Source organism: Mastacembelus armatus, chromosome 21 (assembly GCF_900324485.2).
Source record: "Mastacembelus armatus chromosome 21, fMasArm1.2, whole genome shotgun sequence".
In the NCBI taxonomy this organism is placed as follows: Eukaryota; Metazoa; Chordata; class Actinopteri; order Synbranchiformes; family Mastacembelidae; genus Mastacembelus; species Mastacembelus armatus.
In genome coordinates this window covers 22049396-22189761 of record NC_046653.1, presented here as the reverse complement: position 1 = coordinate 22189761, position 140366 = coordinate 22049396, and the positions used below count along the sequence as shown (strand labels likewise).

Sequence of the window (140366 nt, the reverse complement as noted above, 5' to 3'; positions counted from 1 at the left end):
CTGGGGAAAATCCTGCTCTGCTTTTATATGGTAAACATTCACAGTGGCTTCAGACAAAATGCATTTAGTCGCATTTAACCAGTGAGGAGCTTTCTCTAATCTTCCCCCAAAGTGCTTTTGTTGTTTAAACATGAGCGCAGTGGATGTGAACTCAGGTTATACAAACAGATGCATCGCCGCAGCGTTCAGTAGACTACAGGTACAGGTAAAAGGATATGACCTTGGCTTCTCCTTCCTGTGTCGCTACTGTGAGTAAATCATTTTACTAAGTTTTCATCTTGTAATTGAAACTCAATGAAAATTAAAAAGGGAGGAAGACAGGGGTGATTAATTAGATTTTCTGGCTTTTCTCTCCAGCACAGCACAGCCCATTTTCTTTTTGAACACGCGTTTCACTAACTCATCGTGGAAAAAAGGTCTCCACAGAGTAAAATAATTAACAGTAATTATGTTCTAAATCTTCCTTGATCTGTTTTTTTCCATGTACAATAGACATATTTATGTGATATTTACTACATGCACCTGCCTTTTAGACAACACAGTGCAGTGAAATAATAGAGATGTGTTTCCTGGTCAATTAGAAACAATCCATTGTGCATAAAATTGTTTCTCAGGTATTAACAACCACACACAGACACTTTTTTTGGGGGGGAGGCAGCTTCAGTTCTACACTCATACAGTATAAAATGTCACCAGCCAATTCTTTGCACATGTTAGCTGTGAGTTTCATGCCAGACACAAGACATCAGTGGCATTAAAGCTTCAGTAAAACCATGCGCTCCATCCGCTCAATCCACGCTGACTCCGACCTTCCTGCGACCGTCACTGTTCTGACAACCAGCTGTTCCGTCAGCAGCTCAGCTCCTCAGGAGCTGAGAGGACATCAAGAGGACACATTTTCCAAACCGTTTACCATCCAGACAGTTATCAGAAATTCAAAGGATGAAAATTGTTTTTAAGTAGGCTCGATCATGATGGTAGAGAGAGAAAATATCATTTCCTGCTCGCGGTGTGCAGTGCTTCACATCAGTGCTTTAAAAAGCTTTCAGAAAAGAGGCACAAAAAAAAAAGTCTAATTTTCTATCTGTAAAGTAAATCATAAATGACTTTACATACTTGGGCAATCACATTGTTTCCACTGTGGCCATCTCCAAATGTTGTGATTTAAAAGATGGGGTAATCTCCCAGCTCATGTACAGTATGTGAACATCCCTCTCACAGCTGTGGGTGTATAGAGGAACCTTTAGTGTATGATTGTAATTTAAATGACTGTAGGAACACTCCAGCCATCCATTATCCATACCCGCTTATCGGTTTGTTGAAAAACTTTATGGTCCAAAGCCAGAAAGACACATAAGAGGTCCTTACATCCATATTCATGTGATGGTTATAGTAGTTGAGTCAATGTGGTTCATCTACAGAGCTGAAAGCAAAAGTGCAGACCACTGACTAAAAACAAATGCCAATGCAGAAGCACTGGGACTGTATCAACACCAAAAAGTCATTTAAGACGCTATAATAACCCAATAATCATATCTCTGTGGAAGGGTCAGTGTGCTTTGTACTTTCTGTTCCTTTTAGGTATCGCATTTTATTTATCCCAGCTGTTTGCTCTCAGTATCTGGCAGTCTGTGAGCTCAGTGGAGGTCTCTATCAGGGTAGATTCTGTGATACTAAATGCACAGATATATTCATCTTATAGGTGTGTTTTTCCTCAACTATTTTAGAAGAAACAACCTTTGACTGTTGCTTTAGGATGAAAATTATGTCATTTATCTGTCGTTCTTCCCTTATTTTAATTATAGCTCTGTGGTTTTTGTCCTGCAACAAAAAAAGTGGTAGCATGAAATCTCGTGTTCACCTGATCTTTCCTTGAGAATGCAACTTGTTAAGAAAGCCCTTATCTTTTGTTTCCAAACCTTCCTCTCAAGCTACAACAAGTCTTGTTTACTCAGTGTCATCCTCCCAAGACACCCAGGTCTCACATTTTGGAACAAACAGGAGATAAAACAAAGACAGAAACAAAGACAGATAAAAATGTGCAGCATGTGAAAACAGCACTCAAGAACATTTGTGTTTTTCTGCTGAGAGCTGCTGGTTTCTTACTGAGATTTTATGACTCTTATTCACTCTGTTCTGACTGCTAAACAAGCCATACCGATGGCACTTTACTAGAAATATTATCAGGACTGCAGCAGCAGCAGCGGTAGTAACTGAAGTAAATGTGGTAGAGGTAGCAGAAATCGTGGCAGAGGCAACAGTAACTGCATTAGCTGCAGTGTACGGAGATGAGTTCACCTTTTTTTAGCCTAGCCTCACCGATACAAAAGGGGTGGACAAAATAAAACAACTCTAAGTATAAAACTATACAGTCCGAGAGCAGCGCTAACTTCCCCTTCCAAAACAAACACACAGCTGAAGCTACATCTCTCTAAAACATTATCATCTTCATAAAGGAGGTTTTGTTGCACGACTGTTGAAGTCTACTTCACATTTCAGAGGGAAATGTATTTTTTACTTCATGTCTTTATGTCACTAGCAACTGTGCAGAAGTATGATGATTTTATACAGTATAATAAACTGGTACAAAATTAATTACCCATTATTTTCTTAGAGTTTAAAGCAGCATGTTCTGCAGGGACATTACATATCTGTGGTGCGAGTCTCCACCATGAATCCAGCAGGAACATTTCAGAGTTTTGAGGGTCAAATGCAAATGCTGATCCTGTGGAGAACACAGAGGTTGTGACACTGCAAGGGACAGACAGGGAGATGGGTCTTGTGAGCCTCTTTATTCTTAATCCAGTGCAAATCAGCCATATCTGTTCAGAACAAATGCCGGAGCAAATTATCTTATCTCTTATCTCACAGGGGTCATCTGAAATGAGTCCCATTCAAGTCAGCATCTATTCATGAGGTCATTTTTCACTGATTGATCTGATTTGCTCTTCTTGCTCTATCTGTAACAATACTGGTTTATATCTTTCATGTATCTTGGTTATTTCTATTCTGCTGAAATTAACTGTGGCTTTGCTTGTACGTTCAGAGGAAATGGCACAGTGGCCTCCTTCTATTAACCTTCACAATGTAAATTTGCCTATTCTCCTAAATACACATGAGGTCTAGGAGCCATTACTGGCTGCTGAACAGACTGAAATATTTGTACTTGAAATGCACCACCATCATTTGGAAAGAGCCATGCTAATATTTCACAAAGAGTCACATACGGCTGAAAATTATGAGCAAAGTGTTCCCAAAGGCCACCGGGTCAAGTTAACTTGCCGGAGTGTTGACATTTAGCTCTAATGAAAATGGGGCATCAAAAGAAATACCTTTGAAAAGTGCTGTCAGGTACCGTTAAATGATGAGATGGTTTCAGTGATGAAGCCCAAGAATAATAACTGTTAATCTATAATTAAAGACTTTGTGATGTGGAATTTAACTTGACCTTTTCAGTACAGTCAGAACTATTACTTCAAGACTTTGAAGTCAGTTATCACTTAGTGTAAGAAAAAGTTTGTGATAGTTTTTGTATTATCAGCCAAATCCATTGAAAGACTAAATCCAACGAAGTATTGTCTGTTTATAATGTATAACATACATTAAATGCCATAATAAAATGTCCTTCTGCCTGGAATAATGTATTAATTAATCTGGATGAGTCTCCAAAACAAGTCGATGTTATTTAATCTCATTTTAAAATGACATATCTGCGCCCTGTTTTTGAAGCTGCGTACAGGGGGGGCCTTCACCTCAGCAATCAGCCCCAGGATTTACAGAGGGCAGCTCACAGTCTGTCAGCAAAATTAGAGTTTCTCAAGCAGTGAAGCTTTCCAGTCAATTGCATCATAAAAAGACCCAATTACCAGAAGCCTCATTCAACACAGTGACACCTGCTGACAAGGAAAATATTTGGTTTAAAGCAGACAAACCATGACATGCCACTGATCGTACGGGCTGAAATGTAGCTACCGGTAATACTGTATTACCACGGCTCTAACAAAGAAGTACTACTGTGATAAAGTATCACAACACTGCAGCATCCTACTGCCAATAACAAACACTACAGTGAAAGAGCCAAGCACATAAACGCTCACATTCTCACCACCACCACAAGCTGGACCACTCTATGTGTTGTAATTAGTCCTCTAACCTGCAGCCCACAAATGGTAAAATTACCTTAATTAATTAATTAATTAATATCTGCTGTATAACCATTACCATACCATTTTCCAAACATCTCCAGTATCTCTGCTACCCCCTCACTGACTCACCCAGACAGATGCTTCTGCCGTGAGGTCACTAACAACTCTAATATCAGCACAGCAGAAACTCTCTTGAACCTCTAAATACAAAGATTTAACTGGTTAAGATGCTGCACAAGCAGTTTCCGGAGATAACACGGCCTGGAGTTCAGCCAAGAATAGATCAAAATGCTGACTCTGATCTATCAATCAGGATCTTTTCCATTTTACTAATCTGTTATGTTTATATTTACAACTATCCCAGAGCTTCATCGTTCTTGTTCCAGCCTCTACAAGGTGACTACCACTAAATTTAAGATTCCAGTAAATAAAACACTATTCCATCAAGTTCACCACTCAGAGGCCATTGAGAAAAACACCACCTTCAGACACCAATCACTGTTGAATTAGCACACTTTAAACACAGTGAGCCAGTTCAAACTAGAGATGAGCCGAAGATATTGATGCTCAGAAGCTTGTTTCACCGCTGTGAAGTCAGTTTCATCACTGTGTGTCAGAGATGGTGTCACACGGAGACTGACCTGACTGATGACATCTGTAGCTTCAAACGTCACCGCTCCTTCACTGATTTAGAGGGTTTTAAAAGTTTTTCAGCTTAACTATGTGATAGCGGTGGCACGGTGGAGCAGTGGGCAGCCCTTTTGCCTCACAGCTAGAAGGTTCTGGGCTTGGTGTGGAGTCTTGTGTGGGTTTTCTGCTCCCACAGTCCGAACACATGCAGGTCAGGTTGGTCGGTGACTCTAAATCGTCGTGGTTGTCTCTCAGCATCAGCCCTGTGATTGGCTGCTGATCTGTCCAGGGTGGACCCTGCTTCTCACCCAACGTCACCCTCGGCTCCAGGCCCCTGTAGCCATCGACAGGATGAGTGATATAGATGATGGATGGACTATGTGATAGGCACATAATCATAAGAATAAGAACATTTCCGCCTGATACCAGTTAATAATGTAGTTAAAGTAATTGGTTAATTTACTGAATATCAATTTCACATCACATCACGTAGTGACTCGTTTCACTTTACGGGAGAGGGGATAGGAGAGGATGTCCTCTTTCTCCTTCAGTCTCTACCACATTCACCAAATTGCTAGAGGTATAATAATGAGACTGATAATAAAAATAAAAAAAATACGAGGGTAAGAAAGATCATTAATGGACGCAAGAAGGTGCGGCCAAAGCAGAGGCACGTCTTCCTCATTACTCATAAAGAGAAGTAGACAGAAAAAACCCACAACCTGTTTCCCACAAGAACTGCCCTCGGTGGCCTTGTGCACTCTGTCGCCAATTTCTGACAGCTACTCCTCCCTCAAGTTCAGTCCCCAAGATAACAAGAGGTGTCTGACTCCTTGGACTCTCCTCTCAGCCGCAGCGCTGATGGACTCCACCGCAATCAGAGCTGACAGAAACATGAGGCAGGGTGGTGAGAGGAGAGGGAGGTGAATGTAATGTCATCTGCCTGGAGACTTGTCGGCCCTCACAACACAAGCCTCAGTGTTTTTGTGACAACAAATGAAACATACAGCAGCTTTAAAATTTTGAACAATTAGATTAAAAAAAAAAAAAACACTTTATTTGACTTAAAATTCCCTTCACAAATCGTTGAAACTGTGGTTTGGTGTGAACTATGCTATTATGTTTCACTGCTGTGTCTGGAGCTTCTGAGAGCTTTGAAAGCCGACAGGATCTACTGAGAGCTTTGTCTGATTCTGCTGTCATCACGTGCTGTGGCTGAGAGCTTTCAGACACCGGTGTGAAGACACACTTAAGGTCTTGGTTTGCCTCCACAACAAGAAATAAATCCTACACTGTCATGGACCTAAAAGTTAAAAAACAAAAAACAAAAATAGAAGCGCTAAAAGACAGTAGCAGAGTGTGGTGTGTCCGCTAGTCAACATGTTTAGGGTATGTATTATAGATATAATGCAAACAGATGAGAAGGGGCTGCCTAGAAGGGCTTTTCATTGCTGACATGAAGGTGTTCAAGAGGTTCATGCTCAAGAGTATCATTAACCAGTCAACACACCCTGGACGTGTCGCTTTTGATATTTTCATGCTATAAATCTGTGATCCCTGTAGCTCAAAACAAACAGCAGTGTCCTTTCTTCTTCTTCAGCAGTCAAGATATTGAACTAGAATAAAAATCATACCCCTATTTAGTTTTGCACCGTGTCTTACCTTTCTGTTTGCGTCTGACACATCAGAAACCTCCCAACCACAGAACGTTTCAATTCGTTGTCAAAATTGGCATTTTCAAAGAAAATCCAGGCCTCAAGCAGTGATTATTCTTTCACTTCAGAGGAAAAAAAATGCACCAGGAGTAGAGTAAAGCTGCATATGTTACACAATACATCAGAAAAACAACTTTTAAAATGCTCACAACTTTCCTGCAGCTAAATTTAATTCATAGTGGTTAGGTGTAGTCTGATTAAAGGAAAGGAAAGCCAAGTCTGTTCTGACACCAGAATCAAATGTCTCATTTTTTTTTAACTGGTAGTTCCAGTGCAAATGAGACACAAAACATCTAGAGCTTTCTCTAAAAAAAACACACACGCACATTTCTAATCCTCTAACTCTACTTTTCTGCATGTGCTTTATTAAAGGACGGAGTATTGCTCCTCATTTCAAAAGTTAATACACGGTTGGCTGTTCTCACAAAAGAAAGTTCTCTTGCAGATGAAGCTTTGAGGCTAAAAAATCTTGCATCTCTACTAGTTAAACATGCAGAAATAGAAGTGGAACATGAAGACGGGCCACTGACAAAGCCCTGAACAAATAAAAGCATGCAGTCGGGCCTGAGAGAAAACGATTGATGTCTGCCGATTCCTGTGTGTTCCTGTGTGACTACCCAGGAGCACTGAGAGGGTTTCATTTCCCACCAGATTCAACGTTTCTGGTGTGTATGTTCTTATTTTTATCCTTTCGCTTCAATATAAAAGTTTCAATTATGTTAATTGTATGTGGGGAATGACACTGCACACTGAGTCACACTTGAACACAGATCATTAAGCTTTTCTTCACACACACTATCCTCCCACTCATCCACTCATCCACCCTCACACACACACACACACACACACACACACACACACACATACACCAGCCTGATGCCTCCTCATGTGTAATATCTTTGAGCTGACTGGAGACATATGAGGCTTGTATATTCACTCTGAGTCAAATGGCTGATGGATTTGATTCGATGGTTCGTATTGATTAAAAACATTATTGATCGGTATTTAGAAATACTTCACAACAACAAGAGGGAGTCCACCAGGAAGCACAGTGGAAAATCTGCACAGATAAATAAAAGCCTGGTCACACCAGTGTTTTTACATTTTGGTCACATTACTATTTTTGCTGAAATCTGTTCGTTTCAATGGAATCAGTGTGATCAGTGATTAAAATTAGAGCTCATGAGTGGAGAGCAGGAGAGCAACACTCAGACAAAGGGGCTTATTTTGATCTCAGCCAACCAAATCAAGAGACTCCAGCTGAGCTGGGCTGTAATGAGACACCAAGTAAAATTTTAAATATTTAATTAATAATCAGCTACAAAAATACAATGCATTTGAAATTAGGTATTTCAAAATGGGGGACAAGAAACTATTCATTTCTGCACCGCTGAATGATTTTAACCTGGTCCAGAGCACACACTGTATGTGGGTAATTTTTCACCCCCTTCCCAGTAATAACTGCAGCCGATACTTCCGACTGTTTTTCAGTGAACTCAGTGTTCCTCCTCTAATTTAAATCCCATCCCCAGATAGGTTCTTGTATTTTAAAATGGATCTTTGAGAGTTTTTTTTTTTTTTTTTTTTTTTTTGCAGAAATACTGCAGTTGCTTATCTTTCTTGAGTTTCATCAGATCAATGTGAAACTCGACTTTCACTGTGAAATGTTTTTGCTAATCCGATGGTTCATAGATCTATTCGGTAATTAATATGACAAATAAAGATTATGCCATCAGGAGACTGACTGAGAGCCAGTGAGAACTGCTGTAATGTCAGCTACATGTAAAGATATTCTGTTATTTCATGTAAAATACCAAAAAGATGACCAAGGACCACCATGAATGTTTTCTTACTCCTCACTTCCCCTTGTGATATTAATCCTGTCTGAACTGGGTGATAGAACACCAATAAAAAATAAAATATAGCAAATAACCCCAGTCATTATGTTTAGACACAAATAGGCTTAATATAAATAAGTAAAAGGAAAACACTTTTCGGGTCAATTAAACAAAGGAGGTGTGCGACAAACGGAAGATCTCAAGGACACTTCTAAGTTTTAGTGACGTAACATCTGTGATGGACTAAAGTAGCTCTCACCATAAGGGACACCTTCACAGTTTAAAGGAGCAGCCTTGCGGGGAAAGGCCAGTCAGAGTCAGCCGCTCTGTGGGCTTCAGGGAGGCCTATGTAGGCCGCCTGCTGAAAGGGTGCCCTTCATTTCCAGACAGCGTGCCCTTTTTAAAATACAATCATAGATAGAGAGTGAGGGGCAGTCTTACTGTTATCTGTTCCCATTGCTACATTAGCTCACAAACATGGCCTCAAGAGCCTCATTTGGGCACTGTAGCTGGAGCCTCATGGTCAAAAACATGACCTTCAACTCCCTGCTCTAATCAGGCTTTTCTCAGCATATGGATACACTGTGGGTGGCTCGGAGGCAGAAAAAAAAATATTCTTTTACACCATTACTTCATTTAATGTTTGATTTTTCCCAATTTGCTGTGTTTGCATTATGCAATATTTGATGCAACACAAACAGATGAGGTGTTATGTAAAGATGTTGCACACACTGTCCAAAGGATCAACACCGCCTCCTAGAATTTATATGCATTTATATATTACTAGTTGTTTTTATAAATTTGATGGGAAGTATAATTGCTGCTTAGGGGTTCACTGTTAAGGAAGTGCTACTTATTGTTTCTGCACACGAGTCGTAGGGAGTTGGGCAGTGAATCGTAATGAAGGAGGGCAAAAAACAGCTCTGACATTGCAGACTGAGGTTGTCATCCTAGATCTCATGCATGATTAAGTATTTTGGTGAAGGTTAGGTAAATATTGTGGGTTCAGTTAAATGTTAATATAGTAACTAAATTCTGTTTAATGGTTTATGCCACTGCCACAATATTTACCTAAATCCATATTCTTTTTCTTAACCAAACGCTGTGACTGGCTAAATATAAACTTTCAAACAAGTGAGTAGATATTATATTATATTATATTGCAAGAGTAGATGTTATGGAAAGGACTGTTGAAAAATGGTAAAATGTGCAGACACTTTCACCATCATCATTTTTCCACATCCAGACAATCTTTACTGGTTTAAATGGTTAGAATGTAAATGTAACTGTGAGGACACAGGGTTAACTGGCTGCAGCTGCTGTTCAGTTGTCCACTGAATTATATTATAGAATTATATTTAACAATGTTGTGCATATTGAGATTTCTAGTTCAGTTATTACTGATTTTGTATCATATACTCTATTTCTGCTTCACTGATTTGGGCAGAGCTTGACAATGTGAATTACACTGTGATTGTGAAATGTCATTCGGGTTAGTTTCTTTGAAATGAAGCTTAATATCCCTTGATTACTGAATAACTTATTTCTTTTTCACAGATCGGTCACTAACTTATATGATAACTTCATTTGGAATAGGTAAGCCTTTTACTGCAGCCAGGGCATTTTCTATCATCTTCTTCACCATCCTGCTTTTCGTATTGTAGGTGTTGACCCCAATGTGGGGGGTGATCAATACATTAGGGAGGCCAAGCAGTGGATGATCCCTGCCAAAAAGAAGAAGAAGAAGAAGATCTAGTAGAGGTCAGGATGGAGTAATACATCATTGGTACAGTGGTACTGTGTGTCATTCGAGTCTGAGAATGATTCTGATTTCGATTGGTGTGAGATAGTATTTTGAAAGAAATGAGACCTTGGTAAAGGTTCAGGATAAGTCACATCTAATGCAGCTGCACAAATTGTTCCTGACCGGAGAGCTTCAACTAAGGCATCCTGGTCTACAACTTGACCTAAGACACGAAAAGAGTGTTATTATTAACTTGCACCGGTAATTTTGAATCCAGTTCAGTGCAGTCTGGAGAACACACTGTTCTCACCTCTGCTGACGTTGATCAGTGTCGCAGTAGGTTTCATGAGAGACAGCTCTCGGTGTCCGATCAGCCCTGTTGTTTCAGGTGTCAGTTTTACGGCAAGCATGACAAAGTCCGAGCACATCAGCAGGTCATCCAGGCTCTCACAGTAGGTCGCCCCAACTGTTCGCCCATCTTCTTCACTTCTGAAAATTAGAATGAGCAAATGAACATTGCGATTATGGTTAGTGAGACACATCATGCAGGGTTTTTGTTGTTGTTGTTGTTGTTTCTTTTTTTAAACAAAGGGGAGTAATCAGTATAATTCACTCTGTAAGAAAAATGCAACTGGTAGCTGGTAAATGTCACTGACTCTGCATGATTTCATCCTGCATGTTCATTATGTTCATGGAGAGTACACCAGAGGCATGTGGGATGAGAAACCTCCTGATCAACAAAACAACTAGACAGTCATCGGTTATTTCTGCTAAGACACAATCACACTGTTTGCACTGTTTACTAACGTTAACACGAACATTTTGACCGTTTTACCTCCTTGTCCTGTTGTGATACAGAATTTTCATGTCAAATCCTTTGCTTCTTTGGGCAATTTTGTAACCAACATCTCCCATTCCTATGATCCCAAGAGTCGACCCTGAGACTTCGGTTCCTATCAGGGTTTGTGGCAGGTGGATGGTCATTGGGTCCAAAGCAATTTTATGACCTATGAGGAAAAAAAAGACAAAAAAGGTCTAAACAAACAAGTTGTTTCGTTATTACACACCTCAACCATCCGAGAGCAGCAATAAATCTGATAATTTTTATAAAGGCAACAATTATTCTGTGTCCATCTAAATATTAATATTGGGCAAGTAAGGATTAATTTTTATATTGTGAGACATAAATACAAGCCCAAGCCAAGTAGATGTTTATAAGACAGGATCAGGGAGTTGTCCTGTAATCTGGAGTACACACAGATGGCCTTATTTGAGAGTAAGGAGCTTTAGATTTTGGTTATGAAATTGCATGAAGATTGTTTCGCACTGATAAAACTTTGGTCTCACCCTCGAGGATCTGGCGAGCTGATGCCAGAAGCAGACCCATGGCTAAATCTGCAGTAGAGTCACTAGACACTCCAGGCGTGTTGGCCACTTTCACCCCGAGACTGTTTATGAGCGGCACATCCAGGTGGTCGGTGCCCACCCCTCCACTGGCAACCACTTTGAGGGAGGGAAGCAGTCTAAACAATGAAGGCTTTACTGCAGGGTGGAAATTCCATGAGAACAGGGCCTGGATTTTGGGGCCATGGCGAACTGGGTTTTCTAGCAGCTCCTGGTAGTAGATGATTTGGAAATGTTGTTTCACTATGTCACTAAGTTCTTCAAAGTAATCATTCTCACCCTTCAGCTCCAAGACCAACGCCCATGGTTTTTCTTCCTCCATCACCTGCTGAAAAAACATCTTTATCAGATTATCTGACAGAAACCAGAGACAGTGTTTTACTCAGAATGTTATTTTTATAAAGAAGACTCACCGTTTAAACCTGAACTTGGTTTCAGCCCTTGTGTTTTCTCCAACGCCTCAGTGTGAAGTCGAGAGCTGGAGGTTTTATTATTAACAACTGTGATTTAATTTCAAAGTTACGCATTAAATATGGTGAGCTAATGTGAAACGAGAGTTGACGTCACACTGTGGCATGACTACCAATGACCTACAAAACTTAAAGTGAACTTGGTATTTACTATGAAAACTGAGTTATACTGTATCACCTGTAATAGTATTTTTTTCTTCGTACACATCTACAGTGAATATCTGACAATTGATAACCCCGTTTATATACAACTTGAATTTGAATGCCAACTAACTTTACCTCTAAAAAAATCATTGTGGCTTTAAAGTTAGAACATGCAGCTTATATAAAGATCCCACAGCCCATACACAACACTCAGACTTACTTTCAGTTTTTATTAAAAGACAATTGTGTCTCCAGAGAGTAGAGTTTTTATCCCCACTCCCATCTGTGCTGAGGTGCTGGGAACAAAACTAAAACACTTACATTTAATGAAAGACTGAGGTTTTAGTTAAAATAACATGTTGTGTCTGAAGTTACTGTAGACCTATCCTGTATTAAACCAGGGCATTTTCTACCATCATCTGTGTAATCCCTTTAATTGCAGTTTAAATCCTAATGTGTGGGGGGGATCAAGGAGAGGGCGATTCCAGCACAGGATAAAGCTGAGGAGCTGGAAGGACTGAGTAAGGAGTTGGTGGAGTGTTGGTTATTATTTCGTCTGAAGGTTTTTGGATTTTTTTTTTAGTTAACAGTGCTCGATTGCGTCCTCCGTTACTGCCTGCATATGTTTTATATGCCATTAAAGTGCAAAATCACTCCACAAAATAAACAACACTGACACTGACATATTTTCTTTTCACATCTTTCCACCTCGTCGTACAATGAACATAAAGTGAAATCCCTGAATCCCTTGTGTCTCTGTATATTCTGTGTCCTGCAGATTAATGATGTGTTAAGGTCATGTCTTCTACAGATGAAGTAACTTTAGCTGCACTTTTATTCTGAGATAAGACTTTGAAAGGGTTTAAGATGAGACAAATCTGATGCCATTGCATGTTCCAGCATGAAGTGACAACAGCATCTTGGTCCAGCAGTAAACATGAGGTGTGTAAAGAGAAAAAGTAGGTTCACAATAGAAAATCTAACACACTGTTCCCACCAGTGGACTGGATGTTGACCAGCTCTCTGTGGTTGCTTAGGCCTGTTGGGGTCTCTCCCATCCCAGTGATTCACAGACCAGTGGAGCCTGGTGATTGGTCATTATCTGTTTCATTTTTGATCCTATAAGCTTTACTGGTTTTCTTGTATGTATTATGTTGCTGTTGCAACAACACAGTTTGTGGGACAAATAAAGGTTTTCTTATCTTATCTGATCTTATCTTATGTTCGTACAGTACTGTGTTCTTCTGTAGATTGACGATGTTCTAAGGTTGTGTCTTTTACAATTAAAGTAACATTTGCTGCACCTTTATTCTGAGCGGAGACCTTGGAAAGGTGCAGGGTGAGTCACAGCCTGCTAATGGAAGGGCATGCATTTCCATAACTTATCCCAGTTATAATAAGGAGAGAAAAAATGACTGTGCGGTTCACTAGTGTTCTTGTCTTAAATATGCAGCCACACTCTACATTAGGATCCTAAAATCCGAAGGGTCCATTTGCCATTCCCCACTGTAAAAGCCCTTCTGGGCTGACACAGTTTCTCTGCTTCACTAATGAAATGCAAAAGAATGAGGTCCTATGGATTTTCCATTAAGCAGGATTGCAAAAACTGCATGAACAGATGAACAGTTATAAAGTAAGATCAAGAAGTACTCTTGTCAATCGACTTAGTTTAAACCATCTCTTGAAAAATATTATGTCAAAACAAAATCCTACAGAGGTGATTAAAATGTCATCCTACAATATATAGTCTAAAGTAATTATCAAATGCAAGATGCGTTTAAGTTCTTTGCCTATTCCACTCTAATCATGAAATATTGTGTGGAAATTACAGCATTTTATTGCTGAATGTGCCAATCATTTCCACAGAATAAAACTCTTATGCATTTAGAGCCTTCATTAGGATGACAGCAGGGCACATTTAATCTGTCTGGGATTTTTTTTCAACAAGATCTTTATTACGCAGCAAGAAAATGACCAGAGACTTCAGCTAGACCTTGCTAATGTTAAATGAACTATGAAGAAAGGAGATAATACAGAAAAGTACCATCAAACTGACCAGGGGAAGATTCATCTGTCTTTGGCCTGGTAATATGCATGTTTAAAATGGGATTTATAATGTAAGACCCCTACAGCATGCTGCACACAGGGATTGTGATCTCCCACATATCTGGCAGTGTGATGTGTCTACATGTTTTCATGCAAACTGAGGGTCACCTGAGGACACCTGGGCCAGATTTAGTCACTGGATGAAGATCACACATGTCCTCTAATGTAAACAACCTTTTCTGTAACATCAAATCAAATATATAGCACAAACAACTATAAAGACAGAAAACACAGTGAGAAGGTGATTGATACAATTAGAAAATAGGATAAGTGAAGAAATCAAAACAACGAACAATACATTTAACTTTAAATCTCAGCAATGCGCTTAAAGATCAGTTAAAATGGACAGAAAAAAACTAAGAGCATCTGAGTAAACAAACTGCCACCTGTAAACCGAACTTAATTGAAGCCACATGGGTCGGAGACAATCAGAGTTGAGAAAAGGTTACCAAAGCTTTCTTCACAGCAGTGAGGGAGCTCGTGTCTCAAAAGTGAACCAGCTGTTTTACAGTGCACCTTTTATGAGCCCAGAAGAACAATATCAAAGTGCTTTTCCCCGTCTTTATTCTGCCTCACATTGCTGCTGCTGAAAAGAAGCTTTGGAGGTAAAATCCCACTGGAAACTGCGGGGTTTAGTCATACTTTGTTCAATTTGTCTCAGACCTTTAGAAAAGAATTAAAAGGAATCATCTAGAGGAATTTCTCTGTAGTGAGATTTGTAGGTAAAATTTGCTGTAAAGGCAAATCAAAGTTACAGGAGTAGACTCTGTGTGCATCTGAACACAGACACCCTGGGGATCCACTGCTCCCAAATCAGTTTGTAACACTTTGATAACACTTGAAGAAGACAAACTGTGTTAAGTCGGGGAATTTAGCCTCATATACTTCACTATGAGCAGCCAGTAAACACCAGATTTAATAAGGTTATATTTGTGTGCATGGTTGTACATATTCAGTAAAGGAAATGCCAGATAATACACCATGTATCCGCTCTGACAGACCTTCTTCTAAAATGTTTAATCCAGGGGAAATTTGGGTAAAAACACATAACGGTAATGAATCAAAAGTATAAAAGTGTGAATAAATTAATAAATAAAGAACACAGTGTAATGGCTTATTAGTTGAATAGATTGTGGAAACAGTAAAAAGATTTTAAAAGGTTTTATTTCCAGCCACACAAAGCGAATTTAAAATGCCTGAACAACAGTGTTTATCTTTAACATAATATATTCAACTTAGTTTTAGGTAAAACTTTGCAATAAGGGAAAAAACCATATCCTTAAGTAACGTTTCACTAACACATGATTCGCTATGAACTAGTCAGTATTAACAAACGATCTAATCACTTTGGTCTTGTGTGATTAGCTCATATTCGACCATGAAAATGTTTGTGTTTAATTCATACATTTGTTGCTATGCCACCACATTAGCTGTATTACAATTACACACAGGTTTATTTCAGACCCGTGCATCTGATCAGCACAACAGAAATATGAAGCTTCATAGTGACTCGATCATGTTTTAATAGTGACTACACGATACATCCTGCATCCATCTAAACATTAAATCATCGTGACTCGTGCATTAGTGAAACGTGTGAGTGTATGATTTGCACCGTTATTGTAAAGTGATACCTACTTTTAGTAAAATTGAATAATAGCAGTAAGTCTTTCTGCGATAAGCAGTTGCATAATAGATACACATCCATCACTGGAGGATGAAAAGGGTTCTTGTGGAACTATGTAGGAGGACTGTTTAAAGCAGCCGTGCTCTGTAGTTGAGGGGGTCGTGAACGGGTGAACAGCATTTCTTCTTTTATCTTGTTCTTTTTAAAGCATTTGAAGAGGGGATGATCAGTGAATGCTGAACACCACACTCCTACATGTTGGATCGCTTCTGCATCTCATCAGCCTGAGAACCTCTGCTGGGTGAACACGGTACAATCCTGTGCAAAAAGGACAGGGCCCCTCCTGGAGGTTAAGTCCCAGTATCATATTTTAAACTGGTTTTGTTTAATTTCTATGGGCTATTTTATACATAATACCCTGTGGTATAGTGTGTTTCTTTTCACCTTAGCTGCCATTGCTATTTTTAAATAGTACTTTGTACTTTTAAATCAATAAGGGATTGCTGGTCTATTTGGCCAATATTGACCTTGGTATTTGATATTAACACCACATCAGTGCTGTCCATACGGACCTAATAGGGCCCAGTCTGATGATGAATAGCACTCGCTGTTCGCTGGACTCACCTATTAAAGGTGGGACACACTGGAGAGTCCAAAAAATGGCAGCTAACCTTTCAGCTCATTTATTGTCGCTTCAGGGTACTTTCACCCCTAACCTTGGCTGGTGAACTTCAGCTGCACAAGGATGCCCACCTAGTCTGACTCTTACAGGCTTGTTTGACTGTTGTCATTTGTGCTGCCAACAAAACCACCAGATCAACACAGGCTGAGATCTTAAATTAAACACACACAGTAATGTGTTAGAGTAGAAAATTGATCGTAGCACTAATTCCAATAAATAACTAGTAAAGAAAATTCCCTCCTAAATCATTAAATCCCATACAGGGAGTTCTTTGTATATATTAACAAGTAAAAACTAGTACAAACAAGGTCAGTGTGGTCAGTTTGTGTTGTGTCTTTCTCCTTTTATGATACATGTTAATATTTACTCTCCTCCTTTTTTGCTGATGTTCACCATACAAACAGACCTTTGTGTCCCAGCTGCAGCCTCAGTAATTAACCTTAATCATTTCTGATTTAGTTTCCTCTTTGTCGCAAGCAGAGAAAACAAACAAACCAGACAGCACAGCAAAGTGTAGGAAAAGAACCAAACGATGAGGATGGAAGGCCAGTGGATTAGCTGTCACTTCTAAAGATTTCATGTTTATTCCTTGTGGTTCATTTCAAACAATACATGCTTATGCAAATCATCAGTCAGGATTATGGACAATGTAACTCTGTAGTTATTAATTTGAACAAACATGGAACTAATTTTTCACATGTTAAAATCCATCCATCCAAATTACCTTGAAATCAAAGATATTTTGGGGCATCGTGAGTAAACCTGTCTTCTAAATTTATCCTGAGTGAAAACACTTTTTATGAAAGAGGAGCATGGAGTTCTGATGTCTGCAGAGACTTTGGTTTGAAAGAGAGAAAAAATCAAAGTGCTCTAATGTATTTTACAGAGAAATCCGGGCTGAATTGATTCGGCTGAACTGAAACGCTGGGCGGTTTTCACCAAACCACTGCGTTATTGTTTAGGGTGTGTTTATACAGCTTGATCTGTGAAAGAGCAAAAAACTAGAATTGGTCCAGAGTGCTGCTTTTATTTCAACCCCGATTTAAGAGGATAGATGGACTAAATATCTTGTAGCAATCAATGAGTATCGATCAATTCCCTGAAATGCTTTTATTTCAGGCATAGTATGGACCAGATTGAAAAGTGGTGTGTTCTTAATGGAGAGACAAGAAGATAATAGGATACTGTGCTGTATGCACCTGCTTTGTGTTTCTCCTCATGTTGTTAAATGACACAGGAAATACAAGAAATCATACCTAACCAATAACATTTCTAAAATCTTGAATCTATCAATCCTGCTGCCCTTTGTTTTGTGGACCGACAGGCTGGTTGCTGAGGCTTTTGCCAAATTGAAGCTGGATCTAAAATGAAAGCAGCTACCGACAACCAACCTCTTAGAAATTACCTTTCCATACATTTTGTATGCAAACAAATTTGTGCAATAGATGAACTGGTTCACGATGTTTCCTTGTTACACTGACCTCTAAGCTGTACCTGGCATCCAGTCTGAACACACAGTGAAGGTGGCACATAAAAGACAATGTTTATTTACATTGGATCAGCCTCTTCAGTGCTGTACGCTGTTACAAGTACATCGAGCCCAATCTCATTGAGTCCAAGCCTAAACAGCCTGCAAAACATGAAAGTTAAGTTATTACATTAAAGGACCGTTACGTTAACACAATAGCATCCCAAATAGAAGCTGTAGCAATGTAAATCAATCTAAGAGCTGAGATATTAGATCAGTAGCGTAACCAGAGGATGGTGCATGGTGAGAGTAGCATGAAATTAGATTTCAGGGAGGCAGCACCAGTGAAAGTGACTGGCTTCAGTCAGAGTTTCTGGTAGAAAAGAAAAATACAGGGACATCTTTCTAAGGCTTTTGCTTCATGCGCTGTTAGTTTTCAAAGGAAACCAAAATCTACAAAACTGTCAAAGTCTAAAAGTCCTACAGACTGCAGACTTTACCATAAATAGGAGGAAGCATATCCCCAGTATACTGTTCTAACTAATCATTGTTAAAAATAAAAAAAATGAAACAGAAGAAGGCTGTCAAAAAGGAAAACTGAATAAATACAAGGAAGCAAAGAGAGGAGGTAAGAAAAAGTCTTTAAATATTGAATGTCTTTGCATCACTGACCAGAAACATGAGCTGTTTTTCAGTTTCTGAGATGTTGATCTCTCCAGTAGCAGTGACTTTTATGGGGTTTACTTAATGTTTAGTTTAAAATAAAAATATAAATACATACATAAAAATAAAAAATATAGCTGAAAAACATTTCTAGAATATTAAAATATCCAGAAATATTCCCAAAATGTCTGAATATTTGAAAAAGAGGAATATCCACTGCCATCTTGCTTCTGCTGCCAACTCTGTATATATGCAACAACAACAAAACATTTGTCTCTGAAATAAAATACTGATATATCATTTTTTTGCCCTTTGTTAAATTTAATAAAGGTGCAACAGCTTTAAATAGCCACTCATATAATGTTTCTGTTGTTCCATGTTAACTACAGATATTGACAGACCATATATTAATAGCATGGCTGCTGATATCATGTATGAAGTGAATTGCTTTTACACCCACAGGCTAAACAAACACTATCAACTTCTATTATATCAGGACTCATTAATTTTATGCCAGCTATATAGTGAATATGTTATCAGAAACCTGCCAAGCAAGAGGGAGCAAAAACAAAAAGAGCCAATTTAATAGGGTTTGGCAGGAGGAGTCAGATTTCACTCTTAACTGTATTTTTGTCTGACCAGGGATCTCTAACATAAATTTGGTCGACCTCATTCTCCTGAGGTGTTTGCAGCTGTACCTGAATTCTATCTGCAGCGCTTCCATTAGTGCCCCGTGATGCAGAACTGCCAGGGCTGTTGGATAATTTTCTGATTTCTGACAAGGAAGTTCATTGTCTGTGAGCAGGTTCTGTTTCCAAGCCAAACAAGTCTCAGCTATAAACAACAGCCTTGAGTTGTGTCTCTGTAGTCACAGTTTTTCTCAGGCCATATATATGTACTGTGTTTTAACTCTGCATGTTCCAGATATTAGCCATCAATCAACCAGTGAGCGCACTTAATTGGGCTGCCCTTTATGCTATTTATTGCTCACATATCTGACTGATTTCCTATGCAAAAGGCCCACTGTGATGCAACAATATCTTTGATTAGAAACAGAAAGAGGCAAATCAGGCTTTGAGTTCGTATTTTTTAACTTTTAATTAAAACTTTACCCAACTATAAGAAAAAAAAACAACAAAAAAAAAAACAAATAAAACAACAGCTGCTAATAAACAGTTTTGTGTTTTGCCCGAATCCACATCAGGTCAAAAAAATACCAATAGCAGATGCATGTTCCAAGTGGAGAAAGTGTCAAAGTACAGTAATGACAGATGGCTTGAGACAGATATATGTATTCCTAAAAATATCTAGTCTACAGATGAGAAAGAAACTATAAGATGGAGACACCAAAAAACAAATACATCACTGGAAAGGTTCAGAGTGAATCCAAGATTGACAGTGAGGGTGTTTCTTTTAATAATTCTCAGTGTTCTGCATGGAAATTCATTACAAGGGGTCATATCTTCTGCAGAGTTCTGCAACGGGCTCGCAAAATATGCTTTTAATAAAAATGTAATATAGTTAGCACTCTCCACTTTGACAAGACAAGATCACACAGTTATGTAACGAGACATTGACAGCGTGCCCCTTTTTTCAGATTTCTATGCTCCCATGCTTTACCCGGAGTAAAATGTGAGAGAATTTGTAAGGACCTGTTTACATCTTCTCGCTTTGTCTGGAAAATGTGTCTGCTTCTGTTCGGCACTTGTGTTGGGAAATGGAAATGGCTGTCAATAGGGATTTTAAACAGAACCTGCAGCACTTGTTTCCAGCTGCCACAGTGACCTCTTACTTCAAAACACGAAAGGTTTCCCTTTTACTTGCCACCACCTCTTCTGCTTCTTTCTCTCTTGAGTAGAAAAAGCACAGAAATATTAATGCTGACTGTTATGATCATTGTACTGTGCGAAGCAATCTTCTGCAGGCGAAAAGCAGAAAAAAGGGACTATTTCCTTTCTTCCTCACTATGTCTGTATGCATTATGGCAGAGTAGGCTGTGAGACGGCCGTGGCACAGCAAAATTCATCCAGATGTATTTGCAAAATATGTGTTTCTAGTTTAGTAGCTAATTAAAGACTACTGTAGCTGACGAGCGAACAGGTAGCATGCTGAATAGTAACAGTCTGACTCTTCATCTAAGTTAATGGTGTTTAATTCAAATGTCTCCGTGTCTCACCACACTTGTCTCCACTTCCCTGATTAGTTTTCTGATTCTATGAGTTTGTGTCTTTGCTGTTTTCTTTGTTCTTTCTCAGATTGTCTGATGCGCTTCACTTAGCGTTTGCACATTCTGCCATTGGTCTGTTTCTTGTCATCCTGAATTTACCTGTTTTTTTTTTTTACAGTTTACCTGTGATTGGACTGTGCTCACTTGCCGGACTCTACCTCCTGCCTTACTCCCCTGGGCTTCTCTTGTTAGTACTGGCTTGCTGTTGTGTTACGACCTCTCTTTGGACTCTGACTCTGCCGCTGTTTATTCCAACTGCTTGGTAAGCCTTGTTAGTTCTTCTTTTGATGATAAGCTGTTGTTCTTTACCAGCCAGTCCTTGCTTACTTTCCTTGTTTATTTAAACAGGGACAATGGGTGGCCAATGATAACCTCAGAATTAGCTAGTAGCTAAATTTCATCTGCAGTCCCTGCTCTGCTGTACAAGAAATGAAATCCAGGATTAGTCCAATTTGTTTTTTTCATAAAAACCAAATAGGTAACTCAAATTTATAGTGCCAGATTTTTTTAAGGGCAATGTTAGTAGTTTTTCTTTTGGGTTTTCTTAAGGCGGAGAAAATGCTAAATGTGTATTTACCAAGTGTAAATGTATCCTGATGCACACACACTTATATCTTGTTCCTCAAATTGTGTATCTATGTGTGTTACATTGATATTTGGGCAGTCGCTGTCCACCACCACCCCGGGGCCACACCAGGCATCATAGATTTTCAGTCGTGTGACATTAAACTGAGATTGCTGCTACAGTATTACTCCACCCCTCTGTTCTCTCATTCAAGCTTAACTGAGCCACAAGTGGAGAAAGATGAGAGGGGAAGGAGAGGAAGCTGGGAAAGAGAGAAGAGAGAGCTGGCGAGACTCAACGTCTAGCTGATGTGACATACTGAGAAAATAACATCAGTGGAAGAGAGAAAGACGGCAGACAGGTGGCAGTGAACACAGGATGTATAAAAAGATGAGGGAGAGGAGGATGCAGAGAGGAGAAGAAAGGCTGATGAGTGAGGAGGAGCTGCACTTTCTTTTACATAAATGGAATCAATCAGGAGGACAAATGTGTGCTGTGTGAGGTGATGACTAGTATTCAGGGAAATTATGACCATTTGTGGCTCCCAAAAGAAGGAATGTGAGCTGGATAAAATCCTCACCCGAACCACCACCCACTGTCTCTGTGGTCAGATTGTTTTGGAGCACACAGGAGGAACCAGAGCTCCTCCTAATGGCAGGCATCAGTGCTGCAGGACTTCATGCCATTCGGTGACATGCATTTAAAATTAATATCAGGTTCAGACCACCCACACACACCACAAAAAAAAAATACGTATCAATGTGGGAATGTTCCTACATGTCAATGAGAAGATAAAGCACAATCCATGAAATCCAGCTGGAAGGTCAGATACAGCACTGCCACTCTTTATACTCTTTTGACATGGGAATTAAGGCAGAAGTCATAATTTGCAGCTTCATCTGATAAATTGACAGTTAGCTCAAGCAATCAGTCAGTTAATCAATAAAATTTTTCCTGTGTATCAATACTCATACATATGTTTTACAGATAATTACTCCGATGAGACTAAAAAACATGTAAAAACCTTGAAGACGTACTTCCTCAATCTGCTTCTTGCTTTGAGTGATGGGCTCCTAATCAACACGCTATATGCTGCCACAGTACCGACACTATTAGTCTATTCCTGATGAGTGAGTTCTGTTTAATGATGATGATTATAATGATGGTGGCGTTTGGATTTAATGACATAGGAATCTGAGCCTGGTGATGGTTGTTTGGTCACTGTCAGTCATATCATGTCCTGATGAGTCAGATCACCTGAGATCACTCTGAAAAAAATAATGCCTTAGGATGTTTTTTTATTTTTACTGCTGTGCTCATCATGTTTAGTCAATGTTATAGACAAATACTGCTAATGTCAAGTCAGGGCTTTGAGAAAAAGAAAATTATAAAAGAAAACAAATCTCACAATGAGAGTTTTAAGCCTAGAGCGGTACTTAGTGATTAGTGATTTCACCTGTCGTTCAACAAAAAGAAGGGAGTTTGTTTGGCCAAATTTTCACCATGCAACCTGCGAATGAGATTGTTTTCATTATAGCGCATTTCCTTGAACACAATTATGACCCATGCAGGAGAGTACGAAAGACCTCTAATACTAGCAAATGTATCCACTCTTTGAGTGGCAATTATTGTTAAAAAGGCCTTGTAAATGCTTTTATGAAATGATCCCCTGGTCAATATAATGTAAGCATCAATTGTGACTCATTAATGACACAGCTGCAATGTACCAGTACACAGGTAAGATATTACAGCAGTACCATATGTCAATATTGTGAACACGTTCCTGAGTTCCTTCGATAAATACATCCAGGTATCTATGTGTGTAGAGCGTCGCGTCCAGTGATGAGAAAGTGGACTCATATCTCTGTTCGGCCCTATCGCTGTGAATAAAGCTGACTCACTCACTCCTGCAAGGTTACTCAGACAGTCTGGATGTCAGGTTGGTGTATCAATGCCAATGTGCAATGAGCTTTCACTGAAGTGATGCTCCAATTAAACACAGGGTGACAAGACCACAGGAAGGTGCTGTTTGTGTAACATCTGCCACAAGATGCAAAGAGTGATATGAGACTTAGTGTTAAGGCATGGATGGGACTGTATATGAATAGGTTAGATCTAAATGTAGGAAAATACCCACACCTGTCTTAAGAAAACATGTTATCTTTTGATTTGGAAAGATTTCAAGCTAAAACAATACTGGCAACACAATAATTTTCAGCCTCCTGCTCCATCCTTCACTTTTTGTCTCTGGGTTTGTGGATGATTGTGAATATTCACAGTTTTATCAGTGAGCCTCTCATCTCTGTACAGCTTTTCAAGGGCTTTAGAGGTTTCTGGTATCTGATAATGCAAGTCCTGGCAGGCAGAAATGGCAGCTTTGAGAATTCCCGCTAGGATGCTGTGCATGTGGGTGTATGTGTGCACATGTGTGAATGCATGTGTGTCATTCGGCATTGATTTCATTCTGTTCTCCAACATTTAGCAAACACAAGGAAAGTATGCTCTGACTCGTGATGAACTTGCTTCCTGCTCTTTTCTCTCAGTACATTGCTGTGTTTCCTCTCAGTGTGATCCATGTGGCTTTTGTCTATATTGTCATTCACCCAAGTGTTTTGCTGTAGAAATGTTAGGCTCCTGTAAACATGAGAAAACAACAGAAACAGTTTAAAAAGTCATTTCTGCCAGTCATTAAATATTTTTAAATACATCTTGTAAAACCATGAATTGTTGCTTTCACTTGTCCAACAAACATGTTTTCTTTGATTATGAAATGGTTGCATAAGAATGTAAATGTGTAAGTGCATGTGGAGGCTTTATTGGCTCTGAGAAAGTGGCCTTTATATATAATTATTTGACATCTAATTTAAGAATAATCCCCAATAATCCTGATTCACACAGAGCCAAAAAGTCTGTGGCCTGCATGTTTAATGAGTGAGGTGTAGTGAGGCCTTACTAAGCCAAAATCTAAGACCAAAAATGAGAAAACAACACAGATTCTACATCTTCTGACATAATATAATAGCTAGTATGACAGGAGGAGCATCCTAATACAGAAAGGAAGCAGTTTATAACAATTAATCAGCAGATGGTGTATCTTCTGCCATGGCACTGAGCTGAAACAGAAAAACAACGTAAAGTTTCATGCAGTAGAAATTCCAGCACGTGCAAGGGATGTCTAGATGTCTTCATTTATTAATAGTCACACATGACTGAAAACGTTATGGGAAATGCATGATAACAAATCTGTGGTAATGCATTATTCCCTCGCACATTTGTAATCATGTACGAGTATTAATAAATGAAGACAATCTAGACTTCCCTTGCACAGGCTGGAATTTCTACTGTATGAATCTTTCAGTGTGTAATAACTGTTTGTCTGACTTTTGCACTGAGCTGCTAATTACTGATGTTTGATATTAAAACACAGCAATTCTTCAGTTCAGGGTAATTTTTGTTTATGTTACAAACTGTATATTCTCCTCATCTGATTCCCTCTCAGATTTGTATAGAGGTTGTTCATACTCTTAGTGTCTCCTGTTTTATTGAAAAAATTAGCTTTTTGGGGACATTATTTTTAAGCACCGTCCTCCCCTTTTCTCATCCTCTGTTATTTTTATTACACCTGATCATCCAGACGAGGGCAGCCTGGCCCTGCGCTATAAATAGAGCAGTCCATGTGGATAACAGGAATTTGTGTTTACTTTGAGGGGAAACAGACTCATAGAGACTACGCCCACTCTTGTGATGTGCCTTTCAAAGTAAATTGGTCCGAGTCTAATTTATCAAGCACCACATTCTAAAAATAATGGTTGTTTCTCACTGTTCAGTTCACTTTTCCTCAGTTGTCTAAATAACTGCATTTATTAGATTTAAAGCTCAAATGACTCCAGCTTATATCAAATAGATGCTGCTGCTGAGATTTCCACTGATAACAGAAATAAAGCCACATTAAACCAAATTTTGTACAGCAGAGGAAAAAAAAATCAGTCAGTCCCCTTCTTTTCATATCCATAGTCATTTAGGTTTTGTTTTCATGCCCTATATCTCTATCATCTATGGCAAGAACAAACAATACAGTAAATGTGCCATGAAATCCAAACAGCACAACTGCAACCATGAGGAATGTTGTGATGAGTGTCAGGCCCAGTCTGTCTGTCTCCTGGCTGTTGCTTCATATTTGCCATGCAGACATAGAGAGAGTGGTACAGAGCTTTACATCACACTGCTTCAAGAAAGAAATTAGTAGGAAATCCTAAAACAATTCCTTTAGAAATAAGAGAAATACACACTGTTTTATTTGATGTTAGGGAATTTCTAAATACTGAAATGAACATACACTTAATTGAGTTCGATTGAATTTTGATTTAAAAACAACAAGGGGATGTTTGTGTGGTATATTCATTTATGAGGACAGTATGAGCTTAGGGTCGGGCCTTTATTTTGAAATGAAACCAGAAGTCAAACCTGTCGCGATGCTAGCTTGATGCTAAGCTAACCTGCAGCTTTGTATTTTTCATCAGTTCATGTGACACAAGGACTAACCTTCCCTTTCTGACAACAGCCAGAGGAGCCTCGTCTGCGTATTTACAGCAAAGTAAACCGTAACTTCTTTGTTTAGCCGGTTGTTTACGTCGGCTAAAAGTATAATAATAGCGTTTAGGCAGCTTCGCTTTGCTAGTTTTAAGTTATTTAATTTAATGCTACTTTTGTTTGTCTTACTCTTTTCATATTCGCTGTACAGAGTAAGTTAAATAATGTTAGTGTTGTTTTCACCACAAACTCTTAAGACCTGGTACAGTTTGTATTTGTTTTAAAGGGACTTGTTTCCGGGTTTGTTTGACAGCAAAGCAGATTCAGCTGTGTGTTGTGTGTATAGATGTATGTGTGTATAATGTATGTGTGTATATGTGTATAAGTGTGTAGGGGGCTGTTAAGGAAGCAACAGGTATTTCACTGTTCTTGTGTCCTGTTCTCACAGTCATGGCTGTGTTCAAGAACTGCTCTGTGCTTTTGGAGCTGAAGTATTTGCCCGTCAAAGAAAAGAAGAGGTTGAAATCAATGATAATCGACAATGGAGGCAGCATTTCCTTTGTGGTCAATAAACAGGTAGGTCGATGTGGTCATTCTTTCCTGTACATCAGACGTGTCAAACTCCAGTCCTTGAGGGCCACTGTCCTGCTTGTTTCCCAACTAGCCCTGTCCTTGCAGCTTCTGATTGGGTGAACACACCTGAGGCAGGTAATCAGCAGTGAGTTGGGCAGGGACAGTGACCTTTGAGGACTGGAGTTGGACACCTGTGCTCTAGATGGTTTCTTAGCACCAGGTCTGAGTAATATCAGCCTGCATGCAGAGATGTCAAGCTAAATATACAAAGTAATATCCTATAAAAGTATTAAAAAATGCAACTTGCATGATTGAACATATGCAACACAGTGTTACAGTGAGCGTGATTCTCGATTCCATCTATATCCACATCACTTCTTGCTCTCCGTTGTCTGCCCACAGTGCTCTCTGATAGTGACTAGTGATGTGTCGAGCCTGAGCTCTAACAGGTTGCGTTGCATCCAAAAATACCAGACCCCAGTGGTCGGGCTGGATTATATCTACAGCTGCGTGCACAGAGGAGTCCTTCTGCCATTGGATGAATACAAACTGGATACTTCTTCACTTGCTCTTATCTCCTCACCAAAGCATCAAGGTATTATCTTTAGAGAAAGGAGTATGTTCCCAAAAAACCCATAGATATTGATAAATACTAAGCAGATTTTATATGCAACATATAGAGGGTTAGAAAACAATCATGCTGCACATGATTTTAACATCGTCAGTTCTTTTTTATATCTTATGTACACATACAGTATCTAATGATGTTTCAAAGACAGACCATACCTGTGTCAGGGCCTCATGAAATCAAAAAACTAAATATGTATGTTTTTCAAAGTTGGATACTGTGACGTTTTACTGGAATTTCTTCATGTCAAGCTTGTCATACTGTAGGTTAAAGATATTAAATCATTGCTAGTAATATTTACTGCTAGATATTAAATAACAACTCTCTTTTAAGCATAAAGAACAAACAATGCCATGATTATAATGGTATAAGGAGTTCTAACATGGCCCATTACAAACACAAAGCATTTACAAATGTAGCTGTGTTGGATCCTTTGTAACTAGTAGTAAACTAATGGATCATGAGGTTTAGGTATCCCTAACCCTAACCCTGAGTTTTCTAAATATAAAAACACATTATTTATCTGTCTATAAATGAAGCTTTCAAATTAAAATTTGAAATTTTGCAGCCTGTGTAGTGTGGCTTTCTACACTGTTTATTCAGTCAATGATGTAGGAATGTAAAACGCTAACCACTGATCATCTTGTTTTTTTAGGTAGCCTACTCTATCAACCAGTTAACTAAAGCAGTATAAGGTCTCCACCCATTTCTAGTACAATGACTCATAATTACACAGTCAGCCAGTGTTTCCATGTAACACTCCCACAGGGTTATGAGTTTCTTTAGTTGACACTGGCTCAGCATGTTGTCACATTGATATATGGACATTCTTTGGGTCATAAAGGGAGTGTTTCTGATGAGCCTTGCCCAGTACTCCATTTGTTACACATTCTAAGACAATTCAAACATGCAGTGTACTGAGCGATTATCAAGTGATTACATAGTCTGTGTGTACTTAGATTTGAGCACATACCAGCTCTTGCAGAACATTTGGGCTGTGGTTGAGTAAGTTATAGATTTGTGTCTGTTCTGTCTTGTGCATTGTAGTGTCCAAAGTACCAACAAACAAAGCATTTCCTGAGCCACTCGGAGGTCACTCTGTCAGTGTGACTCAGAAGACGGATGCACCGGAGAGGCATGGAAATGTCCTGGAAAAGTTCAGGTGTAAAAACTAATCATAATGTCATTATACTGGCCATTCATAGTGTGCTACAATAACACTGGGTAATATTAATTGCTTTTACAGATGATTACAATAGTTCTAATCTTCTTTATCCAGGCCTTTATGAAGACATTTTGATAAGCTATTACCTATTTCTGTCTTACATGTGGTAAGACAATACAGTTATTTATTTAAGCCTCTTATTTCACATGAATTTTCAATAACCACTTTTATATTTTCCTTCTTTAGCATTCATTTAGTCAAACACATAAAAGACAAAAGTACTAAAAAGTATAGCTTTCACATGCCACAGAAACTTTGCCATCTCAGGGTGCAGGAGAATAATTTAGATTTTTGTTAATTGTTAAATTTTACAGAATTTATACTGAAACCGATTCTGATCTTCCATCATATCCGGATCGTTTTCAAGTGGCAAAATATTTGATCTTTGAAAAGGTAAAGCTGTGATTTACTTTAATCTCAGTAATAATCCGATTACAGTAGTAGTAGCAGAATTATTAATTTTAACAATATTGTGTTCCTCTCAAGATAAACAGCAATACTTGGTGTGTGCTGGAGCTTCAGAGTTCGAAAGGAAATAATGGACAGCAGTACCGTGTGGTCAGGTACTGGGCCAATGATGTAGAACCCAAGGTAGGTATAGTATAAAGTGTTCATTTTATTTCTTTTCAGCTCGTCTTCATTTTTGTTTGCTTACCTTTTTATTGCTACACTTTTGTGACCTGTTTACATGCATATATACATTTGTGTTTCAATATCTGTTTCAATTTATAGGCCAAGACACACAGTAAATACAGTTATTCAGTTTTACCCAAGAATTGCTTTCTTTTCAATTAGGAAAAACCTCTGAGACAGCATTTAGACCTTCATGAAGACAGTAGATAAACCCACAAAAGTTTTACATTTTTAGCCCCAGCAGAATCAATATCTGGGACTGTGTTTGTTCTGACAGAAAGCAGCGGTGAAGGATATGCTGGTGTTTCTCTCCACATCAGAGGAAGCTCTAGAAGTGTACCAGGCCCTGAGGCAGACCCTGGAGGCTACTGGTCTGCAGCTGAGGGACAGCATCCCTCTGCAGGCTCAGAACCTGGGCTCTGCCGCCCTGCAGCAGGTCTGACTCACTCTCTGCACGTTAATTGAATGGTTTGCACATTTTGGTGTAAGTTTTATCCAAAGTAGTATTAGAATTATGAGAATAACGGAAGTTCCCTGGTTTGCTACAGGCATTGTGGTTTTCAGCACACATACGTATTAGTAAGAGAGAGGACAATAATAATACAAATTGTAAAAATTCATTACACTAAATTGTCTTGATTGTCTTAATTGAATTACTGCAGTATATTCTGCACATATTTATGTTCTGACTTACAAATATTTCTGATATGCATCATATAGTATCTTATAGACATTTGTTTAGCTGATCGATGTGTTCTGTCGGACTGGCAGCTCCTGCTGGAGGAGAGACTGAACACTGGAAGCTTATCACAGGAGGTGGGCGTGTTTGTGGAGTTGCTGTGGACTGAAGCTCTGGGCTGCCTTGACAACGTCCTCACAGTTTCGATCGACCAGCTCAGCCTCAATGACGTAAGGTTTTCTAAGTCGATAACTCTGTCAAATCTCAGCCTACTTTCAGCTGTCCCATCTGCCTGTTCCTCATTTCAACTCATCGAAAAGACTAATCATGAGTCTCATTGGGATTATGTTTGTGCTCCATGCCTTGTGTGAATGTTTGTGTAGGTGAGCAGAGCAGAAGGCTTGTTACTTCAGGCTCAGAAGAAGCTGAATGAGTCAAATTATGCAGAGGTGACTTCTCTCATGGCAGAAGTGTACACACTGCTGCCTCACAGACGCTTCCAGCCTCGCTTAGTTCGCAACACCAAGCTTATCTCTCAGAAGCTGGATCTTTGTCAGGTGACACAGAGAATACACAACATGTGAATACAAGCACAAACACAAAATACACATACATTAAAAAAAAAAAAAAAAAAAATCATGCTTTGAATGAATGTGAATACCTGCTAAATGTGTCCCAAATCTGTATCCAGACTAATGTGAGCATGTTCATTTCTATATCAAGTTAATTAGAGATGTTCTGCACGTAAGTGAGATGACTCTGAGAAGTCCCACAAATTCCTGTCTGGGGAAGTACCGCGCTCTGAGGTGCAGCATAGAGACTGTTCCTCCCAGCAGCCCTGAGTATGAGGCTGTGACTGCTCTGCTGCAGGACAGGTACTGTATCTCCTCAGAAATACCTGTATCTCTATTTGCTGCCAGCCAACACACGTGTATTCACAAAACCTGTTGGAGATATAAATGCACTCTCCCTGTTTTATGTATTCCAGTTTAAAGCCATTTGCTCTTATGGACTCTTATAAGAGCCTGGTAAATTTCCAATGCAAAGAGCATTTAGAGGCACAGAATGCAGTGTAATCTTTATTAGCTTTTACTTTTCTCAAGACATAGACAATACTGAAAATCCATTTTTATTCAGTGCTTCAGTATTCAGTATTCAATGATACTGTAAATGGCCTATAAGTGACTTAAGTAACTGCAAATCAACCAGTAATTCACCAAACAACCTATAATTTTTTACCACAGTGTGACACAATGTTTTGTATGTGTTTTAAAACCTAACGTAGGCAGTAGTGTTCATCCATACATCTATAAATATAATGTATAAGTATTGTATATTTTGTCAGATATTTGTGGCACCTCACTGTGAGTGTTTTTGTTTGATTTGCAGTAAACTGCAGATCCAGCAGGTTCTGCAGGTCTGCAGAGGGGTGGAGCTTCAGACATTTAGGAGTGACCTCGGAAATATTAAGCCCCTCCTCCATTCCTCCAGCCCCAGCAACTTTGTGGGAATCGTGTCTCGGTGAGATCTCACATACACACACAATTCAATGTGATGGCCAGCTATTTCCTATTAGGGGCTCTCTGTATGTAACTATACAAATATATTAATAACATAATTATATTCTCACACACATACCAAAACATTTCAGGATTTGTGTATTAATGATGAAAATGTTTTTTATTCTGTAAATAAAGTTCAACTATATTACAATTTCTCCCATTGTATTTGTATGTTTTGTATTTTTTTCCCATCATCACCCTACAGCTATGATAGATAAGTAATGTTAATGTAAAAATATTTAAGCAGTGTAAGCATGTTTGTGATGTGGTGACACTGACTGTCTGACAGGTACAGTATAATTTACATCTTCCACTGAACAGTTATGAAATAAAACTTTGATTTTACGACTCAGTGTTTTCTCCGTCTCCGTAGTGGTCTCCTGTTGCCCCGTGTTGGAGTGGAGCATCATGGAATAGAGAGAACAGATGTTGGTAATCTGGGCAGTGGAATCTACTTCAGTGATGCTGTTAGGTTAGTAGAAAATCTGAAAGGGACCAGGTTTATTCCATGAAAAATGTCTTTACAAGCCACACAATATGAGTTAGCTTGTCCTTTATTTGATTTACAAGTTACTCTTTTTAATGGCATACATAAAAAAAAAAAAAAAAAACAAGGTCAGAACAAAAGAAGATGATATTGCACTATTGAGCCTCTGATCCTCAGTTGCACCACTTCATCATATGAAAACCCAGATAGTAACAGGGCAGACATCTTCAGTAAGCCTGTCTTTTGTTCTCCATTTTCTAAATCCACAGCACCAGTTTGAAATACTCCAAGCCCAGTGTGACAGACGGCTCTCGGCTGCTGCTGGTGTGTGATGTGGCGTTGGGACGGTGCAAAGACGTCCTCAAGATAGATGTCACACTGACCCAGGCTCCTGAAGGACACCACAGCGTGCACGGGGTCCGCTGCACCCCTAAGACGCAGTCAGAGTTTGGGGTAAGATTGTGTGTGAATATAGATAAAAGGATAACTAGATAATTGGACAGACATCTAAATTAAGTGTGTCTAATATGTATTTTACTCCCATTACTGAGACATAAATCAGTAATTTATCTTGGCAGTGCAAACCAGTCAAATTGACTTCTCAGATTTTTAATCCTAGTGTGGTTTGGTTTGCTTTAGAGAGCTAAACAAGGAAATATAGATTGATTATTCAGCTAAAATATGTTTTCTACTTTATTCTTCTGTTAATCAAAACTAATTTTATATGACAAATGAAATCATCGATGAATTAGTTCACTTAGTATTTTATTAAATCCAAATTACTAATGACTGTAAACATACTGTCATACCGTCAGTATGGCTGTATTCTGTCAAATTTATTTGACTTAGCATCACTCAGCCCTAGCATATCTGTGCCTGTGTATATACTCTGACATGTGTAACTGTATTTGTGCTCAAGGATGATGAATACGTGGTGTACAGTCCTGATCAGGTGAAGCTGAAGTATGTGGTTCAGTTCAGCATTGAGGGAGACCAGCTGTCAGAGTTCAGTCCTGCTATTGACACCTCAGCTGAGCCGTGTCTGGCCTCTTCTGGCCCAGGTGAGCACCGAACACCGAAGTACAGTTGTCCTCACAGGCTTTTCCACTCTTGGAAGAAGAGAATTGCTCATAAGTGTAATCAAAACATGTTTCTGTACAGCTTTTGCCTTTATAATTTTCCTAACAGTCTCCTGTTTTCTAACATATTTCATAACATTTTCATGCGGAATTTACAGAAATGTGGTGACTTTCTTTAAATGTTGCAAATTATGTAACAATGGTAAATACAGTCAGTTTTATTGATTTATAGAAGTATCTGCTATGTAGATCATGGAAAACAGATATATATACTGCAATAAATATCGTACACCATACAGTAAATAGTAACTATGTAAAATGTTAAATGTATGTGCAAGCAAACAAGTGTTTTGCATAATTGTGTGTGGATGTAGAGCTTATGTCAGAGGATGATGGGGTTGAAAACATTAAAAACCCACTGGAGGACGTGACAGCGGGTCTTTTGGACAGCGCTGGTCAGCAGCTCCCTCTGCAGGGTGTCCATGTAAGGTGCAAATTGATGGATCTGCTCTCTCAGGTGAACAAAAATGATTCTGTTTTTTTTTTTATTATTTATTACAGTGCATTAGACTACTTAATATAAAGCCGTTTACTGTCTCACATCTCGGGTGAAGCATTAACGACATGTCTTTCATCTGTCCTGTGTTGGGTCATCTTATAGGTCATCATCTTCCAGAAATACACCAACATGAGCTCAGTGCCCATCGAGGCGAAGTATGTTTTCCCACTGGATGATTTTGCTGCAGTGTGTGGATTTGAAGCTTTCATCAATGGGAAACATGTGGTGGGACAGGTAACATCAGTTTAGCATTTACCATCAGTTACTCTGTTTCTTTATTATTTAATATGTTATTTCATTACATTATTCTCAGTGAGAAGTGACAAAAGTTGTCAGACAGTACAACAGTGATATAATATGTACTGTGATTTTTCTTATCTCTGTTGCTTTTACATGTTTTGACCAGTGTTTACACGCTGCTCTTTTAATTAACAGCTGAGGCATTCCATGCATGTTTGGCAAACCTCACCCACCAGTGCAACCTAAAGGATAAAACAAACGTCATGGGATTATTTGCAAAACTAGATTAACTAGTTACGTTTTGTGTCTGTCTGGTCCTCAGGTGAAGGAGAAAGAGAAGGCCCGCAGGGAGTACAAGCAGGCTATTGAGAAAGGCCATGGAGCTTACCTCATGGATCAGGACGCCCCTGTACATTCTCACATCATCATAATCATCATGTGCATGATCAAGCTCTTAAGTCTAGCAGTTTCTAATTTTGACTGTTGAATCGTTTTCTGTGCTCCCTGCAGGATGTATTCACCATCAGTGTGGGCAACCTGCCACCTGGTGCAACTGTTCTCATTAAAGTTACCTTTGTGTCTGAGCTGATCGTCAGAGATGGGAGTATTTTCTTCTCTCTGCCTGGGAGTGTGGCTCCATGGCAGGAGAGTGCAGCTCTCAACCAGACCACCCAGGTGAGAGGAGCCAAGTATCGCTGTGGTTTATTTCATTCCTTCTCATTAGTTAAATGTCTGACACAGCAGCACATATCAGACATAGTGGAACATGTCTGTACTTTTTCTTGGTTTGCCTTTATAGTTTGCCTTCATCAGGCTAAACCTTTTATCACAGTCCAGATGTTAGTTTGGATATGATGGATTGTGTTGCATGTGCTGTGTCTATTTGTTTTTTAAAAGGAGGGACAAATAAACAATCCCAGGCCGCAATTGTGTTACAGTTGTTGAGTTTTTGCCAGTGTTCATTGTGTTGCATTAGGCTTGTGTCTTCCTGTCATGACACGATGCAGTAGATTGTCCCCGTGTGCTTGACTTTTGTTTGCATCACTCATCAGGTCACTGTGAAGAAGGTGCGTGTGACCGAGGACGCAGCAAGCACAAGGTGAGTTATGTTGCATGTTATATGTATTTTGACTGTCTCTGTGTTTAGCTTCATTTTGACTCCAGATGAAGTAAGCGGTGGTGCAGTGTGGTGAAATAACACACCTGCTGACCTGTACATCCACAAAGAATGAATCACCGACATTATTGTTAATTGGTTAGTTATCATTGTCAGTGTAGAACATTTGGCTACAAAATTGTGTTTGTCTTTGTGTCCTCCCCTGTAAGACTTTGTGATAATGCAGTGTACTGTAAATGTGTGTATTAACAAATGTGTTAATGTTTTGTTTCCTTCTCTCAGAGAGTTCACCCTGGACATGTCAATAGAGATGCCCCATGAAATCACCAGTCTGCAGTGCATTACTCACCAAGTCAAGATGAAGGTAATTTGGCTGTTTTACACTTCAGTCATCGTGTATTTTGATTAGGTAGTTGGATTCCTATGTAAGTGTACAAAGGTCCAGAAAAAGAGGCAAAAAGCAAATCAAGTAAAAATATAGTGTCTACCAAAATAGGCTGAATATCTCAATATTTAGATCAATCAAGGAATTAAGTTCTTGAAAATATTTGGTGTTTTGATGTGTCACCACCTCTTTAGTGTAAAAATGTTCACTCATCAATGTTTTGTTTTCATAGACCCCTACTAATAGGGTTCAGTCGTCTATTGTACCTCTCGTTTATGTGCTAATTACTGAATATATTGAACTACAGTGTGTCACTACAACGTGTCTGCTTTTCTTTGTTTTATCATAACACAGAGATTCATTTATTTTTGGTTGGAGATAATTTGTTTTTTAGTTCAATTTCAGATTTCCTTCTCTTTGTTTCTGTGTGTGTGTGTGTGTGTGTGTGTGTGTGTGTGTGTGTGTGTGTGTGTGTGTGTGTGTGTGTGTGTGTGTGTGTGTGTGTGTGTGTGTGTGTGTGTGTGTGTGTGTGTGTGTGTGTGTGTGTGTGTGTGTGTGTGTGAGTGATCTCATAGAGAACAGCCTGTAAGGCAGTGGTGAGTGTGCTGCCAGGAGAGGTCATTGGTCCAGATGGTTTCCAGCTGTCAGTCACTCTGTCTGATGTCCACCTGCCCAGGATGTGGGTGGAGAAACACCCTGACAAAGACAGCCAGGTCTGTCTTTCAGTTTTCCTCATGTTCTCTGTCTGTTACTTTTCACACTAACTTTTAATCTCTCCTCTAGGCTTGCATGTTGGTTTTCTATCCACACTTTGATGTCGGCTCCGGTTCAGCATGTGATGAAGTCGTCCTGTTGCTGGACACGTCTGAGTCCATGAAGGGGGAGTCTTTCCGCATGGCCCAGAGAATCGCCCTGCAGGTCCTCAAAACCCTCGACCACAACCTTCGACTTAATGTCATTTTGTTTGGCACAGGTCAGTTTTACTGACAGGACAGTTTTACACACACAAGAGTATTTCAGCATTTCATCACATGCGAGATAAGTTTCAGGTACATGTAATATTAATATTATTTAATTCCATCAGTGCAAGGGTTCTGTAAATGGACACTTTTTACCATGAGAAGTCTACACTCTTTTTACATGAAAGATTACGTTTTTTTTGTAGCTTCAATCTCTTCAGTTTCTCATATATAATGAATTTACCAAATATTCTGCAAAAGTAAGAAATCAGCATACTAGGCAGTAGTCATAGTCATGATGTTTGTCCTGATTCCCGTTTGCTGTTTGTGTACGTCAGATCACAAAGAAGCTTTCCTGACAGCACAGCCACTTGTTGAAGTTCGACAGGCAGCTGACAGATTTATCAGGGTGAGGTTTGACAGATTATTTAACACCGTTGTTCAGCCTGGAAGCTCTTGTCATATTGAGTAGCATCACTGCAGAAATCTGACATGAAACAAGCATATATTGTTTTTAAAATCAAACTTAAAAGGCTGCTGGTGCTTTATTTCATGTAGTTATTTCCATTGATTGATATGATTAAATCCTAAAGTTCAATAGTATAACAATTAACATTTTAAACTAAAGAATGTTTCAGGTTATAATAAATGTTTATTGTACAGTGAAACCAGATGTAAACTGTATATCTTCTATGAATGAGCTGATATGATTGTATTAGTGTAACATTTACATGAAACAGCCCGGGTGCAACCATTCAGGAGTTGGACATATTTTCAGGGTCAAAAATTCACAATGTCTTCACAATGCTGTTAATAATGGCGTTACATGAATGTGGCATCTAAAAACTCAGCTTATCTCTTTCCATCAGCTGTTCCCTCCAGAAGGGGGCAGCACCGAGCTGTGGCGGCCTCTCCGGGCTCTCAGTTTGTTGCCCCCGTCCCGCGGCCTCAGGAATCTGCTGCTGTTGTCAGACGGACACATCCAGAACACGGAGTTCACTTTGCAGCTGCTCAGAGACAACGTTCAGCACAGCCGCCTCTTTACCTTCGGCCTCAGGTGTGAACAGGGCACAGGGTCGTACGTGGAGTGTTAGGATATTAACTTGATTGATTCATTTTCAAGGTGTGTTTTTGTGTTTCTCCTTGTTATTTCAGCCCAACAGCTAATCGGCACATGCTGAGAGCACTTGCCCAGGCAGGGGGTGGAGCCTATGAATTCTTTGACACGAAAACGAAACACAATTGGGCAGAAAAGGTAAGACTGACTGCTCCATCATCATCATATAGTTTCACTCACCAAACTCCTATTTCACAGGAGGATTTTTTTCAGTCCTACTGTATTTCCAATGCTACAACTCACATCAGATGAAATAAGCACTGTTACTTTGTCTGTTCTGGCTGCAGGTCACATGTCAGGTGAAGCGTATGGCGTCTCCTGGCTGCAGCTCAGTGTCAGTGAAGTGGCAGCAGTTCAACCCGGCAGCACCCACTCCTGTACAAGCTCCCAAGCAGCTCCATGCTCTGTTCAATGACTGTCACACCCTGGTTTACGGCTTTGTGCCGCACTGCACTCAGGTATGTAGTTTATATACGATTGCAAAGTGAATTGTTATAAAGTCTTTAAAATATGGGGAACTATTGAAAATGCTCATGACTCTTTCCCAGAGCCTAAAGACTGCAAGAAATTGCAGCCAGTTATTGTTTTCTATAATCAACAGCCAAAACATAACATTGAAAAATGAACATAAATATGCAGCAAATTCTTAACTTATATAAAACTGCAACTATTCGGTTCATACAGGCCACCCTCCTTGGAAACCTGAGTGGCCAAGAGCTCAAAACTATGGTGTCAACCAGTGATCTGCAGAAGACCAGGGGCACAGTAAGAACATGCACATTCACAGTCTCAGCTGAACCTGCTGCAAATGTCTAATGTCAGCTGCTGAATGTGGTTAACTACCTCGGCCAATAAATAAGTCAAACATTAAAGTAATTGTGTTTCGCACAACACGCGCACCTTAATAGTTTACCCTGAGGTCTACATGCACTAAGCATTTAGCAACTTTCTCCGGTAAGCGGATTTCTAAACTGTCATATAAATGAGAAACATGGTTTTTGATTTCTCCTGGACGTGGCCCATTTCTCAGGTATACAGTGTCTTCAGGTGGATGACAAAAGACTGCAGATAGAGAAGGCAGCAGAGTGGGAACACTGTGAAAAGGAGCTCTGTTCTGTCTTCCTTTGTATCGCTCACCGTGCTGTCATCTGTTCTGACACACAAAAAAGTCAGAAAGCACTGTCTTGTATCACCATGTAGTTGAGTTCAGTGACCCATCGTTTCAAACTAAGTCTTGGGAACAGGAGAAATCTCTGTAATAATCTGCTGCATGTATACGTATACACAAATGTACGGTGTATAAATCACGTTCTCCAATTACCCGTATAATATGATTTCTCTGACAAAACTGGGGGCATTCCACAAAGCAGGTTTAGTGAAAACTCAGTCGTTTAACCCTGTGTTGAGGGAAACCCAAAGTTTCTGTTCCAGAAACAGTTATTATTTTATCTGGGAGTCAGTTACGTTCCTCACATGTACACCATGGATTTATCCTCAAATTAAATCTATAGGATGCACCTCTTTTGTTACACTCTGTGGATAGAGCACCACTCACCCCCTGTCCAGACCTCAAGATGTGATGGGTTAGGCTGTTGACTGTGTCGTTTGAAATAAAAGCCACTGAATGATGTAATAAAACCAGTGAACGATGTTTAATTTCTTTAATGCTTAAACCAAATGAGATTATAATAATGAGCATATGGAGTAGCATATGCCTTACCTGTTTCTACGGTGTTCCCATATTTCATTTAGAGCTGCTGCCAGGTGCTTTTGGTCCATTGGATTGAAGGGCATAGACCTTTTTATAGTCCTCAGAGCTCAGGGTGAAGTTCAGAGTCTGTTGAACCTGCTTTCTGGAAAACCCCCCTGGATAATTAAGTTAGGATTAAATTATGATTATAACGTATATTCCTGTATGTTCAGTTTCTTCACAAGCTCACAGCGAGGGCCCTCATCAGGGATTATGAAGATGGAAGCCTAGATGCCGATGAAGCTGAACATGAGGTGTGTTTATGTGTCACTGAGTGAGACTATAAGCAACATACTCTAGTTTAAACATCCAGTCTGACCTCTGCATGTTGATTTCTGCTTTTCCAGGGGAAGAAAGCGGAGTTGAAATCCTTCATTGTTGAGTTAAGCAAAGAGTTCTCAATTCTGTCTCAGTTCACCAGCTTTGTGGCCATCGAGGAAAGGGTTCGTGCAGTTTTTTAGACTTTTTCAGTTATTTGTATTCACACACAAACATCCACCCAATCGATGTTTTTCCACATGTTGTTTTATAGCTTCCAAGTAAAACAAAATCATCTACCCCATTTCAGGGCTCTGAACAAGCAGAGGAGGGTTTCACTGATGTCCCTAAGTTGATTGCAGAGGAAGACGTGGACTTCCTCCCTTACATCAGCTGGAGTTCTCCTGAGCATAGGGACACAAGCAGTTCTGAGGAAGATGAGTGGGTGAGCATACAACCCACTGTGTGTAGTGAAGGACAAGGCAAATTCACTTGTTGGGATTCATTAACCCTGCGTTTTTCTCCGTTGTAGGATGACGACTCGTCTCCACCACATGATAGCGCACTTTCTCCTGAATTGGCATTTCTGTCTGCACTGGTTAGTCCCCTCACAAATACACGGCAGCTGCATGTTTTGCAATTTTTTTGGGAAAACAACACAGTAAATGCAGTTTTTTTTTTTTTTTAGATTGAGCTGTTATTTTTAATACATGGACTGTGTGTGGAAAAACTAATACATGTTTTAGAGAAATGAAACCTAAATGTTATTGTTAAGACAAAGCAATGTAAACAAAGTAAACTAAGGTGACAAAGCTTGGTTGACAGAGTTTGTCTAAACTCAGTTAGTTGTTCAGTTTTAATTTGTGAGCAGTATAAGTTTTTACTCCATTTTGCTTTTTTACATTCTCTCTTGTTTGATTTCAGGCACATGAGGACGATGAAGATGAATTTGAAGATTCTTTTATGGGAAACTGTCTGCTTGCCATGCTCAACCAGGAACTTGCCTATACCTCCCCCCCCTCCCCCTCCGTGGGGAGAGCCCTTCTGGGCACTTCATTATGTGAACAAAGCTTTGCTGCCCCCCCACCTTCTCCACTTTCCCGACTTTCGATTGATACTAGGGCCTCCGCATATGAGAGTTCTTCTCTGAGCTCTTCTATACAAAGTGCTCCCCTTCCTCACCCACCTCCTCCACCTCCTCCACCTCCCCAACCTTTGATTTATACTAGGGCCGATGATTATGAGGGTTCTTCTCTGAGCTCTTCTATACAAAGTGCTCCCCTTCCTCACCCACCTCCTCCACCTCCTCCACTTTCATCTTGTACTAGGGCCTCCGCATATGAGAGTTTGTCTCTGAGCTCTTCTATACAAAGTGCTCCCCTTCCTCACCCACCTCCTCCACCTCCCCATTCTTTGATTTATACTAGGGCCGATGCTTATGAGGGTTCTTCTCTGAGCTCTTCTAGGCAAAGTGCTCCCCTTCCTTGCTCACCTCCTCCTGTACCTAGATGTTACAGGTCTCCAAACTCACTAATACTGACGCGCAGAGTAGTTCCCCAAAAAGAGCAGGTAGCCGATCTCGATGAGCCCTTTTCTGGAAGTCCCATGAGCTTTGGCATACTGAACCGTATTGTTAAGCACTCATGTGAGGCAAAACCTATGAGCGCCGTGTCCCCCAGAGATACAAGGTTACCCACTCCAAAAAGTTTGCCCAGATTTGACATTTCAGTGAAGGAGAAAGCATCTCCAGTCTTATTCGGTAGCTCCTCTATGAAAGGGGACGGACTCCGTTTTGCAACTCCAGATATGTCAGGTGTTTTCACTCATTCTGAAGCTTCAGACCAAGTTCCTGAGACATCAGGCCAGGGTCTGTTTCAAGTTCAAAAGGGGATGCAAATGTATGCACGCACTTACTCACTGTCCAAAGTAGATATTCAACCAGGAGGTGTTGCTTTCGAGTGTGGACTGGCCCAAACTCAGTCTGCACTTCGACCTCGGAGGGGAAGGGTATGTAAGCGTGGTCTACCTGCAGGCGTGCTGGACACAGCACAAGCTCCCTCATTCTTTGGGTAAGTCCCAAAATAATTATTCATTTTTTACGGAAAGTAAAGTCACTGTAAGTGTGTGTTTATTTTTAGCTTTCTGGATGTGCTAAATATATATACAGCAGCTTTCACACTGACGTCAGCATTGACTAACTTTTCTGCTGTGATTGTGTTTTTCCAGGACAAACTCAGCAAATCCAGAAACACTGAAGCTCAAATGGACAAAGATCTTCCAGATGCAGCATGCAGTAAGACTTATATGCTTTTAATATTAAGATGCTTTACATTTTTGATAGGTTGCCTTCAGTGTTGCCACTGAACAGATGGAGCTAAAAAGGCAGATTGATGTATTTTCATGTAGGAATTCAGAGAGTTTTACAAACTAATGTCTGTGAATGAAATCTGTCCTTGCTGACAAGTAAAACTCTTCGCTTTGGGGAAAGCTTTAGTTTCTGTAACTCAGTTGTCCTCTGGGATGACTAGCTGTCTCAAAAGCCTCATTAAACTTTGTTGTAACTTTGGAACCTTTTGTTAACAGTGTTGTGATTGAGTGAACCACAGCAGTTTTAGTTTTGGCTCCTGTGATCGGAGCCAGTTAAAGTTACAAGAGAAGTTACTTTGCATCTGCTACAGCAATATGTTTTTCATTTATTTGATTACGTTTTATGCTCGTCATCCTTTGGGCTGCTTACAGTCATGTTGTGTTAGATCTACTTGCTAGGCTGTCCACACAAACTTAGCACCTCATTTACAACATGAAAGTTCTGATGCTTTAGAACAAAATGTCCTCAGCATGCAATTTCTCTTTTACTGCCCTGAATGATGTGTTGCTGAGACAGTTTCAGTCTAAATCTAAATCTGTGAAGTAAATAGAGCCTGTTCTAGTAAAATTATTTGGATTCATTTGTTTGTGTTAAGCATTAGGTAGGTATTGCTCACTGTTGATGCAGAGTGATGCATTGTGTCAGAATCCAATATTTATTGGAATTTATACAGTCCTTGGTTTTACATTTTTATAATGCAAGTTATACAGGTTATAAAGTTTGGAGCAAGTAAGGGCTTCAGCATTTAGCAGTGGGTCAAATAGTTTAGCCACAGGGTGGATTTTGGTCCAGAGGCCCGTGTTTTCCCACAGTATCCTCTATCCGTCATCTACTACTTATCCTGGCAAATTCCGTGTCACATGGGCTGGGGCCAATCCCAGCTGACAGTGGGTGAGAGTAACGGTACACCCTGGATCAGAGACGCAGAGTGAACGTGCAAACTCCGCACAAGGCTCCAGGGTCGAACAGACTTCGGACCTGGAGCCTTCTTGCTGTGAGGGGACAGTCCTAAGCATTGCATCGATGTGCTGCGTCCCACAACACCTATGTGTAAACTGTTACAACCCAATGTTTTGGTTTTGTGTCTTCCTAGGATTTATAAAAAAATATAGTTACCTGCCCTTATCCATGGCATAGTGAGAAATGAGTGTCTGCTTACAACCTATGATAGGAAAACTGATATTTGTCTGTGTGTTGCAGGAGGGCTACTGGATGTTAACCACAGAACTGGGCGAATGCATAAATGTTGATGTGGACCACTTTGTCAATGTGTTCCTGAAAAATAAGGGCATTCATTCTCTAGGTGAGAACACTGAGAACCTGTTTCAGGACTTAACAGTGGAAATAACTTTTTCATTTCAGATTATTGTTAAATATTTAACTGAGAATGAGGTTGTACAGATTTGGAATAATTGTCAAACCTTTTTTTTTTTTTTCAACAAACTTCAACAAAAAACATAATGAAAAGTTGAAGTTTCATATTAAATGTAAAGTCATTATTTAAAATAAGAAATGATTAGAGCCATAATTAGAGAAATACTCTAGATCAGGGGTGTCCAACTCCAGTCCTCCAGGACCACAGGCCACTGTCCTGCTTGTATCCCTGCCCTTGCAGCTTCTGATTGGCTGATGCAGGTAATCAGGGATGGGACACTCAAATCGGAAACAAATCATATGCAACAAAAAGTTCTTTCCACAAATACTCTCCTGTGACTGTGCTTGTTGTTATTGGAAACCTCTGTTTTAGTGAATCTGTGAAGAGTGTGTCCAGAGATTTGTCCTAGAAATGTATACCTTGATTCTTTCCAGTTCCCACTAATGTTAACATCAGGTACGTGTGTGCTGCAGGTGTCAAGGCCTGTGCAGAGATCCTGAAGCTGATAGCGACTCTCCTGGTTCTGCAGCTGATGAGGGTGGAGAAGCTGGAGGAAGGCAAACTGCTCCGCACCCTCTTTTGCCTGAACGACTCCTCTCAGCCCAGGTTTGACCACAACCATGCACAACAACAGCAACAACGTAAAGACAGTCAAATAAGGTCGTCATATCATATGGTCATATCATACTTTCCCAATCCCTCTTTTGTCCAAGCAACAGTCTAAACCACATTAATCATTCTTTTAAAATGAATGATCCAAATGAAAAGTAGTAACTAAAGCATATAAAGCTGTCAAATACATGTGATTGGGTAAAAACACATATTTCCTTCTGGGTTGTAACATAGAAGAAGTTTTAGTGGCATGAAAAGATAAATACAGTGCAGTACTTGAATAAATGTACTTGTTAAACCAGTCGATATGAAAATAACCAAGACACAAGATCTGATAGACACAAAAAGAAACTAATCTGTATAATGAACAGATCTTTATTTAAACATGACCTTACATTTCCCACTGTCCTTTGACACACACCTGCCTGGTTTAAGCTGTTTTCCTCAGTTATGAAGTTTGTAAACCCAGCTGACACTTATTTCCAGAGTAGCTTCCACTTTTGGTAACGACTGACTTTCTGTACCAGGCCTGAGCAGTGGGAGCAGGTAAAGAGGGCGGTGGACTGGGTTTGCTGGGCCGACCGGCAGTATCCTTGTATCTACAGCCGACTGGAGCTTGGACTGAGCTGGGAGTCCTCCACCCGCCAGCTTCTGGGCTACGAAGGCCTGCCCCCCTTCTCTCCTCTCAGTGGTCTGAACCTGCAGAGGACCACAGCTCCTCTGTTTGTCCACTGAGCTGTCCAACATAACTGAGGGAGCTGGGAAAAAAGATGAGAGAAAGCCAATCAGAGATTTTTTTAAATTAGATTTATTTTACTTATACTTGCTCATGTCTTTGCATTATGTCACTGTATATACATGTACTTAGGCAAGAAACAGTTGGCAGCAGATGAACCATTAACCTTTTAACATCCCCACTAAGAAAAAAACAATGTTTTTTATCTCCATAGTACAATAATAATAAGTAAAAACAACAGATAATCACTGTTTTTATTTGATTTATTTTTTAGACACCACAGTTTGTTTGTATGGGTCCTGTGTTACATACAAATTTTCTCAACAAGTATGTGCTCTACCAGGAAACACTCTTTCTTTAGTTGAGGTAGTGGATTTAAGATTTCCCCAGCTAGATTTAAAGTGGAATTCAATTCATCATCCGCGCACGTGCAGAATTTTATGCTCCTAGCAGGTGTGCAACAAAACCATCATCAACTCTCCCGTCAACCGTGAAACAATGCATATGTTGAACATCTACCATTCTCCACCTCTGACTTCTCTATTGTAGGCTGAAGGTTCAAAGAGAAGAAAATATACACTGTGAAATGGAAGGGCAGTTTATGGACGGTTGTTTAGAGAATGAATAGATGATGGATCCACACACTCCCTCTCTCTCTCTCTCTCTGTCAATGGGTTTTATGTTTTTCACTATCTAGCACTTATAATTAACAAGAAGCAACAAATGACAAGCTCTTACAGCCAGAGTCTGTGTACCAGTGAGTATCAAATGGGATGGGAGGTCTTTTATCACATGATTTTAGAATTTGTACAGATCTTTTCTGGTATTAGCTGCACAAAAACTGTTTGAAACATCTGAAGGACAAATAAAATATCAGATGTACTTTGACAAGAGTTACAGGGATTTGAACAAAAGGTTGTATCTCGTTCTTTTCCTCAGACACTACATACATCTGATGATGTATGGTCAGTTTATGAAAGATAATTACAAATACAAAGATTTAAGGTATATAAGAACAACAGATTTAAGATTTAATCAGGTGTCTTCTTTTCTTGGGAATTGTTTGATCATGTTGTTTGATCATGAACTGAATTAAACTCTTTTCAAATGTTCCTCCAACGTTGTAATATCTTTTGTTGTGTTTACCATGCTCGTGATACCTAATCCAGTTTTTTTGTTTCTGTTCTGATTAGATAAGTGAGATTCAGTTTGTTAATGGGTTTGAAAACCCAAACAGGCCACAAATGTGTGAAATTGAAAGTGTGTCAATCTGTAATTTGCAGGTTGATGGTCAGTAATTTGGGAAAATGGGACTTTTTTTGTTGTTTTATCTTTGAAGTTTTGAATTGGGCTAGCTGTCGTCCTTGGTCCCACCTGCAGACTCTGCCCTCCAGACATTACACTGTGATTTGTTAGCAGAGTCTCCAAATCAATAATGCACCTATAATTATTTTGTGAATTACTGTTGTGTGGTACCGGCCTGCTGTTAGCAAATGTTTGCCTGAGGTGAAAACAGTCCAGACTGCTGTGCTGCTCCAGGCGGGTGTTGTTTTGGACATTTCCCTGAATGGCCTGACTGGTTGTATTAGTATTTCCCCATTTAACTTTGGCTTGCTTTGGTTCTGCTGGCATGCAAAGCAATCTTCTGTGAAATTATCACATTAAATGAACTGAAAGAATATTTTAAAATGACTCTAAAAAGATGCTCTCTCAGTTCAGACACTGTTTACTAAATTGACTTCCTCAGAATTTGTGTAAAGGGAAGTTAATATCATCAGTAGTCTGATAATGCACTGCGGTTTACGAAACAGCTGGCATCTTGATGAGCAATGGAGGAAATTTATGTTACGGTCAAACCTGACGACCTCACCTACGAATGTTCAGTCGGACAGATGGAACTGTGCCTGAATATTTATTATCAACTGGTTTTATTGTTATATGTTTGACTGGATTCACTGGTCTTTCCTGTGTTCAGGTCCCAGGAGCTCAGAGAGCAGATTTCATGGAGCTGTTGTTCTCTGTCTGGGGCTGCTCAGTGTTTTCCCGCTGGCTGGACTCATCGGCCTCGCTGTCCACTGTGAGTCTGGTTTCAGAACATGTATTCTGCTCTGAAACATGAATGTTTTACTTTAGATTTTCAAACCAGTCCTGAAAGTACAATCCAGTGTAACAAAGCATAGGCCTCCTGAGGCTCTGGTTTTGTATCTAAGTTTGGAAACCCATAAAAAGAACCAATAAAAACTGATATTCAAGCCGCTGGTTGATCAGAACTTAATTTGCTGTGAAACCACATTGGAATCCAGGTTGACAGGTCAATAGTTGTCAGTAACAATATGTTTGCTGATAAGGTAGTTTCTCATTTTTATGTGTGACTGTTGTGTCTTTCTGCTGATGACAGCTGCACTGGTTTGATAACAGACTTTGACTCCAGTTAATTATTCAGTAGAAGAAACATGTTTCTTCATTGGTTGCAGATGGAGTCTCAGTACGTCGTTCAGCTGCAGAACTCTCCACTATCAAAGCCAACCTGACTGAGCGTCTCCAGGACAGTATTAACCACATTTCCTCCATGACTAAAGAGAGAGACCTGCTGAACACCAGCCTCATCCAACTGACTGAAGAGACGAACAGACTTAAGAGTTTGTCCAAACAGAGTGAGTCTTTACCTGTGAGGTCTGCACATCTGCCCAGCAGCTGTATTTACAGCCAGTTTGACTCATCTCAGTAACTTTATTTCAGCCTCTGAATTTATGTTGACATACTTTGAAAACCAGAATTTGATTCCAGATGTTTTAATTTCAGTTTAAATGTCCTATAAAAATGCACAGTCAGCGATCATTTGATTTAAATCTGGACTGCACATTAATTGAGATGTAACAGACAAACCACTGACATAATTGCTTCCAAGTTGAACAGACGTCTTTGCTTAAGCTGTTGAAAAATGCGTAATACCTGTTCTGTAAAACAACATGAAATACTGAAACACTTTCCTTCAGCAGCATGTTTTATTCCAACAGGTGGCTGGTGTTATCACAGTGGTCGCAGTAGGAAGTCTCAGTTCCACATTTTCTAGACTTTCATTTCCTTGTGACATTGTGGTTAATGTAATTTCTTCATCTGGTTATTTCAAAGAATTGTTTTTCTTTTCTTTTATGTGCTGTTTCTGGCAGAGAAATCATGTCCTGCAGGATGGACCATGTTCAGGTGTAGCTGTTATCTCCTCTCCACTCAGGCTGGTTCTTGGGACAAAGGCAGACAAGACTGCAGAGACAGAGAAGCAGAACTGGTGACCATAGACAGTTATGAAGAACAGGTAAGTCAACCAGTCCACTCCAGGAATCTCCAATGACTTCAAGAGTTTAGTAAAAAGACAAGTGTCACACTTGAGAAGGATTATCTACAAGCTCTCAGTTCCTACATAGTTCACTAAAATGGCTTCAGTGACCACAAGTGAATTTTCCACTATTAATAACCAGATTGTGACGTGAGGCTGTGGTTCAGTGTTGTGATCAGAAGGCCAAGCTTGTGTGCACTCTAAAATTAAACTAAAATACAAACACAGGCGTCTTTCCTTTGTCTTGAACAGGTATTTGTCAGTGCACTCAACAAGAAAGACACTTGGCTTGGTTTGAATGACATAGAGACTGAGGGCACCTGGAAATGGGCTGATGGGACTGCACTGACTGTGAAGCTGCTGAACATAGAGAAGTGCTGTCGATTCATTTGTTGACTTCAGTGGGTCGTACCAAAAATTCAGACACTACCAACCTTAATCTGCATTACCTGATGTTTTATTTTGTTCTGGAGCACTTAGGGAACCTGGAACATGCTGTGAACACTTGTTTATTAATCTCCAGGTACTGGATAATGAACCAGCCAGATAATGGTAATGGAGATCAACGGTTAGGTGAGGAGGACTGTGGACATTTATACCATAAGTAAAAAGCAGATGGAAACTGGAATGATCTTCGGTGTAACAGCACTCTGCAGTGGATCTGTGAAAAAATGGCTTAGCTTTGAAAGTTTTGAAATAATACATTTATTGCAGAAATCTGCTCCTCATCACACCGGTGGGATTTTTAACTTGGATGTGTCTGTGTCCTGGTGTATCTTCTGTGCTGACCACTCTCATCTGAATGAAATAAAAGTGCCTAAAGGTCACCACAACTGTTGCATGTACAGTGACATCATTAACATATATTGACCTGGAAATACAATAAAAGTCAGTAAATGCACCATCAGCCTGACACAAACGTCCAACAGCAGCTGTTGTTTCTGTTCCTTGAACATGTTTAGCACCGAGTGACAAAGCTCTTTAGTAGCTGTGCTCATTATGAAGTCAGGTGATGTTGATAAAGAGTGTTTCTTATTGTCACCATGACGATCACTCCCCTTACTTTAACAAAAGTGTCATTTCAACCCAGTCCACAGTGTAAAAAACAAGTTAAAGTAAAATATTTGTTTATTTTATCTATTAATAAAATCTGATGAGCTTCTGAAAAGTCCTGTTTGAAGAGAGATGACATTTTCATCTGTGAGATGTGTCTGAAAAAAAAACTGAAAGTATCTTCCAGGAGACACAGAGCAGCATTTATTTCATCTGGACCCTGTTTACCTGTTTCATCTGTATCATCTCCTGAGAGCAATATCTGACTCTTTAGCTGTGATTTGTCTTCTTCTTTATTTAGTGTTTTTCTGATACATTTACTGCAGTACTTGTAGTATTTAGAAGAATCTGTCTGCAGGAACAGAACATTCATTAATATGTCGTCGTTAATGTGTAATCACTGAAAAATACCAACCGTTTCATCTTGTTAATCTTAGAAATGGAGCCTTTTAAATCCACACAGGGAGCAGGTCTCCTTTCAGGGTGGCAGCCATGATGCATTGCTGTGTTTCTACAGTAGCCCAGAATGGACAAACCAAACACTGGCTCTAAGAAGGGACTCATGTTTATTTATTTATTTAATAACACATCACAGCCCGCGTATCCTCAAGCCTGGAAATCTGGGCTTTGGGGGGTGATACGTTAAATACAGATTACCTGTATTTTTAATAACTTCTTACTTCCTCAAAGTGGCTGTTACCTGATAGAGGACAGCCTGTCAGGAAGTGGCTGTGGATTAGCTGGTTTTCTCTCTCTCTCTCTTCTGTGTATGTGAGTGTATTTATTGTCAGCTGGTGGTGAAGTGCCCCAGATTCATGTTGTTCCTGCTGATTGGCTGGCTGGTCCTGGAAGTCCCCAGACCTGCATACAAGAGAGCAGAGATGAGGGGTGGACATGAGTGAGTTGAGAGGAGATCAAGGTTAGGGATCTCAGAGCTTGTGTGATGATGTGGTGTTTCTCTTGTGGCGTTTTGTTAGACGTCAGTTTGTAGAAAGTTGGGCTGAGGTAAGGAGGGGGGCCCCTCACGTGTGTTCTTATAGGAAACATCCTTTTGTGTAGCGACACTAGGTAAGACAGTCGTTGTCTCACTTATTGTTTATTGTTTTGGAAAGAAGGTTAGATTTTGTTTTAGGACTTTTATTCTTAGTGAAAGAGAAGATCAGTTAAGGCATTTTGTTTTATTCCTTTGATCTAAGACAGCCAGCTGGTCCTGCCTCCTTTTGTTGCTGATCAATTTTTGTTAGATTTATTCACAATAAATGTTGTTTACGACTGCAGTTTCTCTTCCCTGGTCATCGTATTTCTTGTCTGTCACACAAATACTCCTCTCCACACTTTCAAGGTTGCTTTGAAGAGGGATTTGAAACTAACTGACACCATCAAGAACAAATCCTTTCACACACCACACAGCCCGGGCTGCAGAGCTGACGCCTGATAAAATAATCAACATCAATGGAGGAAGTCTATGTTAATGTTTCACATCTAGACTCTGATGACAAAATAACTTCAAGAAAGCAGACAGGTAAAAATGTCCAGTCAGACAGACTGAGCTCTGAATCAATGTTTATTATTGTCTCTTCTGACTGATGTATCAGTGACTGGATTCACTGGTCTTTCCTGTGTTGTTCAGGTCCCAGGAGCTCAGAGAGCAGATTTCATGGAGCTGTTGTTCTCTGTCTGGGGCTGCTCAGTGTTTTCCTGCTGGCTGGACTCATCGGCCTCGCTGTCCACTGTGAGTCTCCTTCACACACACACACACACACACACACACACAAGTTAAAGTCAGACTGAGTGTGTTCAGGCTGTGAAGCTGAATCCTGTAGCAGGATTTTGAAGTGAGCCAGTCCACTTTCTGGACATAGTGCAGTCTATTGAGGAGGTTTCCAGGTAGGTAGGCTGGGGAGGATGCTGCTGCTGTAGTTTAGTTTGACTGCAGACTTTGACTGGTGACATTAGTGACAAGGGTTGGTTACAGGTTAGTTAAACATAAACCTGTAGCTGAGTCATGATCATCTTTCAGAATCATGGGGCAAAATAAGAAAATGTTTAGTCTTGTAAAATACAACACCTGTATCTGTGTGTCCTGGGTAACATGAATGCAGGTGTTTTGTGTTTCACAGACATGTGTTATATCTGGACTTATTTCACTATATGGGTTTGCTGCAGAAGTGAAATCTCTTTTTATTTCCAATCTACAAACAGGCCTTAGAGAAACTATAGATATTCTAAGACTGACAAAGTGTCATAAGCAGCATTATGTCTTAGCTAACACACCCATTGATTCTGTAGAAGAGAAGTCTGGGCTTTAAGAGAAGAAAACTGCTGTATCATGTCTGATGTTACAAAACTAATTTTCTCACCAATGCTGTCAACAAAAAACACTTTTTAAATGAAGTGAATCAACAAACAGAAAAACTTTAATGGACATGTGTTTAACATAATTTGTCAAATAATAATAAATCAGTCTGAACACCAGTAAGCACTTTTTCACTATAAGTAGGAAATGAAAACCCTCCAATGAAAACATATAAGTTTATAACATATAATAATTTATTATTATTATTATTAAGTTCTAATGAGACGTTTTTACAAATTTAAAGTGACCCCAAATTGAATCAGATTGGATCAGATTAAAACATCTAGTTTTTAATATTTCCCTTTTCACAGGAGGTGATTCGGTCAGTGTGACACAAACTGTCTTTTGAAGGGATGACAAAGTGCTTCCTGTTAAAGTAAAGTGAAACCCACAAGAGTCTGATGTCTGATATTTATAGTAAACCAGCTTGTGCTGCAGGGCCAACCCTGCACAAATCAGCTCGACTTTAAATCAGTTTTTTATTTCTGCTGTTTTTGTAAAGTTCTGATTGAGTCTTTTTAAATCAAACCCTTTTTTTAATGTTAAACCCAGTAGTTTTATATTTTGTATTGCTGCCATGTTTGAATATTAGTGCAGGTTGCATCTGTCACATATATTCTGTCACACAACATTCGCTCCAATGCTGAAAAGTCCAAACAAACATCTAGAGACTGAGTCACGGCAGCTGGACCTCTGGTTTTTAGGCCGAAACGTTTCACTACTCATCCAGTTATCTTCTTCTTCTGACTAATTTCACCTGTTATCCAGCAGTGAGTTGTGTCTGAAAGTATTGTGTAGTACCTGCCCACTGAATTTGAGAGTATTGTTCTCTTCTAAAGATTTCTACTGCAATGTCTGTTTATGACATTCACGTATATATGCAGTGTTGTAGTTTTAGGTACTTTAGATGTTTTAGATTCTTATAACACCACCAGGTGTTGGACTGATCCCAGGTTCACTGTGCAGAACAAGAAGCCTATAAAGAACCAGGGGTCCTGCAGCAGATGGTCTGACCCCTACAGAGTCTTAATCTCAGCAGTTTGGAGTCAGTGTGGGATCACATGAAGAGACAGAAACACTGGGACAGCCTGAACCTACAGAAGAACTGCAGCAGCTTCTCCAAGGTGCTGCAAAGTACCAGGAGAAACTGTGTGCTGGTTAAACCAGAGAGAACTGCTGCTGGTTTAAGGGCAAAGGGGAGAGCTGCAGATACTAAATGTGCCTCTTGCTTCATTCTAGATTATAACTCCATGCAGTGTTCAGCTACAGAAGTCTCTGCTGTCAAAAACAACTTGACTGAGCTTCTTCAGGCCAGTTATGACAAGATTCTGTCCCTGTTTGAAGAGAGAGACCTGCTGAGGACCATCTCAAAACACATGGAAAACAACCTGACTGAGCTGAGGGCCCAGCTCACTGCGATGACTGAAAAGTCAGACTGGCCGAGTAAGTGTTATATATCACTGTACACCAACTGTCTCATGATGAAAACAAAGTCAGATGATATGGTCTGTAATGTCAGTTCTGTGTCTACAGTCAACAGGTGTGTTACCAAACATCTGGCACAGCAGGAAAGGTCCAGGTGTAATTAAAAACACATCAGCATAGTATGTCTGACCATTACCATTAGCTTATCAGTTCAAATAATTAATAAACTCCTTAATAAACTAAGGCCTTAATATATACAGTAATTTACATGTAATGTACAGCAAGAGTAGAGTTTTGGTCCCGTCTTTAATATGATTTCTGTCTTACTAAGTCTTGATATCTGTGTTGCATCTTGAACACTGAACTACATGTGCATGGGTTTGACATTGACTTTGTTAATGACAATTATGATTTGTCATGATTTGATGACAAATATTTTTTCTTTCTACTTTATAAAACATAAGGATGAGTTAGGTAAAGAAAACAACATTTGATATTAGACCTGAGACTTCATGGAAAAACAGCTGTGCCAAATTAAAACAGAGTGAAAGGTATTAAAGAGTCCGTCCACTCAGTCTGATTTTTAGCATTTCATTTTTTTATACAGAAGACAGATGTTGTCCTGCAGGATGGAAGATGTTTGGGCGTACTTGTTATCTCCTCTCTGTCGACAGTGGATCCTGGGATAAAGGCAGACAGGACTGCAGAGACAGAGGAGCAGATCTGGTGGTCATAGACAGTCGGGAAGAACAGGTACACAGCGTTTGTTTATGTTTGTTTGTCTTTCTCACTCAGAGAAACACCTCTTATTTACACTGATTTACTGAAATTCACTTCTGTTGTTCCTCAACATCTTTTGCTGGCACAGTTGTGTTCAGACATTTCCATACACTCAGCATGTACATGAATTTTATGTCAATATTGGGCTTTGAATTTCTCTGAAATCTTCTTTTTCTGACAAAGAGTGACTGTACAACATGCATCTTTAGTGGAAACAAACAACAAGGACTCATAGATACATATATATATATATATATATATATACTACTACTACTACTACTAGGTGCCACATTAGCCATTGATAAAGGTAAAGATTATGTTTTAATTACTGAAACAGGTGTTCCTGTCTGACTTGGCTCCAGTGGATACCTGGAGTTGGATTGGTTTGACTGACAAGGAAGTGGAGGGCACCTGGAAATGGATTGATGGAAGTTCATTGACTACAAGGTTAGTCTGAAATGTGTTAGACTCCGGAGTATTTTATTATTTAGTGCAACGTGTGCTCTAATCAATCAACATATGATTTTTGTCCATGCCTTCCACATGACACCTAGAACTGTCTTCTGATCTGATACCCTGTCAGTGATACAACCTCATTTATTTGTTGTTACCCATCACAATAAATTCACTTCATGATGTGAAAGTTTGGATTTGGGACAAAAAAGACTTTAGGAAACATAACGATCTATAGTTGAATGTGTGGGTCAGATGATTTAAAACTACAAGTAGAGCAGCTTCCTCTGAGAACGTACAAATAAAACTCTTAAGGAACCCCACGGAAAAAAACAGGATTTAGTACAGTAGAAATGTTTGCCAGAAAAATGTAGAATAAGTAGAATATTTGTGCTTTGACTTGTCAGTTACTGGGACGCAAACCAGCCTGACAATGGTGGTGGAGATCCAAATTGCGGAGAAGAAGACTGTGCACATATACAAACTGGCAAGAAAATTACAAAGAACTGGAACGACCTGTCATGTGACGCTTCTCTGCGATGGATCTGTGAGAAAATGGCTTAACACTGGTGTTAAACTTGTAAACATACATCAGCTAAATTGTGCTGGAGGCTTTTGTTATTAAATGGCATTTTTCTGTTTGTCGTCCTTGAAGTGATTATGTGTTAAACCTCTCATCAGTTGTTTTATTGTGTTCATCAGCTGACAGAGCACTTCAGCATGTAGATGCCTTCAGTGTTTGAGCTTTTCATTGGAATAATCAATGTTTCATTCAGGATGGTTCATCAATCAGATTATATTGGCCAACATGTTAACTTCAACTAGAAAATTGCATTTCCTGAGGAAGATGCGTGTGAATGCTGAAAGCTGAATGAAGCTGCCCAACAATGCTGAAAATGGCCGAAACGCATTGCTGAATAAGCTGAAGGCTGAAATGCAATCCTGAAGAATCCTAGAAGCTGAAATGTAAAACTGGATTTGGAAGCTTAACTTGTTTAGCTAAAAAACTATTCAACATTATTGAAAAGGGTGAAAAGAGAATGACATGATGAAGTAGAAATAAATTGGCTTTCAATTGCTAAAGAAAGACGTGTTAAACTAATATAAAAAAAACAAGGTAGTGAAGGAAAGAAGAACTAAAGGATTTAAATATGATATGAGTTAAAGAAAGAGGGAAGAATGAAACAGTGAAAGTGAAATTATAGAAAGACTGTATAGACAGAAAGAATGTATAGTTTAAAAATCGATAAATATTGCTAAAAATACAGAAGGTAAAGGCTGTGTAGCCAAATCAGGAATATTTGAAAGGTTTTCTTGGAGAAAGAAGAGAAGAAGGAAGGCAAGACTGAAAAAGGGAAGACATAAAGCAATGAAGCAGTATAAATAAAGAATAAACAGATGTGCAGTGATAAAAAAGGCTGAACGGGAGGAAAAATGTGCTGGAAAAGAGCAAATATTAGTGTTTTTAGCTTCTATTTTGAAACCATGAAATAAAAAGGCTTTTATTTTGAAAAGTGCACTGCTTGAGACTCATGTCACCTTGAGTTAAGATCTGAACATTAATTTTGAATATTTGCAATTCTTTGGAACACTGCATTAATTGCCTGTAAATAACTGTAGACTTTTATTGTGGAAGTCCAACCATGTCCTCCTGAAGAAGATACCATGCCTCACATTTAAAATGGCCTCAGTTGGTGCCTGAAGCTGTATACCAATTACAAGTCTATTTTAATGTCACGTTGCTGTTTCAGGACTTTTATTTTGAAAGAATGCCATAAAAAAGGCTTTTATTTTGAAAGGACAAAGTGCTGCAGGACACTCAAGTGATTTTAGATTACAATCTAAACTTTGTTTTGAATATTCATTATACTTTACAAAGGTATAATAACTTCCTACCTATAAGTAGACTTTTATTGTGAAAGGTCAGACATGGCCTCTTGGAAGTAGACTCCATGGCTGACATTAAACACAAACTAAGTCAGTGTCTAAAGCTGTATGCCAGTAGCCAAAGTCCATTTTAAGCTCATTTTATTATTTCTTGGCTTTTATTTTGAAAGAATCTAGAACAGAGGCTTTTATGTTGAAAGTGCAGCATGCTGTGGTGAACTGAGAATGGTCCCCATGTGTAGCAGCAGTGGACATAAGGCAGCCAGTCAGTCTAATCACCAACCACAGGCAGCTGTTGTCTCTGCTAATGCTGTTTGAGCTGTTGCTATGGTGACCTGAGCCCAGAGTGGGAGTGACAGTGACACAGCGTTTTACACACGCAGAATGGAGAAGCTGAGAAAACTTCACCTCACAAAACTGAGAACTACAGTAGAACTATAAGACGTATCAAAAGACTCCTGTCACTAACAGTGCCAGGAGTCTTCAACGAAGAGACTGATCCACTTTTTGTGAAGATAGTCCAAAAAATGAAGGATTGGTGGAGAGTGAGAAACAGCCTTCATTTGTGTTTTTCTCCAGACCTCCTGGAGTTCTTTTATAATGGGAGTGAATGAGAGATTGAGCAGTCACTACCTGTGGGTTTGGCCACCTGGTGGAAAAACCGTAGGTCCTATCAAAATGAGAACAGCATTACCTGAAAGAAGACAGAAATCTCTACCACTTTGCAGAAAATGGTGTATGAAGACACAAAATTGCGGCCGTGACAGCGAGTTAGAGAGAAAAATTTCAATAAATTTAACAACTTCTCCCACTCTAGTGATGATGTCACCAGTCTAGCTGTGAATATTCTGCTCCCATAGAAACCAATGTAAAACAGAAAAGGCCTAAAAAAACCATAAAACATAAACTGCGATTAATCAAAAACCATAACAGATATCAAAAAGCTGAACACAAGATTTATAGATTAATGCCTTCTGACCCGTTTATAGCTGAAAGTATGCTGACAGTTAATGCTGAAAGAGGACAAAGTTGAAGAGGATTTGAACATTCTCTCCATTCATTTCAATGGGACAAAAAATTTGAAAAAAGATGAATATCTTAAAAAATAAGTTGTTTCAGTCTAGATGCAATGACCTGTTAGAGGTTTTCGCACACACGTTCACACACACACACACACACGTTGACACACACACACGCACGTATACTCTTGCACACATTCACATACTCACATGCACGTTTTACAGTGGTTGTCATCTCTGTGTATCATTGCTGACACTGTAGATTGTATTGTTAACATAAAGTTATTATTATAAGTCTTTATTATTGTTTGCTTGACTCTTATTATTGTTAGCAATGTTGTGTTGCAGTGTTATCACTGTCAATGTCTCACACTGTAGAGCTGAACTGGGCATGAATATCGATGTTGTTTATGTTGTGTGCACAAATTATACAGTTGTTGTTTTTTGCTGTTTGTTGTTCTCTGTTTTTCTGTCTTTATCCCTTCTGTCCCCTCCATCCCCTGAACTCTCTTACAGCTGGTGTTAAAATACACAAGATATGTCCAACAAGAGGAGTTGGTTGAAGACCTCTTCTCTTGCTGGCTGGAAAAAGCCATCCACATCTTCAATACTCTCTGTCAAGCAGCAGAAAAGGTTTGATAACACCTCAAGCAAGGAAATGAGGGCTGGATGTTAGGTTAAATATACATATGTATCTGTAGTCTTAATAACTTGTTACTTCCTCAAACTGTCAGAATTTGTTCTTGGTGTCAGTAGTTTCTCCTTCACACACCACACAGCCTGGGCTGCAGAGCTGACGCCTGATAAAATAATCAACATCAATGGAGGAAATCTATGTTAATGTTTCACATCTGGACTCTGATGACAAAATAACTTCAAGAAAGCAGACAGGTAAAAATGTCCAGTCAGACAGACTGAGCTCTGAATCAATGTGTATCATTGTCTCTTCTGACTGATGTATCAGTGACTGGATTCACTGGTCTTTCCTGTGTTGTTCAGGTCCCAGGAGCTCAGAGAGCAGATTTCATGGAGCTGTTGTTCTCTGTCTGGGGCTGCTCAGTGTTTTCCTGCTGGCTGGACTCATCGGCCTCGCTGTCCACCGTGAGTCTCCTTCACACACACACACACACACACAAGTTAAAGTCAGACTGGGTGTGTTCAGACTGTGAAGCTGAATCCTGTAACAGGATTTTGAAGTGAGCCAGTCCACTTTCTGGACATAGTGCAGTCTATTGAGGAGGTTTCCAGGTAGGTAGGCTGGGGAGGATGCTGCTGCTGTAGTTTAGTTTGACTGCAGACTTTGACTGGTGACATGAGAGAAACTATAGATATTCTAAGACTGACAAAGTGTCATAAGCAGCATTATGTCTTAGCTAACACACCCATTGATTCTGTAGAAGAGAAGTCTGGGCTTTAAGAGAAGAAAACTGCTGTATCATGTCTGATGTTACAAAACTAATTTTCTCACCAATGCTGTCAACAAAAAACACGGTTCTGCGGTCGACCCAATAATTGTATTTTCAGATATATCACCAAAGATCGTCTGGAAAATTTGAATATCGTTTGAGAAATCTTATACGAAATAAAACCTTAAAGTCTCACGATTCAAATGGTATAAAGCAATTTAGGATTGAATTATCACAGCGACTAGTTTCTTAATGTTTAACAACAGTACAAATACAGTACAGTATGCTAGTTCCTACCTTTTCTGTCGTGTTACTTCATACATGAACAGAAACATCTTGAAACATCCAGTCTTGCATATTGTTTTGTTAGTTAGAATCCACAGAACATAGTGCACCCATGGTTTAGTCCAAAGAACGTATTATTATACAGTAAATCCATAAATCCATCGTCCTCCTCATGAAAAGCCGTAATCCGCTTCGTTTTACGGTTGATTTGTCCGTTTGTTCAATAAAGTTTTAGATAGCAAGCTTCTGTGAATCACATGAGACCTCAATCAAACCTGTTTGTTACGTTTCACAGCGTATCTAACCTAAAACCAATAGAATTCACATCCTCAGAGCAAATCCCAGTCAGGGGGCATAGTCTAACTTCGATTGACAGTAGAATCAGCCAGTCACACTGTTCGTCAATGGTGACTGACGCATCTTGTAGCCAATGATGAGGCCTTTCAAACGGTGTATAACAGTCTATGGCGGATGACGCACAGTTAGCTATAAAAGGCCCCCTTCTTACTGTAAACGTTGCCTTGACAACGCTGGGCAGGCAGCGCTCGACGCTAGAGGGGGAGGAGTCATGTTTCACATTTTACAGCGCGCCTATAGAAAACTGGGAATCTTTTGCTTGCATGTTTAGTAAAACCAACTGCGCTGCAGAGACAACACAAATCACATTGGATACTTGTGACACATGCAGGAAATCTCATCAGTGTCCCATTGACAATCACAAGTTTATAAGTTTTTGTTTTCTGCTCTTTTTCTAATGTTCCACTTTAGGTTTTCATATTGTAGTGTGCACAAGGGATGAGGTTACCCAGCATTCCTTGCAGCACTGCCAGTTACTGTAAATAGTTAATCATTTCTGTTCAGCTAGCCTGTTATGTGTGTCAGTTCTCATATCTGTTAGCTGCCTTTAGGTGTCTCCCATGTAATCAATGTGAGGCGAACGTTTTCTTGTCTGCACCATCAGTCAGAAGTGTTGTCTGTTATTAGACTCCCTCGTGTTCTCCGACGTGATGGATGTAAAAGTTCAAGCCTTCTTTTTTGGAGTTGTGTGGTGTGTGGAACACATGAAGCTTGTTAGTGTCTGTTTAAATAAAAGTTTGCTGCCAAAAGGATACAGTGCCCCTAGTGGCTGATTCTAGATTGCTGCACGCCACAACATCAAGCCCAGTAGTTCTATGTTTTGTGTTAGTGCCATATTTTAGTCCATGTTTGAAACTGGTGCAGGTTGTATCACTCACATATATTCAGTCACACAACATTTGCTCCAGTGTTGAAAAGTCCAAGCAAACACTTTTACCTGTTATCCAGCAGTGGGTTGTGTCTCAAAGGATTTGGGGAGTTTACTGTTGTGTAGTATCTGCCCACTGCCTGAGGTTAAACCAGCGATTAAATCCAACATCTCCAGTCTGCTCTGTTGCACCAGGCTGACGTTCCCTGATTGATGATAACAGACTTTGACTCCAGTTAATTATTCAGTAGAAGAAACATGTTTCTTCATTGGTTGCAGATGGAGTCTCAGTACGTCGTTCAGCTGCAGAACTCTCCACTATCAAAGCCAACCTGACTGAGCGTCTCCAGGACAGTATTAACCACATTTCCTCCATGACTAAAGAGAGAGACCTGCTGAACACCAGCCTCATCCAACTGACTGAAGAGACGAACAGACTTAAGAGTTTGTCCAAACAAAGTGAGTCTTTACCAGTTATTTATGGCAGGATGAATCTTCACTTCTGTATTTCTTAAACTTTCACTTCCTCATCAGATTCTCCTGAGTTTAATAGAAACGTACTGTCTATTGTCTTTATTTTGTTTGCCATCATGTGTGGTGAGTAGTAAAAGTGAGGAGAATCAACAACTTTCTATGTGACTGACAAATATTCTGTTCTATTCTGGGTCACACTAGTTTGAATCCATTGTCCGTTGTCCAGTACATCATGGTTCATGGGTCTGGTCTGATCCTTAATATCTTTTATGTGCTGTTTCTGGCAGAGAAATCATGTCCTGCAGGATGGACCATGTTCAGGTGTAGCTGTTATCTCCTCTCCACTCAGGCTGGTTCTTGGGACAAAGGCAGACAAGACTGCAGAGACAGAGAAGCAGAACTGGTGACCATAGACAGTTATGAAGAACAGGTAAGTCAACCAGTCCACTTGTTTTTATACATGGCTTCAGTACTACTAATAACAATCAACTGTTGGATTAATCACAGTCTGTGCAGCCTTTATAAATGGTGCCTTATCAGAAAGTAGTATCACAACATTTGCCAGGAACATGCATCTGGTTTATCTTGTACAGCATTCATAAATGGTTTGTGGTTAGGACTTAAACTCTGCTGGGTATCCTGTCCCCCCCTCCCTTTCTAAACACAGTTGACTTATGAACTTTTCTCTCTGAGCTTCAGGGCCCAGGGTCCTGTTGTTAAACTGACCCTGTTCAGCCAGACGTCACAGGGTGGATGAGTCTGTCCTGTAGCTTTGCAGAGCAGCTTGTAGACTTGTGACGTGAGGCTGTGGTTCAGTGTTGTGGTCAGAAGGCCAAGCTTGTGTGCACTTTAAAATTAAACTAAAATACAAACACAGGCATCTTTCCTTTGTCTTGAACAGGTATTTGTCAGTGCACTCAACAAGAAAGACACTTGGCTTGGTTTGAATGACATAGAGACTGAGGGCACCTGGAAATGGGCTGATGGGACTGCACTGACTGTGAAGTAAGACAGGAAGTGTTTTACATATTTGAATATTGGTTACTGAATATTATCAACATTTCTTGTGAGAGCAGCAGCATGTTGACTTCAGTGGGTTGTACCAAAAATTCAGACACTACCAACCTTAATCTGCATCACCTGATGTTTTATTTTGTTCTGGAGCACTTAGGGAACCTGGAACATGCTGTGAACACTTGTTTATTAACCTGCAGGTACTGGACAATGAACCAGCCAGATAATGGTAATGGAGATCCACAATATGGTGAGGAGGACTGTGGACATTTTTACCATGCGACAAAAGCAGATGGAAACTGGAACGATCTTCGGTGTAACAGCATTCTGCAATGGATCTGTGAAAAAATGGCTTAGCTTTGAAAGAGTTTTATAACAATACATTTGTAAATACTTTTCATGATAGATCCAGCTTTTATTAGAGTGCTTTAATAAGCAATCAATTTAAAGAGACAGTGTGAGGAACTGTTACATACGTGAGGACACAGGTCAGACTGCTGCCAGTGTTACTGCTGTGTGATCATTTTAATTCTTGCATGAGTATGATGCAGTTTTAAAACTTCTTTGAATAACACTGCAGACATGACCTCTGACTGTGTGATTGGTTTATTCTGTGGACTTGAATCAACTTGTCTCAGTTCAAACATGTTCTCAGTCTTCACAGGTCTACACTGCTGCATCATTACATCATTACTGCTACTGCAGCTCTGTCTCATCATTTTGTCTCTTCTTCCTTATTTTGTTACTGTATCTGATGCATTTAGTGAGGTACGTATGTGCAGTTTTTTAAACTACAGCTACTTAAGACAGTATTCGTAGTATTTCTTCCATGAAAAGGAAGTTCTCAGATGCTGAACTTCATGTAGCCTGTCACTTGTCATAATGGCCTTTGTGATGCTGATGGTTGATCTTAAGTTGGTTGTGGCTTTTTGCGTAATCATGAGCAGAATTAAAATCTTTTATCAAGTATTCACACGTTTCTTTAAGTCTCATTTTCATCCATTGTATCATCATTGATTCTACAGGTAAACAGATCAGCACCTGGTGGGATTTAAGTGTTTCAGTCTAGATGCAGTGACCTGTCAATGATCTCTCACCCTCATGCTGTAGTGCAGAGGGATGTTCAACAGGCGACATTTCCAATAGAACATCTTAGGACAGTAGTCCTGTATCTACAGAGCAGCAGATGATGCCTGACACTGTCCTCACCACATAAACAGCACTAGTCATTGTTCAATGCCTAAAACGTTATGTGTAGCTGCAGGACCTAACAAGGAGTACAGAAACAGCACTGTTAAAAGTTACCAACAATCTTCTCTTAGCCTCAAATAATGGACTTGTTTCTATACTTGTCCTCCTAGACCTTAGTGCTGCATTCAACACTATTGACCACAACATCTTATTACAGAGACTGGAGCATGTGACTGGTATCAGAGGAACAGCGTTAAATTGGTTCCAATCCTATTTATCGGACAGATTCCAGTTTGTTCATGTCCTTGATGAACCTTCCACACGAACAAAATTTAGTTATGGAGTTCCACAAGGCTCTGTGCTAGGACCGATTCTGTTCACTCTGTACATGCTTCCTTTAGGCTATGTCTTTAGGAAGCACTCTATTAATTACCACAGCTATGCAGATGACACTCAGTTGTATCTATCTATTAAACCTGTTAACACAAACCAGTTAACCAGACTTCAAGCCTGTCTAACTGACATAAAGGCCTGGATGGCCAGTAACTTTTTACTTTTAAACCCAGAGAAAACAGAAGTCATTGTATTTGGGCCAAAAAATCTCAGAAATAACTTTTCTAAAATTATAGCTACTTTAGATGGCATAGCCCTGGCCTCCAGCACCAATGTAAAAAACCTTGGAGTTATTTTTGACCAGGACATGTCCTTTAACTCACACATAAAACAAATCTCTAGAACTGCATTCTTTCACCTGTGCAACATTGCCAAAATTAGGAACATCCTGTCTCAAAATGATGCAGAAAAACTAGTCCATGCATTTGTTACCTCAAGGCTAGATTACTGTAACTCATTACTATCTGGATGTCCCAATATCTCCATAAAAAGCCTCCAGTTAATCCAGAATGCCGCAGCCAGGGTCCTGACAGGAACTAGCAAGAAAGATCATATTTCTCCTATATTAGCTTCTCTTCATTGGCTCCCTGTAATATACAGAATAGAATTTAAAGTTCTTCTTCTCACATACAAATCCCTTCGTGATCAAGCTCCTTCATACCTTAAAGACCTCATAGTACCATATTATCCCAATAGACCACTTCGCTCTCAGAGTGCAGGTCTACTTGTGGTTCCCAGAGTTTCTGAAAGCAGAATGGGAGGCAGAGCCTTTAGCTATCAAGCTCCTCTCCTGTGGAACCAGTTCCCAGCCTGGTTTCAGGAGGCAGACACTCTCTGTACTTTTAAGGCTAGACTTAAAACCTTCCTCTTTGACAAAGCATATAGTTAGGGCTGGCTTCAGGCAACCCTGAACCATCCCTTAGTTATGCTGCGATAGGCCTAGACTGCCCGAGGACCATCGGTGCACTGAGCTCCCCTACCCTATGAATGGCATAATACTGAGAGGTTTTAGTCCTCTCTGAGTGTGATATGTCTGATATTAATGTGGGTAGACAATATTTTTAGAAGCATGCACATAAGTGACGTCCTCAGGAGCTGAAGTGTTGAACTAGTGAAACCACAAACCATCATTTGCTGCAGAGTCGAGCTCGTGAGCAATGGAGGAAATTTGTGTTAATGTCAAACCTTCACCAAACACAGGTAAGACTGTTCAGTCAGAGAGATGGAGCTGAGCCTAAATATTTATTATAGGGCTGTCAATCGATTCAAATATTTAATCATCGTCATGAGTTAACTCGTGATTAATCGCAACTTAATCGCACATTGTTATCTGTTCTAAATGTACCTTAAATTAATACTTTTCAAGTTCTTAATACTCTAATCAACGTGGGCATGGACAAACATAGATGCTTTATGCAAATGTACGTTTATTATTAGTGAAACTACCCTAAACCTACAGCGTAAAGAACATGGTCATATTTCAAAGACGGTCTTTCTCTTTCTTTGCACTGAGCTAGTTGCTCAAACAGACGAGCCTATTTATATTTTCAGATGACAGGGCAGCTCACTTTTTCTGAACAACATGCCCTGACAGTGAAAACAATCTTTCACAAGGTGTGGATGTGGCAGGTGTTGCTAACTATCTGTTCAGAAGACCTTTATCTTTCTCCATTTGTGTTTGCTGCTTCACTCTTTACTGTCTATGGTATTTTCAATTTCTCCTACTTTGGGTTAGGCCACGGGCCAAACAGGAAATGCGTTAATCGCGCGTTAATAAAATTAGTACCATTAAAATGAGTTTGTGTTAATTTTGACAGCCCTAATTTATTATCAACTGGTTTGTTATATGTTTGACTGGATTCACTGGTCTTTCCTGTGTTGTTCAGGTCCCAGGAGCTCAGAGAGCAGATTTCATGGAGCTGTTGTTCTCTGTCTGGGGCTGCTCAGTGTTTTCCTGCTGGCTGGACTCATCGGCCTCGCTGTCCACCGTGAGTCTCCTTCCCACACACACACACACACACACACACACAAGTTGATACAATGACTTCTGTTTTCTCTGGGTTTAAAAGTAAAAAGTTACTGGCCATCCAGGTCTTTATGTCAGTTAGACAGGCCTAAAGTCTGGTTAACTGGTTTGTGTTAACAGGTTTAATAGATAGATACAACTGAGTGTCATCTGCATAGCTGTGGTAATTAATAGAGTGCTTCCTAAAGACATAGCCTAAAGGAAGCATGTACAGAGTGAACAGAATCGGTCCTAGCACAGAGCCTTGTGGAACTCCATAACTAAATTTTGTTCGTGTGGAAGGTTCATCAAGGACATGAACAAACTGGAATCTGTCCGATAAATAGGATTGGAACCAATTTAACGCTGTTCCTCTGATACCAGTCACATGCTCCAGTCTTTGTAATAAGATGTTGTGGTGAATAGTGTCGAATGCAGCACTAAGGTCTAGGAGGACAAGTATAGAAACAAGTCCATTATTTGAGGCTAAGAGAAGATTGTTGGTAACTTTTAACAGTGCTGTTTCTGTACTCCTTGTTAGGTCCTGCAGCTACACATAACGTTTTAGGCATTGAACAATGACTAGTGCTGTTTATGTGGTGAGGACAGTGTCAGGCATCATCTGCTGCTCTGTAGATACAGGACTACTGTCCTAAGATGTTCTATTGGAAATGTCGCCTGTTGAACATCCCTCTGCACTACAGCATGAGGGTGAGAGATCATTGACAGGTCACTGCATCTAGACTGAAACACTTAAATCCCACCAGGTGCTGATCTGTTTACCTGTAGAATCAATGATGATACAATGGATGAAAATGAGACTTAAAGAAACGTGTGAATACTTGATAAAAGATTTTAATTCTGCTCATGATTACGCAAAAAGCCACAACCAACTTAAGATCAACCATCAGCATCACAAAGGCCATTATGACAAGTGACAGGCTACATGAAGCTCAGCATCTGAGAACTTCCTTTTCATGGAAGAAATACTACGAATACTGTCTTAAGTAGCTGTAGTTTAAAAAACTGCACATACGTACCTCAATAAATGCATCAGATACAGTAACAAAATAAGGAAGAAGAGACAAAATGATCAGACAGAGCTGCAGTAGCAGTAATGATGTAATGATGCAGCAGTGTAGACCTGTGAAGACTGAGAACATGTTTGAACTGAGACAAGTTGATTCAAGTCCACAGAATAAACCAATCACACAGTCAGAGGTCATGTCTGCAGTGTTATTCAAAGAAGTTTTAAAACTGCATCATACTCATGCAAGAATTAAAATGATCACACAGCAGTAACACTGGCAGCAGTCTGACCTGTGTCCTACACAATACTTTCAGACACAACTCACTGCTGGATAACAGGTGAAATTAGTCAGAAGAAGAAGATAACTGGATGAGTAGTGAAACGTTTCGGCCTAAAAACCAGAGGTCCAGCTGCCGTGACTCAGTCTCTAGATGTTTGTTTGGACTTTTCAGCATTGGAGCGAATGTTGTGTGACAGAATATATGTGACAGATGCAACCTGCACTAATATTCAAACATGGCAGCAATACAAAATATAAAACTACTGGGTTTAACATTAAAAAAAGGGTTTGATTTAAAAAGACTCAATCAGAACTTTACAAAAACAGCAGAAATAAAAAACTGATTTAAAGTCGAGCTGATTTGTGCAGGGTTGGCCCTGCAGCACAAGCTGGTTTACTATAAATATCAGACATCAGACTCTTGTGGGTTTCACTTTACTTTAACAGGAAGCACTTTGTCATCCCTTCAAAAGACAGTTTGTGTCACACTGACCGAATCACCTCTGAAAAGGGAAATCTTAAAAACTAGATGTTTTAATCTGAACAACAATAAAGAAAAGATTCAATTTGGGGTCACTTTAAAAACGTCTCATTAGAACTTAATAATAATAATAATAAATTATTATATGTTATAAACTTATATGTTTTCATTGGAGGGTTTTCATTTCCTACTTATAGTGAAAAAGTGCTTACTGGTGTTCAGACTGATTTATTATTATTTGACAAATTATGTTAAACACATGTCCATTAAAGTTTTTCTGTTTGTTGATTCACTTCATTTAAAAAGTGTTTTTTGTTGACAGCATTGGTGAGAAAATTAGTTTTGTAACATCAGACATGATACAGCAGTTTTCTTCTCTTAAAGCCCAGACTTCTCTTCTACAGAATCAATGGGACAGCCTGAACCTACAGAAGAACTGCAGCAGCTTCTCCAAGGTGCTGCAAAGTACCAGGAGAAACTGTGTGCTGGTTAAACCAGAGAGAACTGCTGCTGGTTTAAGGGCAAAGGGGAGAGCTGCAGATACTAAATGTGCCTCTTGCTTCATTCTAGATTATAACTCCATGCAGTGTTCAGCTACAGAAGTCTCTGCTGTCAAAAACAACTTGACTGAGCTTCTTCAGGCCAGTTATGACAAGATTCTGTCCCTGTTTGAAGAGAGAGACCTGCTGAGGACCATCTCAAAACACATGGAAAACAACCTGACTGAGCTGAGGGCCCAGCTCACTGCGATGACTGAAAAGTCAGACTGGCCGAGTAAGTGTTATATATCACTGCACACCAACTGTCTCATGATGAAAACAAAGTCAGATGATATGGTCTGTAATGTCAGTTCTGTGTCTACAGTCAACAGGTGTGTTACCAAACATCTGGCACAGCAGGAAAGGTCCAGGTGTAATTAAAAACACATCAGCATAGTATGTCTGACCATTACCATTAGCTTATCAGTTCAAATAATTAATAAACTCCTTAATAAACTAAGGCCTTAATATATACAGTAATTTACATGTAATGTACAGCAAGAGTAGAGTTTTGGTCCAGTCTTTAATATGATTTCTGTCTTACTAAGTCTTGATATCTGTGTTGCATCTTGAACACTGAACTACATGTGCATGGGTTTGACATTGACTTTGTTAATGACAATTATGATTTGTCATGATTTGATGACAAATATTTTTTCTTTCTACTTTATAAAACATAAGGATGAGTTAGGTAAAGAAAACAACATTTGATATTAGACCTGAGACTTCATGGAAAAACAGCTGTGCCAAATTAAAACAGAGTGAAAGGTATTAAAGAGTCCGTCCACTCAGTCTGATTTTTAGCATTTCATTTTTTTATACAGAAGACAGATGTTGTCCTGCAGGATGGAAGATGTTTGGGCGTACTTGTTATCTCCTCTCTGTCGACAGTGGCTCCTGGGATAAAGGCAGACAGGACTGCAGAGACAGAGGAGCAGATCTGGTGGTCATAGACAGTCGGGAAGAACAGGTACACAGCGTTTGTTTATGTTTGTTTGTCTTTCTCACTCAGAGAAACACCTCTTATTTACACTGATTTACTGAAATTCACTTCTGTTGTTCCTCAACATCTTTTGCTGGCACAGTTGTGTTCAGACATTTCCATAAACTCAGCATGTACATGAATTTTATGTCAATATTGGGCTTTGAATTTCTCTGAAATCTTCTTTTTCTGACAAAGAGTGACTGTACAACATGCATCTTTAGTGGAAACAAACAACAAGGACTCATAGATACATATATATATATATATATATATATACTACTACTACTACTACTAGGTGCCACATTAGCCATTGATAAAGGTAAAGATTATGTTTTAATTACTGAAACAGGTGTTCCTGTCTGACTTGGCTCCAGTGGATACCTGGAGTTGGATTGGTTTGACTGACAAGGAAGTGGAGGGCACCTGGAAATGGATTGATGGAAGTTCATTGACTACAAGGTTAGTCTGAAATGTGTTAGACTCCGGAGTATTTTATTATTTAGTGCAACATGTGCTCTAATCAATCAACATATGATTTTTGTCCATGCCTTCCACATGACACACAGAACTGTCTTCTGATCTGATACCCTGTCAGTGATACAACCTCATTTATTTGTTGTTACCCATCACAATAAATTCACTTCATGATGTGAAAGTTTGGATTTGGGACAAAAAAGACTTTAGGAAACATAACGATCTATAGTTGAATGTGTGGGTCAGATGATTTAAAACTACAAGTAGAGCAGCTTCCTCTGAGAACGTACAAATAAAACTCTAAGGAACCCCATGGAAAAAAACAGGATTTAGTACAGTAGAAATGTTTGCCAGAAAAATGTAGAATAAGTAGAATATTTGTGCTTTGACTTGTCAGTTACTGGGACGCAAACCAGCCTGACAATGGTGGTGGAGATCCAAATTGCGGAGAAGAAGACTGTGCACATATACAAACTGGCAAGAAAATTACAAAGAACTGGAACGACCTGTCATGTGACGCTTCTCTGCGATGGATCTGTGAGAAAATGGCTTAACACTGGTGTTAAACTTGTAAACATACATCAGCTAAATTGTGCTGGAGGCTTTTGTTATTAAATGGCATTTTTCTGTTTGTCGTCCTTGAAGTGATTATGTGTTAAACCTCTCATCAGTTGTTTTATTGTGTTCATCAGCTGACAGAGCACTTCAGCATGTAGATGCCTTCAGTGTTTGAGCTTTTCACTGGAATAATCAATGGTTTCACTTGTCACTTGTCATAATGGTCTTTGTGATGCTGATGGTTGATCTTAAGTTGGTTGTGGCTTTTTGCGTAATCATGAGCAGAATTAAAATCTTTTATCAAGTATTCACACGTTTCCTTAAGTCTCATTTTCATCCACTGTATCATCATTGATTCTACAGGTAAACAGATCAGCACCTGGTGGGATTTAAGTGTTTCAGTCTAGATGCAATGACCTGTCAGAGGTTCTCGCACACACACGTTGACACACACACGCACGTATACTCTTGCACACATTCACATACTCACATGCACATTTTACAGTGGTTGTCATCTCTGTGTATCATTGCTGACACTGTAGATTGTATTGTTAACATAAAGTTATTATTATAAGTCTTTATTATTGTTTGCTTGACTCTTATTATTGTTAGCAATGTTGTGTTGCAGTGTTATCACTGTCAGTGTCTCACACTGTAGAGCTGAACAGGGCATGAATATCGATGTTGTTTATGTTGTGTGCACAAATTATACAGTTGTTGTTTTTTGCTGTTTGGTGTTCTCTGTTTTTCTGTCTTTATCCCTTCTGTCCCCTCCATCCCCTGAACCTTCATACAGCTGGTGTTAAAATACACAAGATATGTTCAACAAGAGGAGTTGGTTGAAGACATCTTCTCTTGTTGGCTGGAAAAAGCCATCCACATCTTCAATACTCTCTGTCAAGCAGCAGAAAAGGTTTGATAACACCTCAAGCAAGGAAATGAGGGCTGGATGTTAGGTTAAATATACATATGTATCTGTAGTCTTAATAACTTGTTACTTCCTCAAACTGTCAGAATTTGTTCTTGGTGTCAGTAGTTTCTCCTTCACACACCACACAGCCTGGGCTGCAGAGCTGACGCCTGATAAAATAATCAACATCAATGGAGGAAATCTATGTTAATGTTTCACATCTGGACTCTGATGACAAAATAACTTCAAGAAAGCAGACAGGTAAAAATGTCCAGTCAGACAGACTGAGCTCTGAATCAATGTGTATCATTGTCTCTTCTGACTGATGTATCAGTGACTGGATTCACTGGTCTTTCCTGTGTTGTTCAGGTCCCAGGAGCTCAGAGAGCAGATTTCATGGAGCTGTTGTTCTCTGTCTGGGGCTGCTCAGTGTTTTCCTGCTGGCTGGACTCATCGGCCTCGCTGTCCACCGTGAGTCTCCTTCACACACACACACACACACACACAAGTTAAAGTCAGACTGAGTGTGTTCAGACTGTGAAGCTGAATCCTGTAGCAGGAATTTGAAGTGAGCCAGTCCACTTTCTGGACATAGTGCAGTCTATTGAGGAGGTTTCCAGGTAGGTAGGCTGGGGAGGATGCTGCTGCTGTAGTTTAGTTTGACTGCAGACTTTGACTGGTGACATGAGAGAAACTATAGATATTCTAAGACAAAGTGTCATAAGCAGCATTATGTCTTAGCTAACACACCCATTGATTCTGTAGAAGACAAGTCTGGGCTTTAAGAGAAGAAAACTGCTGTATCATGTCTGATGTTACAAAACTAATTTTCTCACCAATGCTGTCAACAAAAAACACTTTTTAAATGAAGTGAATCAACAAACAGAAACACTGTAACACACACTTATACTCTTGCACACATTCACATACTCACATGCACGTTTTGCAGTGGTTGTCATCTCTGTGTATCATTGCTGACACTGTAGATTGTATTGTTAACATGTTGTCAGCACAGTTATCTTTAGCTGCTAGGCATGTCTGCCTGAAGCACCTCCTCCAGTGCCAACGGGGCCAGCTGCAGGATTGTCAGCCCGGAGTCACCCTTCACTGATGTTTCGCTCCTTTAATCCCGGAACATCTTGAGGTGGTGGAGCAGCAGCAGATTTTAATTGTGGTTTAATTAAAATCCAAACATTTTAATTGACCCACAGAGGACAACTTTAACCAGTCAGTCTTTGCCTTTTTCTGATGACTCTTAGATTTCCTGTTTCAAAGGAAGTAATGGTTCAATGTGACACAAGATGTCTTTTGAAGGTGTGAGACAACACTTACTGCTCAATGTTAAAGAACTGAAACCCACAAGTCTAATGTTTAACATGTTTAGTAAAGCCTGCTGTGCTGCAGAGACAACACAAATCACCTTGGATACTTGTGACACATGCAGGAAATCTCATCAGTGTCTCATTGACAATCACAAATTTATAAGTTTTTGTTTTCTGCTCTTTTTCTAATGTTCCACTTTAGGTTTTCATATCAAGCCCAATAGTTCTATGTTTTGTGTTGGTGTTATCTTGAATTGGATGTTTGTTTTTTGGACAGCACAGTGCGTTAGTGGTTAGCACTGTTGCCTCACAGCAAGAAGGTTCCTGGTTTGAAACCCATCAGGGGCCTTTCTGTGTGGAGTTTGCATGTTCTCCCTGTGCTTTTGTGGGTTTTCTCCAGGTACTCTGGTTTCCTCCCACAGTCCAAAAACATGTATGTCAGGTTGATTGGTGACTCTAAATTGCCCATAGGAGTGAGTGTGAGTGTGTAAGGTTGTTTTACTTCACTTAATTATTCAGTAGAAGAAACATGTTTCTTCATTGGTTGCAGATGGAGTCTCAGTACGTCGTTCAGCTGCAGAACTCTCCACTATCAAAGCCAACCTGACTGAGCGTCTCCAGGACAGTATTAACCACATTTCCTCCATGACTAAAGAGAGAGACCTGCTGAACACCAGCCTCATCCAACTGACTGAAGAGACGAACAGACTTAAGAGTTTGTCCAAACAAAGTGAGTCTTTACCAGTTATTTATGGCAGGATGAATCTTCACTTCTGTATTTCTTAAACTTTCACTTCCTCATCAGATTCTCCTGAGTTTAATAGAAACGTACTGTCTATTGTCTTTATTTTGTTTGCCATCATGTGTGGTGAGTAGTAAAAGTGAGGAGAATCAACATCTTTCTATGTGACTGACAAATATTCTGTTCTATTCTGGGTCACACTAGTTTGAATCCATTGTCCGTTGTCCAGTACATCATGGTTCATGGGTCTGGTCTGATCCTTAATATCTTTTATGTGCTGTTTCTGGCAGAGAAATCATGTCCTGCAGGATGGACCATGTTCAGGTGTAGCTGTTATCTCCTCTCCACTCAGTCTGGTTCTTGGGACAAAGGCAGACAAGACTGCAGAGACAGAGAAGCAGAACTGGTGACCATAGACAGTTATGAAGAACAGGTAAGTCAACCAGTCCACTTGTTTTTATACATGGCTTCAGTACTACTAATAACAATCAACTGTTGGATTAATCACAGTCTGTGCAGCCTTTATAAATGGTGCCTTATCAGAAAGTAGTATCACAACATCTGCCAGGAACATGCATCTGGTTTATCTTGTACAGCATTCATAAATGGTTTGTGGTTAGGACTTAAACTCTGCTGGGTATCCTGTCCCCCCCTCCCTTTCTAAACACAGTTGACTTATGAACTTTTCTCTCTGAGCTTCAGGGCCCAGGGTCCTGTTGTTAAACTGACCCTGTTCAGCCAGACGTCACGGGGTGGATGAGTCTGTCCTGTAGCTTTGCAGAGCAGCTTGTAGACTTGTGACGTGAGGCTGTGGTTCAGTGTTGTGGTCAGAAGGCCAAGCTTGTGTGCACTTTAAAATTAAACTAAAATACAAACACAGGCGTCTTTCCTTTGTCTTGAACAGGTATTTGTCAGTGCACTCAACAAGAAAGACACTTGGCTTGGTTTGAATGACATAGAGACTGAGGGCACCTGGAAATGGGCTGATGGGACTGCACTGACTGTGAAGTAAGACAGGAAGTGTTTTACACATTATTTAAATATTGACACGTCTGCAGTTATAGCTGCACATAACTATGTTCATTTCTTGAATTAATGTAAAAAAGGTTATTGGAATCAACCTACTAGAAATTATTCTGATTGCAAACATTTCTTGTGAGAGCAGCTGCTGAACAGAGAAATAATGTCAACTCATTGTCGACTTCAGTGGTTGGTTCCAAAAATCCAATTTTACTGAGCATGAATCCTTGATACTACCAACCTTAATCCTCATCACCTGATGTGTTTGTTTTATTTTGTTCTGGAGCACTTAGGGAACCTGGAACATGCTGTGAACACTTGTTTATTAACCTGCAGGTACTGGTTCCCTGGTCAGCCAAATAATGGTAATAAAGATCAACGGTTAGGTGAGGAGGACTGTGGACATTTATACCATGCGAAAAAAGCAGATGAAAACTGGAACGATCTTCGGTGTAACAGCATTCTGCAATGGATCTGTGAAAAAATGGCTTAGCTTTGAAAGAGTTTTATAACAATACATTTGTAAATACTTTTCATGATAGATCCATGGATGTGTCCAGTTTTTTAAACTACAGCTATTTAAGACAGTATTCGTAGTATTTCTTCCATGAAAAGAAAGTTCTCAGAGCTGAGCTTCATGTAGCCTGTCACTTGTCATAATGGTCTTTGTGATGCTGATGGTTGATCTTAAGTTGGTTGTGGCTTTTTGTGTAATCATGAGCAGAATTAAAATCTTTTATCAAGTATTCACACGTTTCTTTAAGTCTCATTTTCATCCACTGTATCATCATTGATTCTATAGGTAAACAGATCAGCACCTGGTGGGATTTCAGTGTTTCAGTCTAGATGCAATGACCTGTCAGAGGTTCTCGCACACACACGTTCACACACACACACACACACATTGACACACACACACGCACGTATACTCTTGCACACATTCACATACTCACATGCACGTTTTACAGTGGTTGTCATCTCTGTGTATCATTGCTGACACTGTAGATTGTATTGTTAACATAAAGTTATTATTATAAGTCTTTATTATTGTTTGCTTGACTCTTATTATTGTTAGCAATGTTGTGTTGCAGTGTTATCACTGTCAATGTCTCACACTGTAGAGCTGAACAGGGCATGAATATCGATGTTGTTTATGTTGTGTGCACAAATTATACAGTTGTTGTTTTTTGCTGTTTGGTGTTCTCTGTTTTTCTGTCTTTATCCCTTCTGTCCCCTCCATCCCCTGAACTCTCTTACAGCTGGTGTTAAAATACACAAGATATGTCCAACAAGAGGAGTTGGTTGAAGACCTCTTCTCTTGTTGGCTGGAAAAAGCCATCCACATCTTCAATACTCTCTGTCAAGCAGCAGAAAAGATTTGATAACACCTCAAGCAAGGAAATGAGGGCTGGATGTTAGGTTACATATACAGTGGGTACGGAAAGTATTCAGACCCCTTTAAATTTTTCACTCTTTGTGTCATTGCAGCCATTTGCCAAAATCAAAAAAGTTCATTTTATTTCTCATTAATGTACACTCAGCACCCCATCTTGACAGAAAAAAACTGAAATGTAGAAATTTTTGCAAATTTATTAAAAAAGAAAAACTGAAATATCACATGGTCTTAAGTATTCAGACCCTGTGCTCAGTATTGAGTAGAAGCACCCTTTTGAGCTAGTACAGTCTTCTTGGGAATGATGCAACAAGTTTTTCACACCTGGATTTGGGGATCCTCTGCCTTTCTTCCTTGCAGATCCTCTCCAGTTCTGTCAGGTTGGATGGTGAACGTTGGTGGACAGCCATTTTCAGGTCTCTCCAGAGATGCTCAATTGGGTTTAGGTCAGGGCTCTGGCTGGGCCAGTCAAGAACGGTCACAGAGTTGTTCCGAAGCCACTCCTTTGTTATTTTAGCTGTGTGCTTAGGGTCATTGTCCTGTTGAAAGGTGAACCTTCGGCCCAGTCTGAGGTCCTGAGGACTCTGGAAGAGGTTTTCTTCCAGGATATCTCTGTACTTGGCCACATTCATCTTTCCTTCAATTGCAACCAGTCGTCCTGTCCCTGCAGCTGAAAAACACCCCCACAACATGATGCTCCCACCACCATGTTTCACTGTAGGGATTGTATTGGGCAGGTGATGAGCAGTGCCTGGTTTTCTCCACACATACCGCTTAGAATTAACGCCAAAAAGTTCAATCTTGGTCTCATCAGACCAGAGAATCTTATTTCTCATAGTCTGGGAGTCCTTCATGTGTTTTTTGGCAAACTCTATGCAGGCTTTCATGTGTCTTGCACTGAGGAGAGGCTTCCGTCGGGCCACTCTGCCATAAAGCCCCGACTGGTGGAGGGCTGCAGTGATAGTTGACTTTGTGGAACTTTCTCCCATCTCCCTACTGCATCTCTGGAGCTCAGCCACAGTGATCTTTGGGTTCTTCTTTACCTCTCTCACCAAGGCTCTTCTCCCACGATTGCTCAGTTTGGCTGGACGGCCAGGTCTAGGAAGAGTTCTGGTCATCCCAAACTTTTTCCATTTGAGGATTATGGAGGCCACTGTGCTCTTAGGAACCTTGAGTGCTGCAGAAATTCTTGTGTAACCTTGGCCAGATCTGTGCCTTGCCACAATTCTGTCTCTGAGCTCCTTGGGCCGTTCCTTCGACCTCATGATTCTCATTTGCTCTGACATGCACTGTGAGCTGTAAGGTCTTATATAGACAGGTGTGTGCCTTTCCTAATCAAGTCCAATCAGTTTAATTAAACACAGCTGGACTCCAATGAAGGAGCAGAACCATCTCAAGGAGGATCAGAAGAAATGGACAGCATGTGAGTTAAATATGAGTGTCACTGCAAAGGGTCTGAATACTTATGACCATGTGATATTTCAGTTTTTCTTTTGTAATAAATTTGCAAAAATTTCTACATTTCTGTTTTTTTCTGTCAAGATGGGGTGCTGAGTGTACATTAATGAGAAATAAAATTAACTTTTTTGATTTTGGCAAATGGCTGCAATGACACAAAGAGTGAAAAATTTAAAGGGGTCTGAATACTTTCCGTACCCACTGTACATATGTATCTGTAGTCTTAATAACTTGTTACTTCCTCAAACTGTCAGAATTTGTTTTTGATGGTGTCAGTAGTTTCTCTTTCACACACCACACAGCCCGGGCTGCAGAGCTGACGCCTGATAAAATAATCAACATCAATGGAGGAAATCTATGTTAATGTTTCACATCTGGACTCTGATGACAAAATAACTTCAAGAAAGCAGACAGGTAAAAATGTCCAGTCAGACAGACTGAGCTCTGAATCAATGTGTATCATTGTCTCTTCTGACTGACGTATCAGTGACTGGATTCACTGGTCTTTCCTGTGTTGTTCAGGTCCCAGGAGCTCAGAGAGCAGATTTCATGGAGCTGTTGTTCTCTGTCTGGGGCTGCTCAGTGTTTTCCTGCTGGCTGGACTCATCGGCCTCGCTGTCCACCGTGAGTCTCCGTCACACACACACACACACACACAAGTTAAAGTCAGACTGAGTGTGTTCAGACTGTGAACTGTAACAGGATTTTGAAGTGAGCCAGTCCACTTTCTGGACATAGTGCAGTCTATTGAGGAGGTTTCCAGGTAGGTAGGCTGGGGAGGATGCTGCTGCTGTAGTTTAGTTTGACTGCAGACTTTGACTGGTGACATGAGAGAAACTATAGATATTCTAAGACTGACAAAGTGTCATAAGCAGCATTATGTCTTAGCTAACACACCCATTGATTCTGTAAAAGAGAAGTCTGGGCTTTAAGAGAAGAAAACTGCTGTATCATGTCTGATGTTACAAAACTAATTTTCTCACCAATGCTGTCAACAAAAAACACGGTTCCGCGGTCGACCCAATAATTGTATTTTCAGATATTTCACCAAAGATCGTCTGGAAATTTTGAATAAAGTCTGACAAAACTTATACGAAATAAAACCTTTAAGTCCGACGATTCAAATGGTATAAAGCAATTTAGGATTGAATTATCACAGCGACTAGTTTCTTAATGTTTAACAACAGTACAAATACAGTACAGTATGCTAGTTCCTACCTTTTCTGTCGTGTTACTTCATACATGAACAGAAACATCCAGTCTTGCATATCGTTTTGTTCGTTAGAATCCATAAAACAAAGTGCACCCATGTTTTGGTCCAAAGAACGTATTATTATACAGTAAATCCATAAATCCATCGTCCTCCTCATAAAAAGCTGTAATCCGCTTCGTTTTACGGTTGATTTGTCCGTTTATCCAATAATGTTTGACATAACAAGCTTCTGTGAATCACATGAGGCCTCAATCAAACCTGTTTGTTACGTTTCACAGCGTAACTAACCTAAAACCAATAGAATTCACATCCTCAGAGCAAATCACAGCCAGGGGGCATAGTCTAACTTTGATTGACAGGAGAATCAGCCAGTCACATTGTTCGTCAATGGTGACTGACGCATCTTGTAGCCAATGATGAGGCCTTTCAAACGCTGTATAACAGTCTATGACGCACAGTTAGCTATAAAAGGCCCCCAACGCTACTGTAAGTTGCCATGACAACACTGGTCAAGCAGTGCTCGACGCTAGAGGGGGAGGAGTCATGTTTCACATTTTACAGCGCGCCGATAGAAAACTGGGAAGCTTTTGCTTCAAACGACACCAAGGCCGTCAATATAACTCTTAAAATGTAAGAACAACAGCTAGTTTAATTTGGGTATGTGTTGTTCGGCCGTGTGCCGAAAAACGTGAGTGTTCGGGGGGGGTGGTAGCTAAGACGTTTAATGGAACTGAAACCCACAAGTCTAATGTTTAACATGTTTAGTAAATCCAACTGTGCTGCAGAGACAACACAAATCACCTTGGATACTTGTGACACATGCAGGACATCTCATCAGTGTCTCATTGACAATTACAAGTTTATAAGTTTTTGTTTTCTGCTCTTTTTCTAATGTTCCACTTTAGGTTTTCATATTGTAGTGTGCACAAGGGATGAGGTTACCCAGCATTCCTTGCAGCACTGCCAGTTACTGTAAATAGTTAATCGTTTGTGTTCAGTTAGCCTGTTATGTGTGTCAGTTCTCATATCTGTTAGCTGCTTTAGCTGCGTTAGCAGCCTCAGAGTGCAGGCCTACTTGTGGTTCCCAGAGTTCTCAAAAGCAGAATGGGAGGCAGAGCCTTTAGCTATCAAGCTCCTCTCCTGTGGAACCAGCTCTCAGTCTGGGTTCAGGAGGCAGACACTCTCTGTACTTTTAAGGCTAGACTTAAAACCTTCCTCTTTGACAAAGCATATAGTTAGGGCTGGCTTCAGGCAACCCTGAACCATCCCTTAGTTAGTTATGCTGCTATAGGCCTAGACTGCCCGAGGACCATCGGTGCACTGAGCTCCCCTACCCTAACCCCCCCCCCCCCCCCCCCCCCCTCCCACCTCATGTATATTCCACCATTGAATGTTACTAACCTTGTGCTCTCTCTCTCCCCTAGTTTGTGCTCTCTCCCTCCGTCTCTCTCTCTCTCTCTCTCTCTCTCTCTCTCTCTCTGTACCTTCTGCAGGTGTCCCTGGTCCTGGAGCTGTTTATCGCTGATGTGCAGTTACTGGCCCCACCAACTTGCAGTGTCTATTTGTTGTTTATTGTTGCTGTTCTTTTCTCTCTGCTCTATCCACTCACCCCAACCGGTCGAGGCAGATGGCCGCCCAAACTGAGCCCGGTTCTGCTGGAGGTTTTTTTTCTTCCGTTAAAGGGAGTTTTTTCCTCTCCACTGTCGCCAAGTGCTGCTCATAAGGGAATTGTTGGGTTTTTAGTTTTAGTTTTAGTTTTTGTAAAGTGCCTTGAGATGATTTGTATTGTGATTTGGCGCTATACAAATAAATTGAAAATTGAAAATTGAAATTGAAATTGCTTTTAGGTGTCTCCCATGTAATCAATGTGAGGCGAACGTTTTCTTGTCTGCACCATCAGTCAGAAGTGTTGTCTGTTGGTAGACTCCCTCATGTTCTCCCAATGTGATGGATGTAAAAGTTCAAGCCTTCTTTCTTGGAGTTGTTTGGTGTGTGGAACACAGGAAGCTTGCTAGTGTCTGTTTAAATAAAAGTTTGCTGCCAAAAAGCTTCAGTGCCCCTAGTGGCTGATTCTAGATTGCTGCACGCCACAACATCAAGCCCAGTAGTTCTGTGTTTTGTGTTGGTGCCATATTTTAGTCCATGTTTGAAGACTGGTGCAGGTTGTATCTGTCACATATATTCAGTCACACAACATTTGCTCCAGTGTTGAAAAGTCCAAGCAAACACTTTTACCTGTTATCCAGCAGTGGGTTGTGTCTCAAAGGATTTGGGGAGTTTACTGTTGTGTAGTATCTGCCCACTGCCTGAGGTTAAACCAGCGATTAAATCCAACATCTCCAGTCAGCTCTGTTGCACCAGGCTGACGTTCCCTGATTGATGATAACAGACTTTGACTCCAGTTAATTATTCAGTAGAAGAAACATGTTTCTTCATTGGTTGCAGATGGAGTCTCAGTACGTCGTTCAGCTGCAGAACTCTCCACTATCAAAGCCAACCTGACTGAGCGTCTCCAGGACAGTATTAACCACATTTCCTCCATGACTAAAGAGAGAGACCTGCTGAACACCAGCCTCATCCAACTGACTGAAGAGACGAACAGACTTAAGAGTTTGTCCAAACAAAGTGAGTCTTTACCAGTTATTTATGGCAGGATGAACCTTCACTTCTATATTTCCTAAACTTTCACTTCCTCATCAGATTCTCCTGAGTTTAATAGAAACGTACAGTTTATTGTCTTTATTTTGTTTGCCATCATGTGTGGTGAGTAGTAAAAGTGAGGAGAATCAACATCTTTCTATGTGACTGACAAATATTCTGTTCTATTCTGGGTCACACTAGTTTGAATCCATTGTCCGTTGTCCAGTACATCATGGTTCATGGGTCTGGTCTGATCCTTAATATCTTTTATGTGCTGTTTCTGGCAGAGAAATCATGTCCTGCAGGATGGACCATGTTCAGGTGTAGCTGTTATCTCCTCTCCACTCAGGCTGGTTCTTGGGACAAAGGCAGACAAGACTGCAGAGACAGAGAAGCAGAACTGGTGACCATAGACAGTTATGAAGAACAGGTAAGTCAACCAGTCCACTTGTTTTTATACATGGCTTCAGTACTACTAATAACAATCAACTGTTGGATTAATCACAGTCTGTGCAGCCTTTATAAATGGTGCCTTATCAGAAAGTAGTATCACAACATCTGCCAGGAACATGCATCTGGTTTATCTTGTACAGCATTCATAAATGGTTTGTGGTTAGGACTTAAACTCTGCTGGGTATCCTGTCCCCCCCTCCCTTTCTAAACACAGTTGACTTATGAACTTTTCTCTCTGAGCTTCAGGGCCCAGGGTCCTGTTGTTAAACTGACCCTGTTCAGCCAGACGTCACGGGGTGGATGAGTCTGTCCTGTAGCTTTGCAGAGCAGCTTGTAGACTTGTGACTTGAGGCTGTGGTTCAGTGTTGTGGTCAGAAGGCCAAGCTTGTGTGCACTTTAAAATTAAACTAAAATACAAACACAGGCGTCTTTCCTTTGTCTTGAACAGGTATTTGTCAGTGCACTCAACGAGAAAGACACTTGGCTTGGTTTGAATGACATAGAGACTGAGGGCACCTGGAAATGGGCTGATGGGACTGCACTGACTGTGAAGTAAGACAGGAAGTGTTTTACACATTATTTAAATATTGACACGTCTGCAGTTATAGCTGCACATAACTATGTTCATTTCTTGAATGAATGTAAAAAAGGTTATTGGAATCAACCTACTAGAAATTATTCTGATTGCAAACATTTCTTGTGAGAGCAGCTGCTGAACAGAGAAATAATGTCAACTCATTGTCGACTTCAGTGGTTGGTTCCAAAAATCCAATTTTACTGAGCATGAATCCTTGACAGTACCAACCTTAATCCTCATCACCTGATGTTTTTGTTTTATTTTGTTCTGGAGCACTTAGGGAACCTGGAACATGCTGTGAACACTTGTTTATTAACCTGCAGGTACTGGTTCCCTGGTGAGCCAAATAATGCTAATGGAGATCCACAATATGGTGAGGAGGACTGTGGACATTTATACCATGCGACAAAAGCAGATGGAAACTGGAACGATCTTCGGTGTAACAGCATTCTGCAATGGATCTGTGAAAAAATGGCTTAGCTTTGAAAGAGTTTTATAACAATACATTTGTAAATACTTTTCATGATAGATCCAGCTTTTATTAGAGTGCTTTAATAAGCAATCAATTTAAAGAGACAGTGTGAGGAACTGTTACATACGTGAGGACAGAGGTCAGACTGCTGCCAGTGTTACTGCTGTGTGATCATTTGAATTCTTGCATGAGTACGATGCAGTTTTAAAACTTCTTTGATTAACACTGCGGACATGACCTCTGACTGTGTGATTGGTTTATTCTGTGGACTTGAATCAACTTGTCTCAGTTCAAACATGTTCTCAGTCTTCACAGGTCTACACTGCTGGATCATTACATCATTACTGCTACTGCAGCTCTGTCTCATCATTTTGTCTCTTCTTCTTTATTTTGTTACTGTATCTGATGCATTTATTGAGGTACGTATGTGCAGGTTTTTAAACTACTGCTACTTAAGACAGTATTCGTAGTATTTCTTCCATTAAAAGGAAGTTCGCAGAGCTGAGCTTCATGTAGCCTGTCACTTGTCATAATGGTCTTTGTGATGCTGATGGTTGATCTTAAGTTGGTTGTGGCTTTTTGCGTAATCATGAGCAGAATTAAAATCTTTTATCAAGTATTCACACGTTTCTTTAAGTCTCATTTTCATCCATTGTATCATCATTGATTCTACAGTTAAACAGATCAGCACCTTGTGGGATTTAAGTGTTTCAGTCTAGATGCAGTGACCTGTCAATGATCTCTCACCCTCATGCTGTAGTGCAGAGGGATGTTCAACAGGCGACATTTCCAACAGAATATCTTAGGACAGTAGTCCTGTATCTACAGAGCAGCAGATGATGCCTGACACTGTCCTCACCACACAAATAGCACTAGTCATTGTTCAATGTATAAAATGTTATGTGTAGCTGCAGGACCTAACAAGGAGTACAGAAACAGCACTGTTAAAAGTTACCAACGATCTTCTCTTAGCCTCGGATAATGGACTTGTTCTATACTTGTCCTCCTAGACCTTAGTGCTGCATTCAACACTATTGACCACAACATCTTATTACAGAGACTGGAGCATGTGACTGGTATCAGAGGAACAGCGTTAAATTGGTTCCAATCCTATTTATCGGACAGATTCCAGTTTGTTCGTGTCCTTGATGAACCTTCCACACGAACAAAATTTAGTTATGGAGTTCCACAAGGCTCTGTGCTAGGACCGATTCTGTTCACCCTGTACATGCTTCCTTTAGGCTATGTCTTTAGGAAGCACTCTATTAATTACCACAGCTATGCAGATGACACTCAGTTGTATCTATCTATTAAACCTGTTAACACAAACCAGTTAACCAGACTTCAAGCCTGTCTAACTGACATAAAGGCCTGGATGGCCAGTAACTTTTTACTTTTAAACCCAGAGAAAACAGAAGTCATTGTATTTGGGCCAAAAAATATCAAAAATAACCTTTCTAAAATTATAGCTACTTTAGATGGCATAGCCCTGGCCTCCAGCACTACTGTAAAAAACCTTGGAATTATTTTTGACCAGGACATGTCCTTTAACTCACACATAAAACAAATCTCTAGAACTGCATTCTTTCACCTGTGCAACATTGCCAAAATTAGGAACATCCTGTCTCAAAATGATGCAGAAAAACTAGTCCATGCATATGTTACCTCAAGGCTAGATTACTGTAACTCATTACTATCTGGATGTCCCAATATCTCCATAAAAAGCCTCCAGTTAATCCAGTATGCCACAACCAGAGTCCTTACAGGAACTAGCAAGAGAGATCATATTTCTCCTATATTAGCTTCTCTTCATTGGTTCCCTGTAAAATACAGAATAGAATTTAAAATCCTTCTTCTCACATACAAATCCCTTCATGATCAAGCTCCTTCATACCTTAAAGAACTCATAGTACCATATTATCCCAATAGACCACTTCGCTCTCAGAGTGCAGGTCTACTTGTGGTTCCCAGAGTTTCTGAAAGCAGAATGGGAGGCAGAGCCTTTAGCTATCAAGCTCCTCTCCTGTGGAACCAGTTCCCAGCCTGGGTTCAGGAGGCAGACACTCTCTGTACTTTTAAGGCTAGACTTAAAACTTTCCTCTTTGACAAAGCGTATAGTTAGGGCTGGCTTCAGGCAACCCTGAACCATCCCTTAGTTATGCTGCGATAGGCCTAGACTGCCCGAGGACCATCGGTGCACTGAGCTCCCCTACCCTATGAATGGCATAAAACTGAGAGGTTTTAGTCCTCTCTGAGTGTGATACATCTGATATTAATGTTGGTAGACAATATTTTTAGAACCATGCACATAAGTGACGTCCTCAGGAGCTGAAGTGTTGAACTAGTGAAACCACAAACCATCATTTGCTGCAGTCGAACTCGTGAGCAATGGAGGAAATTTGTGTTAATGTCAAACCTTCACCAAACACAGGTAAGACTGTTCAGTCAGACAGATGGAGCTGAGCCTAAATATTTATTATAGGGCTGTCAATCGATTCAAATATTTAATCATCATTGTCATGAGTTAATCGCAACTTAATCGCACATTGTTATCTGTTCTAAATGTACCTTAAATTAATACTCTTCAAGTTCTTAATACTCTAATCAACGTGGGCATGGACAAACATGGATGCTTTATGCAAATGTATGTTTATTATTAGTGAAACTACCCTAAACCTACAGCGTAAAGAACATAGACATGTTTCAAAGACGGTCTTTCTCTTTCTTTGCACTGAGCTAGTTGCTCAAACAGACGAGCTCTGTTTATATTTTCAGATGACAGGGCAGCTCACTTTTTCTGAACAACATGCCCTGACAGTGAAAACAATCTTTCACAAGGTGCGGATGTGGCAGGTGTTTCTAACTATCCATTCAGAAGACCTTTATCTTTCTCCATTTGTGTTTGCTGCTTCACTCTTTACTGTCTATGGTATTTTCAATTTCTCCTACTTTGGGTTAGGCCACAGGCCAAACAGGAAATGCGTTAATCGCGAGTTAATAAAATTAGAACCATTAAAATGAGTTTGTGTTAATTTTGACAGCCCTAATTTATTATCAACTGGTTTTACTGTTTGACTGGATTCACTGGTCTTTCCTGTGTTCAGGTCCCAGGAGCTCAGAGAGCAGATTTCATGGAGCTGTTGTTCTCTGTCTGGGGCTGCTCAGTGTTTTCCTGCTGGCTGGACTCATCGGCCTCGCTGTCCACCGTGAGTCACCGTCACACACGCACACACACACACACAAGTTAAAGTCAGACTGAGTGTGTTCAGACTGTGAAGCTGAATCCTGTAACAGGATTTTGAAGTGAGCCAGTCCACTTTCTGGACATAGTGCAGTCTATTGAGGAGGTTTCCAGGTAGGTAGGCTGGGGAGGATGCTGCTGCTGTAGTTTAGTTTGACTGCAGACTTTGACTGGTGACATTAGTGACAAGGGTTGGTTACAGGTTAGTTAAACATAAACCTGTAGCTGAGTCATGATCATCTTTCAGAATCATGGGGCAAAATAAGAAAATGTTTATTCTTGTAAAATACAACACCTGCATCTGTGTGTCCTGGGTAACATGAATGCAGGTGTTTTGTGTTTCACAGACATGTGTTATATCTGGACTTATTTCACTACATGGGTTTGCTGCAGAAGTGAAATCTCTTTTTATTTCCAATCTACAAACAGGCCTTAGAGAAACTATAGATATTCTAAGACTGACAAAGTGTCATAAGCAGAATTATGTCTTAGCTAACACACCCATTGATTCTGTAGAAGACAAGTCTTTATTGCTTTAGGAGAAGAAAACTGCTGTATCATGTCTGATGTTACAAAACTAATTTTCTCACCAATGCTGTCAACAAAAAACACTTTCTAAATGAAGTGAATCAACAAACAGAAAAACATTAATGGACATGTGTTTAACATAATTTGTCAAATAATAGTAAATCAGTCTGAACACCAGTAAGCACTTTTTCACTATAAGTAGGAAATGAAAACCCTCCAATGAAAACATATAAGTTTATAACATATAATAATTTATTATTATTATTATTAAGTTCTAATGAGACGTTTTTACAAATTTAAAGTGACCCCAAATTGAATCAGATTGGATCAGATTAAAACATCTAGTTTTTAAGATTTCCCTTTTCAGAGGTGATTCGGTCAGTGTGACACAAACTGTCTTTTGAAGGGATGACAAAGTGCTTCCTGTTAAAGTAAAGTGAAACCCACAAGAGTCTGATGTCTGATATTTATAGTAAACCAGCTTGTGCTGCAGGGCCAACCCTGCACAAATCAGCTCGACTTTAAATCAGTTTTTTATTTCTGCTGTTTTTGTAAAGTTCTGATTGAGTCTTTTTAAATCAAACCCTTTTTTTAATGTTAAACCCAGTAGTTTTATATTTTGTATTGCTGCCATGTTTGAATATTAGTGCAGGTTGCATCTGTCACATATATTCTGTCACACAACATTCGCTCCAATGCTGAAAAGTCCAAACAAACATCTAGAGACTGAGTCACGGCAGCTGGACCTCTGGTTTTTAGGCCGAAACGTTTCACTACTCATCCAGTTATCTTCTTCTTCTGACTAATTTCACCTGTTATCCAGCAGTGAGTTGTGTCTGAAAGTATTGTGTAGTATCTGCCCATTGAATTTGAGAGTATTGTTCTCTTCTAAAGATTTCTACTGCAATGTCTGTTTATGACATTCACGTATATATGCAGTGTTGTAGTTTTAGGTACTTTAGATGTTTTAGATTCTTATAGCACCACCAGGTGTTGGATTGATCCCAGGTTCACTGTGCAGAACAAGAAGCCTATAAAGAACCAGGGGTCCTGCAGCAGATGGTCTGACCCCTACAGAGTCTTAATCTCAGCAGTTTGGAGTCAGTCTGGGATCACATGAAGAGACAGAAACACTGGGACAGCCTGAACCTACAGAAGAACTGCAGCAGCTTCTCCAAGGTGCTGCAAAGTACCAGGAGAAACTGTGTGCTGGTTAAACCAGAGAGAACTGCTGCTGGTTTAAGGGCAAAGGGGAGAGTTGCAGATACTAAATGTGCCTCTTGCTTCATTCTAGATTATAACTCCGTGCAGTGTTCAACTACAGAAGTCTCTGCTGTCCCTGTTTGAAGAGAGAGACCTGCTGAAGACCATCTCAAAACACATGGAAAACAACCTGACTGAGCTGAGGGCCCAGCTCACTGCGATGACTGAAAAGTCAGACTGGCCGAGTAAGTTTTATATATCACTGCACACCAACTGTCTCATGATGAAAACAAAGTCAGATGATATGGTCTGTAATGTCAGTTCTGTGTCTACAGTCAACAGGTGTGTTACCAAACATCTGGCACAGCAGGAAAGGTCCAGGTGTAATTAAAAACACATCAGCATAGTATGTCTGACCATTACCATTAGCTTATGAGTTCAAATAATTAATAAACTCCTTAATAAACTAAGGCCTTAATATATACAGTAATTTACATGTAATGTACAGCAAGAGTAGAGTTTTGGTCCCGTCTTTAATATGATTTCTGTCTTACTAAGTCTTGATATCTGTGTTGCATCTTGAACACTGAACTACATGTGCATGGGTTTGACATTGACTTTGTTAATGACAATTATGATTTGTCATGATTTGATGACAAATATTTTTCTTTCTACTTTATAAAACATAAGGATGAGTTAGGTAAAGAAAACAACATTTGATATTAGACCTGAGACTTCATGGAAAAACAGCTGTGCCAAATTAAAACAGAGTGAAAGGTATTAAAGAGTCCGTCCACTCAGTCTGATTTTTAGCATTTCATTTTTTTATACAGAAGACAGATGTTGTCCTGCAGGATGGAAGATGTTTGGGCGTACTTGTTATCTCCTCTCTGTCGACGGTGGCTCCTGGGATAAAGGCAGACAGGACTGCAGAGACAGAGGAGCAGATCTGGTGGTCATAGACAGTCGGGAAGAACAGGTACACAGCGTTTGTTTATGTTTGTTTGTCTTTCTCACTCAGAGAAACACCTCTTATTTACACTGATTTACTGAAATTCACTTCTGTTGTTCCTCAACATCTTTTGCTGGCACAGTTGTGTTCAGACATTTCCATACACTCAGCATGTACATGAATTTTATGTCAATATTGGGCTTTGAATTTCTCTGAAATCTTCTTTTTCTGACAAAGAGTGACTGTACAACATGCATCTTTAGTGGAAACAAACAACAAGGACTCATATATACATATATATATATATATATATATATATATACTACTACTACTACTAGGTGCCACATTCGCCATTGATAAAGGTAGAGATTATGTTAATTAATTACTGAAACAGGTGTTCCTGTCTGACTTGGCTCCAGTGGATACCTGGAGTTGGATTGGTTTGACTGACAAGGAAGTGGAGGGCACCTGGAAATGGACTGATGGACGTTCATTGACTACAAGGTTAGTCTGAAATGTGTTAGACTCCTGAGTATTTTATTATTTAGTGCAACATGTGCTCTAATCAATCAACATGTTTTTTGTCCATGCCTTCCACATGACACACAGAACTGTCTTCTGATCTGACACCCTGTCAGTGATACAACCTCATTTATTTGTTGTTACCCATCACAATAAATTCACTTCATGATGTGAAAGTTTGGATTTGGGACAAAAAAGACTTTAGGAAATATAACGATCTATAGTTGAATGTGTGGGTCAGATGATTTAAAACTACAAGTAGAGCAGTTTCCTCTGAGAACGTACAAATAAAACTCTAAGGAACCCCACGGAAAAAAACAGGATTTAGTACAGTAGAAATGTTTGCCAGAAAAATGTAGAATAAGTAGAATATTTGTCCTTTGACTTGTCAGTTACTGGGACGCAAACCAGCCTGATAATGGTGGTGGAGATCCAAATTGCGGAGAAGAAGACTGTGCACATATACAAACTGGAAAAGAAACTGAAAAGAACTGGAACGACCGGTCATGTGACACTTCTCTGCGATGGATCTGTGAGAAAATGGCTTAACACTGGTGTTAAACATGTAAACATACATCAGCTAAATTGTGCTGGAGGCTTTTGTTATTAAATGGCATTTTTCTGTTTGTCGTCCTTGAAGTGATTGTGTGTTAAACCTCTCATCAGTTGTTTTATTGTGTTCATCAGCTGATAGAGCACTTCAGCATGTAGATGCCTTCAGTGTTTGAGCTTTTCATTGGAATAATCAATGGTTTCATTCAGAATGGTTCATCAATCAGATTATATTGGCCAACATGTTAACTTCAACTAGAAAATTGCATTTCCTGCGGAAGATGCATGTGAATGCTGAAAGCTGAATGAAGCTGCCCAACAATGCTGGAAATGGCCGAAACGCATTGCTGAATAAGCTGAAGGCTGAAATGCAATCCTGAAGAATCCTGGAAGCTGAAATGTAAAACTGGATTTGGAAGCTTAACTTGTTCAGCTAAGAAACTATTCAACATTATTGAAAAGGGTGAAAGAAGAAAGAAATAAAGCAATGAAGCAGTATAAATAAAGAATAAACAGATGTGCAGTGATAAAAAGGCTGAACGGGAGGAAAAATGTGCTGGAAAAGAGCAAATATTAGCGTTTTTAGCTTCTATTTTCAAACCATTAAATAAAAAGGCTTTTATTTTGAAAGGTGTGCTGCTGGAGACTCATGTCACCTTGAGTTAAGATCTGAACATTAATTTTGAATATTTGTTATTCTTTGGAACACTGCATTAACTTCCTGTAAATAACTGTAGACTTTTATTGTGAAAGTCCAACCATGTCCTCCTGAAGAAGATACCATGCCTCACATTTAAAAAGGCCTCAGTTGGTGCCTGAAGCTGTATACCAATTACAAAAGTCTATTTTAATGTCACGTTGCTGTTTCAGGACTTTTATTTTGAAAGAAGGCTATAATAAGGCTTTTATTTTGGAAGGAGAGAGTATTGCAGGAGAATCATGTGATCACAGATTACAATCCTAACTTTATTTTCAATAGTCATTATACTTTACAAAGGTGTAATAACTTCTTACAAATAACTGTAGTCTTTTATTGTGAACGGTCAGACATGGCCTGCTGGGAGAATACACCATGGCTTATACTAAAAACACCCTAAGTCAGTGTCTAAAGCTGTACGCCAATAGCCAAAGTCTATTTTAAGCTGATATTAATGTTTGTGGGTTTTTATTTTGAAAAAGGGGCTGTAAAAAGGTTTTTATTTTGAAAGGACAAAGTGCTGCAGGAGACTCAAGTGATCTTAGATTACAATCATAACTTTGTTTTGAATATTCATTATACTTTACAAAGGTATAATAACTTCCTACCTATAAGTAGACTTTTATTGTGAAAGGTCAGACATGGCCTCTTGGGAGAAGACACCATGGCTGACATTAACACAAACTAAGTCAGTGTCTAAAGCTGTATGCCAGTAGCCAAAGTCCATTTTAAGCTCATTTTATCATTTCTTGGCTTTTATTTTGAAAGAATCTAGAACAAAGGCTTTTATGTTGAAAGTGCAGCATGCTGTGGTGAACTGAGAATGGTCCCCATGTGTAGCAGCAGTGGACATAAGGCAGCCAGTCAGTCTAATCACCAACCACAGGCAGCTGTTGTCTCTGGTAATGCTGTTTGAGCTGTTGCTATGGTGACCTGAGCCCAGAGTGGGAGTGACAGTGACACAACGTTTTACACACGCAGAATGGAGTAGCTGAGAAAACTTCACCTCACAAAACGGAGAACTACAGTAGAACTATAAGACGTATCAAAATAATTCTTTCACTAACAGTGCCAGGAGGCTTCAACGAAGAGACTGATCCACTTTTTGTGAAGATAGTCCAAAAAATGAAGGATTGGTGGAGAGTTAGAAACAGCCTTCATTTGTGTTTTTCACCAGAACTGTTGGAGCTCTTTTATAATGGGAGTGAATGAGATTGAGCAGTCACTCTCTGTGGGTTTGGTCACCTGGTGGAAAAACCGTAGGTCCTATCAAAATGAGAACAGCATTACCTGAAAGAAGACAGAAATCTCTACCATTTTTCAGAAAATGGTGTATGAAGACACAAAATTGCGGCCGTGACAGCGAGTTAGAGAGAAAAATTTTCAATAAATTTAACAACTTCTCCCACTCTAGTGATGATGTCACCAGTCTAGCTGTGAATATTCTGCTCCCATAGAAACCAATGTAAAACAGAAAAGGCCTAAAAAAACCATAAAACATAAACTGCGATTAATCAAAAACCATAACAGATATCAAAAAGCTGAATACAAGACTTATAGATTAATGCCTTCTGACCCGTTTCAAGGTCGAATGGTGTTTCTAGATGAAAGTATACTGACACAGTTAAAGCTGAAAGAGGATAAACTTGAAGAGGATTTGAACATTCTCTATTCATTTCAATGGGACAAAAAATGAATATCTTAAAAAATATGAAAGATATCAAAAAGCTGAATGGAAGCAGGAATGTCCTTAAAAAGCTGAACATTTTGATATTTGAATGGTTTTTCTAGCTGAAAGTATGCAGAAGAAGAAAGCGACCACTAACTAGTCAACAGATATGTTACTATAAAGACAGTCATTTAAAACTAAGAGTATTAGCTCAGATGCTGAGCCTCATGTAGCCTGTCACTTGTCATAATGGTCTTTGTGATGCTGATGGTTGATCTTAAGTTGGTTGTGGCTTTTTGTGTAATCATGAGCAGAATTAAAATCTTTTATCAAGTATTCACACGTTTCTTTAAGTCTCATTTTCATCCACTGTATCATCATTGAATCCACAGGTAAACAGATCAGCACCTGGTGGGATTTAAGTGTTTTGCTGTTGATGCAATGACCATGCAATTGTGTGCTGTTTGTTGTTCTCTGTTTTTCTGTCTTTATCCCTTCTGCCCCCCCCATCCCCTGAACCTTCATACAGCTGGTGTTAAAATACACAAGATATGTCCAACAAGAGGAGTTGGTTGAAGACCTCTTCGCTTGTTGGCTGGAAAAAGCAGCAGAAAAGGTTTGATAAGTCTATAAGTCCAGTCTCTTCTGACTGATGTATCAGTGACTGGATTCACTGGTCTTTCCTGTGTTGTTCAGGTCCCAGGAGCTCAGAGAGCAGATTTCATGGCGCTGTTGTTCTCTGTCTGGGGCTGCTCAGTGTTTTCCTGCTGGCTGGACTCATCGGCCTCGCTGTCCACCGTGAGTCTCCTTCACACACACACACACACAGACACAAGTTAAAGTCAGACTGAGTGTGTTCAGACTGTGAAGCTGAATCCTGTAGCAGGATTTTGAAGTGAGCCAGTCCACTTTCTGGACATAGTGCAGTCTATTGAGGAGGTTTCCAGGTAGGTAGGCTGGGGAGGATGCTGCTGCTGTAGTTTAGTTTGACTGCAGACTTTGACTGGTGACATTAGTGACAAGGGTTGGTTACAGGTTAGTTAAACATAAACCTGTAGCTGAGTCATGATCATCTTTCAGAATCATGGGGCAAAATAAGAAAATGTTTAATCTTGTAAAATACAACACCTGTATCTGTGTGTCCTGGGTAACATGAATGCAGGTGTTTTGTGTTTCACAGACATGTGTTATATCTGGACTTATTTCACTATATGGGTTTGCTGCAGAAGTGAAATCTCTTTTTATTTCCAATCTACAAACAGGCCTTAGAGAAACTATAGATATTCTAAGACTGACAAAGTGTCATAAGCAGCATTATGTCTTAGCTAACACACCCATTGATTCTGTAGAAGAGAAGTCTGGGCTTTAAGAGAAGAAAACTGCTGTATCATGTCTGATGTTACAAAACTAATTTTCTCACCAATGCTGTCAACAAAAAACACTTTTTAAATGAAGTGAATCAACAAACAGAAACACCGTAACACACATGCATACTCTTGCACACATTCACATACTCACATGCACGTTTTACAGTGGTTGTCATCTCTGTGTATCATTGCTGACACTGTAGATTGTATTGTTAACATGTTGTCAGCACAGTTATCTTTAGCTGCTAGGCATGTCTGCCTGAAGCACCTCCTCCAGTGCCAACGGGGCCAGCTGCAGGATTGTCAGCCCGGAGTCACCATTCACTGATGTTTCGCTCCTTTAATCCCGGAACATCTTGAGGTGGTGGAGCAGCAGCAGATTTTAATTGTGGTTTAATTAAAATCCAAACATTTTAATTGACCCACAGAGGACAACTTTAACCAGTCAGTCTTTGCCTTTTTCTGATGACTTTTAGATTTCCTGTTTCAAAGGAAGTAATGGTTCAATGTGACACAAGATGTCTTTTGAAGGTGTGAGATACGGTGGCCGACAAGGGCAAACGCGCTGCAAAAGAGAAACACTGCAAAACAGAAACGCTGCAAAAGAGAAACGCTCCAAAACAGAAACGCTGCAAAACAGAAACGCTGCAAAAGAGAAACGCTGCAAAAGAGAAACGCTGCAAAACAGAAATGCTGCAAAAGAGAAACGCTGCAAAACAGAAACGCTGCAAAACAGAAACGCTGCAAAAGAGAAAACACAACGGAAGTGCGCCAGGCCGATAGGGGGATCCCGAACTGAGGGGTGCAATGAACAAAGAACTTTTCCAGAGGCGAGAGAGACACATGTAGTGACATAAGGGGGGTTGCAGGGTGGGAGATCTGAAGGTGCGTTTTCCATTTATTACTTTTTAAACACTTGGCCGTCATCTTTTACAACACTGTGCTTTTATAATACTGTAAAACATGACGGCCAAGTGTTTAAAAAATAATAAATGTAAAACGTACTGTAATGCCCTGCTAAATTCACAGCCAGCAGACGTTCTTTTGTCACTTTGCTTTATTAAGTTTTTAGTCAGAACAGGTAACAGGTAACAGGCTACTGTTTCAGCCGTAGCCACGCTAACTAGGGATGGGAATATCGACTCTCTGGAATCTATACTTCCATACTTTGGAGTCGGTACTTTCTTAAGTATCGCTCGATACCACTCCTAATAAAAAACGTGCAATTAGTTTTCACTTCTGAGAGTTTTGGATGTGTGAAAACCAGCCCAAGCGTATTTTAAATGGTCTTCCGTATCACATGATTATGGCAGCCAATCAGATGTCAGAGCTTTCCAGAGCCAGTCATGCACTGCAGAAGGAAGTATTACTCTCTCCACTCTGCAGCGTGGAGGGACCTCCTCCGTCTCAGTGCTGACAGGCACGGCAGCATGGAGAGAGATAGAAAAAGAAGCATTGTGTGGTGCTATTTTTCACCCACTACGAAGGTTAAATGCTATTTATTTATTATCATTTTATTATTAGCATTTAAACAAGTATTTATGTTCATGAGCATTATTCATGTTGCCATTGCAATAAAGATATTAATCAACACTGTGCAATAATGATTCTCCTTTAAGGTGCAGAAGGTATCGGTATCGTCGATACTGACTCTGTAGTTACTTGGTATCGGATCGATACCAAATTCTGTGGTATCGCCCATCAGAAATGCTAACTCACCGAACAGCTCTCTCTCACCCTCCCTCTCTTCCCTACACACACACTTCTTCCCTCCTCCCTGACCCATCTCCCTCTAGCTCACCCTACCGACTCCCCAAAGAACACCCTGAACAAGACAACAACCTATAGTCATTACAGCACCTTCAGATCTCCCACCCTGCAACACCCCCCCCCCGCCACATCTCCCAACGTTGTATGACATTTTGATCAAGTAAACAAATGTAACAGAACATTGTTAGCACATATTAGCACATGAGAACAATCATCAGAGGTCGCTCATTCTGTTGCAATTCAACACTATAAGCTGCGTCATTACGCAGCCTCCAAAATGAGACATGACTTATGTCACTACATGTGTCTCTCTCGCCTCTGGAAAAGTTCTTTGTTCATAGCACCCCTCAGTTCGGGATCCCCCTATCGGCCTGGCGCACTTCCGTTGTGTTTTCTCTTTTGCAGCGTTTCTCTTTTGCAGCGTTTCTGTTTTGCAGCGTTTCTGTTTTGCAGCGTTTCTCTTTTGCAGCGTTTCTCTTTTGCAGCGTTTCTCTTTTGCAGCGTTTCTGTTTTGCAGCGTTTCTCTTTTGCAGCGTTTCTCTTTTGCAGCGTTTCTGTTTTGCAGCGTTTCTGTTTTGCAGCGTTTCTCTTTTGCAGCGTTTCTGTTTTGCAGCGTTTCTGTTTTGCAGCGCGTTTGCCCTTGTGGGCCACCGTAGAGAGACAACACTTACTGCTCAATGTTAAAGAACTGAAACCCACAAGTCTAATGTTTAACATGTTTAGTAAAGCCAACTGTGCTGCAGAGACAACACAAATCACCTTGGATACTTGTGACATGCAGGAAATCTCATCAGTGGCTCATTGACAATCACAAGTTTGTAAGTTTTTGTTTTCTGCTGTTTTTCTAATGTTCCACCTTAGGTTTTCATATCAAGCCCAATAGTTCTATGTTTTGTGTTGGTGTTATCTTGAATTAGATATTTGTTTTTTGGACAGCACAGTGCGTTAGTGGTTAGCAGTGTTGCCTCACAGCAAGAAGGTTCCTGGTTTGAAACCCATCAGGGGCCTTTCTGTGTGGAGTCTGCATGTTCTCCCTGTGCTTGTGTGGTTTTCTCCAGGTACTCTGGTTTCCTCCCACAGTCCAAAAACATGTATGTCAGGTTGATTGGTGACTCTAAATTGCCCATAGGAGTGAGTGTGAGTGTGTGAGGTTGTTTTACTTCAGTTAATTATTCAGTAGAAGAAATATGTTTCTTCATTTATTGCAGATGGAAACAGTGGATGAGTCTGTCCTGTAGCTTTGCAGAGCAGCTTGTAGACTTGTGACGTGAGGCTGTGGTTCAGTGTTGTGGTCAGAAGGCCAAGCTTGTGTGCACTTTAAAATTAAACTAAAATGCAAACACAGGCGTCTTTCCTTTGTCTTGAACAGGTATTTGTCAGTGCACTCAACAAGAAAGACACTTGGCTTGGTTTGAATGACATAGAGACTGAGGGCACCTGGAAATGGGCTGATGGGACTGCACTGACTGTGAAGTAAGACAGGAAGTGTTTTACACATTATTTAAATATTGACACGTCTGCAGTTATAGCTGCACATAACTATGTTCATATGTTGAATGAATGTAAAAAATGTTATTGGAATCAACCTACTAGAAATTATTCTGATTGCAAACATTTCTTGTGAGAGCAGCTGCTGAACAGAGAAATAATGTCAACTCATTGTCGACTTCAGTGGTTGGTTCCAAAAATCCAATTTTACTGAGCATGAATCCTTGACAGTACCAACCTTAATCCTCATCACCTGATGTTTTTGTTTTATTTTGTTCTGGAGCACTTAGGGAACCTGGAACATGCTGTGAACACTTGTTTATTAACCTGCAGGTACTGGTTCCCTGGTCAGCCAAATAATGGTAATAAAGATCAACGGTTAGGTGAGGAGGACTGTGGACATTTATACCATGCGAAAAAAGCAGATGGAAACTGGAACGATCTTCGGTGTAACAGCATTCTGCAATGGATCTGTGAAAAAATGACTTCGCTTTGAAAGAGTTTTATAACAATACATTTGTAAATACTTTTCATGATAGATCCAGCTTTTATTAGAGTGCTTTAATAAGCAATCAATTTAAAGAGACAGTGTGAGGAACTGTTACATACGTGAGGACAGAGGTCAGACTGCTGCCAGTGTTACTGCTGTGTGATCATTTTAATTCTTGCATGAGTATGATGCAATTTTAAAACTTCTTTGAATAACACTGCAGACATGACCTCTGACTGTGTGATTGGTTTATTCTGTGGACTTGAATCAACTTGTCTCAGTTCAAACATGTTCTCAGTCTTCACAGGTCTACACTGCTGCATCATTACATCATTACTGCTACTGCAGCTCTGTCTCATCATTTTGTCTCTTCTTCCTTATTTTGTTACTGTATCTGATGCATTTAGTGATGTATGTATGTGCAGTTTTTTTAAACTACAGCTACATAAGACAGTATTCATAGTATTTCTTCCATGAAAAGGAAGTTCTCAGAGCTGAGCTTCATGTAGCCTGTCACTTGTCATAATGGTCTTTGTGATGCTGATGGTTGATCTTAAGTTGGTTGTGGCTTTTTGCGTAATCATGAGCAGAATTAAAATCTTTTATCAAGTATTCACACGTTTCTTTAAGTCTCATTTTCATCCATTGTATCATCATTGATTCTACAGGTAAACAGATCAGCACCTGGTGGGATTTAAGTGTTTCAGTCTAGATGCAGTGACCTGTCAATGATCTCTCACCCTCATGCTGTGGTGCAGAGGGATGTTCAACAGGCGACATTTCCAACAGAATATCTTAGGACAGTAGTCCTGTATCTACAGAGCAGCAGATGATGCCTGACACTGTTCTCACCACACAAACGGCACTAGTCGTTTGTTCAGTGCATAAACGTACGTGTAGCTGCAGGACCTAACAAGGAGCTCTGGTGGCCATGTGAATTATGTTCTGCATTAAAGTGGAAGTCAAGGTGTGTAGAATGAATGTGACTTTTTTTCAAATCATTTTTCTCATGAATGGCATAAACCTGAGAGGTTTTAGTCCTATCTGAGTGTGATACGTCTGATATTAATGTTGGTAGACAATATTTTTAGAAGCATGCACATAAGTGACGTCCTCAGGAGCTGAAGTGTTGAACTAGTGAAACCACAAACCATCATTTGCTGCAGAGTCGAGCTCATGAGCAATGGAGGAAATTTATGTTAATGTCAAACCTTCACCAAACACAGGTAAGACTGTTCAGTCAGACAGATGGAGCTGAGCCTAAATATTTATTATAGGGCTGTCAATCGATTCAAATATTTAATCATCATTGTCATGAGTTAACTCGTGATTAATTGCAACTTAATCGCACAGTGTTATCTGTTCTAAATGTACCTTAAATTAATACTCTTCAAGTTTTTAATACTCTAATCAACATGGGCATGGACAAACATGGATGCTTTATGCAAATGTATGTTTATTATTAGTGAAACTACCCTAAACCTACAGCATAAAGAACATAGACATGTTTCAAAGACGGTCTTTCTCTTTCTTTGCACTGAGCTAGTTGCTCAAACAGACGAGCTCTGTTTATATTTTCAGATGACAGGGCAGCTCACTTTTTCTGAACAACATGCCCTGACAGTGAAAACAATCTTTCACAAGGTGCGGATGTGGCAGGTGTTTCTAACTATCTGTTCAGAAGACCTTTATCTTTCTCCATTTGTGTTTGCTGCTTCACTCTTTACTGTCTATGGTATTTTCAAGTTCTCCTACTACGGGTTAGGCCACAGGCCAAACAGGAAATGCGTTAATCGCGCATTAATAAAATTAGAACCATTAAAATGAGTTTGTGTTAATTTTGACAGCCCTAATTTATTATCAACTAGTTTGTTATATGTTTGATTGGACTCACTGGTCTTTCCTGGGTTCAGATCACAGTGATGACACAATTTGTCTGCAGTAATTAAAAGTGGAATTTGTAATACTTAGAGAGAAATAGACCAGAAATAGAATTTACTGTTCTATAAAATACTGACTGCCATGTTTCTACAGTAGCCCAGAACAGACAAACCAAACACTGGCTCTAGACACAGAACTGCTTTCTGCTTTAATTTGATAACACCTCACAGCCACTGTACCCTTGAGCCTGAAATTGGGAGGTTGGTTGGGTGTTATGTTAAATACATATGTATCTGTAGTCTTAATAACTTGTTACTTCCTCAAACTGTCAGAATTTGTTCTTGGTGTCAGCAGTTTCTCCTTCACACACCACACAGCCCGGGCTGCAGAGCTGACGCCTGATAAAATAATCAACGTTAATGGAGGAAATCTATGTTAATGTTTCACATCTGGACTCTGATGACAAAATAACTTCAAGAAAGCAGACAGGTAAAAATGTCCAGTCAGACAGACTGAGCTCTGAATCAATGTGTATCATTGTCTCTTCTGACTGATGTATCAGTGACTGGATTCCCTGGTCTTTCCTGTGTTGTTCAGGTCCCAGGAGCTCAGAGAGCAGATTTCATGGAGCTGTTGTTCTCTGTCTGGGGCTGCTCAGTGTTTTCCTGCTGGCTGGACTCATCGGCCTCGCTGTCCACCGTGAGTCTCCTTCACACACACACACACACACAAGTTAAAGTCAGACTGAGTGTGTTCAGGTTGTGAAGCTGAATCCTGTAGCAGGATTTTGAAGTGAGCCAGTCCATTTTCTGGACATAGTGCAGTCTATTGAGGAGGTTTCCAGGTAGGTAGGCTGGGGAGGATGCTGCTGCTGTAGTTTAGTTTGACTGCAGACTTTGACTGGTGACATGAGAGAAACTATAGATATTCTAAGACAAAGTGTCATAAGCAGCATTATGTCTTAGCTAACACACCCATTGATTCTGTAGAAGACAAGTCTGGGCTTTAAGAGAAGAAAACTGCTGTATCATGTCTGATGTTACAAAACTAATTTTCTCACCAATGCTGTCAACAAAAAACACTTTTTAAATGAAGTGAATCAACAAACAGAAACACCGTAACACACATGCATACTCTTGCACACATTCACATACTCACATGCACGTTTTACAGTGGTTGTCATCTCTGTGTATCATTGCTGACACTGTAGATTGTATTGTTAACATGTTGTCAGCACAGTTATCTTTAGCTGCTAGGCATGTCTGCCTGAAGCACCTCCTCCAGTGCCAACGGGGCCAGCTGCAGGATTGTCAGCCCGGAGTCACCCTTCACTGATGTTTCGCTCCTTTAATCCCGGAACATCTTGAGGTGGTGGAGCAGCAGCAGATTTTAATTGTGGTTTAATTAAAATCCAAACATTTTAATTGACCCACAGAGGACAACTTTAACCAGTCAGTCTTTGCCTTTTTCTGATGACTCTTAGATTTCCTGTTTCAAAGGAAGTAATGGTTCAATGTGACACAAGATGTCTTTTGAAGGTGTGAGACAACACTTACTGCTCAATGTTAAAGAACTGAAACCCACAAGTCTAATGTTTAACATGTTTAGTAAAGCCTGCTGTGCTGCAGAGACAACACAAATCACCTTGGATACTTGTGACATGCAGGAAATCTCATCAGTGTCTCATTGACAATCACAAATTTATAAGTTTTTGTTTTCTGCTCTTTTTCTAATGTTCCACTTTAGGTTTTCATATCAAGCCCAATAGTTCTATGTTTTGTGTTGGTGTTATCTTGAATTAGATATTTGTTTTTTGGACACCACAGTGCGTTAGTGGTTAGCAGTGTTGCCTCACAGCAAGAAGGTTCCTGGTTTGAAACCCATCAGGGGCCTTTCTGTGTGGAGTTTGCATGTTCTCCCTGTGCTTGTGTGAAGTGTGTGAGGTTGTTTTACTTCACTTAATTATTCAGTAGAAGAAACATGTTTCTTCATTGGTTGCAGATGGAGTCTCAGTACGTCGTTCAGCTGCAGAACTCTCCACTATCAAAGCCAACCTGACTGAGCGTCTCCAGGACAGTATTAACCACATTTCCTCCATGACTAAAGAGAGAGACCTGCTGAACACCAGCCTCATCCAACTGACTGAAGAGACGAACAGACTTAAGAGTTTGTCCAAACAGAGTGAGTCTTTACCAGTTATTCATGGCAGGATGAACCTTCACTTCTATATTTCCTAAACTTTCACTTCCTCATCAGATTCTCCTGAGTTTAATAAAAACTTACTGTCTATTGTCTTTATTTTGTTTGCCATCATGTGTGGTGAGGAGCAAAAGTGAGGAGAATCAACAACTTTCTATGTGACTGACAAATATTCTGTTCTATTCTGGGTCACACTAGTTTGAATCCATTGTCCGTTGTCCAGTACATCATGGTTCATGGGTCTGGTCTGATCCTTAATATCTTTTATGTGCTGTTTCTGGCAGAGAAATCATGTCCTGCAGGATGGACCATGTTCAGGTGTAGCTGTTATCTCCTCTCCACTCAGGCTGGTTCTTGGGACAAAGGCAGACAAGACTGCAGAGACAGAGAAGCAGAACTGGTGACCATAGACAGTTATGAAGAACAGGTAAGTCAACCAGTCCACTTGTTTTTATACATGGCTTCAGTACTACTAATAACAATCAACTGTTGGATTAATCACAGTCTGTGCAGCCTTTATAAATGGTGCCTTATCAGAAAGTAGTATCACAACATCTGCCAGGAACATGCATCTGGTTTATCTTGTACAGCATTCATAAATGGTTTGTGGTTAGGACTTAAACTCTGCTGGGTATCCTGTCCCCCCCTCCCTTTCTAAACACAGTTGACTTATGAACTTTTCTCTCTGAGCTTCAGGGCCCAGGGTCCTGTTGTTAAACTGACCCTGTTCAGCCAGACGTCACGGGGTGGATGAGTCTGTCCTGTAGCTTTGCAGAGCAGCTTGTAGACTTGTGACGTGAGGCTGTGGTTCAGTGTTGTGGTCAGAAGGCCAAGCTTGTGTGCACTTTAAAATTAAACTAAAATACAAACACAGGCGTCTTTCCTTTGTCTTGAACAGGTATTTGTCAGTGCACTCAACAAGAAAGACACTTGGCTTGGTTTGAATGACATAGAGACTGAGGGCACCTGGAAATGGGCTGATGGGACTGCACTGACTGTGAAGTAAGACAGGAAGTGTTTTACATATTTGAATATTGGTTACTGAATATTATCAACATTTCTTGTGAGAGCAGCAGCATGTTGACTTCAGTGGGTTGTACCAAAAATTCAGACACTACCAACCTTAATCTGCATTTTCTGATGTTTTATTTTGTTCTGGAGCACTTAGGGAACCTGGAACATGCTGTGAACACTTGTTTATTAATCTCCAGGTACTGGATAATGAACCAGCCAGATAATGGTAATGGAGATCCACAATATGGTGAGGAGGACTGTGGACATTTATACCATGCGACAAAAGCAGATGGAAACTGGAACGATCTTCGGTGTAACAGCATTCTGCAATGGATCTGTGAAAAAATGGCTTAGCTTTGAAAGAGTTTTATATTAATACATTTGTAAATACTTTTCATGATAGATCCAGCTTTTATTAGAGTGCTTTAATAAGCAATCAATTTAAAGAGACAGTGTGAGGAACTGTTACATACGTGAGGACAGAGGTCAGACTGCTGCCAGTGTTACTGCTGTGTGATCATTTGAATTCTTGCATGAGTACGATGCAGTTTTAAAACTTCTTTGATTAACACTGCAGACATGACCTCTGACTGTGTGATTGGTTTATTCTGTGGACTTGAATCAACTTGTCTCAGCTCAAACATGTTCTCAGTCTTCACAGGTCTACACTGCTGGATCATTACATCATTACTGCTACTGCAGCTCTGTCTCATCATTTTGTCTCTTCTTCCTTATTTTGTTACTGTATCTGATGCATTTAGTGAATTACGTATGTGCAGTTTTTTTAAACTACAGCTACTTAATACTTACATATTTGTAGTAATTCTTCCATGAAAAGGAAGTTCGCAGAGCTGAGCTTCTATAGTTGAATGTGTGGCTCAGTGCTCCAGTGACAAGAGCATCACGCTTCTTTTTGTTGAGCCTCAAAACTTCATTTTCAGCTGAGACTTTGAAGAATCATTCAGATGATTTAAAACTACAAGTAGAGCAGCTTCCTCTGAGAACGTACAAATAAAACTCTAAGGAACCCCATGGAAAAAAACAGGATTTAGTACAGTAGAAATGTTTGCCAGAAAAATGCAGAATAAGTAGAATATTTGTCCTTTGACTTGTCAGTTACTGGAAGACAAACCAGCCTGACAATGGTGGTGGAGATCCAAAGTGGGGTGAAGAAGATTGTGCACATATACGAACTGGCAAGAAAACTGAAGAGAACTGGAACGACCGGTCATGTGACGCTTCTCTGCGATGGATCTGTGAAAAAATGGCTTAACACTGGTGTTAAACATGTAAACATGAAGTGATTATGTGTTAAACCTCTCATCAGTTGTTTTATTGTGCTCATCGGCTGACAGAGCACTTCAGCATGTAGATGAAAAAGTAAGTAACTTAACTGGCCAAGTATGGTGACCCATACTCAGAATTTGTGCTCTGCTTTTTAACCCAAGTGAACACACACACACCCAGGGCAATGGGGCAGCCAATGCTGCAGCACCCAGGGAGCAGTTGGGGGTCCTCAAGGGTCTCACCTCAGTGATAGTATTAAAGGTGGACAGGGTACTATGTGCCAATGACAATTTCCCAACCAGACCTGAGACTCGAACCTGCAATTTTCAGGTAGCAAGTCCGACTCCCTAGCCATTAGGCCACAACTGCTTAAGCTGTTTGTCGCTTTTTGCATAAAATCTTTTATCAAGTATTCACACGTTTCTTTAAGTCTCATTTTCATCCACTGTATCATCATTGATTCTACAGGTAAACAGATCAGCACCTGGTGGGATTTCAGTGTTTCAGTCTAGATGCAGTGACCTGTCAATGATCTCTCACCCTCATGCTGTGGTGCAGAGGGATGTTCAACAGGCGACATTTCCAACAGAATATCTTAGGACAGTAGTCCTGTATCTACAGAGCAGCAGATGATGCCTGACACTGTTCTCACCACACAAACAGCACTAGTCGTTTGTTCAGTGCATAAACGTACGTGTAGCTGCAGGACCTAACAAGGAGCTCTGGTGGCCATGTGAATTATGTTCTGCATTAAAGTGGAAGTCAAGGTGTGTAGAATGAATGTGACTTTTTTTCAAGTAATTTTTCTCATGAATGGCATAAACCTGAGAGGTTTTAGTCCTCTCTGAGTGTGATACGTCTGATATTAATGTTGGTAGACAATATTTTTAGAACCATGCACATAAGTGACGTCCTCAGGAGCTGAAGTGTTGAACTAGTGAAACCACAAACCATCATTTGCTGCAGAGTCAAACTCGTGAGCAATGGAGGAAATTTATGTTAATGTCAAACCTTCACCAAACACAGGTAAGACTGTTCAGTCAGACAGATGGAGCTGAGCCTAAATATTTATTATAGGGCTGTCAATCGATTCAAATATTTAATCATCATTGTCATGAGTTAACTCGTGATTAATTGCAACTTAATCGCACATTGTTGTATCTACAGAGCAGCAGATGATGCCTGACACTGTCCTCACCACATAAACAGCACTAGTCATTGTTCAATGCATAAAACGTTATGTGTAGCTGCAGGACCTAACAAGGAGTACAGAAACAGCACTGTTAAGAGTTACCAACAATCTTCTCTTAGCCTCAGATAATGGACTTGTTTATATACTTGTCCTCCTAGACCTTAGTGCTGCATACAACACTATTGACCACATCATCTTATTACAAAGGCAAGGCAAGGCAAGTTTATTTATATAGCACAATTCATACACAGAGTAATTCAAAGTGCTTTACAGAAATAAAAGACAGGTTAAAAATACATAAGCAAGAATAAACATAAAGGCATGCCACCACTTCGTCACCATATTTGCCCCTTATGATATCGACTATCGGACCACACTGACCCATATTTGTGGGTCCCCTACTTTCAGTTTGTCCCATCCCTAATGGACTAAAAGTACCTCAACACAGATTATCTGCAGAGACGATCCTGAGTCCCGGACTCTTATGTCTAGGATCGAGTAGACTACAGTTGGAGGTTCCAAATGCCTTATTTAAGTCTACAGCTGTTTAGACCCGTATTCTAAGGATAACACTAAAGCGCCTGGGTTCCTAACCCCGGGGTCCCTGACCAAATTGGCTTTAGATTGAAGGTTCCCAACCTAATCGACTTAGAGTATTGACCGTGAGTCCAATTGTCACCCCCAACTGGACAAAAGTAGTGACACAACAGCAAAAAACAGCAAAAAAAAAAAAAAAGAATTAAAAAAGTGCAGATAAATCAGTTTGGATAAAACACTGTCAGGCCTAGTCAGGTCATATGTTATATGCCACACTAAAAAGAAAGGTTTTTAGCTTGGACTTAAACATTGCCAGAGATGAGGCCTGTCTAACATCATCAGGAAGACTATTCCAGGTTTTAGCTGCATAGAACTGAAACGCTGCTTCTCCCTGTTTAGTCTTGACTCTGGGCACAAGCAGAAGGCCTGTCCCTGATGTTCTCAGAGTTCGAGATGGTTCATATGAACATCTCCAACATGTTATCCAATTTCAACTGTGAGCTACGAAATCTACTCAACACCTTCGCCCCACTCAAAACTAGATCTGTATCCTTTACGCACTCTGCTCCATGGTACACACCCGAACTCCGCCTCCTCAAAACCCAAGCCCGTCGCCTTGAACGTCTCTTCAAAAAAACTGGTTCATCCACCCACAAGGACTTATACCTAAACCACATACTGAAGTACAAGCAAACCATTACTCAAACAAAATCTGACTTCTATGCCTCGCTTATTGTATCCGCCTCTGGCTCCACGCGTTCCCTCTTCTCCACTGTCAAAAATTTATTGGGCCCTCCCGATACTCCTCTCTTCCCCTCACTCTCCACCACCTTGTGCAATAACTTCCTGGATTCCTTCTCATCAAAAATCGAAAATATACACCAGCAATTTCCCCCCATCTGTGACACTGCGAACTGCCTCCACTGTACCCTTCCCTGTCTACCAGTATCCTCCCTGCTTTCGAGTTTTATCATTCCACCCACCACGGTTATCTCTTCCCTGATCCTCAAATCCAAACCCTCAACCTGCAAACTTGACCCCCTACCAACCAACCTCGTCAAGCTCTGTCTCCCCTCTCTCCTTCCTCATCTTACCCACATTATTCACACTTCCCTCAGTTCTGGCATCGTACCCCCATCACTCAAGACAGCCATCATCTCACCAATTCTAAAAAAACCTGGTCTCGATCCTGCCGACCTTAACAACTTCCGCCCTATCTCCAATCTCCCGTTCCTCTCCAAAATCCTGGAAAAAGTTGTTCACCACCAGGTCCATACCCACCTTTCCGCCAATAGCCTATACGAACACTTTCAATCTGGTTTCCGCCAACTTCACAGCACTGAAACTGCCCTGGTCAAAATCACCAACGACCTCCTAGTAGCCGCAGACTCTGGCCTTGTCTCCATCCTCATCCTCCTTGACCTAACTGCAGCTTTTGACACCATCTCACACAATATTCTCCTCCATCGCCTTGCTTCCATCGGCATAGCCGGCTCGGTCCTCTCATGGTTCACCTCCTACCTATCTGACCGCACCCAGTCCGTCCATCTCCAGAACTTCCACTCCCAGCCCTCTACTGTCAGTTGTGGCGTGCCTCAGGGCTCTGTCCTGGGGCCCCTCCTCTTTATTATTTATCTCCTTCCTCTCGGAAATATCCTTAGGCAACATAACATCAATTTCCACTGTTATGCAGACGACACCCAGCTCTACCTCTCTGCTGCTCCATCTTCTACCCTCCCCCCTCCCTCCCTCCTTACCTGCTTACATAATATCAAAACCTGGTTCACCCATAACTTTTTGAAACTCAACCCTGACAAAACTGAAATTCTCCTCGTGGGCACCAGATCCACCCTTTCTAAAACCAGCACCTTCTCTATTCAAATTGACAACAATACTGTCCTCCCCTCCCCCCAAGTTAAAAGCCTGGGTGTCATCCTAGACGGTACTCTCTCCTTCACTCAGCATATCAATACCACTACCCGGTCGGCCTACTCCCATCTCCGTAACATAAACTGCATCCGTTCCTCACTCACCACCGATAGCACGGCAATACTCATTAACGCCTTTGTCACCTCTCGTTTGGATTACTGTAACTCACTCCTCACTGGTCTACCTCTCAAATCACTTCGCAAACTTCAACTTGTCCAGAACTCTGCTGCCCGAATCATCACCAGAACTCCATCCTCACATCATATCACCCCTGTCCTTAAACAACTTCACTGGCTCCCTGTGTCCTTCCGTATAAACTATAAAATCCTCCTTCTCACCTACAAAGCCCTCCACTCTATTGCCCCACCATACATCACTGAACTACTTCATATCTATTCTCCGCCTCGTCCTCTCCGCTCCTCCAGTTCCACTCTCCTCTGCACCCCTACAGCGCGCCTGGCCACCATGGGCGCTAGATCCTTCAGCCACACTGCGCCCCGCCTTTGGAACATTCTCCCTCATTGCATCCGGTCGTCTCCGGACTTATCAACTTTTAAATCATCACTCAAAACATATCTGTTCCGTATAGCGTTTTCCACCTAACTCTCTTAACTTCTCAAAGCAGCCCGTGATGTCCTACCACCCTCTGCCTATTTCATATTGTCTCATACTGTTTCATATTTGTTGTTCTGTCATCTGGGTTTCTGTATTTCAATTTACTTTTACTGTACTTCGCCCACTTCCTAGATAATCCACGCTTTTGCCTTTACATTCTCTCCCGCCGTTTATGCATTCTTGTTACTGTTTTAATGCACTCTATGTATATCATGCTGTATGCTTCCTTTTCTATCTGTAAGGTGACCTTGAGACTTTGAAAGGCGCCACGAAATAAAATGTATTATTATTATTATATGGCATCAACATGTCAGAGATGTAATGTGGTGCTGAGCCATGAAGAGACTTATACACAAGCAGTGCTGTTTTAAAGTCTATTCTCAGTGCAGAGACCTGAGAAAAGGAGTCATGTGGTTGTACTTCCTGGTTCTAGTCAGGACCCAAGCAGCAGTGTTCTGAATGTACTGTAGCTGCCTTACAGCTCGTTTTGAGAGCCCCGTGAACAGGCCATTACAGTAATCTAACCTGCTAGAGATAAAAGCATGGATGAGTCTTTCCAAGTCTGGTTTAGACATGATCCCTTTGATTCTGGACTGACTGGAGCATGTGACTGGTATCAGAGGAACAGCCTTAAAATGGTTCCAATCCTATTTATCGGACAGATTCCAGTTTGTTCATGTCCATGATGAACCTTCCACACGAACAAAATTAAGTTATGGAGTTCCACAAGGCTCTGTGCTAGGACCGATTCTGTTCACCCTGTACATGCTTCCTTTAGGCTATGTCTTTAGGAAGCACTCTATTAATTACCACGGCTATGCAGATGACACTCAGTTGTATCTATCTATTAAACCTGTTAACACAAACCAGTTAACCAGACTTCAAGCCTGTCTAACTGACATAAAGGCCTGGATGGCCAGTAACTTTTTACTTTTAAACCCAGAGAAAACAGAAGTCATTGTATTTGGGCCAAAAAATCTCAGAAATAACTTTTCTAAAATTATAGCTACTTTAGATGGCATAGCCCTGGCCTCCAGCACTACTGTAAAAAACCTTGGAGTTATTTTTGACCCGGACATGTCCTTTAACTCACACATAAAACAAATCTCTAGAACTGCATTCTTTCACCTGCGCAACATTGCCAAAATTAGGAACATCCTGTCTCAAAATGATGCAGAAAAACTAGTCCATGCATTTGTTACCTCAAGGCTAGATTACTGTAACTCATTACTATCTGGATGTCCCAATATCTCCATAAAATGCCTCCAGTTAATCCAGAATGCCGCAGCCAGTACTGACAGCAACTAGCAAGAGAGAACATATTTCTCCTATATTAGCTTCTCTTCATTGGCTCCCAGTAAAATACAGAATAGAATTTAAAATCCTTCTTCTCACATACAAATCCCTTCATGATCAACCTCCTTCATACCTTAAAGACCTCATAGTACCATATTATCCCAATAGACCACTTCGCTCTCAGAGTGCAGGTCTACTTGTGGTTCCCAGAGTTTCCAAAAGCCGAATGGGAGGCAGAGCCTTTCGCTATCAAGCTCCTCTCTTGTGGAACCAGCTCCCAGTCTGGGTTCAGGAGGCAGACACTCTCTGTACTTTTAAGGCTAGACTTAAAACCTTCCTCTTTGACAAAGCATAGTTGCTATAGGCCTAGACTGCCCGAGGACCATCGGTGCACTGAGCTCCCCTACCCTAACCCCCCTTCCCTTACCTTCCCCTCTCTTCCTCTCCTCCCCCCTCACATGTATATTCTACCATTGAATGTCACTAACCTTGTGCTCTCTCTCTCTCCCCTAGTTTGTGCTCTCTCCCTCTCTCTCTGTTCTCTCTATCTGTATCTTCTCCAGGTGTCCCTGGTCCTGGAGCTGTATATCACTGATGTGCAATTACTGGCCCAACCAACCTGCAGTGTCTATTTGTCTATTTGTTGTTTATTGTTGCTGTTCTCTTCTCTCTGCTCTATCCACTCACCCCAACTGGCCGCCCAAACTGAGCCCGGTTCTGCTGGAGGTTTTTTCTTCCGTTAAAGGGAGTTTTTTCCTCTCCACTGTCGCCAAGTGCTTGCTCATAAGGGAATTGTTGGGTTTTTAGTTTTAGTTTTTGTAAAGTGCCTTGAGATGATTTGTATTGTGATTTGGCGCTATACAAATAAAATTGAATTGAACTGAACTGAATTGAATTGAGTTGGTGGCCATGTGAATTATGTTCTGCATTAAAGTGGAAGTCAAGGTGGGTAGAATGAATGTGACTTTGTTTTCAATTCATTTTTCTCATGAATGGCATAAACCTGAGAGGTTTTAGTCCTCTCTGAGTGTGATATGTCTGATATTAATGTTGGTAGACAATATTTTCAGAAGCATGCACATAAGTGACGTCCTCAGGAGCTGAAGTGTTGAACTAGTGAAACCACAAACCATCATTTGCTGCAGAGTCGAGCTCATGAGCAATGGAGGAAATTTATGTTAATGTCAAACCTTCACCAAACACAGGTAAGACTGTTCAGTCAGAGAGATGCAGCTGAGCCTAAATATTTATTATAGGGCTGTCAATCGATTCAAATATTTAATCATCATTGTCATGAGTTAACTTGTGATTAATCGCAACTTAATCGCACATTGTTATCTGTTCTAAATGTACCTTAAATTAATACTTTTCAAGTTTTTAATACTCTAATCAACATGGGCATGGACAAACATGGATGCTTTATGCAAATGTATGTTTATTATTAGTGAAACTACCCTAAACCTACAGCATAAAGAACATGGACATGTTTCAAAGACGGTCTTTCTCTTTCTTTGCACTGACCCAGTTGCTCAAACAGACGAGCCTATTTATATTTTCAGATGACAGGGCAGCTCACTTTTTCTGAACAACATGCCCCGACAGTGAAAACAATCTTTCACAAGGTGCGGATGTGGCAGGTGTTTCTAACTATCCGTTCAGAAGACCTTTATCTTTCTCCATTTGTGTTTGCTGCTTCACTCTTTACTGTCTATGGCTGCATTTTCAATTTCTCCTACTTTGGGTTAGGCCACGGACCAAACAGGAAATGCGTTAATCGCGCGTTAATAAAATTAGAACCATTAAAATGAGTTTGTGTTAATTTTGACAGCCCTAATTTATTATCAACTGGTTTTACTGTTTGACTGGATTCACTGGTCTTTCCTGGGTTCAGGTCCCAGGAGCTCAAGGAGGAGATTTCATGGAGCTGTTGTTCTCTGTCTGGGGCTGCTCAGTGTTTTCCTGCTGGCTAGACTCATCGGCCTCGCTGTCCACCGTGAGTCTGGTTTATTCTCAGAAGAATTCTCACAAGAATAATTTTACAAGTGTTATTCTGTTCTAAAAATGTTTTACTAAAATGTATATTTTTGGTCATTAATTCTGTTTGACTTGTGTTCAGTGATCAGATGCTATGATTCTATTATTATTATTATTATTACTATTATTATTCAATTATTGTGCCTCTTGTTTTATTTAAGACCATAACTCCGTGCAGTATTCAGCTGCAGAACTTTCCTCTGTCAAAAACAACTTGACTGAGCTTCTTCAGGCCAGTAATGACAAGATTTTGTCCCTGAATGAAGAAAGAGACCTGCTGAGGACCAACTCAAAACACATGGAAAACAACTTGACTGAGCTTCTTCAGGCCAGTAATGACAAGATTTTGTCCCTGAATGAAGAAAGAGACCTGCTGAGGACCAACTCAAAACACATGGAAAACAACCTGACTGAGCTGAGGGCCCGGCTCACTGCGATGACTGAAAAGTCAGACTGGCAGAGTAAGTGTTGGCACTGCACACCAACTTTCTCATGATGAAAATAAAATCAGATGATATGATCTGTAATGTCAGTTCTTCAAATTGTGTCTACAGTCAACAGATGTGTTACCAAACATGTGGCACCTGTCACAGCAGGAAAGGTCCAGGTGTAATTAAAAACACTTAAGTGCAGCATTTTAAGATAAGATACATAACGAGAATCTTTATTTGTCCCAAACAGGGAAATTGAAAATGTTATAGCTATAATGTTATTGTAGCCAAGGGTTTGACACAAGATACAAATATCAGCTGTAGAAAAACTAACAAGTTTAAAGTCTGTGGTTGGAATCGTTGTGTCTGATATCAGCAGGAAGATCGGCCTGCACTAGTCGTCATGTACTTGGGGTGCAGCGGTTTGTCCCTGACAGAAATGCCCATTGCAGGGTTGCTGCAGCAGCTTGGCCGACTTCCTCCTGTCTGCCACCACCTGCACTGTGTTGAGGAGACAGAGCTGGCCCTCTTAACCAGCTGATCCAGTCTCTTCCTGTCCGCAGTCATGATGCTGCTGCCCCAGCAGACCACTTCATAAAAGATGTCAAAGAACTCATAGCAGCTGGAACTCCTCAGGAGTGTCCCCTGCACTCCAAAACACTTTAGATCCCTCATCAGGTGGAGCCTGCTCTGGGCTTTCTAATAAAGAGCATGTCCTGCCATTACCACCACCAGAAAACAATGAATCTACTAAACTAAAGGACTTAAGCAAGAGTAGAGTTTTGGGCCAGTCTTTAATACGATTTTTGTCTTACTCAGTCTTGGTATCACTGAACCTCCTGAAGGCTGACATCATCTGTTTGCACACTGACCTACACAATCTGTTTTTGAGTATTTCAAAACAGAACTGATTAGACTCAAAGTGTTTTGAGTTTTGTGGTCAGTCTTGATGACGAATATTTAACCGCCAATAATAATTACATGCGTGCACATAAGCTGAAAACCACCTTTATGTTTGGCACCAAATGGGCATTTTTTAACCTTTGGCACTCCACTTTAACATGTTATTGTTGCTTACAGAGAGTTGTCCTGCAGGATGGAGGATGTTTAGGTGTGCTTTTTATTTCCTCTCCACTGTGTCTGATTCCTGGGAGAAGGGCAGACAGGACTGCAGGAACAGGGGAGCGGATCTGGTGGTCATAGACAGCGCTGACGAGCAGGTACGGTACTCTCTGTGTGTGTCTGAGTATATATGTAATCTGAGTTTACAGCTTGTTAAATGTTTCATGCATACTCATATTTTCCCCAGGACTTCCAAATAAGGGTCTACAGCTATCCCAGTGAATCTGAGGGGCTGTACTTGAGCTGACATCGCTAATATGCTGTGCACGTTTATCAGCTTTAATGTTTATCATGTTGGTTTAACATGTTGAAATGCAAACATTTGCTAATTATCACTGAACATAATTTACATTTACCATTTTGAACACAATATATTTACATATTATATTATTTTAAATACAAATACAGTGTAAATATTGTAACTTTCCTCTGTGTTTATTGAACAGATGTTTCTCTCTAACTTCACCAAGAAAGGAACTCTTGCCTGGATTGGTTTGACTGACAAGGGGGAGGAGGGGGCCTGGAAGTGGATTAATGAAGCTCCACTGACTCTGAAGTAAGTAAGACACAAATATGCCTTATCTCGGTTTAACATAAACAATATGAATAATGTTGCACGTCTATTACTAGAATTTTATTAGTTCAGTCTGCATCAGATCACCAAAATCAGCACTAACAGATCACATACATATTTAAATGTAATAAATATAATCACATCTGTTGAATTAACATTCAGGATATATGCTGCAACAAATTTTAACTCTTTGCTGAAATATATTTTACACAATAAAACCACCAGATAGTGCTGCGGGTCTCTAAACCAGGCCCTGATCTTTTCACATTCATGTCAGGTCATAGTCTTTTTCTTCTAGTCGCATTGTGACTGGCACACATTGTTAAAATACAATACATGCACATCCCAAATGCCAACAGATCCCAGTGACAGATCCCACCCACTAACAGATCCCAGTAATGGATCCCAGAAACAGATCCCAGTAATGGATCCCATTAGGAGATCCCAGTGACAGATCCCATTTACAGATCCCAGTAAAGTGCTGTCATGTTAGCAGGAGTGCCACTGGGGTGTAAGATTTAAGACACATTCATTTAGTAACTGTGTCATCTACATAAGTAAATATCAGATATTGAAACATCTAACTGTGCAGAGCATTTCACCATGACAAGGAGGTCCACCAGAAGAAAACACCTCAGTGTCTAGAAATCTAATTACATCATTTCAGCAGTCAGTCCGTTGTCTAAATCTCCATCATACACAGAATCGTTTAAAGTTGTGTTTGTTTCCACCATTTAAGTGAAATAATAATTTAAATCGCACTTAAACCAAGTAAAGTGCTACACTATGTTAACATTGCCTGTTGTCTGTTTGCTGCTGTGGTGTTCAATGGGACTGTTTTAAATCTGCTAAAACACTGTAGAGAAGAGAGGAAATGTAGCGTTATTGTAAAAATACTTCACACATGCAGCACACTGGTCCACACTGAGTACGTTTTAGATCAACCATTAACAGCCTTATTATTTTTTTTGTTTGTAAGGTTCTGGAGGCCACCACAGCCTGATAATGGCGGTGGAATGCTTGGGGAAGAGGACTGTGCCCACATCACAATAACAGGGAATGATTTTAACAACTGGAATGATTTGGCTTGTGACACCCGTCTCAGATGGATCTGTGAGAAAGGGTTCAACGCTGAGCCATAAATTATTCTGAGACACCACAAACGCTTCACACAAATATGAGCCGCAATCTAAACACACCACACACTCCACTATCCAAACAGAGCAGGGAGAAGAAATATCTTTTAATAATCAAAGCTTTTAGTTCAGTCACCATTAACAAAATCATTTTATTTCATTTTGTGGAATAATAATAAAATTAATCATTTTTATTGTCCTATAGTTTGTCTGGTTGTCTTGTATCTGTTTTCTGTACTCTGGCCTTATTTGATCAGATCTCTGTACACATGACTGTTGTTGTTTGCTTTACAGATGTTGTAGATCTTGACATTTTGCTTCCAGTTGTTTCTGCTGAGTTTGGATCAGCAGCAGAATTTATTTATTTCCTTACTGACCTTTCCAAAGTACATACAGATGATGTTTTGATACTTCAGCCAAGTTCATTTGTTTTATTGGTTGATTGGATAATCTCCACCAAACATTCAATCAAATTCCCCTAAGTTAAGGTGTAGTGCTTTACCTTGGAGACACTTCAGTTTGGTGACTAGCAGCTAAGGCTTTTTGTGGTCTGTTGTGTCTGATTTAATCTGTGGAAGACAAGTCTTGTGTTCTTCACGTCCCTCAGCACCTGCTGTCCCTTCTTTAAGTCCCTGACTCAGCAAGTGAATCCTCGCTCTGTTCATTGTCCGTCAAGTAGAAACCAGAGTCTGAGATTTTCTCCCAGGCTTCAGAAACTTTTCTAGGATTGTCTCTATCACGTGTATCATCCAACAGCAGCTGCTGAATATTGTCGATGTAGGGCTTACAGATTGCTTTTGCCTTTTCTTCTGCTATTCTTTTTACTTCGTTGTTCAATTGCACAGTCACTTGTTCTGCCAGAAGATCTTCATAGACCATACTGTAGTAGGGCGGGCACCACTCCAGTTTGCAATTGCAGCAGCACCTTTTGCACCTTTGTTTTAGTGTTGCATTCTGGAAGATATTTTTCAATTTGATACAACAGCGCTGACACTTTTCAAAAAAGCTCCAGAAAAACAAAACAGCACAGATAAGACCGAGGCCAATGTCCTGGAAATGAAAAAAAGGACATAATATAAAGATTTAGTCAAACACCAACCCTTCTATCATTACAGCAACATAACTACTTTATTTTGTTCAGTATCGCAGCGGGGAATAGTGTGATGGTGTTGGTTGGGCAGTGGCCTCGATCTTTTTATCTAACTCTCAACAAGTAGATGTTTTTATAGCTGCGACTTATTTCCATGATGCCTTATCTCCCTAAGCTGACTAGTTGGAGCTGCCTAAGCCCGAAAATACATGACGTGGCTGGATAATTATACTGAATACAAAGTCCTGCATCATGTAAACAATTATCTTAGAAGATGAATCTGCAGTCACATTAGTAAATATATTATTTGAGATTCAAGACAAATATTTGTATAAATATTTAATTGAGGTAGCACAGTGGATTAGTGGTTAGCAGTGTTGCCTCACAGCAAGAAGGTCCCTGATTTGAAACCCTTCAGGGGCCTTTCTAGAATTTCTCGAGTCTGCATGTTCTCCCTGTGCTTGTGTGGGTTTTCTCCAGGTACTCTGGTTTCCTCCCACAGTCCAAAAACATGTATGTCAGGTTGATTGGTGACTCTAAATTGACCATAGGAGTGAGTGTGAGTGTGTGAGGTTGTTTGTCTCTATGTGGCCCTGTGATGGACTGGGGACCTGTCCAGGGTGGACCCCTGCCTTTCACCCAGAGAGAGCTGGGATAGGCTCCAGCAGATGTATAGATGATGGATGGATATTTCATTGAATTATGTTTCCGGAATTGTTTTATTTAAATGTGCAACCTTTAATTAATTGTATTTAATTGCTGTTACTTACAAGTGAGTCCGTCTTATAGCTGTCTTTGATGCGCTCCTGATCGTAGGTCAGATTTTTGAAGCATGGAAGTCCAGTCAGAGTGTGGTTGAGGTTTGTAATCAGGCAAAAGTACCAGTCTCCATCAAACAGAACTGTGACTATCCATACAACCGTCAGAATCACATACTTGAGCAGGAACTTGAAAATAAATCCACAGAAGTTTTCAGTGCAGCTATTGCATCTGCAGAGCAAACAGCGCCAGCTGGAAAAACCTCTCCTTCGGCGCAGATGCTCAATGATCCTGGCAGCACAGGTGAGGATGAGAGGAGGCAATAATAAGTACATTATCCCATTAGGATGTATACCTGGTCTGCATGAACATACAAAATGCATGTCAAAAATGTACTGCAGAACGTAGAAGAGGACAATCAGCAGGAGCATACCCACAGCGTTTTTTACTGCTTCGAAAAATTTTGGAAGAAAATCAAGAGAAACGTGATCCATGCTGATTGCAAATGGTTAAATTTAAGATAAAGGACCAATGAAAATGATGTGAGTCAAAGCCGCTCCACTTGTTTTATCATGTTCCAGTGGGTGATGCTCTCTCTTCCACCATCATAAAGCAATATTTATATGCTTTGCATAGTTCACCATAAATACATGGTTAGGGATCACAATGTGACTGCAGTTAGCCACAATGTGCCAACCTTCAGCTTTCACAATGACACTACTGTACATTTTCACTTCTCAAATTAGTCAAGAGGTTTTTCCCAAAGAGCTGTAATTGTTCCTGGAAATTACGCTCAATAAATAATCTTCATCCAAACTCTGGTTATTTTTACGGGTCATTTACCAGGTGAAGATCAAAATGTTTCAAGAACCAATAAACTAGAACCGGTGGTTGTTAATTTGTGGGTTGTATTTTGAATCTTATGCACCATCTAGTCTGCTTTACCAGTTTAAGTACCTCTGAAGTGCCAGTATAACCAGTAAAATGGAGTTTTCTCCTTCAGAAAAAGTGACAATAATAAAACATCACCATCCTGTTGTTGTGGTTTAACACCTTTTTTTTCTATTTTTTGTTTATCTGTATAATAAAACCCCCAAACTGGTAGTTTAGTCTTGAAAACGTGTGATGCAGAGAATAATGAAGAAATCTTAACCTCAGCTCATAATGACATGAAGGTTTTTGTTTTGCAGCGCTGCATATCTATTTTAAACACACTGATTCATTATCTTCTCCACCTAACTGAGATTGTTTTCACTGTCTGGCACTTTGCAAGAGCAGGTGTCACTGTACTTCAAAGCAAACAGTGGAAACGATGTACATCGTTTGATTTAATGGTTTAACACTTTGAGATTATTTACAACCATAACATACAGTAAATAAAGGTCACCATCCGCTTTGATGCAGCAGCATCTTTGCTGGATGTTCATTCAGTTTGTCTGAAGCTCATGGAGATGAAACTAAAATAAAAACTGTTTCTTATTTCCCACAGTCATGCTGTTATTGACGTTAATGTGCAATTTCATATTTCATCATATCATCTGTCACATGCAGACCTGAGGTTGGTCCAACCCTTCACGGTTCCTTTTTATGCTTTCACATGCTGGTTGTCTTTTTGTGCCTCATTCACATTATCAGTGTACTAAACCTGGTGATGAGCACAGTTTGACTTGTGTGCATTACACTTCTACTCCACTCACTTGCAGGGAGACATTACATGTTTTACTCCACAACAGAAGTTACTTTTCACATTAAAATTTGCTGTTGTTATAAATAAAGCATAAGGCAGCAGCTGTGTGGGGCCCCTGGCCTCAGGTTTTAGCTGTTCATGACTATGAATCAGTGGAAGACAAATTGTCAGACACGTTAAAGAGACTTTTAAAATGACAGAGTGCGCTTTTCTTTTTTTCTTTCAGATTCCTCTTGTGACCATTTGGAGGAGCCCAACTGCTTTAAATAATATTACAGTACATAAGCAGCAGTAAGTAGCTAGAACTGGCTCCATCTCCACCAGCACAACAGTAAAATGCTGCAAACCGATTGATGCACCAGTATTAAAAATCCAATAATAGAATATTTAATAATGTATCAGTTGTTTTTGCATTAAGACTTAACACTGTGCAGATGATACGTCTGTGCTTTTAATTAAGGTTAAATAACTGCTAACGCCTGTCTTTCACTTCTATTGGGAACCCCAGATATTGGCCAACAAAAGCCTCAGTGACCACAGCTACAGAGAAACTTCACGTTATTATTCACGTGTTATTTCAGATCATTTATTTCTAACTTTTACTCACCTGCCCATGGATATGTGGACATCTCTCCAAAAAAGTTTTGGAGAAAAAGAATCCATTTTATAGTTACAGTACATTTTCACCATATTTCAAACACAACAAATGTTTTTCTAGAAAACTAAAAAAGCTACTAAGTTAGTCTTTTTCTCATATAAGGCATGTAGTAGTACGCACCTTTATTTTAATAGGCAAAAAAAACTACTGTGATCAAGGCATGTGAACAAATATGAAGCCTACGCCTTAAAGACAATATTTACTCATGGTGATGTGTTTAAAGTGCTGTGCAGAAGACAAAATTGGATAAACATTAGACAGCCTTACTGTGCAAGTAGAGCGTGTGCTTTTAGTAGCGTGGAAATTATTTCTGGAGAAGCAGTGCAGGGTTGGGAGGAATGCTATGACTGGACCTCTGACAACAGGATCACGTTGGTTTTTCCCAAGAGGTTTTGTGAGCAGCCATGGCCACGCTGGGACAGATCATATTCTACACGTACGGCATAATGTTTGAATATCTGTTTACATGTAGCTGGTGAAAAACTGCATTTAATCAAATATGCACTAAAGTGCAGTTCTGAGTTACTTCGACTTTTCTTGAGTGCTTTAATCTCATAGTATTTTTTACTTCTGCTGTGCAGAGATAAATGTTGCGTTACTTTTGTTGGTGCTCCGCTTTATTTGACAGCTATGTTTGCTGGTTTATGTTTCAGATTTCACATTTACCTTGACCACCTACAACAATAAAATGCTGTTTATACAAATGCTGCATCAGTGACCGCTGAACTGTAATATTTTGTTCCTAGAGAACATTTTTCTGCAGAACAGGCTGTTACAAGTACATTTTGCTAATAGTATTCATGTAAGACATTATATTAAACAGTGGTTGTAAGTACCTAAGTATATTTACTCAAGTACTATACTTTAGTACAATTTGGAGTAATATTTGAGTATTTCCATTTTCTGCTACCTCATACTGTGACTTCACTGCATGTCAGAGGAAACTATTGCACTTTTGCTCCACTACATTTATCTGAACACTTTAGTTACTAGTTATGTTTGAGATATATAATACAGAACACAGTACAATCATAAGGTGTTAAATTCACAGGCTACCCTACAGTATGTTAAGTCCAATTATAAGCACCAGCTGCAACATTAAGGTGGTGAGCACAATCATGCATGATAATATTAATCTAATAATATACTGCCCCCCCCCCCCCCATTCTCATTGACAAATGATAGACATTTGCAAAGATCTTATTTTTAATTCGTCCATTTCTAAATTGGTATTTTTACATTCTTGTTTATTGACTTTAGTTAAGTGAAGGATCTGACTATTGTTTTTCCCCACTGGGTGTGTACTAGTTTCTATAATAAGAGAGAAGTCTTATCTTGTTTGCTGGGAAGTTGAATTGAATCAGAGCTGTCAGCCCGTTTCCTTACACTCTCCTGTGTTTGTGTTTCTCTGTGTGTGTGTGTGTGTGTGTGTGTAGCATGGTGACCCTCATCTTCGTCGTTGCGGCGCTCATCATCCTCATCTTAGCCTTGGCTTTCTCAAGTAAGACCAAGTGATCATTGTGAGATCCTGGTGTGAGTTTTGCTGTCTGTTAGTACTGAGGTGATACTGGGTGTGTTCGGCACATAATGTGTTTGTCTAATACTCATTCCACTGGTTCACAAGACACCACCAAGTTGCTCAAAGCAGTTTTTTTTTTTACTACATGTAGAAAAGTTTCAGGAAGAGCGAGAGTAGGATTACTCTGTGGTGGAAGGTCAGGAGTCCAAATCATAAAAGAGCACACAGAAGATACGTAGACTTTATTTTAAAACTTTGAGCTAATGTTTCGGTGACAGTCCCCCTTCTTCTGAATCTAAGGGGTAACAAAAGCCACATCTGATATATGCAGCCATCTTCCTATGAAGTTTGAGCATATCAGCTGTAGCTCGTCTTTGAATAATTTCTGAAGATTAACACTCACAGTACTTCAGCAGAAAAACGTTCTATTTGTGCCGAAAATGTTATTATTCTAAGCTAATAGGTTTCCAATACATTTGAGCTCATGAACAAATGAGACTACAATAATAATTCCCCATGTTAGGTCTAATAATCCACAGTGTTCTCTATTCTGAGTCTGTCTGTTCTCATCCCACAGACGCCTCGTCTGAGGTGATGAGCTCCAACACAACACCCATCGCAAACCTCGGTGGTGATGAGCTGCTCAGCTGTTATCTTAACACAGCAAACCCACAAACCAGTGTCAGACAACTGTCAGTCATCTGGGAGAAGAAGGACACGAAGGGACTTGTTTACAAGTATGTGAATGGAGCTCCAGACCTTACGGGCCAGGACTCACAGTTCAAAGAGAGAACACAACTGTTTTCCACCGGTTTACCCACGGGCAACGCCTCCCTGCTGCTGAGGAATGTGAAAAGCACTGACGAGGGGGAGTACACCTGCACTATCGTCTCCTCTGATGGTGGGGGGAAGGTCAACATTCACCTGAGAACAGCAGGTAGGATGAGTCTTTCCAGTTTCATTGTGGGTTTACTTTAAAACCTATATCCCTAAGAAAACTGGTGAAATGTTGAACCATCCTTATTTAAGCATTTAAAGGCTTCATACATTTAATAAATGCTGTATAGCAGCTTACATGATAATGTAGTAAACAACCATTGGGTTCCTCTCCTTAATGTATTTTCTTTTTTGAATCTTTCCAACCTTGTGAGTGTAACTACTGAATGATGTTGGCCTTCAAAAATGAAATAGATTATTGTTTTCATCACTTTCATTGCTTCAGCTTTTACAGCCCCCACATTTACACTCTCAAATGGCACCCTGGGTGCTGAGGCAAGCAGGTGGTTCCCTAAACCAAACGTGATGTGGTCGGACTTTGATGGAAAGGTCCTGCAGGGAAGCACAATCCTCACAGAAAACTCTGCAGGGATCTTTAGTGTCGCCAGCACACTGCACCCAGTCAACACCAGCGCCACCTACAGCTGCACGATTGGAAATGACCTGGTGACTGCTGTCTCTAAAGTAACTACAACAGGTAAACCTGTATTCTTCCTGCATTTACTTCCTGTGTTTACGTCCTGTGGATTGGCATGCTGACTGCTGCCAAAGGTCAAAGCAGGGTATGGTAGAGAAAGACTGTTTCAACACAGAAGGTTGAGGTTACTCATCAGGAGGAACAGAGCGTTGCATAACGTCTCCCATGACGCTGTGTTTACTTTCAGATTGTTAGTAACAGTTATCTCAGATTATGTCTTCATGTTAACCCAAGGACACAGGGCAGTGTGGAGGCTGAACGACATTGGTGTTCACCATGACAGGCACGCAGAGGGTCTAATGAAAAACTCTGTTTTGTTGCATTGTGGGAAATGTAGGATGTAAACTAGGGATTAAATATAAATATCTTATAATAAGAATAAATATCTTATACTTTTATGCTTTGATTTCATCTGTCCCTCAACTTAATGCTGCTGCAACACTAAATTAATAAAAGAATCATATTAATTGAATATAGCAGGAATTTACTTAAACAGTGTAATATATTCAGGAATATAAACAAAAAACCTATTATTATTATTATTATCATTATTAGTATTAGTATTATACATACATTTGAAAAAATCTGTTTGCTTTCATATTTTTCAGACTCTGGTGTTCAGGGAAGCACATACTTCACCTACAATGCTGCTTCTTCCTTATGGGCATCATCTTACCTGAGCATGATCAGTATCCTCTGCATCTATTATCTGAGCTAACTATATTATATATTTTAAATATTTAATATTTTAAATACTGTACATTCAAATGTACCTAACCGTCCTGTGAATCCACACTTTGGTAGATTTCTCTGCTGTGCTTTTCTTTCCTTTGTTGCATTTGGGGAAAGTCATTAGTTTATTATCGTGAGGGCCCTGATTCTTCTCTTTTAATTTAGTCTCATGTATTTTATTTCAACACGATTGAATCTCTTTTTGTCCTCATTCATTTTATTCTGGTTTGCTTATTACTTTTCCCTGTAAAACCCTTTAGGTTGCCTGTGTGTGTGTGTGTTGTGTAAATAAAGCTGCCTTGACTTTGTTACGTGGGCACGTTTGCTGTTATTACGCAATAGGAAACAACGTTTCCTCCAAAGAGGAAGTCACAGGAAACATGTTGGTCTGTCCTGCCAGTAGATGGGGATAGTCCAAGTCCCAGACTGAGGGTAGAGAGCTCTGGAAGGTCTCTGGACCACCCTGATAGGCCGTGAGAGGTTTCCTATTGGTCTGGTAGTCAGTGAGGTCATATGTCCCATTGAGCAGCCAACTTTTCCTGGAGTTGGACTTTCCTATGGAAGTTTGATCAGGAGGGGAAGGTGAACAGATGTAGGCACAAAGTGAAGTTAGTTATGTTTCATGTGAGCGGTGTTTTATAGAGGAACCGACGTTTGTTTCGGCTCTGGCAGATTTGTGGAGCTCGGTCGGTTTTATGGTTTTATGGTGCTATTCGCTTCTTTGAGACCAAACACCGACGATGTCTCAGCGTGAACGGACGGAAAGCACGACGGTAAACTCTGAACCCGAACCGAACGGAGCTTTGGTGAACCCGAGAGCAGTTTGTAACGTGTGTAAACGCTTATACCGAGACCCTAAAATCCTGCCCTGCCTGCACACCTTCTGCTCCGACTGTGTGGGCCAGCTGGAGCCCTTCTCGGTGTCTTCGCGTAACCACCGGAATGTGCCACAGGACGACAGGAGTGAGGCGGACCGAGCCGCCGTCACTGTCACGGTGCTCTGTCCCGACTGCGACTCCGAGGTGGACATTCCCCCGTCGGGACCGGCCGGGCTGAGCACCGACCACCTGGCCCTGGACGAGGTTTTCCTGGAGACCCTGGTGACGCACGGCCCCCTGGGATGCGACCTGTGCGGCGAAGGAGACGCCGAGAGTCGCTGCGACGTCTGCAGCGTAAACCTGTGCGAGTTCTGCTGCCAGGCGCACAGGTACAGCTGCACAGGCTCATCACGCTTTAGTCATGTTTTAGTGTCCTAATATATAATATCAGGTGCTTTTAGTTCTTAGTTTTCTGTTTTCATTTATGAGTTCACTCAAAAACTCTAAAATATAGTCAGAAAATAAGAGAAAGTGCTCGATGATGATGATGATGATGATTATTATTATTCTTAGGAACTAATGGTCAAACTCTCTGTTGAGCCCTGTTTGATTTTACTTATAAACTGGACCCACTCTATTTAATTTACTTTATGTCTGCGTTAGTCTATCTCACTGCCGTCCAGCTCACTGAGAGTTTTTATTAAGTTATTCTCTTATTCATTATTCTGTTCTGCTCCTTCTCTTTCTAATGTTTCTGCTGTCTGTTTTATTCGATGCTGTCCCAGACACAGCTGCAGTATGTGTGAGGTTCTACTCTGGTTTTGAGGCTGAGGTCATGGTCTCTTCTCCTGCAGCCAGGATCAGGAAACATCTGATCTCCAGCAGCATTTTAAACATATATGTGTTTGAACAGGATTTTGATTCGCGCTTACAGACTCTCTGCTGTCTGCAGGCGCCAGAAGCGAACAGCGTCTCACTCCATTCAGGGTCTGGAGGAGCTGAGATCCCGTGGACGTCTCTGCCGCCCCGTCCTCTGCTCCCTCCACCCGGGTCAGGAGCTCCGGCTCTTCTGTCAGCCCTGTGACCTGCCAGTCTGCCGGGAGTGTGCCGGCACGCTGCACCGTGACCACCGCTGCTGTCCCGCGCAGGATGTTCTCGATCGCCATGGAGACCGCATCCGACAGCTGATCACTGTGCACCTGCGACCTCGCCTGGAGCGTCTGGAGGGGTCACTGCAGAAGGTGCAGCAGAAAAAAAAATGATTGCCTGTGTTTAACAGATTTCCATAGAGTTAACATTGAGGATGGAGCGAAGGTGAAGCATTTTGTTTGTTTTAGTTTTTACTAGTGACATAATGTGATTAACACAATACCTCACAATCACCTTCTTGTTCTAGTTTGAATATACAGCACAACATCAGACAGAAGACCTGATGGCATATAAAATACTTGTCATGTTTGATTGTTGTTTCAAATGTCAGGAAACTTATAATGCAACGTCATATTCAAGACACCGCTCTTTTACAGGTGGAAGTTTCCCAGGAGGCTTTGCAGGCACGGGTTGATGCAACAGCGAACGAGGTGAGAGCGTTTGCACGAAGCTATGCCTGCGCTGTGGAAACACACTGCCTGTCTCTGCTGCGTCACCTGGAGGAACTTCGTGTTCAGCGCAGGTCAGCACAGACAAGAACTATTATATATATATGACTAAATATAATAGGACAGTCTTTTCACTCACACACACACACACAGGTGTACACGTTGTCAGTTGACAGTGATGCTGCTCTGCCTTAGCTTCTGAGCTCCCTGTTGAGACAGAAAAAGATAATAATAATTAATCTAATACACCCCACCCAGAAACTAATCTGCTTCCATGTGTTAAACCACAGTAAGTACTTCTTTATATACAGACAAAGCCAGAAGTCTGAGCACTAGATCTGTTTACCACACTGTGGTTAAAAATTAACAGTGTTTATTTAAATGTACATCCACTACACCACATGTTTTGATTTTGTATTTCATGGAGAATTAGGTGTACTGTATTTGCCCAGAAGAACCGATAGTACATGCCACCGGAGTACGTAGTGCAGAAGAAGCTCACACCCTCTCTGCTTGACAGAAACCAGCTCCACCTGCAGAGGGCGCAGCTGCAGCAGGCTCTGCTGGACGTGCGAGGGAGTGTGGAGTTTGCTGAGAGATTGCTGAGCTGCGGCTCAGATGTTGAGATCCTCAGCGCCAAAACAGTGACCCTGAGGAGACTGACCAGCCTGTCCGAGAGCAGCTACGACCCCGATCCGGCAAGTGTGGCGCCCGATGACGGCAGCAGCATCTGCTTCATGCCCCAAGAGCCAGCAGGGGAGGTCGAGGGCTACCCAGTGGTTGGAGTGATCAACTCTAAAACTGTGGACCTCTGCAAATGCACCATCGAAGGGGAAGGTAAACCACTAACGGGAGTTTTGAAAGGAGGAATTAGTACCTTAGTTATCGGGATGATGTGGCTGTTTGTGATCTCACTATATTTTATTTTAAAGATACATGTGGGCAGATGTGTGAGGATCCAGAGGGACTGAGGATGAAGTAAAGTTTAGGGGGAGGGGTTGGGAACAGTACAGACTAACTTAGACTGTTGGTGCTTTGGCTCAAAGATGGAAATACTTTTGGGACTGAAGGAATGTCAGGATGACTCAACAGGCCTGAAGGCAGGACACACTGACACACTCAATGTAAAAAGAGAAGGAAAGGAAAACAAGTGGCTACAGGACATGTTCAAGTGACAACACTGACTGTTTTATCAAGACAAAACACCTGCGGTTTAACCTCCAGCGGTTCATAATAAAGAAAAACACACATGTTCCTTCAGTGGGCAACATCCCCAGGTAGATCAAGCTGAAATAAATGAATGTTTCTGCCCGTTTTAATGACTGCCAGTCTTGCAACTTAACCGTAATTCAAAATATTCAAAAATGATACACAACTGTGTGCCAAGGTTTTATTAATTTTTTCATTTGAGCATATAAAAGTATAGTAATGCCATGTAGTTGTTGTCACACCCTGAGATCACACCCTTGTAACACAGACACGCAGCACACAGAGAACGGTAGCAGCTTAATTCTGTGAAATCCTTATGTAATAGTTTGCCCACAGTATGTTTGACATGAAAAGCAAACAGATGAAGGCATTTATGGCAAATCCTCTGGATGTCGGAGAACAAATATGCTCACTAATCATCGATCTGCCATGTTTTGTGTTCAGTCTTTGTTTGCATGTGTGTCCGTTTGTGTGTACTTTTTGGTCTGGGCCATATAAAGAATTTTGACCTCTGTGACCTTCCATTTATCCACACTTCCTCTTCTTAGGACGTGCTGTTACGAGTTCTCCTTTTGTATGGAGGATTGTGTGACATAACTCCACACTATCACTCTATCAACAAAACCAGCGCTTTCTGACTTTAATTTGCTTGTCCGCCATTCCCCCATTATTTAAGAGAGAAGATAAAGGACAAATGTCTGTGCTGCCTATTAGAAAGCAGCGATAACAGAGGCTTACTGATGATTATCCCCTCTCCCTGTGATAAGAAGGTTGTGGTGAATTAGACTTTAGAGCACAGATGAACAGTGCTCCCAAACACACTCATATATACATATATACATATATATATATATGAGTTTCATTTCCAAAAGTAACAACTCCTGCAGAATCCAAACAGATGTCCCTGCAGCTACAGCTACTGGGAAACACTGAATAATAACAGATGAAAAGTGCAGGATCATTAGTTATCAAATGGATAATAGATTCTGAGAAAGTGCAAAGGCAAAGCAACATTAATCATCTATGTGAACACAAATGGTGTTAGCTGAATTACGACAGCAGATAGTCCCCCAGCACACAGCAGAGCAGGTTAATGAAACACTAAATAATCATGTGAGGTTTTCAGTAACTCTGGTCAGCAGCTCTGATTCCCAGCTGAGCCTGAAGCCACACTTAGACTGACTGCAACCAGCATATGTTTAGGGTCAAAATGGCTTATGTAAGCAGCAGTAAGCATCACTCAGTGAGGGGGGTTGTTTGTGTGTGTGTGACTGGGTCAAGTGTTTGTCACTGACTGTTAAAGTGCCTCTTTTAATGTGATGTGTCTGTGCAGGATCACTGGTAAAACTTGGAGAAACAAGTGTTTCCAAGTGTGTTTATGTCTGTGCGTTGCAACAAGCTTTTCTTATCTGTCCACATGGGTCAGAGAGAATTTTTTGGCATCACTAGTAACTTGTGTGTTTGAGTGAAAAGAGGCCTTACTGCTACTTTTTCTGGTACATTTGTTTGTGCTTGTGTTTGTTGGTGTTTCATATACAAAAGAACTGGTTTTGTAGTAAAACGTAACAGCAGTCAGCCTCATCCTCACTAATGCCTGTGTGGTTGATTGAGTCTCTGCACATTTTCAACAATTATATATGTCTGCAAGGTTCAATTGTTGTATTTATTTTTGTTCTCAGCTATCTGGGCCTTTAAATTGTCACCCCTCATGGTCACAGGTTTACAGCAGGGCAGAGAGGGCCAGCAGGGTTGCTTCACCCTGGTGTGCCGAGACTCAGCTGGAGAGCAGGTGGCCCGAGGTGGAGAGCACGTCGTGGTCAGCATTGTCCACAAAGAGAAGCAAAACTGGTGAGCACAAGGCTTTGTTGGTATTTCCTAAGCATTGCTGCTTACAGGTCATATGATGTGATTTACAGCCTAGAAAATTAAAAAGCAGATAACATCTATAACACATCTGTTCGGTTTGTGCAGATGCTTTTTGTTATTGGTGAAGTGCTGCTGTTTTGGGATCAAGTTTGATGAAGGTTTTTGGCCACACAGCTGCTCAGAGTCGGTCAACAGAGCACTGCACACCTGTGCACTCTGCTATTTTTGTGTTTTTGGTTAGTGAAGGCTCACCCTCACTGACCCACCCAGCACACAAACGCCTTTTCCGCAGTGGGTGTCACTGATTCTGGGAAATGTGGGAAGGAAAGAGTGAGAGGAAATGAAATACAAGAGACTGGTGCTCTTAATATTACTTTAGGTGTGACAGAAATGATCAGTTTTGTATATTTAGTCATACTTTATTTTTGGTCTTTTCCTTCAGCACAGTGGACACAGCAGTGCTTGACAACAACGATGGATCCTACAGGGTTTCATACACACCTGAGGTCCCGGGACCTTACTCTGTGTGGGTTTGTGTCAAAGCCCAACATGTTAAGGTACAAACCCAACTTAGGTTTGTCACTAGAAAAGATGAGAATGCAGGGAATCTGTGGCTAAATCTTCTTTATTATGTCTATGTCCATAAAGAAAATGTAAAGACTTGTGAAAAGACTTTAACATCCTGACTTAACAGAATCCAGCCACTTTTCAGCTGTTGTCGAGCCAGACAGACAGAAGCATCACCTGACAGACTCTTTGCCATCTCTTCCTTTAGGGTTCCCCATTCGTCTTGAACGTGAAGAGGAAGGTCAGACATCACAGTGGTACATTTCACTGCTGCTCCTTCTGCTCCAGTGGAGGAGCCAAAGAGGCTCGCTGTGGCTGCCCAGGAACTATGCCAGGTACATGGAAGAGACCTTTAAAATATGAGAAGGACCATGGACATGAACAACAAACATGCTGCCATTGCTTAAATGACAGTTTATTATCTGTGCTTTTGTAATAGAATGACTTCATTATGCAAAAATGGGTCTGACCTATGTTCTCAATTCATCTGCAGAGATTTTACAGGAAGATTTACTACTGAAAGCCACTGTGGTTAATACAGGAAATGCTTAAAATACAAGAGTCAGAGAGAAGTGAAAGTAGCAATGTAAATTGCGGAGTGATAATGATTTCTAGCAATTCTGTCATAAAGTAGAAATATATTCCTGTTCCTGTTCTGTGCAATGCCACACACTTCAAGGTCCCTTATTTTTTAGGTTTTTGCTCCCTCTCCCTGTCGTTCATCTTTCCTTCCTAGAAAGACTTCAAGCGCTAATGCTGCTCTCTCAAACTGTTTGTGTAACTGCAGGAGGATTTAAAGGCTGCGGTCACGGTCATAAGGGACACCCCGGGAAGCCCCACTGGTCCTGTTGTGGCAGCACCGTAGAGCAGTCTGAGTGTTTGCCTCAGAGCGTGCTGGCTGCAGTTTCCTCCCGTGGTCACCTACGAACTGTGGAGCTCTGAGGTGACACAGAGACAAGACCCGTTAAGATGATGCAAGCAGCACCCAAAAGGTTAGAACCGTTTGGATGGAAGGTAAAGGCAGCTGGTGTGAATCCTCAGCGGATTTGAAGGTCAGACAGAGAACGTAAAGCTCCAGACACTGTGACTGAGGATGGACATCAGAGTCGCTGTGTCTTGAGAGTGCTCATCTTTGCATTTGGAAAACTGCTGGCTGTGATAGAGGATCCAGTTTAACATGTAAGACAAACACCAGTGTGAGCTGAAAGCTTTTAGCCTGTGCTATAAAGTGCCTTAGATAAAGCTGTGCTGAGGGGAGAGTTGTTTCTTCACTGTCACACTTTTCTTTCACCAGCCCTCTGCTGGTCTCATGCACATCTGTAACCTTAAAGCTACTGAAATCAATGTTTTCAGTCCAACAGAGCTCAGATAAATAAACAGGCAGATATTATCAGCCAGGGTTCAGCCCAGTCACATAGTTAGTTGGTCACTTTTAAATCAAATTTAAAGGAACATTTTCAAAAAGTTTGTTTTCAAGAATTCAGTTTAAAAAACTATTTAAGACTAGTGTTTGGTGATACATATTGTGAGTACAAAGAAATATTTAAAATGTTTATTTACCATGTTATTTCATAGGACCTAATAGAGAGTATTCGTTTGTACACAGACTTCATAGTTGTGGGTACAAACTGTAAATTATAAGTTAATCAGAAAATACCCAGCAGTTACTGTATTATTATTCCTTTATTTTCTTTAACTTCATATCAGGGAAGTAATTTCTTAACTGCAATCACTATATCTATATAAAAATAAATATATATAATAATTACTAAATTATAAATATTTTTTCACAACAAGTTGCAATATTCACAGTAATTACATTTACTACCCATGTGCTGGTATTACTAGAATAATACTTCATGGTGCTACTAAGTTTTGTATATAAACCAACATAAATATGTAATGAGAAATGCTTGTAATGCAGTGCCATACACTGTTAAGGTGCAAACAAACACACTGACCAGGAGCTGGAATATACTGATCCTGTAAATTCAACCCAAACTATTATCATTGGTCATAATTTGAAACGTGCTTAACATCTGCTTCATGCTGCATGTGAAGGTTTTATTCACATATCGCACATGAATGTCACTTGTTGTTTGTAGAACAATGAGAGGAAACTAAAATCCGCAGATGTGGTTTCCTTCACATCCAGCTCAGCTCCACAGGGAAACACTGTGACCTTAAAGGTGCAGTCACCTAAAACCACAAAACTAGAACTTGTAATGAGCCACTTACTGCCTTTGTGTATTTTTAGACTTGAGTGTGAGTGCAAATATGTTTTTTTACCTGACATCTACTTATTTGTAGACAATCATAGTAAAATCTATGCAGATACATAATGTGAGGACTAAGCTTTTTGATTTGTGGTCCAAGGTCTTCACATTGACAGGGGACCCTCTCTAGTACTGTGAGTATGTTGCTGCTCTTCACTTTTTTGAAATATTTCATTCATCTCTTTTTTTAAAGTATTAAGTCAATTTCCTGTTTTATCCGTTTGTACTGAAGACTTTACATCTGTTATTTGAAATAAACACATCGGTTTTCAAACCCTGAATCATTTCTTTACCGAACCGAATAACAGTTTAAAGAATATTATTGTTATATTTACTCAGCATTAGTGTAAAATGCAGAACAGAAAATGTTTTAAAGATAAATGCAAAAGAAAAGATTATTTTTTACCAGAATAAATGTGGTGTTTGTTGTGGTTTTACAGACCTGGGTAGAGTCTGCAGGTTTTGCTCTCAGGCTGCAGGTGTAAGATGTAGACTGGGAGGCCAATCTCACTGTTGTCCCTCTCACTTTAGATTTTCAGTTCATTTAGCTCAGCAGTCCCTCTACAAACCACCAGATGGCAGGAGAAAGCTACTCTTCTGTGCCTCTCCTTCCAGCACTAATGATCATGTCCCTCTGCCTGTAACTTTAAGTTTTCAGTGCTTGATCCTACGAATCATTCATAATCAGGCTCTCAAAAGCCTCTTTAGCAAAGCCTTTCTGAGCTAAGAAGCTCCTGGTCAATACTGCATTATCATAAAAAACGTGTTCAGCAGTTTAAGATCGACTCTTACTATGAATGTTTGATGAAAGGGGACCAGTAACGCATCACTAAGGAAGCTACATCAGCAGTGTCAGTGCTGATACTTTAATCAAATGCAGTAATTGCTCATCCACAGCAAATTGAAAGAGACTGATTACCTGTCGACCATCCAAATGGGAGCTAACTGTGGAGGGGGGGGGGGGGGTGCAGCTGGAAATTTGAGGTCACTGTGGGCAAAGACACACAAACACCCCCATTAGCTGAGGCCACTTGTGAGTTAAAGATGATGGAGTGGTTCTGCCTTGCTTCAATCCCTCCTGACTTGGGGTGGACTCAGGCCAGTAGGAACTGAGCCCACTGACACACACACACACACACACACACACACACACACACACACACACACACACACACACCATACCAAAACAATGGCTGTGCACCGTAAATGGATGCTCACTGCAGCTGTAGACCCCAGAGAGAACAACTTGTGCCAGACCTCATAAACCTCCTTCACCCACTGCTGAGCTTTCGAGTAATGTACCTTGTAATTGAGAGAACCGACAATCATGATACAATATTTTCTCAGAGACAAGAGACGTCTTTTCTCATGTTTAATCTTTTTGATTTGGTGCTTTTTATATTTTCCTGGATTGCCTGTTGCACTTACCCAGAGAGCGTCAGTCCAGACACAGTGCAGCATTAGAAGCACTCCTGGTTTTTGGCATCCAAAAGGAAGAATTACGACAACAAAATCCATAATCTAATCACGTGTGTCCGCTTTATAATAAAACACATTGAATTTGTCAAATATTTTACAGATTTACATAGAATTATTTTTTTCTTTTTAGTGGACATATGTGGACAAATATGACATAAGTTTTAAACTGAGACAAAGTCACAGCATAAATGATGAAAAGAAGAGAAAGTGGAATAAACCAGGCAGCCTACCACAGTATCATGTCACCTCAGAGCCAGTGTTGTGACAGCACCTGACAACCTTCTGTGAAAGACACTTTATCTCTGGGCTGCAAGAGAGCACTACTGGCTTCCATCATTGTCAAGACAGAACACACACTCACATGCTGTACACCGAAGGTCACCTGAAATTCACTCCAGGAACTCTAAGAATATGAGCACACCGGTAGAGAACGCACTTTTGAAGGATGATGTTTATCTGAATTTGTTAAAACTCTAGTTACAGGGCAGCACTATGGATTTGTGGTTAACACAGTTGCCTCACAGCAAGAAGGTTCCTGGTTCAAAACCCATCAGGGGCCTTTCTGTGTAGAGTTTCCATGTTCTCCCCGTGCTTGTGTGGGTTTTCTCCAGGTACTCTGGTTTCCTCCCACAGTCCAAAAACATGTATGTCAGGTTGATTGGTGACTCTAAATTGCCCATAGGAGTGAGTGTGAGTGTGTGAGGTTGTTTGTCTCTGTGTGGCCCTGTGATGGACTGGGGACCTGTCCAGGGTGGACCCCTGCCTTTCACCCAAAGAGAGCTGGGATAGGCTCCAGTAGATCCCTGGGACCCTAAATAGGAATAAGTGGGTATAGATGATGGATGGATTTAGCTCTAAAAGCAGTTTGAAGCTGGGGCTTGCGTTCTGCAAATCTCACCACTAGATGTCACTAAATCTTTCACATTTTACACATTGCACCTTTAAGACGTCATCATGAAAAGCATTGACACTCTGACAAATGCCATTCTATTACTATTCTATCATAAAAGGCTTCAATCCTGCAGACATAGAAATTCTTATGAAATAAGTCAGAAGATGCACCTTAATCCCCCAGTATAACCTAGCATGTGTGTATGTGCATGTATGGGTGTGTGATGAACACAGTCTAAGAAACTGCAGGTCATTCAGGTTGAACTCTGTGTAATCTGATTATAGACAAAGAGGTTAGGCTATGGTTGTGACAGTAATATACTTACTGGGCTCTAAATGGAGCCTAACTACTGCTGTAGAAGTTCACAGACACACTGCTAATGGAACAATATGTGGAGCTGAGTTTTCAAATTGGACATTCATCTTTTTAAAATGATTACAGCTACATGAAATCAGTGAGGATGCTTTCTGAGGGTTGGCTCACAGGAGTAGAGCAAGCTGCACATCAAAACAGCGCCACTTTTAAAGCTTGTTGCTACATAGAGCTACTGAACAACCAGGTGCAATCCAATAAAAACTGTACACCCTCAGAAATAACCTTCACCTTGGCCATGACTATAAATTCTGCCTGACATGTCAGCTCTATCTATGAATGCTGTGAAAGTGCTTGAAGGTAAATTGTTCTGCAGTGCTGCAGGTAGAGATAGAAATTTGACAGGACTTGTGCTTGGTTTTTTCAAAATGGATAACAACTGATAGCGATGACAAGGACTTTCCATTGATGTTGGCTATTTTGTGGTTTTATACTATTAGAACAGCATTTCTATAGGAACTTTAAAAACCAGTTACAAAGTGGAAAGACATATTGTTTATTTGTAATGCAAGGATAAAGTTTATCCAGCCTGTAATAAACAAATCCCAGTGACATCAAGGCTTTATCTAAAGATGCAATCATGTATAAGTTTGATAATTTCTTGTTACACATTATGATACTGAAGAATAACCTATAGTACAACTCTTAATCAACTACTTGTCTGCAGGAATAATTATGAAATTGTGAGTTTAAATATTTAATTGAATTCAACTCACAGACTTTAAAAAGCAACTCCAAAAAGTGCAAGTAAGCAAAAAGTTACTTTGTGTAATGAGATTAAGTGTAATTTGTCATTCCACCTTTACCAGCCCATAAAGCCATAAGTCTCTGACAACATGATAACCTTATCTCACACTGGATCCTTTATATTGTACAGGTATTGATTGATGATATTATGGGTGAGGATGGGTTTTCAAATGGATATGTATTGTTTTCCAATAAAACTCCAGCGCAACAGAAAAGATTAATCACCGAGCAGCCGAACAGGATGCGGAGTCAGGAAACAACAGACCTGAAGCGCTTTAATGGGACTGGAAAACAGTAGATACTGATGATGCTGTAATAAGAGGAGTGGTGTGTGACAGGGAGCAGACTATGTTGATTTAGACAGATGAATATGGATCATTGACAGATAAATGAAAACATTACATATCAACACATGCATAGAGATTATAGCACCGCTGCAAGATTCTGCACACTGATGCAACAAAATACAGAAATGCACAGTGGCTGAAATACTTCTTTGTGGCCAGAATTTAGTTTAATAGTGGTGTTTGTTTCTTTAATAATTATTTCATAAGGAAAAAAGGAAAGTAAAATGCACTTTCCAACATAAGTTTACAAATAGGGCATACAGCCTCTACATATAAAATGATCAGGTTGGTGACAGCGGTAGCTGAAGCCTGTGTGGCAGAACTGAAAATGAGTAGGCATCACCGTCACTGTGTCAGACCATTCTGAATTTATTTAGCATGTTTTGGTTTCTATCGCCCAGCTTACCCAAATCTCTACATGCCAGTGTAGTTTTCTCTCTTTTCTGCTGCAGGGCAAGGTGGAGTTCAAGCCACTCTGTACTGACTGCATTTGAGAGGTTTTATTGTAAGATGAGGCTGCTGTGAACAAGATAAATTATGCATCTACTCTCACAAAATGGTGGCAGGTGTGAAGGTAAAATTCATTTTTTGCCTAATGTTGAAGTCACTGGCTATTTGGAGCTTTGAGCTGATATAACTGCAGTCTTACAGCAATTTGCAATGTTTTGACTTCTTGTGAACCTTTTCAAATGCTTTGGAAAATGATATAGGGACTTTATAAATTGAGGCACAGCACATCTCCATTTTCCCATTTACTTCAGTAGCTCAGATATGCAAATACTAAAACTCAGATATAAATACAGTTTTCACTTCTGTGAAATTAACAAAAATCACAATAATGTGTGGTAATCTTTCCTACTGGGGCCTACAGGGTATCACTACCTTTCTGTATTGCTTGTCAGATGGTTACAGTAATTACAGTACCCATACACCACTGTATAACAAAGAAGTGCTGTACACAGCTTTTATCTTCCCATCATGCCACACTCTGCAGGGACTCATGATCACTTTTCTTGTTGGTGTGGGAACGCAGCGTATCGCACCATTAACTGGAATGTCAAAAATCCTGTGTGTGGCCTCTTGTTGGTGCTGTATGCAGTTATCACCACTAGAGCGTAGGATTGACTCACACACATATGCTATTGTCCATCAGACCCAGAGGCTGTGGATAACCTTGCCTGAACGCTTACATGATTAGAGCCCACAAGTGCTCTGATGTGGTACATGATTCACGGGGATGAATCGGTCATATTCACTATTTGATTCTATCATGCTTGGAGCTGAAGGACTGGCAGCTTTTTGTTATGTCTACCAGCTGGAATCCAGTACTCTGTGTTGTTTTCTGTTTTTTTTTTCTCCTCTTCAATGAAATATATGGAATGACTGTTTTGTCTATGCAGCATTGTTCTCTGTGGGTGTTCTCTGTGAAATGTGTGATAAATCCTTCCCAGTCCAGTAATCCATCCCTCTAACAATGATAATCAAAGATGCATTGAAGCAAAGGACACCCTCCCTCTTCCCACTAACACATACCCTCTTTCTCTGCAACTTGGCTGTGATTTGGAAACTGTCTGCTTTTTTTCTGTCAGCTCAGCTCTTTTGGGCCTTTTGTGTCTCTGTGCACCCACGTCGGCCCTGGCATCAAACCCATTCACCTCTCCTCTCTAAACGTAGAGGGTGACTCATAGTGATGCCTCTCAGAAGGGAGGACTCACGGTGATTATGACACTGCATGCTGCAGCTCTGCCACTAATTCATTCACTGAGGGGTGTCCTGTAAATCAGACACCCCAGTGGTCCCGTTGTTGCTGAGGAGAGCAAGGCCACAGCCGGTGGCAGCTCAAGGACCAGCTGATGGACTCAGCGGCCGGTTGTCTCCACACTCAGCAAATTGTCTGGACTGTCTTTGTGGTTGTACTTTATACATCGATAGATTAGCTGTCAGAGAAAAGCGCACTTTGGTATGTGGGCTGACAGTGTCACCGTGCACTAACTACCTGCTAAGCTTCTTCAAAATGGAGTGGTCACAGTGAAAGACAATAAGAGGAAATAATTCTCCTGAGGCTATAAGTACAGATGGGGCTGATGGAAAGGTCATCTATTTTGTATGTATTTGGTCTTAAGTGACAAGACTGGGCAAAGTACATTTTTTGACGTGACGATGCGCTAGATGAAAATTCAATGGCTCACCAAAGTTTCTATTCATTATTCTCTTTACCCCTTTAATATTTGTATTGAATGTCATAATAATCCATCCATACTTGTCAAAATAATTTACTCAAAACTAGAATGTCAACCTTGTTGTGTTGCAAGAGTTAAGGTCACAAGATATTTAAAATCAGGATTTATCTATGATATTTGTTGACCTGTCCCAGTCTGAAATAAAGTGGCTGACTGTCCAACCCTGCCATCGCTTTGGTATGGCCATCTCTTGATCCATGCTGCTCAAGTCCACTAGCTTTACTTTTAACCAAAGAAATAATATTTCATAAAAACTGTCATGATGGTGCCTTTTCTTTTCAGTACACTGAAGGCCTGCAGAGCTTCTTGTTCTTTCATTTCATTTCTGTACATGTATTTATGCTGAAATGATGGGTTGCATGTTTGTCTGGTCGCCTTGCACTCCACTCTTGTTTTACTGGCACCAAAACCTGAAGTTTGGTGCTTTATGACTAGAAACAGTGGAATATATGATGGTCACCTTTGTTAGTGGCATGTCTTCGAGAATTTGTGGTTCAACCAGGTTTTTGCGGCTCGCACCCATGTCCCGCCACAGGAGCTTTTCAGCAGCAGGAGAAGTGTCTTTGCTGAGGCTTCTAACAAATTACACTCTTTGCGTGTAGTGAAAGCAGCACGAGCTCCTGGCTAGATGTGTGTTCTCGGCCAGGGGGAAGAGAAAACTGTTCTGAGAGTAGAAGAAATACTTCTCATAGGAAAGTCGCACCTGTCTCATATTCAGCAGTTTCTCTCTGCTGAAAAAGAAAACGTCATGGCCATGGAGAAAGAGAAAGTTCTCAGCATACACCAGGCAGCTAATATGATAAACTGTGTCCTCCTGGGCAACACAGCTTGTGCTGCATTTGATAAAGGAGAGTACATTTGACAAGATTATTCAATTTTGTGCAGTGGCCATGTATGATGTATGGATCCAGGCAGTGTAGAAAATAGAGTAGCATGCTGCTGCATATGACTCAGACATCATCTGAATGCCTCCCTCTCTCTTGTCTCACTTATTTGTCTAATTATTATTATTTTGTGATATTTAGTGTATTTCTAGTATTCAAAGTTGAGATTGGGTGGCACTACATGTGACAAGACATAGGTTTTTATTGAAAATTCATTGTGACCTTATTGATAATACCTTTTATAAGCAATACAATTAACTTAACATAATGCATATAATTTAATAGTCAAATTGCATCTTAGATAATAAACAATGTACATTCCTTGGCTATACATTTTACTACATAAATGTTTTAAGAATACAGTTTGGATTTGAGACAAATAAAAGTCACATTAAACTTTTTTTATTACTGTCTGCTTAATGAAGTTGCACATCTTTGGAGCTCAGAATACTGAGGACAGAAACAGAAGACATCTTGTACATTGTTGTTCCATAAAATCTCTTTAAGTGTGCTGAGATATGCTTATTAGCCTAATCACGGCCTTTGCAGTTTATGCTGTCCTGTTTCAGCAGCCCCACAAGAGGAAACTGTGAGTCCTTTCTCTTCTTTGTTCACGCAGATGTTTATGCAGCAGTGTTTTGTGTGGGTGTGTATTTAAGCAAATGTAATGAAATTATCTGTGCTGGGAAGCAACCAGGTACTTAAGGTATTATGGGTATTTGTAGCCTACTTTATATAATATGTTTGTTTAAGGCCACCTTGTACTTCTACTCTACTACATTTCAGTGAGGAAATACAAATTTTTACTCTTTACTTACCTACAAATCGTTGAGATTCTTCATATTCTTTTAAACAACGCAGATAGCTAAAGCTTCGTGAACTTTGACATACAATTGGTTTAAAAGGTCCAACTACAGGCCATATTCTTTTTATTATGTTTACAAAAAACTAATTCATATGAACAATGTTTGTGGTATTTTTGAGCTTGTGCACAAAAACAGGTGTTCTTATAAAAGAATTTCTGTGGAATAACTTTTACTTAACTAAGATTTTCAGTTTCAGTTTAGTACTTTTACTTATGATGGGGCATGTTTAACTGTGGTATTAATTCAGGAAGTACTAAGTCCCCTGACTTGTAAATGGATCATAGTGTAAAAATACAGTGATAGGCCTATTCTTGCATAAAAGGCAAATTTGTCAAAATTCACATTAGTGTTAGCCTGTGAATATCAATTAAATTTTATGATTATGCTGTAGGGCAGCGCAGTAGGTTAGTGGTTAGCACTGTTGCCTCACAGCAAGAAGGTTCCTGGTTTGAAACCCATCAGGGGCTTTTCTGTGTAGAGTTTCTATGTTCTCCCTGTGCTTGTGTGGGTTTTCTCCAGGTACTCTGGTTTCCTCCCACAGTCCAAAAACATGTATGTCAGGTTGATTGGTGACTCTAAATTGCCCATAGGAGTGAGTGTGAGTGTGTGAGGTTGTTTGTCTCTATGTGGCCCTGTGATGGACTGGGGACCTGTCCAGGGTGGACCCCTGCCTTTCACCCAAAGAGAGCTGGGATAGGCTCCAGCTGATCCCCGTGACCCTGGTTAGGAATAAGGGGGTATAGATGATGGATGGATTTATTTTATATCTGATTCTGAGAAGTGAGTATAATCTAAAGCTGTAAAATAACTACAGTGGAGCAAGGAGTACAATATTTGTTTTCGAAATGAAACTTCTCCAATAAAGTACAAATACTTCAAAATTACAGCACCCTTGGCTATTATGCATTGCACATTCCTGCATAATATATTACTATCATTGCCGCTACCTCGGCGGAGATGAGACAATTTGACGTCGCCTTGTAATAAACGACATAGATGCCAGTAATTGTCAGACGGTCCCTAACCCGTGCAGGCTGAGTAGTTGATGCTGGATCGCCGAGCGGCAGCAGCTCAGTCAGTCCGGGGCTGCGGTCCGACACAGCGGCCACACGGCTACATCCTCCCGGCGTCCGCGGGACTGCACCGCTATGTTGCTCTGAAGCGACGGTTCAGCCGGAGCAGGTGGAGGCGACGGTGTTGAAACATTCGTGGACATGAGGACACATGCTACAGCGACTTCTCCCAACAGGCGGACCGGGAACTGGGGCACATTTTCACCGAGCAAACGAGAAAGAGGTGATGCAGCACCGTCGGCACTAGAGACCGCCTCTGTCGGTTGGTCAGCGGCTAGCTAGCAGCTAGCATCTCATCAGCCTGTAGGTTTCAAAGCTCACGCTGCGTCTCGGTTTAGCCATAATTCTAACAAACCCAACACGTATCTCGGACTATTTTTAAATCCACGTTTCTCCCTGAGCGCTGTCTGGTTGTTTTATTTAAAGCTGTTCGGGTTTTTTTTTTTTTTTTTTTTGGCTAGCCATCGTTAGCTTGATAAGTTAGCCTTGTTAGCTGGCTAATCGCCTCACAGACTGGCACTGAACTGGGTCTGTTCTGTGTGGAGACACGGCAGAGCCAGTGAAAAACTACCAACTACCGGGCTCAGATCAAAACCTGTGTTATCATGAATCGGCTTGACCATTAATAACACGATGTTGGTGTTTAAAGGGGCTGCTCCGTTTGCTTTACATCCATGATTCACATTAGCACTTGCTCAAACATTTGCTCCGTGTTTTCTGTCCACATGAGCTGTCCCGGGGAATAAAGCGTTTTTAAAAAAAAAAAAGGTATTTAAGTTCAGATGTAATGCAGGACACGACACTTGGCATGCGGTGTGTTTAGCTTGCACGTCCTGCCCCTCTTGAGAAGGGGTTGCCACACGCAACTGTCAATTGTCATTCCGGTCGACTCCGATGGATCCCAAGGATCGAAGCAGGATGAATGTAGGCTGATGCTGCCCTTCATTTTTTTTTTTTATCCTTCTGTCACGATGGGATAGCAGGCTAAATGGCACTGCAGTGCGATAAAGAAGCAAAGACAGAAAGCTGGGTTCATTCTGCAAAGTTAGAGCTGGAAAGATGAGGACACATGTTTAGTGAGGGTCTCAGATATATTGCACAGCCTCTTGAGATCTCAAGCTTCATGTTTCTCATGGCTACAGGATTAAGTGTGTGTGTGTGTGAGTGTGTGTGTGAGTGTGAGACAGGCAAAGAGAGATTCTGAGGTATTTATTTTTTCACATGGCATGTTTCTAAATTCCCCATAGCATGGTAGAGGATTGTTTATTACTCTAATATTTCAGCTATCACTTGATGTATGACATGCCAGTTTCTTGAGTTGTTACCACATGTTCGATTGTAATTCAGTGCTGTTAGGCTCAATAAAAGTCTGTCAGAGGGCTCGGTGAGATGATGCTAGTGGTTACAGGGGACATGCTGCCAAGGTAGAGAAATGACAGCTAAAACAAAGACTATAAAGGGAAAAAGCTCTTCGGCCCTAACAGAACACACAGCATTGTGTGTCTGTGTGGAGGTTGGTGGTGAAAATGAAGGCAGAAAATGGTCTGATTTTTCTAAAATGGTGGCAAATCTTTGGTAAATATTCTGTGAAGAGGTTTTTATCATTTAATTGTAACTTCCCAACTTTGCGTTGATTCTCTGCATGTATATTCTTCTATTTCAGAATCGTCATGGCCATTTCCCTGCTGACCAGTCACTCCTTCACTGAGGGACCTTGGCCCATTCTGGTTTCTGGACTTACCAATACAGGGATGAGATAATAAAGTCGACCATCTGGTGCATGCTGCTACAACAACACCTGTGGCACTTGTAAACCCCACCCTGTCCCTCAACCCCAACCCAAGCTAAGTTCATTCCTGCAGTCGAAACATGACGACACCGGCTCTCCTGCCCCTGTCAGGCCGCAGGATACCCACTCTTTCGCCGGGTGCCTCCTCTTTCACGCACCATAGGGCTACGTTGCGGCTCTCTGAGAAGTTCATCCTCCTCCTCATTCTCAGTGCCTTCATCACCTTATGCTTCGGGGCCTTCTTCTTCCTCCCGGACAATTCCAAGCACAAGCGCTTTGACCTGGGCTTGGAGGATGTGCTCATCCCTCATATTGACTCACCCAAAGAGGGAAAGCATGCTTCGGGCCAGGTGGTCATACATGGACAGGGAGGTCATGACGAGCACAGACACAGGTAAGGACCAACAACTGTTGTCATATGTATGACAGCTTGCTTTCATTGCAGTAATTAATATGTTATTCTCAAGTTACATCTCACACACACACATTTGCTCCAGGTCATAAAGGCAGGTGTCCTGGTTTTGTGACACCCTAGGGTGTGGCTGTGTGTG

General features: G+C 40.4%; 12 protein-coding genes across 26 annotated transcripts in view; 11 read left to right on the top strand and 1 right to left on the bottom strand.

Moving 5' to 3' along the window:
• Positions 1-7778: 7778 nt before the first annotated feature.
• Positions 7779-11972, bottom strand: LOC113123954 (probable 2-ketogluconate reductase). Of its 6 annotated transcripts, none has more exons than XM_026296362.1 (7): positions 11890-11968; positions 11756-11801; positions 11420-11575; positions 10908-11079; positions 10383-10561; positions 10199-10295; positions 7779-10052 (listed from the first exon to the last, which is right to left on the bottom strand). In XM_026296362.1, exons 2-7 carry the CDS (start codon positions 11796-11798, stop codon positions 9899-9901), a joined length of 801 nt encoding a protein of 266 aa, XP_026152147.1. In that variant the 5' UTR covers positions 11799-11801; positions 11890-11968; the 3' UTR covers positions 7779-9898. The 6 variants fall into 6 exon arrangements, with proteins under 6 accessions (XP_026152147.1, XP_026152148.1, XP_026152144.1 ...); XM_026296363.1 differs by having other exon boundaries at positions 11756-11804; positions 11890-11953; XM_026296359.1 differs by having other exon boundaries at positions 11420-11801; positions 11890-11972.
• A 13924-nt stretch (positions 11973-25896) lies between these two features.
• parp4 (poly (ADP-ribose) polymerase family, member 4) lies at positions 25897-45412 on the top strand. The gene is made up of 36 exons (XM_026296272.1): positions 25897-26022; positions 26407-26534; positions 26934-27126; positions 28207-28321; positions 28699-28777; positions 28871-28975; positions 29295-29453; positions 29789-29926; positions 30080-30253; positions 30420-30571; positions 31086-31217; positions 31632-31730; positions 32015-32198; positions 32665-32806; positions 33199-33341; positions 33486-33617; positions 33946-34032; positions 34134-34298; positions 34676-34722; positions 35023-35104; positions 35701-35838; positions 35909-36098; positions 36423-36493; positions 36954-37141; positions 37240-37339; positions 37489-37659; positions 37886-37966; positions 39125-39205; positions 39299-39394; positions 39520-39654; positions 39742-39807; positions 40134-41278; positions 41436-41502; positions 42778-42880; positions 43426-43558; positions 44092-45412. The coding sequence occupies exons 2-36, from the start codon at positions 26409-26411 to the stop codon at positions 44297-44299; spliced, it is 5427 nt and encodes a 1808-aa protein (XP_026152057.1). The 5' UTR covers positions 25897-26022; positions 26407-26408; the 3' UTR covers positions 44300-45412.
• A 200-nt stretch (positions 45413-45612) lies between these two features.
• On the top strand, positions 45613-48045 carry LOC113123912 (CD209 antigen-like protein A). Its single transcript, XM_026296287.2, has 4 exons — positions 45613-46377; positions 46775-46954; positions 47471-47613; positions 47887-48045. The coding sequence occupies exons 1-4, from the start codon at positions 46239-46241 to the stop codon at positions 48028-48030; spliced, it is 606 nt and encodes a 201-aa protein (XP_026152072.1). The 5' UTR covers positions 45613-46238; the 3' UTR covers positions 48031-48045.
• Positions 48046-50067: 2022 nt separating this feature from the next.
• LOC113123907 (C-type lectin domain family 4 member E-like) lies at positions 50068-54342 on the top strand. Its single transcript, XM_026296276.2, has 6 exons — positions 50068-50209; positions 50318-50419; positions 52283-52486; positions 53076-53221; positions 53586-53695; positions 54109-54342. The coding sequence occupies exons 1-6, from the start codon at positions 50140-50142 to the stop codon at positions 54263-54265; spliced, it is 789 nt and encodes a 262-aa protein (XP_026152061.1). The 5' UTR covers positions 50068-50139; the 3' UTR covers positions 54266-54342.
• Positions 54343-56980: 2638 nt separating this feature from the next.
• Positions 56981-61602, top strand: LOC113123910 (CD209 antigen-like protein E). 2 transcript variants are annotated; one of them, XM_026296281.2, is made up of 7 exons: positions 56981-57240; positions 57387-57498; positions 57607-57708; positions 59803-59982; positions 60285-60427; positions 60899-61002; positions 61212-61602. In XM_026296281.2, exons 2-7 carry the CDS (start codon positions 57429-57431, stop codon positions 61366-61368), a joined length of 756 nt encoding a protein of 251 aa, XP_026152066.1. In that variant the 5' UTR covers positions 56981-57240; positions 57387-57428; the 3' UTR covers positions 61369-61602. The 2 variants fall into 2 exon arrangements, with proteins under 2 accessions (XP_026152066.1, XP_026152064.1); XM_026296279.2 differs by having other exon boundaries at positions 57364-57498; positions 61212-61601.
• A 2850-nt stretch (positions 61603-64452) lies between these two features.
• Positions 64453-69020, top strand: LOC113123913 (C-type lectin domain family 4 member E-like). The gene is made up of 5 exons (XM_026296288.1): positions 64453-64583; positions 66962-67165; positions 67755-67900; positions 68265-68374; positions 68787-69020. The coding sequence occupies exons 2-5, from the start codon at positions 66973-66975 to the stop codon at positions 68941-68943; spliced, it is 606 nt and encodes a 201-aa protein (XP_026152073.1). The 5' UTR covers positions 64453-64583; positions 66962-66972; the 3' UTR covers positions 68944-69020.
• Positions 69021-69967: 947 nt separating this feature from the next.
• LOC113123911 (CD209 antigen-like protein C) lies at positions 69968-73969 on the top strand. Of its 4 annotated transcripts, XM_026296285.2 has the most exons (7): positions 69968-70118; positions 70227-70328; positions 71730-71909; positions 72212-72354; positions 72826-72929; positions 73278-73327; positions 73744-73969. In XM_026296285.2, exons 1-7 carry the CDS (start codon positions 70049-70051, stop codon positions 73785-73787), a joined length of 693 nt encoding a protein of 230 aa, XP_026152070.1. In that variant the 5' UTR covers positions 69968-70048; the 3' UTR covers positions 73788-73969. The 4 variants fall into 4 exon arrangements, with proteins under 4 accessions (XP_026152070.1, XP_026152071.1, XP_026152069.1 ...); XM_026296286.2 differs by lacking the exon at positions 73278-73327 and having other exon boundaries at positions 73744-73790; XM_026296284.2 differs by lacking the exon at positions 73744-73969 and having other exon boundaries at positions 71742-71909; positions 73278-73725.
• A 2036-nt stretch (positions 73970-76005) lies between these two features.
• On the top strand, positions 76006-112998 carry LOC113123906 (CD209 antigen-like protein A). Of its 2 annotated transcripts, none has more exons than XM_026296273.1 (9): positions 76006-76206; positions 76315-76416; positions 79451-79630; positions 79933-80075; positions 84252-84353; positions 86211-86364; positions 111122-111261; positions 111610-111719; positions 112717-112998. In XM_026296273.1, the coding sequence occupies exons 1-9, from the start codon at positions 76137-76139 to the stop codon at positions 112877-112879; spliced, it is 1164 nt and encodes a 387-aa protein (XP_026152058.1). In that variant the 5' UTR covers positions 76006-76136; the 3' UTR covers positions 112880-112998. The 2 variants fall into 2 exon arrangements, with proteins under 2 accessions (XP_026152058.1, XP_026152059.1); XM_026296274.1 differs by having other exon boundaries at positions 76022-76206; positions 79463-79630.
• LOC113123909 (CD209 antigen-like protein E) lies at positions 96725-102522 on the top strand. Of its 3 annotated transcripts, none has more exons than XM_033324995.1 (6): positions 96725-96852; positions 98105-98206; positions 99509-99688; positions 99991-100133; positions 100605-100708; positions 100918-101424. In XM_033324995.1, exons 1-6 carry the CDS (start codon positions 96810-96812, stop codon positions 101072-101074), a joined length of 729 nt encoding a protein of 242 aa, XP_033180886.1. In that variant the 5' UTR covers positions 96725-96809; the 3' UTR covers positions 101075-101424. The 3 variants fall into 3 exon arrangements, with proteins under 3 accessions (XP_033180886.1, XP_026152063.1, XP_026152062.1); XM_026296278.1 differs by lacking the exons at positions 96725-96852; positions 100918-101424 and adding exons at positions 97856-97996; positions 102476-102522; XM_026296277.1 differs by lacking the exon at positions 96725-96852 and adding an exon at positions 97856-97996.
• A 4335-nt stretch (positions 112999-117333) lies between the features above and the next one.
• On the top strand, positions 117334-120873 carry vtcn1 (V-set domain containing T cell activation inhibitor 1). Its single transcript, XM_026296251.1, has 5 exons — positions 117334-117503; positions 118504-118568; positions 119164-119523; positions 119809-120060; positions 120669-120873. Exons 1-5 carry the CDS (start codon positions 117472-117474, stop codon positions 120776-120778), a joined length of 819 nt encoding a protein of 272 aa, XP_026152036.1. The 5' UTR covers positions 117334-117471; the 3' UTR covers positions 120779-120873.
• Positions 120874-121213: 340 nt separating this feature from the next.
• On the top strand, positions 121214-128329 carry trim45 (tripartite motif containing 45). The gene is made up of 8 exons (XM_026296250.2): positions 121214-121999; positions 122563-122851; positions 123137-123282; positions 123729-124045; positions 126136-126265; positions 126726-126840; positions 127059-127185; positions 127638-128329. Exons 1-8 carry the CDS (start codon positions 121533-121535, stop codon positions 127790-127792), a joined length of 1746 nt encoding a protein of 581 aa, XP_026152035.1. The 5' UTR covers positions 121214-121532; the 3' UTR covers positions 127793-128329.
• A 9670-nt stretch (positions 128330-137999) lies between these two features.
• Positions 138000-140366, top strand: part of man1a2 (mannosidase, alpha, class 1A, member 2) — a 95209-nt gene continuing 92842 nt past the window's right edge. For 2 of the 3 annotated variants that reach the window (XM_026295508.1, XM_026295510.1), the window contains exons 1-2: positions 138000-138249; positions 139690-140209. In XM_026295508.1, coding sequence (XP_026151293.1) covers positions 139896-140209 — 314 coding nt within the window. In that variant the 5' untranslated portion in view covers positions 138000-138249; positions 139690-139895. Of the gene's footprint in view, positions 138250-138809; positions 138951-139689; positions 140210-140366 lie in introns of those variants that run through there. The other variant, XM_026295509.1, reaches the window with a different exon arrangement.

Excerpts from the sequence above, each read along its gene's own strand:
- LOC113123910 (XM_026296281.2), top strand. The coding sequence starts at position 57,429 with ATGGAGGAAATCTATGTTAATGTTTCACATCTGGACTCTGATGACAAA. Across the intron at positions 57,499-57,606 it reads AACTTCAAGAAAGCAGACAG|GTCCCAGGAGCTCAGAGAGC; the intron begins GTAAAAATGTCC and ends TGTGTTGTTCAG. Across the intron at positions 61,003-61,211 it reads GGGACTGCACTGACTGTGAA|GTACTGGACAATGAACCAGC; the intron begins GTAAGACAGGAA and ends ATTAACCTGCAG.
- LOC113123912 (XM_026296287.2), top strand. The coding sequence starts at position 46,239 with ATGTTTGACTGGATTCACTGGTCTTTCCTGTGTTCAGGTCCCAGGAGC. Across the intron at positions 46,955-47,470 it reads TAAGAGTTTGTCCAAACAGA|AGAAATCATGTCCTGCAGGA; the intron begins GTGAGTCTTTAC and ends TGTTTCTGGCAG. Across the intron at positions 47,614-47,886 it reads TAGACAGTTATGAAGAACAG|GTATTTGTCAGTGCACTCAA; the intron begins GTAAGTCAACCA and ends TGTCTTGAACAG.
- LOC113123911 (XM_026296283.2), top strand. The coding sequence starts at position 70,049 with ATGGAGGAAATCTATGTTAATGTTTCACATCTGGACTCTGATGACAAA. Across the intron at positions 70,119-70,226 it reads AACTTCAAGAAAGCAGACAG|GTCCCAGGAGCTCAGAGAGC; the intron begins GTAAAAATGTCC and ends TGTGTTGTTCAG. Across the intron at positions 71,910-72,211 it reads TAAGAGTTTGTCCAAACAAA|AGAAATCATGTCCTGCAGGA; the intron begins GTGAGTCTTTAC and ends TGTTTCTGGCAG.
- vtcn1 (XM_026296251.1), top strand. The coding sequence starts at position 117,472 with ATGGCCACGCTGGGACAGATCATATTCTACAC. Across the intron at positions 117,504-118,503 it reads GGACAGATCATATTCTACAC|CATGGTGACCCTCATCTTCG; the intron begins GTACGGCATAAT and ends GTGTGTGTGTAG. Across the intron at positions 120,061-120,668 it reads CTCTAAAGTAACTACAACAG|ACTCTGGTGTTCAGGGAAGC; the intron begins GTAAACCTGTAT and ends CATATTTTTCAG.
- LOC113123913 (XM_026296288.1), top strand. The coding sequence starts at position 66,973 with ATGCAGTGTTCAGCTACAGAAGTCTCTGCTGTCAAAAACAACTTGACT. Across the intron at positions 67,166-67,754 it reads TGAAAAGTCAGACTGGCCGA|AAGACAGATGTTGTCCTGCA; the intron begins GTAAGTGTTATA and ends TTTTTTATACAG. Across the intron at positions 68,375-68,786 it reads GGAAGTTCATTGACTACAAG|TTACTGGGACGCAAACCAGC; the intron begins GTTAGTCTGAAA and ends TTGACTTGTCAG.
- LOC113123907 (XM_026296276.2), top strand. The coding sequence starts at position 50,140 with ATGGAGGAAGTCTATGTTAATGTTTCACATCTAGACTCTGATGACAAA. Across the intron at positions 52,487-53,075 it reads TGAAAAGTCAGACTGGCCGA|AAGACAGATGTTGTCCTGCA; the intron begins GTAAGTGTTATA and ends TTTTTTATACAG. Across the intron at positions 53,222-53,585 it reads TAGACAGTCGGGAAGAACAG|GTGTTCCTGTCTGACTTGGC; the intron begins GTACACAGCGTT and ends TTACTGAAACAG.
- LOC113123954 (XM_026296358.2), bottom strand. The coding sequence starts at position 11,816 with ATGTTTTTTCAGCAGGTGATGGAGGAAGAAAAACCATGGGCGTTGGTC. Across the intron at positions 11,080-11,419 it reads AGCTCGCCAGATCCTCGAGG|GTCATAAAATTGCTTTGGAC; the intron begins GTGAGACCAAAG and ends TTTTCCTCATAG. Across the intron at positions 10,562-10,907 it reads TATCACAACAGGACAAGGAG|AAGTGAAGAAGATGGGCGAA; the intron begins GTAAAACGGTCA and ends TCTAATTTTCAG.
- LOC113123909 (XM_026296277.1), top strand. The coding sequence starts at position 97,927 with ATGGAGGAAATCTATGTTAATGTTTCACATCTGGACTCTGATGACAAA. Across the intron at positions 98,207-99,508 it reads CATCGGCCTCGCTGTCCACC|ATGGAGTCTCAGTACGTCGT; the intron begins GTGAGTCTCCTT and ends CATTGGTTGCAG. Across the intron at positions 100,709-100,917 it reads GGGACTGCACTGACTGTGAA|GTACTGGATAATGAACCAGC; the intron begins GTAAGACAGGAA and ends ATTAATCTCCAG.
- trim45 (XM_026296250.2), top strand. The coding sequence starts at position 121,533 with ATGTCTCAGCGTGAACGGACGGAAAGCACGACGGTAAACTCTGAACCC. Across the intron at positions 123,283-123,728 it reads GAACTTCGTGTTCAGCGCAG|AAACCAGCTCCACCTGCAGA; the intron begins GTCAGCACAGAC and ends TCTGCTTGACAG. Across the intron at positions 127,186-127,637 it reads CTGCCCAGGAACTATGCCAG|GAGGATTTAAAGGCTGCGGT; the intron begins GTACATGGAAGA and ends GTGTAACTGCAG.
- LOC113123906 (XM_026296273.1), top strand. The coding sequence starts at position 76,137 with ATGGAGGAAATCTATGTTAATGTTTCACATCTGGACTCTGATGACAAA. Across the intron at positions 76,417-79,450 it reads CATCGGCCTCGCTGTCCACC|ATGGAGTCTCAGTACGTCGT; the intron begins GTGAGTCTCCGT and ends CATTGGTTGCAG. Across the intron at positions 80,076-84,251 it reads TAGACAGTTATGAAGAACAG|GTCCCAGGAGCTCAGAGAGC; the intron begins GTAAGTCAACCA and ends TCCTGTGTTCAG.
- parp4 (XM_026296272.1), top strand. The coding sequence starts at position 26,409 with ATGGCTGTGTTCAAGAACTGCTCTGTGCTTTTGGAGCTGAAGTATTTG. Across the intron at positions 32,199-32,664 it reads AGACGCAGTCAGAGTTTGGG|GATGATGAATACGTGGTGTA; the intron begins GTAAGATTGTGT and ends TTTGTGCTCAAG. Across the intron at positions 43,559-44,091 it reads AACGACTCCTCTCAGCCCAG|GCCTGAGCAGTGGGAGCAGG; the intron begins GTTTGACCACAA and ends TTTCTGTACCAG.